This window comes from Ailuropoda melanoleuca, chromosome 17 (assembly GCF_002007445.2).
Source record: "Ailuropoda melanoleuca isolate Jingjing chromosome 17, ASM200744v2, whole genome shotgun sequence".
Lineage (NCBI taxonomy): Eukaryota > Metazoa > Chordata > Mammalia > Carnivora > Ursidae > Ailuropoda > Ailuropoda melanoleuca.
In genome coordinates, this window is record NC_048234.1 from 22,588,153 (window position 1) to 22,732,331 (window position 144,179).

Here is a 144,179-nt window from a genome sequence, read left to right on the forward strand (position 1 = left end):
CCCCAGCAGCTTAGAATTTGGTTTCCTAATGTGACAAGTTCTCCAAGGATTCAGCTCAGGCCTCACAATAGGCCCACTCCTTTAGTTTTATGATTTTTTTTTTTGGCCAGAAAGGAGGTAACCTAACATAACTGTTAAGAGGACAAACTCTGGAGCCAGGCTGCCTGGCTTCAAATCAAGCTTTACTATTCACCCACCAGCTATGTTACTTTGCAAAAAAGATAGTTCATCTCTCTGTGCCTCAGTTTCCCAAAATTTAAAATAGGGATAGGATAAGCATCAACCTCATAGGCTTTCTGCAAAGACTAAGTGAGTTAAAAAATGTAGGTAGAACCATGACTACATATGTTGAAGCACTGTCTGAAGTTTTTGCTATTCTTATAAATCTGTAAACACCTAATATTTTAGTAAATCATCAGAAGGGTCCTCAGCATATATGAAGCACCTGCGTTTTTATTAATCACCAACCTCAGCATTAAATTTCAGCCCCCCGATTAAAAGAATGACAGGCAGATACCACACCAAAGGTAGAAAAGAGCACTGGTAAGGATCTAGATTCACATTCCATTTCTACCACATTCTACCTGTGAGAATTTGGTCACAGTGTTAATGCTATCCAAAATTCCTCTTAATCATAATTTTAAGTTTTTATTTAAATTCCAGTTAGTTAACTTACAGTGTAATATTAGTTTCAAGTATAGAATATAGCGATTCAACACTTCCATACAACACCGGGGCTCATCAGAAGTGCCCTCCTTAATACCCATCAACTATTTTCCCCATCTCTCCCCCGATTACCCCTCTGGTAACCATCAGTTTGTTCTCTATAGTTAAGAGTCTGTTTATTGGTTTGTCCCCCCTCTCTACCCATTCCCTCATTTATTTTGTTTTTGTTTCTTAAATTCCACATATGAATGAAATAACTTATTTCATTTAGCATAATTCTCTCTAGCTCCATCCAGGTTACTGTAAATGGCAAGACTGCATTCTTTTTATGGCTGAGTAATATTCCATTCTCTGACTTATTTCATTTAGCATAATACTCTCTAGCTCCATCCAGGTTACTGCAAATGGCAAGACTGCATTCTTTTTATGGCTGAGTAATATTCCATTTATTATATTTGGCACATCTTCTTTATCCATTCATCAATAGATGGACATTTGGGCTGTTTCCATAATTAGGCTATTGCTGATAATGCTACTATAAACACTGGGCTGCATGTATCCTTTTGAACTAGTATTTTTGTATTCCTTCTTATTCATTTTTTAAATTAAGGTAAGAGGGCAACAGTAATTACTCAGATTTTCTCATGGGATTCTTGTAGACTTAGTAGAACATGCATGATAGCTCCTTTACAAAGAAAGTAAGTACTATTATTAATATGTGAAGTGTTCTTACCACCACCAGAACCTATAAAATAAGCTAATCACCAACAACAGGAAAACACAGTTCAATGCACAGAGGCTGAGAATGGACCACCTTCACCTGTCCTACAGACTACGACTAACAGGCTGCATGACCTCGAGAAATCTCTTGGGCTTTCACTTCCTCACCTGTAAAATAAAGTGAAAAATCACTAATGTTCCTTCTGATCTTCTTCTCATGGGAGAATGGCAGAGCAGGAGCTTTCTGGATATAGGCTTTGTGTATGGCAAAGCATCACGTGCAAAATAGTCACATTATTAATTCAGTTAATAATCAACATGTTAGTATATGATTACTGGTTTCTACTAATAAAAACAACTAAAAAATTTCCTCAACAAATGCACAGATAACAAGTTATTTCTAAGCAGGAGTAATTTAATTTGAAGGATTCTTTCTTAGTGAGAAGTATTTGTTTTTTAAGATGGGTTTTCCAAGTTCACTTATCAAGCAGAATAATGGGGAGTGTAATTTATATAATGATATTACTTATGAAACTACTACTGATGTGCGATTCTCTCATTTCTCAAATATTTTTGAGCACCTGCATTTTTCAAGGACAAGACCAGAAAGGTCCTGGTCTCAGTACGACTTACATTCTAACAGAGGAGACCAGCAGTCTATCAGAACACAGATCGATAACAAGGTGATCACAACAAAGTCCAAAGAATCTGATAAATGGAAACATGTGCTGTGAGGTACTTTCTAGCAGGAGAAGTGCCATCTAAGAGAAGGTGGTTAGGAAAGAAGTCTTTAAATGGTTAACATTAAAATCAACAAGATAAAAATGATCCACCTTCTAAAGACCTGGGGATAAGTGTGTCAGGCAGAAAAAATATAACAAGTGCTAAAAACCTAGGATAGGAAAGTGCTTCAAATGTCTGAGCAAGACAAGGAAGAGCCAGGTGACCAAAGCAATGTGAGTGCAGGGGGAAAGTACCAGTTGCAGTGGGGAGGCCAGCTTGGACAGCCAGAACCTTGTGGTCATGGAACAAAGTTTACATATTATCCTAAGAGCAACAAAGAACTTAGGGACAGAGACGTGCCATCAACCAACCTCTCGAAGGGTGGATTCACACAGACTGGGACTACTCATCTAGTGCTCCTATTAACCACTTTCTATGGTTCTACAATCTGCGAACAAGCTCCATCTGCCTTCTGGATAGACATGTGGTGTCTTAGTTTATTCCAAAATACACCACTTGTCCCAGAAGTCAGGTCTAATTCGGGTGAAAGCTTTTGGCCCTGAAAGATGTTCAACCCAATGCTGGATGGTCTTATGGCTAAATAATCCCAGAGGGTTCAAATGTCTTCTACGAATGCCCAAGGGTCATCGAGAACAGACACAAAACCAAGAAATGAAAGTCAAAGAAAGATTTTAATTCAAAATAAAGAAGGGCTTTCTTAACCTTAAGAGTTTTACCAGATCCAGAGAAACTAGGGGTCGACATAGTTTTTCTGTAAAGGGCCAGATAGTATGCATTTTAGTTTTCATAGGCCTATAATCTCTGTTACTGTAGCACAAAAGCAGCCACAGACAACACATAAACAAATAAGCCTTGCTGTGTCCCAATAAAACTTTACTTACAAAATCAGGCTGGGGACTGGATTTGGCCTGCAGGCCACAGTTTGCTGACCCCTGAAATGGGCCAGAGAAAGAAAAATGGCAGCTGACAGATGTCAATCAGCCCTCTCCAGGCATGTTTTATTTGGCCCAAACTGTGTTTTAAAATAGAAAGCACTGAAAAGTTAGAGGATTTTATTAAAAATCCCAATTCCTAGCTTTTCTTGAGAAAGTGGAAGATTAGTAACACAGGGCCCACATTCCTACATGTCAACAAGTGTCAGCAACCGTGTGGAGTTGAGTAGTGGCTGCCCACTTTGGAAGGAGCATGGGCTTTCCAGGTCACCACAGACCCCACCGCAGGCCTATCGCCTTCCTGCCATTAGGGTTTGCTGCTAAGTTGCCATTTAGCATTATGCTCACCCAGTTTTTTTTCCTTATATTAGAGAATTATTTCTCTGAACCTGCATCTATATCCAACGAAGGAAAATAAAAGATTGAAAAAGCCACGTTTCAAGAAAAATAAGTGAAGGCATATGGGTTTAATATGCATACAAAGGATGCTGTGTTAAAAGAATCATTGTTTCTATTTTTCGATTTGTATTTTTTCACTTTTGAATTTGAAATATTTATGTATTTACTTATTTATGTTACATCCTTACACCATAATTCAGGAACAATAAAAACAGTTTGAATCTATTTCTGCATTTGATTTTCTTATTTCTTTATTCTTCGGTTACCTGTCCAACTCCCATAGCTCATATACCCCTAGGTATACGAAGCTGGACTCCTATAACAGACCAACACATAGGTAATGAGCATCCTACCCCTGGAAGGCTGGAAGCTGGTGAATGACTCAGGTGCAAAACCCTGCACTGAGGATCCTACTGAGGGTAAGAGACTATGCTTGTGATCCTCTCTAATGTCTGGGATTCTAGAATCCTGGGAACTCTGAATCCCAACCATGGCAAGGACAAATCACCCAATGGCCTAACAGAAGTCCATCCGTTTCATAACCACGGACACAGGTGCCAGCTTCATGAACAGACTCTAAGTGAAAGAGATTTAGATAATCTATTTAATGAAGGAAGAAAGCCAAAACTACGGATTCAGGTGGAGGGAAAATGATGCTGCAGAGCAAGGTAACAAAATTCCTTGTTTCTACATGCAGCAAGTTCTCCTTTCTTCCTCTTCTAACAATGATCAGGTAATACACGCTTCCGTCCCCATCTGACTTTCAGCTTCTAAAGTGAGTTTGCATCCATTCATTTGCTTAGGGCACATATGCAGACACTCTTCAGCTTAAAGAACATCCAAGTAAGTGAAAAATTACTGACGCTGACACTGACTAAAAAGATTTATACCCAGAGAGAAGGATTATAACTGTGTGGAGACACGTTTTTCATTGAGACAATGACTGGAAACAAATATGCAACCATGAAAGTTGTTGGAGACGAAACCGTTATGGGAGCTTGACATTCCTCTTATACGCCCTATAACTTTACATGATTTTTATAGTAATAAGCAAATAAAAGTATAAGACATTGCATAAAAGAAATCACGGACATCAAAAGACCTCAAAAAGAAAAACCATTTGTAAACAGGTAAGGAGTGCAATCTATTGTGAATCTCATGTAACTGCCATGCCTTCTGATCACTGGCAAAAAAAAACTGAATAAGCCTCTTCTGTCAGTTAGAAATACGAAGGCAGTGGCTGAAGCTGTTAAGAACCTGTGATAAGCCAGCTTTGGGCAAGGTCTGTCACACAACTGTGCGCTCCAGCACACGCTGAAGGAGCTCCAGTTCACCTTCTGCTTGTCTAAAGATGCCACTTAATATCACTAAATTGCACATAATTAAAGTGAGCATTCTCCAGCTGACTTTTATAAGACTAAAAAACCCTAATCCTTTGCCCTCCCCTGTCATAGCTTAAGTCTTAACACTGCCCTCTGAGCACTCAAAATTGCATGGGGGCCTAGTCCAACACAGCACAAATAATTTACCTCGCACATTTTGCTTCAGATCAGTGTTCATTAAGTCTTTATGACCTAGAGTTGCAGAATTTCTACAACTTAAATGGAAATAAAAATTATCTAAACCAACCTGCTCATTTAGCAGATAAGACGGGTTAAGGGACTTGTATAAAGTCATACACGTGTTAGCACCCAAGTCAGGAAGATGGCCTGTGTCTCTGTAAACAATTTCTGGTGGAGCTCAGATATGACGTAACTATTTTATAATGACAATGATAATCACGAACCACAGCAACTAGAATGCAGCATTTGTTTTTACGAAGCATGGAAGCTGTTATTTCATTTTCTCATAACTTTTAGAGAAAACAGTAACAGCTATATTGAGATTTTTAGTTCATGATTATTTTTCATGTAATACGTTAACTCCAGGGAGCACTGTCAAGTTCTTTGGCATGTGCCAAAGAGTTTAGACGTCACTTGCAATAAAGACAGAATCCTTGGAGAGGGCCTTTGCACATGCCCAACGAGTGTTTTGCTCCAGGCCCCACGGAATACGCATTGCCTACCGTGAGTGACACAAACGATACATTCATTGCATTCTAACAATTGCGCCTGTGGCAACATTAGCCGGGGGGAGGGGAGGTCTAAAGTAAGTGGCCATGCACACCTGGAAATTAATTTCTCATGCATGGCTTTTCTTTTGGAAATCTATGGGTCTCCAGTCCTCAGTGAATTTCTTGAGGTGCCACTGTCATGATTTCCCTAAATAAACCATGGTATAGACCACAGAAACCTCAATTTTTTCACCACAAGCTTCGTAGGCCCTGCGCAACTCAACCCCACACGCCTCCTTGCTACTCACCGCATTTTACACATGTATTTTATTTCATGCTTTTATTAATCCAAGTCTTCCCCACCCCCATTTCAGCAGTAACAAAAGAAGCTGTATCAAATCAATGAGCTCAGAGCCGAGAAACAGGGGCCAGCCCTGCGTACCCTTTCGACCCACCGGGCACGGGCTTGCCAAGCGGAACCTGAAGTCTGAAAACACTTTCTAGACCAGCCTCAAAGTCGAAGTGAGACTGGCTTGTCTCACAAGTCAACGCTTAGAAGGAAAACACTGGTGCTGTTTACTTTGGGGAAGGAAGGGTGACAGACAGGAATCCTTGACCGAGGATTACTGGGAGAAAGAAAGCAGAGTAGACGTTCTGTTTTCACTTTGAAATTACAGAATTAAGACAGGGCACAGAAGAAAGGCGGCGGGTGGGTGCGGGCTGTCTAGAAGGGAGCAGACATGCATACTTCCGTGTGTTTGTCCTCTAGGCTCAGTTACGCACTCTTCACCATGGCTAAACTGAAAGGCCTGTGTTCAGCGGACAGACTGGCAGTCGAGTTTGTACGGCTCGGCAGAAACCACAGGGGCCAGCCCTGCTCTGAAAGGTGGCTGTCAACGTGTGTGTCCCATTCAGCCTTCCTGCCAGCGACACTCTAAGCAGCTTGCCGGGGACACGGTGCTGGCCTGGGACAGCAGGATTTTCTCGATGTCTCACAATGGATGGTGGCTGAAATATTAAACCAAGTAACCAAGGGATGAGGAAGGAAAAGAAGATTCAGGAATCCTCAAGTCAGTTTCAGAGGGGTAATTCAGATTTCCCTGATGGGACAAGCATCCTGCTAGGCCTGGAGCTTTCATACACTAGAATTTCTATCCCACTGAGACTGCAACAGGTGACAGTCAGGCCAGACCACAAAACCCTGAGCTACATCCGTCCTCCTATTCCCCTCCCCCTCAAGAAGCAGGGTTGCCACCTCTGTAAAACGAGACTGGCAGGGGTTCTAGCCCTTATTTTTGGGTGGCACTGCTCTGATGAGTTGAAGGAAACTGACCTTGTGATGGTATCTTTGTGCCACACAGGGTACAGCAGCAGCAGACCAACCCAAGGCGACACGGTGGATGGTACACTGGGCCAAAGCTGAGAGCCTCCCGGCTCACTACCAAGATCCCCAGGTCTCTCAACACATGAAGGGAGAATCCCAAAAAGCAAAGTTAAGTATCCCACAGTACAGCAGAGAAGGGGCACAAAATCAAAATGAAGCTGATTTCTAGGAAATACAGAGATGCGACACAGCTACACTGAAGCTTTGGCAGTTTGTGGACTGAGATGCACATTCATGCATTTTTCTCCCCCCCGGCTCCCCTCCACTCCCCTCCCAGTGTCTCTCTCTCTCTCTCTCGCTCTCACTCTCTTGCTCTCTTGCTCTCACGCACACAAACACACGCTAGTTTTTACCGGCATGACTCATACTTCATCTCCAGTATAAGCCCTTGATTACTGAACGGGAGCTTTCATCCTAGAGCGACTTGTTGCTTCTCCCCTTCCAAACTATCTGTGGCCATTTTAAGAACGCTCTTATTTCCTGTTTCCTCATGAGACAGGGTTATCACCCTATATGGGGCACATAAAAGGTAGGAGATTATATAATACAGATCGCCTATGAGTGCACCAGGGAGCGGAAGCTGGGGCTCCCCTCACAGAAGGTAGGACATGGCTGTTGCTTTCAGACATCAACCTGGATGTCAGGATGATGCTTCTGAATGACTTGAAGTGGCAGCCACTCTTCACACAAACACAGCCTAACACCTGTCTTCTTCAATCATGTGTGATTGTGTGTAATTTTCGAAACACTTATTTCTAGTCCAATCTTCAAATATTGTTTTTCCCCCTACCCTAGCCAATTTTAATCAGCCAATCTCTAAACATTTACCAGGTTCACAGTTAACAAAGAGCCCTAAGTTCAAACCCCAGCTACTTGCCATCCCGTCTTGAAGAAAGTAATTTCTTCTCCTAGACATCTGCTTCTTTTTATTATAAAATGAGATTCAGAATACTTCCCTCATAAATATTTTTATAAGGATTAGAAATAAGGATTGTAAGATACCAGCCAGAGTGTTCAACACATGGGAGGTATTTAATCAATGGGAATTATTATTATTTTATAATATTTTTCAATTTCACAACTTTATGTTCACACATTTTTATACATTATGTAAATATAAAATATGTAAGTACATTAAATACAATATGATGCATATTTTATATATTATATGTTTTATGATTTATAATAATTATTATTATTTTCCAAGTACCAGGGAAAATATAAAGATTAAAAAAGACTTATCTCCTTCCTTTCAGAGGAAAGAAGTCCTGTACACTTGAAAAAACAATACTTCATATCAAATATCACAGACTTCAGGATTTAAAAGACAAAAGTGAGCCCTTTGTTTTGGGGGTGAAGAGAGCATGGCTAGAATGCTTACCAAATGGCTCTGAACCATGCAGTAAACAAGAGCAGGTATTGCTCTGTTGGAGGTATTTCCTATAATGAAGAAATCAAAGATGTTACAACACGAGGGTCGAGTGCCCAGGAGTGTCTACCAGCCAGACACCTGTTCCCACTGTAGGCCTGTGGAGCACTACAGGAGTGCAAACACTCTTTCCCTCTGCCGTGTAAAAAAGTCAGCCAGTCACAGCCCTCCCTCTCAGAGACAAAACATTTTTCCTTGAGTGGGGGCTAGACTTGGTGCCTCACTTCTAACAGCAGAGTATGGAAAGGGAAAAGATGCATCTTTAGAGGGAAGAAACGTGGCGGGCAGCACCTCAATCAAGTGATCAAGGTCACTGTGACCAGTGTAAATCATGTGTTACCAAGTACCCTCGATATGATGCAAGGAGAAGGAAAGCAAGGTATTCACCTCCGTGCTATTCTTCCAGAAAACCTACAACCTCAGTCTCTTCATGAAAAAAACAAGACAAAAACCCAACTAAAATGCATTCTACAGATACCTGGCAAATACTCTTCAAAAGTCTCAAGGTCAGGAAAGACAAGAAAAGACTAAGAAATGGTTCCAGGTTGGAGAAGACTAAGAAGGCATGCTGACCAAATGCAATGTGGTATCCTGAATTAGATCCTGAATTACTAGTGGAAAATCAATGAAGCAGAATACAGCGGGTAGTTTGGAGAATGGCACTGGACCAAGGTTAATCTCAAGTGCAAGATGACAACTTTTAGAGAAACTGAATAAAGGGGCATTTGAACTCTCTGTACTATCTTTTAACTCTTCTGTAAATCTGAACATTATTTCAAAATAAAAAAATTTTAAAAGCAAGCAAGCAATCAGTAATTCTTGAACAGATTAGAAGAATGGCATGCATTTTTATGAGAAAGAAATGAAACAGTCCCTAATTTGTTATAGAGTAGCACAAATAAATTAGTAATTTCTACACCAAGTCTTTCTTTAAATAATTATATAAATAGATGTGACATGTATATTTAATTTCGTTTTTATTTAATTTTGTAATACATATTGTATAATTATACATTATACTATACTTTTATGTAATGCATACTTCGTATACATAATCAAATGCATTTGTATATGTACTCATCCATATATAAGCAGAGCACCCCAACTTATGACGTTAGAAAAATTACCTCAAAAGGTAATTCCAGGAGCGCCTGGGTGGCTCAGTCATTAAGTGTCCGCCTTCGGCTCAGGTCATGATCCCAGGGTCCTGGGATCAAGCCCCGCATCAGGCTTCCCTGCTCAGCGGGAAGCCTGCTTCTCCCTCTCCCACTCCCCTGCTTGTGTTTTCCTCTCTTGCTGTCTCTCTCTGTCAAAGAAATAAATAAAATCTTTTTTAAAAAAAGGTAATTTCATGCAAACTAGAGGTATGACTGTTGGTTATGCTACGATGCTAACATATAAAATCAACATAGGGCAGAATATGGCTAAAATGGGATAAAAACAAACTGTGAACCCCAAGTCTTTCACTGGCTTCAAGGTCAGGAGAGAGTAATCAGAGAGGAAAGAACGCAGACTCCTGGGTCACACAGAGCTGCCTTCAAGTCCTAATTCTGACATTCACAACATAATCCTGAGCAAGTCATTTAGACTTTGTGCATCTCGGGTTCCTCAATTTATAAACGACAGGTATAATCTCTATCCCAGAATTTTGACAAAAATTAAATGAAACAATGCATGAAAACCACAGTTGCTGAAATATCTAGGCACAATGACTGGTCCCTACAATTTAAAAAACTCCTAGGCTTCCTGAGTCCTTCGATTCCTGTAGGGGTCCAGAATAAGACAGTAGTGAACTAAAGGCACTCACTGGGTTGGGGGTAAGAGTTTGAGGATCTGGCTTTGGTGCTATCAACCAGTGAGACTCACAACAAATTCCTCATGAAGGGCTCCAGTAGTGCTGATGGGCTGGGAGGAGAAAAAAGCAGTTTTAATTGTCAATAAATGGGTGACTGCCTAACTATGCATTGACGCTACTCTGAACTATTTGAAAGACCTAATATAAAACCACAGTTAAAATGTCTATGCTACCCAGAGCAATCTACACTTTCAATGACATCCCGATCAAAATACCAATGACATTTTTCAAATAACTGGAACAAACAGCCCTTAAATTTGTGTGGAGCCAGGAAAGGCCCCAAATCGCCAAGGAATTGTTGAAAAGGAAAAACAAAGCTGGGGGTATCAAGTTGCTGGATTTCAAGCTATACTACAAAGCTGTGATCAAAAAGACAGCATGGTACTGGCACAAAAACAGACACATAGACCAATGGAACAGAATAGAGAACCCAGAAATAGACCCTCAGCTCTTTGGGCAACTAATCTTTGACAAAGCAGGAAAAAAACATCCAGTGGAAAAAAGAGAGTCTCTTCAATAAATAGTGCTGGGAAAATTGGTCAGCTACATGCAAAAGAATGAAACTTGATCACTCTCTCACACCATGCACAATGATAAACTCCAAATGGATGAAAGACCTCGATGTGAGACAGGAATCCATCAAAACCCTAGAGAACATAGGCTGCAACCTCTTTGACATCCGCCACAGCAAACTTTTCTCATGACACATCTCCAAAGGCAAGAGAAACAAAAGAAAAAATGAACTTGTGGGACTTCATCAAGATAAAATCTTCTGCACAGCCAAGGAAACAGTCAAAAAAACTAAGAGGCAGCCCACGGAATGGGAGAAGATATTTGCAAATGACACTACAGATAAAAGATTAGTATCCAAGATCTACAAAGAACATCTCAAACTCAATACACAGGAAACAAATAATCAATTCAAAAAATGGGCAGAAGATATGAACAGACACTGTTCCAATGAAGACATACAAATGGCTAACAGACACATGAAAAAAGTTCAAAATCATTAGCCATCAGGGAAATTCAAATCAAAACCACACTGAGATACCACCTTACGCCAGTTAGAATGGCAAAGATTGACAAGGCAGGAAACAACAAATGTTGGAGAGGATGTGGAGAAAAGGGATCCCTCTTACACTGTTGGTGGGAATGCAAGTTGGTACAGCCACTCTGGAAAACAGTGTGGAGGTCCCTTAAAAAGTTAAAAATAGAGCTACCCTATGATCCAGCAATTGCAGTACGGAGTATTTACCCCAAAGACACAGACGTAGTGAAGAGAAGGGCCATATGCACCCCAATGTTCATAGCAGCATTGTCCACAATAGCTAAATCGTGGAAGAAGCCAAGATGCCCTTCAACAGATGACTGGATTAAGAAGTTGTGGTCCATATATACAATGGAATATTACTCAGCCATCAAAAAGAACGATTTCACAACATTTGCAGCAACATGGACAGGACTGGAGGAGATAATGCTAAGCAAAATAAGTCAAGCAGAGAAAGACAATTATCAAATGGTTTCACTCATTTATGGAACATAAGAAGTAGGAAGATCGGTAGGAGAAGAAAGGGAAGAAGAAAGGGGGGGTAAACAGAAGGGGGAATGAACCATGAGAGACTATGGACTCTGGGAAACAAACTGAAGGCTTCCGGGGTGGGGAGGGAATGGGATAGGCCGATGATGGGTAGTAAGGAGGGCACGTATTGCATGGTGCACTGGGTGTTACTCACAAGTAATGAATCATGGAACTTTACATCAAAATCTAAGGATGTACTGTATGGTGACTAACATAATATAATAAAAAATTATTATTAAAAAAAAGAAAAAATAAACCCACAAAAGTTACCTTTTTTTTTTTTTTAAGATTTTATTTATTTATTCGACAGAGATAGACACAGCCAGCGAGAGAGGGAACACAAGCAGGGGGAGTGGGAGAGGAAGAAGCAGGCTCATAGCAGAGGAGCCTGATGTGGGGCTCGATCCCACAATGCCGGGATCACGCCCTGAGCCGAAGGCAGATGCTTAACCGCTGTGCCACCCAGGCGCCCCCCACAAAAGTTACCTTATCTTGTGTTGCAGTTATCCAGAGCCGTGCAACAGACAAGCTAACAAAAACTCAGGGACTTGAAACAAAGATAATATATATGTTGCCCTCAGATCTGCAATTTGGGTGGGCCTCAGTAAGGATCGCTCATCTCTGATCCATGTGGTTTCAGGATGGGCAACTTGAATCTGGGGACTGGAATTGCCTCCAAGCTCAGTCATTCACGCATCACCATCAATCGATGTTGGCTGCCTGGTAAGACTTTAGTTGGAACTATCACCTGGAATGCTCACAAGCAGCCTCCCCATATGACTGGGGCTTCCTTACAATATGGTAGCTGGGTTATCAGGAGGAGCGCGCTGAGAAAGAAAGCCAAATGGAAAACACACCTGGTATGGCTTAGTATCAGAAGTCACGCAGCATCACTTTTACCATATTCTATACACCAACCATGCTACAAAGGCCCACATAGTCTCAAGGGGAAGGAAAATAGGCTTTGCCCTTTGATGAGGGAGCATTCACATTCTGAAGAGCATGTGATACTGAAATACTGCTGGGGCCATTTCTGGAAGATATAATCCACCACATCTTATGAATGTTTCCTACTCAGGCTAGCAAAAAAAAAAAGGGGGGGTTATTTTCACATAATCTAGAAACAGAAAAATGAAACATGGCCAAATCTTATGTGAGCTGGAATGTTACACACCAGTTCACCTTCGTCATATTTTAGTGACCACATGTCTTCTCTTATTTGTCTCTGTGTACCTGCTACAACATTCTCCACCCTCTGTCTAAAGAATAGTTTTCTCTTCCTCTTCATCAGCTTACACAAGGCCTACAACTTTGCCCTCAGCCCTTCTGTTTAAATGATTCATCTACTGGGAACAAATTGACTCAGTAATCAGACTCTAACAGAGCCTTTCTCATATCCCCTCAAGCCCTGAAGACTTCTATACTTGCTAGCCCACTACTCCATGCCCACATTTGCAACTCCTGATCCCAAAGTCACCTCTGGCTGCTTGGGTCTGCTCTGCAGTGCCTGTGAATTAGCAACTCCCGGAAGCAGCTCTTAGGCAAGAACAACACAAACCGATGGATGAGTATCTTAGCTCCCTCACCCCATAGGACAGGGCAACTCAGACACATCCCCCACTAAATTCTTTAACTGCATTAAGCTGTGGTTCCCAAGTTGTCACTTGTTTGATGAATTTTTATCAGCATATTTCCCTTCCCTATTTTACCTTTCCACTCCCCCACAGATGTTTTCCTGGGATCTCCTCTCAAATAAACTTCTGCACTGAAGTCCTTACCTGGAGTTTTGGGGAAAACAAAACTAAAACAATTTCTCTCTTTGCCCTGATTTCAAACCTCCCTTGCAGAGCGGTATAATCAGCCCAACTTGACTCACATGACCATTTCTCATCATATCTTCTGTAATTGAGGGATGGGCCATGAAACAACATGGCTTCCCAGGCTTCTGATAGAGAGGTTGTAGGTGGGAGCAGTTTCCAGAGAAAGGACCACTGGACAGAAAGGCACTCTAAAACATGGCTGCCAAATCCACATGGTTCATTTCTAACTTGTGTATTCATAGTTTCCTTTATACCCAGACACTGTTACCCAAATCTTATAAAAGTGAAGCTCCAAATTAAAAACAGAATGTCCATAGTTGAAACCCTGCCTTTATAGATGTATTAGGTAAAACCCTTTATAGCTTATAGAGATAGTGGTTTACCAATTACTTAGAATCTACTGTGCTAGACACTTTATATGCAGTCTCTCATTTTATCTTCACGACAAGTGCACATTTTAAAAAGTGGAAACAGATCAGAAAAGTTCTTTAAGTCAGATGGCTGTTTTAACAGCCAACACATTTCAGCATGGAACAATATTATTTCAGATCACTCGCCATCTCTTACCATCATTGTAGAGATCACCATTATTTGAAATAAAATAAAATACATAAAATTAAATTTAAAATATATTTAAAATAAAATTAAATATACACTTTAAAAATAAAATTAAATACATAAATAACATTACCTAGAAAGTTGTGCATGTTTGCCTTCAACTATTTTGTTGTAATAACTACTGATGAATGATGCAGTTAAGGAATTCCTTGTGGGCTACTAACTCTGTAAACATATCCCAGAATCTTTTTCTATTTCAGACTAAGACAAGACTCCAAAAACGGTTATACCAATACATCTCCCCAACTCAAAATCTTTTATTATAAAATTTAAAATCACACTGAATTCAAACACCTGATACTCAACCAATGTTAAAATAATCTTAACAGCCTCTATTCCCCACCAGTTAGATCTACCAGGTAAGAACTGAGACTTCCTTGAATTTCCTCCCAGTATTTTCTTGAGTCCTCAAAGTGAACCATTTTGTCAGCTACAATCATTAAGTGGCCTCCAAATTTTCCTCTCCTACTTCCACTGCACCCATCGATGTCAAGTGAAGCTGCTTGAAGGGACCACCCCAATATTGTGTTGATGGTGCCATCTTGAGCAATGAGGCTGGACATAGTCAAGGGGCTGCCAGTTTGCCACCAGGCAGTGCTGGATTCTGAGTAGAGTCAGGAGACTGGCACAGGCTCCACCTTCTGGCCTGAGGCCAAGACAGCCCAACCTGCATTCAGAGTTTCCCATGAATACAGTCCGTTTCTATCCCTCATTCTCTATCAAAAGGGCTTTAAACTTAGTCCAAGGGGTCAGTGGGTAACAGAAACCACCATATCCATGGTTGGATGAGGCTCTCCACCCCAGGTTTGTGACTCTTATCCAAATAATATTCTTTCGTATGTGTATGTACTGAGACAGACAAAGGTGAGTATGTGGAGAGAGAATAATGGTGTTTCCGCCACCAGTCTCTGATCTTACTTTGCCAGATTTGTCCTCTGAGAAGCACTACAATGTTATGCCTGATTTCTTGGATGATTTTATTATTGTTACCACTCAGTTAAATTAATTTTAACTGATGCAAAATTATCACCAGTAGTATGGTACTAGAATGCATTTAAATAATGCCCACTAACCCCATCTGGCTGGATTCCTAAATGACCTGAGGAGGCCATGAGACAGCCCAAGAAGAATGAATGCGATGCAACTGGAGGCAAGAAAAGCTAAAGAAATGCTCCAAACACACACTGAACCACAGCTTAAAATAACAGGGCGAGCCTGAAAATGCCGGAGATTGAAACAGCAGACATCTCTGCCTGCTGTATTTAAGAAACGGAATCGCAAGTGACACCAGGCTCTGCATACAGTAGCTGCTACTTCGTGTCAAAAAATGATCTTTCCATATGCACACCTCGGAAAGCACGGTACCTCTCAAACGCACACATTACTCACCTCCCCATGCAGAGCAGCCCACTCAGTACTGCCCCTTAAAATAGGAGCAGAAATAGAGAGCAGCCCTCAGTTTTGTTAAAAACATGCTCTATATTCAGTCGACACTCAATACCTTTGTTGCACTACTGCCCAAGGCCCTGCCAGCACGGTCAACTACGCATCCAGGCTTAAGTATACGGGATGGGGCCAACACTGTGTTTGTGTGCCGAATGCTTTACCTGGACCATCTCACTTAAACCCGATCACAACCGTATGAAACAGGTCCTATTGCTGTGAGAAACTTGGGCTGAGAAAGGTTAAGTGGTTTGCCCAGCATCACAGTACTGCTCACAACACAGACAGGATTCAGAGCCCCAAAGTCTGACTGCAGACCTCATGCCTTAATGACTCCAATGTACTAGCTCCAGATTTTTGGATCACTGACTTATTCTAACCTGCTTTTCTGACTTGGGCAGTAGGGTGCTAGCAGGTGTCTCTAGGAGGTCCATTCACACAAAGTCGATAGTCCATCCTTGCTGAAGAATAATTCTTCTTCCAGCATCCCCGCTTGTGCAGCAGAGTGCTGCAAGGCTGGAAGGGGTGGCTGGTGGTAACTGGCCCAAAGGGTTTTAGAGGGAGGAAAATTACATTTACAGAAAGAGCAGGTGACGGTACTGCCCACTCTTTTTATGTAGCTAATCTATCCAGGCAGTGCAGTTAATTCAGTCTGCCTCTCCTCACAACTCACTCTAGAGGGGAGCGGGGGAATGGGCTAGGCTGGTGATGGGTATTAAGGAGGGCACGTACTGCATGGTGCACTGGGTGTTATACGCAAACAACGAATCATGGAACACTACATCAAAAACTAAGGATGTACTGTATGGGGACTAACATAACATAATAAAAAATAAATAAATACATACATACATAAACAAACAAACAAACACACCCAACTAACTCTATTATAGCAGAAACCTTTGTAGAACTGGACAGCGTTTCCAAAATGTTCAGAGGCTGTCCTCTTGCCATTGTGTGGCACAGCCGATTCATACAATGTGGGAAGTGACCACTGCACCCCAGTGTGGTGTGCCACCACAGATCTTCCATGACTCATTTCTTCCTGTGACCCCTGAGTGGCTGCTATCACACGAAGGAGGAGGAGAGGGAGCCGACACTGCTCATGTAGGCCTGTGCTGAGTACTCCATCTACAAATCTACAAGAAGCCTTTGTGATGGACATTTCCTCCATTTTACAAATAGAAAAATAGACATTTCAAGAAGTGAAATATTGTGTCTAAGTCCATCTGACCGGTTAGTGCCAAGTCTTGAGTCTAATGCCAAAGATAAGCCTTCTTCCCACTGACAAGGCAAGTTGTCGTAGTTTGCTGATTTTGGTCAGGAGGAGGTCAAGAGCATCTCGGGATACATAAGGGTATGTTATAAATATGACATATGCAAACAGTAGATCTGATTTAAGAAACTCACTAAAAGTGAGAGAGAGAACAGCAAAGGTGGGAAAATTCACACTTCTCCTGCCACCTCTCAATCTCAAAAAAGGCAGATTTATTCCTAGTATTTTCTGGGATTTAAACACAGTCAAACATAAATCATATGGAAAAAATCATCAGTTTTGTAGCCCAAGCATGTGTTATCTGTGGAAACAGCATCCCCTCTACTTAGCTCCTCCATCATCCCAACCCCTGGTCCTCAAATTCAGCACACCAACCTCTCACAGAGGCCCTGCTGTTGCCTAGGAAATCTGGCAACATAAGCAAACCGCGGTTTCACACTGGTCTGGGTGCAAAGTTTGAATAAGATATTGTATTTTAAAAATTGATTTTGTATACTCCTTGGGCCAACTTCCTGGGATTAGAAGTTTTCTTTCACACTTCACATTCTCTTCAGACTTCTCAGGTATCAGTAAAAATAGAGCAAATGGAGACCACGGCAGAACAAAACCATAATTCAGGAGTTGGGTAATAGGTGAAAGATGCTAATCCCAGTTGAGAGGAGTTCATAAAAATGAATCCTGGCCCCCCTTTGGGTAGCAGGAGTACTGCATCATGAATATTTATGGTGGAATATGGGAAGTGTTGGGAAACACGCTCAGCAGGGGCCAATCTACCCGAACAGCTGGGGATCATTTGGGTGTTAAAATGAAGCTTTAAGGGACACCATTTAGATAAAATCATATTTGAAAAGAATTATGCCTGTGTTCCAAATAACATCGAGTGTAGAGCAATTTTGAGTTTCATATGCTTTGCAAACATCTGCTTGCTTTTAAACTTTACTCATCTTGTGCCGTGAAGTTGGATACAGTTTCAAAAATCTCCCCTATTTTTATGGTGGGGTGATCCAGTTTAAAGGGTTTATAAAAAAAAATTTTTAAGTGTGTATACATATATGTATGTATCACGAACTAACTTTTCAAAAAGTATTCATTTTAAAGAGGTGCTGGGTGTAGTGGTTAAGCACGTAGACTCTGACACTAGGTTCCCTGTGACCAAATTCTAGCTCCACCACTCCCTAAGGTTGTGTGGCCTTAGGCAAATTACTTAAACTCTCTGTGCATTAGTTTCCCAATCTGTAAAAATGGGGTCATGACAGTGCCTCCTCTTGTGGCTAAGAAGATTAAGTTAGTTCCTGGCTCATAATAAGCCGACTGTGTTAGCACTGGCTTATATCATTATTAAAATTATTCTCGTTTCACTGGGATAACCAAGTAAAGGGTATAAAATGAGACACATATGTCTACTCCAAAAGTTTCTATAAGAATTAAAACAGATAATGAGCCGAGCGTCTAGCTCAAATGTGTGTAAGAGGTACTGAAGATGAATGGGAAGCCAAAACCAACTTTTGTCATCAGCTCTCAGGGAGTATTCCTGAAATGAATGTGAGCATTCACCAAAATAGGAAGTGGTTACCACCAACTAAACCAAAACTGTCATTAGTTATTTAATGCCTCAGTGTCACTGAATATTTTTAATGAATGAAGACTCAACTTGCTGTGTGTTGCCAAGACGGTTATTCCTACAGTCCACTGAGCAGAATCACTTCTCACCCCGTGTCCCAGGAAAATGTCACTGGGAAACTCTTTTGGTCCCAAATCCTGATTTTGCTCATTCATTTCTCATTTAATTCACTTACCCAAAACAAAAATATGAAATAAAGAGGGGCGCCTGGGTGGCACAGCGGTTAAGCGTCTGCCTTCGGCTCAGGGCGTGATCCCGCGTTCTGGGATCGAGCCCCACATCAGGCTCCTCCACTATGAGCCTGCTTCTTCCTCTCCCACTCCCCCTGCTTGTGTTTCCTTTCTCGCTGGCTGTCTCTATCTCTGTCGAATAAATAAATAAAATCTTTAAAAAAAAATATGAAATAAAGAAAACCACCGAAGACTCCATTTAATAGACTGCTCAGTGATCTATTATTGTTATTTGGGTGTAATTGTTAATTTCAGCTCTACAAAGTTTCCAAACGGCACTGAGGATGACTAATAATTCACATGCTCCTTTTGAAGAAACGTCTAAGCACAGGTTTACCAACATCTGAAATCCAGACTGCTTCGCGAACAAAGAGCTCTCCCTCACCCAAAGAGAAAATAACTCCCAACAGTCCGTTTACTTCACAGTAGCCAGAGTAAAAATGCAAATACGATCGCGTCATTTTACAGCTTAAAATTCTTTAAGAACTCCCAAATTCTCTTAGGATAAAGACTGAAATCCTTAATAGATAATTTACATGCCATGACTCTAGACTAGCCTCCTGGCTGGCTCCCTGCACTCTGCCCTACATCCTAACCCCAGGTTCCAGCTGTGCTGCCCCTCACTTGGTTCCCTGAACTTGCCAAGTTCCTTGCTGGCCAGCACCAGTGACAAATACGTCCATTCCTTACAAGAGCAATCATCTGGGGCCCCTTCAAACAGACAGCCTTTAAGTATTTGTTCAGTATGTACCTAGTGAGAATGCAGTGAACCTAATTTTCTAGTGATAAAAACTGTTTCCCTAAATGGACTTAATACACATTTACTTCACCTGGGAGAAGCAAAATCAGAATTTTGAAAAAATTGGATTATTTTCATTTGTTCTCTAGTTGTTTTTGTTTCTCTTGTTGTTTTGTCTTTGGCTTTCTTTTGTCAATTATGCAACAAGACGATTCCCTAGGGGGTAGGACAGTATATTGAAAGCGTTTTACATTTAGATCGCAAAGACTGTCACTTCTGCACCACGCACGATGTGCTTTTGGAGCTCCAGATGACCTCAACTGCCAGTTTCAGATAGAGCTGTACCTGTGTAAGTGCACACTAAGAAGACTCGGTGAGGGTTTGGTTTTATTTTGACTCAACAATCCACTCAGCTTCAGGAAGGTAAGAAGCCCATGCAGCGAGCTCAGACAGCAAGTGCGGGCAAGGCTCTAGGACCGCTGGGGTTTGGTGGCAGGACGGGCTGTCTGGCTGGTCGGCCCCATAATCTGGCCCTGCCTTTACCAGGATGACAATTCTCCACCTCAACTCCTGGATAACTTCTTGGCTTTCAGGTCTAGGACTAAATGTCACCGTCTCCAAGAAAATGTCACTGGCCTGGAAGACCAGGTCAGATCATCGAGTGACTGTATCTCACTGATTCTGTGTTATTTGTATATTCCCATATCTCTGAAATTAGACGTGGCTTTCTAAGAGTGGAGGTCTTCCGAGCTGCTCAGTCAGCTCAGGCAGGCATCCTGACGTGGCCATCGAGCCCACACACGTGTGCAGGTCGGGGTGAGCCTGGGCGACGTGACTGCACCATCGAAGCCCCCTGCCTTTGCCAACAAGCCCCTGAAGGACCAGAAGAATAGGAGCCTTAGTTGATGTCTGAAAAGCTTCTGCTAACACTTCTTGGTAAGAGCAAGAAAGCATTGGCACCTGAACTCCGAGGATCAGGTCAGCTGCTAGTGAGAAAACACCAGGCAACAGCAAAGCACTATGCCAAGAAATGCCTTTCCTAACTCCCCTGACGGCCAGAGAGTGACCGTGGATGGGAAGCACACATGCTGATGAAGCTTAGTCAGCGAGCAAGCCCAAAGGGTCCAACTCTGAACCTGAAAAAGTTTTAGGAATGCCTTATTTAATTTATATCTTCCTTTTTATGGATGTGTAAGAGTCATGATTTTAAAAATCTTTGAAAAAAGTCCAAAACAACCTTTATCAGTAAGTCTAAAAACAAAACGAATTAGAAGCATAGGGCTTTCATTTCTTATAAACAAGCAAGCATAAGGCCATAATTCCATTAACAGACTTTTATCTTTCTTAGCAGTATATAAAATCGTGATGTAACTTATAAGCAAGCAAGTTTTAGGAAACAAGGTGTACATTTGTGCAGTTGCCTGGGATTTTTATTCATTCCAATTATTACAACCGTAATTCCACCTCAAGTAATTAGCATCTATCTCCCCAACTTGTCTCTCAATACAGACTGCTGCCGGGAATAAAGTACACTTCCATTAAGTATTTTGTAGTGAATGAAGTATGCTTAGATTTTTGTTCCCGGAATACAAATGTCACCTGGGATCTTTCGTCCACTCCCTGACTTCCAGGGCGAGATGGCCGCAGGCTAAATCTGAGTTGCAAATGTAGGCTGCCTGATGCACTACAGTCTTCCTAAAAACAGTTTCAGTGAAACTGAACGCCTCTAGGTGGGGCATGTGGTCTCCATTTCACTGTCCCTATCACTTTTATCCATTTACATCGACATCATCTACCTGCCCCTTGAAGGCTTTTGAGTTCATGATGCATATTCTGCGCTTTATATTATTAACACATGAAAATCACATCCTTCATATGGTCAGAGGGACAGTAACTGATTAGTGGAAAAAAGCCCCAACCCGGGCCACAAGTATTCCCATGCAAACACTTGCTGATGGAAGAATTTTACATTGTCACTCTCAACAGGTGGTCAAATTTTTGCACAAATACTTCATCACTGGTCCTTCTCCCTTGGGCCTACAGCATGCCTGCGCTGATGCTTTCTACCGTCCACAGGTGGCAGTGGTCCTTCACTATTGCAAAAGTCCCAAATGCCACCCTGGCTTCTGAGCCCTGCAGTCCTGGGCCTTGGGAAACGATATCTGCAGAGTTACAGGGCAGTGTGTCTGACTTCTTCACTCCACCGCCTCAATGTTGGAGCCCACGTGCAGTATTTACACAAGGAAGGAACTTGACCCCTTACGGGTCATACATTGTGTTTACGCTGAAAAGTAAATGTCAGTTTGCGACGGAGAAGGTATTCTTCCCATGTGGCTTAAACCAAGTAAGTTTTCCACTCTTGCCCCTTAAATGAGAAAGCGGGACAGGAACGGGTTTTTTGCTGCTTTTATCCCCTTATATTCTAATCTTTCTTTTAGTATTATCCTAATGTATTAGTGGGTCTCCAACTTGACTTCTCAGTATAATGAATTGTAAAAACTAAGACATTCTAGAAAATATTAAACACTGTCTTACTTGTTTTGCATTTTAGCACCATTCCATGTACGTATAGACACAAGGGAAAGTTCAGTTTTAAAGAGACTGAAATTAAGCAGTATTTTAGCTCTAGCCAATTTTTCTAGGTAACTTAGCATTTGATAGATGGAAACTCAAAAACAAGGCTTCCGTACTGTATCGTTCTATTTGAACTTTGGCTGAAAGTGTTCAACTTATAACTCAGTTACAAAAGTATTTGGTTTTCCTAAGAACAGTCCCACAAGTGTAAATATTGCTTAATAAAACATGACAAAATGTTAAATGCTTTTGTTAAAGACCATGTTGTTACCTACAGCAAGGAGTAAGTCACAGCAGATAATTTTCAATGGACTAACTACCCCGGAGAAAAGTCAGTCTCACTGTACATATGACCACTATTAGCAATGGCATTTGTTGGACGTGGTTTAAATAACTTTCTTCACACAAGGAAAAAAATACGGTAATAAAAGCAATATTTCCATGCACAGGATCAGCAGCTATTCCTTTTCGTGATTTGTCATTAAGAAATTCTCAAGAAAAGTATAGCCTTTTAAAAAGTATATACTGCTGAATAAATGGAACCTGTTTTAAACAGACCACTTGAATTGAAAAATCTTTTGCAAAACTGTTCTCATACTTTTAAAATTGGGAAAAGTGCCTTAAAGACAAACAGCCCAATTTAGACCTTTAAAAAAGAGAAAGAATACGTTGATAAATAATAAACATTAACAATCTTATTTTTCTCTGCTGAGAGAGGTTTATGTCCCCCTCCATCTCATTCAGATGTACAACCGCCAGTGTGTGGCTTTTCCTGCGCTGGCCGGGTTAGCTTCCCTGGTGCAGCTGTGCACATCTGGTGCTAGTCCCACTGCAGCCCAGCTCCACGGAACTATTACGTAATCTCTGTGCTCTGAGAGGATAAGCCCCTGTTGTTCATGTTTTCCCTGGAGGTGTTTCTTCATCTGAGTCCTACACCTAACCAAATCTCTGGCCAATGCTAAGGAGGACCAGTTTGTTGATCTTCCATAAACTCAAAAATGAATTTATCTCCAGCTACAGCAAGAAGAAAATATTGGACCTGAGGAAGAATACACCACCAGGCAGGTGTTGGAAACCACTGCACTGGTGTTGGGAGATTTGGGCAATGGAACCAGGTGCAACACACATGACTTTATACTTCATTGAGAGGCTCACAAAATGTTCATTCCTCAAGCTTCTCGGGGACAGATCTTTGACCCACCTCAATGTCATTCCCTTGGTGCTTCCAACCAAGCCAACAAGAGCTGCTGAACCTGAAAAAACACTTCCAGGGAAAAAAACCATCATGTCATTCAAAAGCAACATCCAAATACACAAGTCACTAACAGGGACAGAAGTTAGCATTTATTAAGTTCTCACGGTAAGCCAGGTACCTTAGATGCAATATCTCAGTAAATACTTAGAAACAGTGTGAAAGAATTTTATTAGTCCTTCTTCATGGATGAGACAACTTAAATTCAGAGAGAATAGAGGTTGACTCCTCCTCTGTTTTATTGTCCCTAAAATAATTTTTAAAAATGCCTGCTTTGGGGGGCACCAGAGTGGCTCAGTCGGTTGAGTGTCTTGACTCCTGGTCTCAGCTCAGGTCATGATCTCAGGGTCCTGAGGTAGAGCCTCGTGTCAGGCTCCATGCTCAGCGGTGAGTCTGTTTGAGGACTCTGCCCCTCCCCACTACTTAAACACTCTCACTCTCTCTAATAAATAAATAAATCTTAAAAAAAAAAAAAACCTGCTTGGAAAGGACAGTTCCAGTGCCCATGAAATTTATCCCCTCCATTCTTTTATGAAGGATCTTGGGGGTGGGGCAGGAACTTGATATCAATTGTGGCTTTGGATATGGCATTTACTTTTATAATAAATATTATTTTCTCTGAGTTCAGTGATAGGCATCTGTGATTTTAATAGAAAAAGATGTCCTTTTTATGATTGATTTTAGCACTAGTAATACAAGTTACATAGATTCAGTTCCTGAATGCAAGATAATCACAGATATGTAAGAGCAAGTCTACACTTGTCAATGCATTCCATGTGTTTCTGGTATCACTTTATCTTGGCCAGTGTCTGTAGCAAATAAATAAGAGTATGAATTTTCTCCAGAGAATTCTCAGGATATATAGCACTGTGGCATGGCCTGAGATTCTTTCAGCTTCCATGTCCCAGCTGATCAATGTTCAATTGCAAAGAGATGAGACGAGGAGCTATATTATCATAATGAACATAAGCTTTTCTGCTGAGGGGTCTGGATGACCCAAGTGTCCGTGGTTCGTGTCCGCTGAGTATAAAGCAAGTCACCTGACTCAAGAAGAATTTCAGACTGACAGCCTCCGAGGGGATTGGCATATATGTCAGTCTCTTAGATATAGTAATTAAGCCGAAGATCTTCCGATTTATAAAATATTTTGTGTTTGCCTTGGGGCTGGGTATCAGACACGAAATCTTCCTTATTCTATTTGAACAAAGATTCCAACTGCTCAAGTCCCACCCAGTCAAGTTTTATCCCCTTCCTCCCTTTACTCAAGAAAGATAGAAGCATGGGAAACACCCAAGTATTAAATAAACCACTCATGTGCAGCCTTATGCAAAGTACAAAGAAAATTAACCCTGGTGACACCTGTCTTCTGGGGTCTAGAGATTTCTATCCATCAGGAATCGATTTTTCTGAATTAAAAAAAAAATAGATGAATTTGACAAATATTGTAAAAGGTTTCAGACTGATGACTTTATTTCATTTTTAGAACTTAGAACTCCATCAGAAAGCATAATTATCATCCACAAAATCCTATTCCAGCCATATTCCTCTATGGAATATTCACAGGCTTATGGTCATCATCTCAATTTTCCTTATTTCTTTAGTGGAAGAAAAACATTTTAAAAATTTACTTCCACTAGTAATATTTTCCTTGAGACCACCTAGCTATTTCATAGATGTATTTGTTGTTGCAAAGACAGTCAGTGGGAGCTAAAAGTACATTACATTCTAGAATGCTCAGAAGCTAGGTTCACATTGATTTCCATTTATTTATGGTGTAGACAAACTAATTTAATTACATCTTTTTCAAGATCCTTGTTTTACTGAGACTGTGATCTAAGACTTATTATGTATGACCACAAGCATGTCAAGTTACTTGGTACACTAAAAAGAGCCCCAGGTCCTGAAAAAGGAGACCCGAGTCCACACCCCACATTAAAAACAAAACAACAACAAAAACATTTGAGAGAGAGAGAGAGAGAGACAGAGTGAGGGAAAAGGGAGGGGAGAGGGAGAGAGAATCTCAAGCAGACTCCCTGCTGAGCACAGAGCCCAACACAGGCCAGATCCCCAGATCCCGGGACCCTCTGATCATGACCTGAGCTGAAATCAAGAGTCGGCCATTCAACTGACTGAGCTACCCAAGCACCACCCCATTTTTAGAATGACAATGCAATCAGATGATATTTCAGAAGTCACAACACCTCTAGCCCTATTTCCCTATGTATCATAAAGCTGAAAAACTCAGTGATCTCTAGGGCCCCTTAAAACTTAACCTGTCTGTTTTAATGTATGAAGCACATCTTTAAAACATGTACAACATAAAGAGCCAATTTTAACACTTTTTTTAACACTCAGAATATCCCTTGATAAATATAATATCTCATTTATAAGTTAAGCAAAATGAGGATGTAAGTGAAAGAAATGGAGATACAATTATCTTCCACATTCTGGGAGCTCCTCTAAAAATCCACAACTGTGTAAGAAAGCCAACATTCAGTCCCTTGTCTCCTCCAGGAAATGTCACAGGGAGGCACAGGTTAGGCCACCTTGACTCTCTCCCCAGCAATGCCAAATTGACAGGAGGACTGTGAGCACATCTGTGCTTCCAGAATCCTTCTCCAGGCCAGGCTATGAGACATCCATACAACTGAGCAGCTGGACAGCACATCCCTGGCCCCCGGCCTGTGAGGATTACTATTAAAACAGAGATTCTGGGGACACACCACTCTTGTTCCAAATTCAGAGTTCAGCTACCCACAATCCTCTTCAGACACAGACAGGTAGAAACTCATGGACTGAACAGCACACACCTGTTGACCTGTTGCAGTGTTTCTGAATGGAACTCAACCACATTAACTGTCAACAGAGGAAAGAGAGGAGGGGAGCTGGAAGTATTGGAGGGGGAGCCTTTTTATACCAAAGACTCCAACTTAGAAAAAAAAAAAGAAAAGGCTCTTTTGTTAATTATTAGATGTTGCCAGCTAACAAACCTGTATGTTTCACTATGTAGTAAGCATTTAAGAAGTATGACCTCACTTAGGCTATTTGACCAAATGAAGTACACTGGCTATTCCATTCCAGAGAATGAATGAAGATTTCAGTGAGGTCCAGCCCAATTTCAGCTGTTATTTTATCAACCACCGAGTTCCATTCCTCTCTCATGTTCACTGTGCCATGCTATGTTATGCCCCAATTCAGAGACACTGGGGTGTTGGTGACTGAACAAAGGAAAGCAGTTGAGCCAAGGGTTCCAAAGTGAGTCTCTGGTTTTGAAGGCAACACATGGATTATATCTCCAGATGCTCTGGTTTACGATCACTCATTCAGCAAGAATTTTAATGTGTGTTTAGGCACTGGGGAAATAAAGATGAAGCAACACCGTCCCTCAGAGTGCCCAGACAGACAGGGAAAGACACTCTAGAAGTGGTCATTGCTGTGACAGAGGCGTGTACCAGATACACAAGGGGGTAGAGCCTCTCCATCTGCCTCTGGAATGAAAGGAAACCTCACAGAGAAAGTCTTGCGTGAGGGCACACCAGAAGGATGAGGTGCCATGTATCTGCTGGACCACTGTGGAGACTTGAGGGTGGCAGTGAAGTCTTAGGACAGGGTATGGGCCAAGACACAGACATATGAGAGAGTTCAGTCACGCACTGAGAGCTTGAAGTTCACAGAACGTATGGCAGTTCATGATGATAGACAGGCAGGAGCCAGATTATGCTCCAGAATTCAGGCCTTTGCGGATGGAAGTCTCCACACCTCCCCAGCATTGGTTTTAAGTAACACTACCAGGACTACCTTATAAACAGGTAGAATGTGGGATGTGAATTAAAGCCTGTGGCTAAGGAGTGTGTCTTCAGGGAAGAAATGGAGGCCTCCCTTACTAGGAGCTTGGGATGGAAGACAGTTTGGAGGTTCCAACAACAAAGTTCACATGTCACAATTCAGTGCAGCCTGTAAAGCTCTCCGATTCCCCACAAAGTGAGGACCTCCCTTTCTCTCATACATACTTCATATCTGACTCTCTTAGTCATTTCAGGGCACTGAACTGGATGGAGGGGGTTATCTTGCAAAGCTTAAAATGGCATAGAATCAATTTCTTTTAGCTAATTCAAGTTTTAAAATGGAGACATGCTGCTACTGATGATTTGTCATAATGAGCAAGGGAGTATGAGCAGGCCGGTGACAAGCGAATAGGAAAGAACAGCACATATGGTGTCACACACCCATTTAGCCACACTCAACATGTTATTGCTGTTATATTCATCATTATGTAATAGGAATTATAAGAAGCATCCTCACAATCTCACAAAGTAGGAATCCAATCCAAGATATATTGGATCCAGCAGTGACTCATTCAAATATTTATTACCCCAAATATGAAAACTTCTAATAAAACTTGAAGGATTATTAATGACAGTACTTAGTATTCTAAAAGCCAGAAGACTTAGTGTATATAAAATTCTGACTTTTACACCTACTTAATATCCAACTTTGAATAAGTCATACGATCGCCTGAAAGTCTTTTACCCTTTATTTATTGAGGTTCAGATTTATCATCAAGTACTTGGGAAAATGATTACCTTACTACTTTAAATGGCTAAAAAGAGGAGAAGGAGGGAAAAATCATGATCTATGTAACTGAATGAGACCATTTTTCGTATTTCACTGTAAACACACATGTATAAGCACACACATAAACCAGAACAACAAATCACAATAGAAGACAGAACTAAAATTCCATTTTAATGAGACAAAGAAATGGCAACAAGCTAAAGTTACAAACAAGAAACTCCTAATCTATGGAGAAGAGAGATCAAACGTGCCCAAGCATGGTGGACATCTAAGGTCCAAATGGGGTCCTTCATGGTGTTGCAGCCTGTGGAGAACGGAAGAAGCAGATACACCCTTTAAGACTGGGAAGTGGCGATGCCCTGCTCTGGATAAGGGCCTGGAACAGTGCTATTCCTGCAGGGTAAGAGCTCCAATCTAGTAAGTCAGACCTGCTTTCGCTTCTGAGCTGTGTATCACTGCTATCACTTGATAGCACTCAACACAGGCTGAGACATCATTAAAATCATTAAAATCCTCTGATGTATAGGGACAGCTAGGAAGAAAACAACCACTTAAGGTAAATTTCAAACAAAAATAACAAAGTACACAAAAACATTCTAGCACTGGGAAAGACAGCAAACAATAACCAAAAAACTGACAGCCAAGAATATAAAACTTATAAAGCAATTTGAAAAAGACTTCTAAGTATGGATTTCTAGGACCTTCAAAAGGAAAAGTGTATCCATAAAACCAAAACAGGAGATTATAAAACCAAATCATGTGATAATAAATTCATGAATAGGGGCGCCTGGGTGGCACAGCGGTTAAGCATCTGCCTTCGGCTCAGGGCGTGATCCCGGTGTTGTGGGATCGAGCCCCACATCAGGCTCCTCCGCTATGAGCCTGCTTCTTCCTCTCCCACTCCCCCTGCTTGTGTTCCCTCTCTCGCTGGCTGTCTCTATCTCTGTTGAATAAATAAAATCTTTAAAAAAATAATAATAATAAATAAATAAATAAATAAATTGTGTCTAGTAGACTAGACACAATTAAAGAAATAATCAGTATATGAGAACATATAACTGATTAAGTCACTCAGAACACAGCAGAAAGACGAAGACATGAAAATGAGGAAATGGGAGGTGACACATCAATACTGACTAGTTCAGACCTAACTCTAAGAGGTCTCCAGGAGAAAATACAAAAAGGCATATCTGAATATGTAATTGCTGAAATTTTTCTAGATTTGTAACCTAACCTGAACTAACTGGCAAAAGCTTACACTTAACGATTAAAATGAGCTAGGAGTGAGTGTTAAGAGAGCCAGTGTCTCCAACCTTTTCTTGTTTGACTTAAAAAATCATAATCAGGGGCTCCTGGGTGGCTCAGTCGTTAAGCATCTGCCTTCGGCTCAGGGCGTGATGCCAGGGTCCTGGGATCAAGCCCCACATCAGGCTCCTCCGCTGGGAAGCCTGCTTCTTCCTCTCCTACTCCCCCTGCTTGTGTTCCCTCTCTCACTAGCTGTCTCTCTCTCTGTCAAATAAATAAATAAAATCTTTAAAAAAATCATAATCAAAGTAAGAATGAAATCTTGTTAAGTGTGGACAGGTCATTAGTAATTTGTATAAACCAGAGAATACTGTCATTGCATGTGGAACAGCACGTGGCAAATAACAAACCTGTGACCTGATAGATCTCTCCCCCACCCCCCATGAATCCACTTTGCTAGGCATACTTGGTAGATTGGGTCATTCTCCTAAGTTTGTTCCCTTCCCTGGATGAAGTGGTAAGACACTGAATTTAGGTTCTATAGCCCAAATGCATTAGACTCCACTGAGCTGAATGAGGAAACTTCCCTAGGAACCACAGTGCCTGACAAATNAAAATTCTGACTTTTACACCTACTTAATATCCAACTTTGAATAAGTCATACGATCGCCTGAAAGTCTTTTACCCTTTATTTATTGAGGTTCAGATTTATCATCAAGTACTTGGGAAAATGATTACCTTACTACTTTAAATGGCTAAAAAGAGGAGAAGGAGGGAAAAATCATGATCTATGTAACTGAATGAGACCATTTTTCGTATTTCACTGTAAACACACATGTATAAGCACACACATAAACCAGAACAACAAATCACAATAGAAGACAGAACTAAAATTCCATTTTAATGAGACAAAGAAATGGCAACAAGCTAAAGTTACAAACAAGAAACTCCTAATCTATGGAGAAGAGAGATCAAACGTGCCCAAGCATGGTGGACATCTAAGGTCCAAATGGGGTCCTTCATGGTGTTGCAGCCTGTGGAGAACGGAAGAAGCAGATACACCCTTTAAGACTGGGAAGTGGCGATGCCCTGCTCTGGATAAGGGCCTGGAACAGTGCTATTCCTGCAGGGTAAGAGCTCCAATCTAGTAAGTCAGACCTGCTTTCGCTTCTGAGCTGTGTATCACTGCTATCACTTGATAGCACTCAACACAGGCTGAGACATCATTAAAATCATTAAAATCCTCTGATGTATAGGGACAGCTAGGAAGAAAACAACCACTTAAGGTAAATTTCAAACAAAAATAACAAAGTACACAAAAACATTCTAGCACTGGGAAAGACAGCAAACAATAACCAAAAAACTGACAGCCAAGAATATAAAACTTATAAAGCAATTTGAAAAAGACTTCTAAGTATGGATTTCTAGGACCTTCAAAAGGAAAAGTGTATCCATAAAACCAAAACAGGAGATTATAAAACCAAATCATGTGATAATAAATTCATGAATAGGGGCGCCTGGGTGGCACAGCGGTTAAGCATCTGCCTTCGGCTCAGGGCGTGATCCCGGTGTTGTGGGATCGAGCCCCACATCAGGCTCCTCCGCTATGAGCCTGCTTCTTCCTCTCCCACTCCCCCTGCTTGTGTTCCCTCTCTCGCTGGCTGTCTCTATCTCTGTTGAATAAATAAAATCTTTAAAAAAATAATAATAATAAATAAATAAATAAATAAATTGTGTCTAGTAGACTAGACACAATTAAAGAAATAATCAGTATATGAGAACATATAACTGATTAAGTCACTCAGAACACAGCAGAAAGACGAAGACATGAAAATGAGGAAATGGGAGGTGACACATCAATACTGACTAGTTCAGACCTAACTCTAAGAGGTCTCCAGGAGAAAATACAAAAAGGCATATCTGAATATGTAATTGCTGAAATTTTTCTAGATTTGTAACCTAACCTGAACTAACTGGCAAAAGCTTACACTTAACGATTAAAATGAGCTAGGAGTGAGTGTTAAGAGAGCCAGTGTCTCCAACCTTTTCTTGTTTGACTTAAAAAATCATAATCAGGGGCTCCTGGGTGGCTCAGTCGTTAAGCATCTGCCTTCGGCTCAGGGCGTGATCCCAGGGTCCTGGGATCAAGCCCCACATCAGGCTCCTCCGCTGGGAAGCCTGCTTCTTCCTCTCCTACTCCCCCTGCTTGTGTTCCCTCTCTCACTAGCTGTCTCTCTCTCTGTCAAATAAATAAATAAAATCTTTAAAAAAATCATAATCAAAGTAAGAATGAAATCTTGTTAAGTGTGGACAGGTCATTAGTAATTTGTATAAACCAGAGAATACTGTCATTGCATGTGGAACAGCACGTGGCAAATAACAAACCTGTGACCTGATAGATCTCTCCCCCACCCCCCATGAATCCACTTTGCTAGGCATACTTGGTAGATTGGGTCATTCTCCTAAGTTTGTTCCCTTCCCTGGATGAAGTGGTAAGACACTGAATTTAGGTTCTATAGCCCAAATGCATTAGACTCCACTGAGCTGAATGAGGAAACTTCCCTAGGAACCACAGTGCCTGACAAATCGTAGTTTTATAAATAACTGATACCAGGTAGTAACCAACAAAACAGAGGTCTGAGATATCAGTGGAAGAGCTTCCCACCATTTTGAGATCTTCCTTTTTCCTGGTCTTGGAAATTTAGCATCCATTTTTTTCCACAGTGCTTTTTAATTACTAAACATCCAGGGAAGATGACAAAGATACTGTGGGATCCAGTATTTTGAGGCTAGACAGAGACCCTAAACAGTAAGAGGAAACATGAAAGACATGAAATGGTAAGTGGGGCTCATGTGATAGATGGCTGACATTTAAGGATTCATCAGTGGTGGAAAGAAATGGAAGGGAAAGAGAGCAGACATTGGGAAGCCATGGGAAGGCCAGAGGAGCTTGGGTTCATTTTAGAATAGATCCCAAGAGGCTGAATGTACCCCGGGGAAGGGGGGGCAATAAATTCCACTGCATTGTCAAGGTAGGCTGAGAACCTGGCACTGCAAATTCCAAACTTATATACTTCTTTTTTTTTTAGCACCTATCATGACACTTGAGGCAAGATTTACTGAAGTCTTTTGAGAAATTTATCCTCTGTTGATATCATGTCAGTGAAGTATTAAAACACGGCGCCACTCCTGAAAGCCGAAAAAAATGGAGGCTCCATGAAACCCTGAAAAGTACCATAGGCTAGAGGAATTCTAGCAGCCTAAACGACCCAAAACACACCCTCACTTGCCCCAGAAAAACCATTAAGGAAATAATAGACTCTAAGTCCTAGTTGTTACTACTGTAGCTATAAAAGGAAAACTATAATGAGGAATACACTTCTAAGGATTTGGTTTTGTTTTTTTCTGTAATGAAGATTTGTATCAACACACTGTTATTTTCTGACCTGGTCCTCCAAGTGACTCGCGTGAGTTTATACTTTAACTGACAGGACAGGAATGGAATTAGAAGCAGCCAGTGACTCGGGGACAGAGAATAGCCAGTCCACCAGCTCACAAAAGGATCAGTGTGTCCTTCAAGAATATGGAGTCTCCTGGGCCGTCCTATTTATTCATTCTTTCCACACATCTTTACTAAGTGTCAACCATGTACCAGGCACTACACCCTGGATTAGGGAGACAAAGTTGAATTAGACAAATAAAATCCTTGCCCTCTTGGTGGGGGTGAAGGGACACACTAAAATAGCACAAACGAGTAAGTAAAATAATTGCAAGTTGTAAGAAATGTCGTGAAGGAAATCACCCAAGGGCAAGTATACAGGGGAGGCCTATTCTAGATTAAGGGGGTCAGGAAGGGCCTTATAGACAAATGAATATCCCTGTAAAATTCCTTCAAAAATTTGAAGATAACTAAGGCCCAAGAATACTTGTTTTCTTTTCTGGGCAAAACATTCACAGTTTCTTTGGCCCATCCCCCTATGAAATGACCAGAGAGGGTGCCTTCTACATGTGAATCCACTTCTAGACATGGGTCTTTCACAATAAGACAAGGATGGAGAAGACTCTGCTTAAGAGAATTTGTTTAGGGGGGTAGTTGATAGGTACCTCAGAAAAACCTTGACACTGTAACATTTGCTGTCTTTAGGAAGAAGCTGGAGTCCGAAAATCTGATCCTCAAATCTTTGTCTGCAAACAGTTCTGGATCTCTAAAAACATCTCCCACTGAGTAAACTCCTGGTGCCAAGTGCTATCAGCTACCCCTGGAAAGCCAAACCCACATGGAGGCTTCCAGAGCCCTGACAGCTAAGAAGATGCTCAGCGAGCTGCTGTTCAGAGAACAGCCTTCTCCATCCCCCTTTATTTTTTGTTTTGACTTGTCCAGGCCACTTCGCACTCCCTCCTCATCCCCACTGTTTCACCTGCAGGGAGGCTATCGTGAGGGTCCATCGATAAATAAGGCTAGAGGATACACGGGCCAGGCAAGTGTTCCTTCCTGTTTATTCCAGATTCGGGAAGAATCTCATTCCCATCCCAAAGTGGATATATGAGACATTTCGAGAGAATGAAACCAATTTGTTCACAAACAATGGAAACGTTTTCAGTACAACATGAAGATATTGATCACACTATAAAGGAGGCATTAGTTTTATTTACTAAACACCCCCCTTTACTGGGTTTGGCTGCAGCCAGTCAGAACTACAAAAAATGTGAGTCCAACTGGTTTGCACATAGCTTATTTTTTATTTTATACTTCCTTCAATCACCCAGCTCTGTAAATATTTACTCAATATTTTACCATACTTAAATTTAAGATTTCAGTTGTCTCTCTTAACTGGTTTATAAACACCAAACAGAAGAACAAGTTCTTAAGATGGAGGAGATAGCATCTGATTGACACGCTGAACCTGGATTACGTATTAAACGAGAAATGCCCTCCTTGAGCCAAGATCATTGTGGAAAAGCAAGTGACTTTCTCGGCCGATGATGCATCCATAAAATGGTTGGAAAGCTGCCCTGTTTGCACATGGAATCAGAAAATAAAACAAAGTAAAAAGAATCTATCCCATTCCTCTAATTTCATCATCTTGCTACAGCCCTTCTCCCCAGGGCTTTTCTCTAACCCAGTTGCCAAAGAGGCATAAGGGGTTATCCTCTCTGAAATACCATTAACGATTCTGCGGGCCCTCCTGGGGCCACTCTGAAAGAGCTCTGTAGGGAAACTGGCGGCTTCTCTGGGCTCATCATATGGAAAGTATATTTCTCAACACAGCTGGCAAACAAATCTCTTTGAAGGAGATAGCCAAGAGGCCCGATATTGGCCCTCCAATAATGAGTTCAGCATCTTTCACTCTCCCCAGCCTATAATATTCTTCCTCCCTTGTAGTTATTTATTATTATTCAATATTTATGCAAGCTATAAATGTGCAGAGCACTGCACAATATCACAGAGAGGGCCAATGCAATAACACCATCTTCTCCCAAGGCAGAGGAAAGAACCAGCAAGTCCAGTCCAGGGGCAGAGGTATCCAAAGAGAAAGGAGAGCACAGAGCTGTCTATCTGGCATCAAGGACCCATTCTCGGGCGGGGCACATTCTGCTGGATCAGAGTTCCTTTACCCTGCTACAAATCACAGGAGGAAATGGCTTGACCTCTCCATGCCTTTGGCTATCCCACACTTGTTTTGTAAACAATGGTAGAAATAGTGATCCAGAATTAAGACATGCACCATAAACTACAACCCCTATTCCTAGGCCACATCGAGGTAGTGGGAACTATTAAAAGCAGGAATTTAGCAAGCAGTGATTTCTCTTGGGGTGCTTAACCTGTGGAACACCCCCCACCAATATTACCTGTGTCCATATTCAAAAATAAACTGACCTGACCTTCTCTAGCAATGACCTGAGCACAGTTTCTGTGTACCAGGAAACTAGTGCAATCAAGTTCAGGCCATGGAAGAACTATCCAAGGTCATGTCATCAGAAAATGACAGAGCTGAGACCCAGAGCCAAATTCCCTGACTCCAAGGCCAGTATCTCTCCGTGGTAGGATACTGCTGCCTCAGCCTGCTCCTTCCTTGGCTGGCTGCTCTGCACTTCAGTTCCCTGGCTTTCTTTCCTTCTCTTCCATCCTTTTTCCCCCAAATGGCTATTCATCTTCCCCTTTGACTCCAGGCCTTCCCTAGCCCCTGGCTTCTTTATTTCTTTCCTCGTCTCCTCTGCTCTTTTTACTTCTATGCTCTTCCTGGGAAATCACATTGTCTCTCATGCTTGAACCACCTGCTCTACGCAGTGGATGCTCCATTAGCTCTCCAGTCCTACGCTTCCTCTAGGCAAGAAGCTTAGGGATGTTGGAGTCAAACACGCTTGGGGTAGAATGCCTACACAACTATGTATGACCTGTGGAACCTTCTTAAGCTCTCTAGAACCATTTCATATCTTTCAAATGAGGATAATATTTACCTCAGAGCTGAGGCTAAGACAGCCAGGTGCTGTCTAATGGCCATTCTCTGCTCTTTCTTGGTAACAGTGCCCTGGTTTTCACCTAAATACATTATGACCAACCTACCACACTAATTCTCAGCCTCCCTTTCAGCTTCATGTGGCCATGTGATTATGTTCCAACCAGTGAGATACAAGGTGAAGAATACAAGCAATAATTCTTCTTCTCCGTTTCCTCATTCCTACTGCCTAGAACACAGGATAGATGAGCTCCATCCACCATTTTGGATCCTGAGGAGACCGGGACATGAGACACCAGGTGCCAGAGATGGCCAAACAGAAAGATCAATGACTAGGTTCCTAAAGAGACTGCAGAGTCACTGTAATACCCCTGAATAGCCTGCGTTTTATATAACAGAGCAGGGGAAAAGCACTACTTGGTAGGGTTTGTTTTTTTTTTCTTATAAGCTAATTTAGCCAAATATAGCGTATATGTGGGATTTTTCTCCTTTTTTCTACCTAGTGGGAAAAGATGTCACAGAAGACACAGGGCAGCTACTGACACTGGAGAGACAACTGGAAGCAGACAGGAGAAAAATACCTTTCTCCTACCCTCCAATCTTCCATGATAACACTTACTGACCAAACCCAGCCAGAAGCCATTTTCCAAAAAGTCCTGGAAATGTTGCATAGGACAGCCTCCTTCAATGTAGAACAAAGCAAGAAAAGGTCAGGGGATGGATTTGAGAACAAAGAGGCAAATGACACACCCAGCCCAGAGAGTGTTAACTAAAGGAAGACTCTTATGTCAAGCATTCAGCACAGTGCCTGTCACATAATTGGCATACCATAAATGCTGGCTCAGCCTTCCCCTTCACTGATTAATTTTCTGAGTTACAGATTCACGAAGTCACTCATCTCTGTGTTTCTCCATCTAGATATCCCCTAAGTACCCCTACCCAACTTGCTGAAGATAAAACTCAGAACATTCTTCCCTACATAATTCCCTTAGTCCTATGATCTAACACAGGTGATGGAATCACCACCATTCTAATCACAGTCTTGAAGTATCAGAGTCCTGTTAAATTCTTCCCTCTTCACTAACTCCCCTTCCCCACATCCACTGAGTTACAGAGACACAGATGTCCTGCCTAGCTGGATTCCCTAGCTATTGCTTCTCACTCTCATGACCTGAATCTAACTTGCTCTTAGCATCACTGCTTCTTCTCACACAGTCTTTGCCCTCCTCTGTTCAATCACACTACCCAAATCTCTCTCCTAGATTCTCCACCACCTGCTTCTTTTTTTTTTCTCTTCTCAAGAGGACTTTGAATTTTAGTGGTTCAGACTCAACTTCCTGGCCTCCTTTTGCCATCAGTTACATAGCTAACTTGCAAATTTGTGTGTCTTGGAGATTAAGTTCACAAAAGCAAGACTCTGATTGGCCCCATTCATATTTTCTTGCTACACCACTAAGTTGATTACCTATGGCTTACCTGTCTGTGAATGATATGTCTACCATGCCTGCCTACCAGAGGTCGAGAGGGGGCAGAACAGACTACAGTTGCTATCTCGTAAACAGTTCTATTGCCATAAATATTCTTTTCAATCTCAGATATGATCATGGTATCCTTCTGGGCAAAATTCTCTAAGACTTCGAGGCCTGGTGACAACAGGAGGGAAAAAATTGTTTGGCCTTACAAAATTTAACAGAAAATACTTCTACCATGAAGAGATGTTTGTCATTTTGTGATTCATGAACTGTTAAGTAAAATGTGCTCACTGGGGATCTTTTACAACATGGAAACAACTTCCAGTGGATGTTTATATAGTCATCCTATGCTCCACAGTCCTGGATCCAGTGTCTGGGACTTAGTTTCCATTTCCAAATACACCCTCCAGAGTCTCTTCTCTGGGATTCTATTGGGTCTGGAATCCTTTTGCCTTGATATCTCTACATATTGAGATCCTACCAACCAATCCCACAAAATTCTAACCCAGAATTAGTCCCTTCTAGACACGTATGCCCTCTGTACCTTATTAGCTACAAGAGAGCAAGCACAATGTCTGCCTTGCTGGCTAATGTAGCCTCAGCACTGGAGAGACCCTGGCTTAGCAAATGCTCAACACACATCTGCTGAATAACTATGCACCCCACAGCACATCACTTCTTCTCCATATGTCCACTGCAGCACTAATCACAGCCTGCCCACATCCCAGCCATGACAGTTCCTGTCTCTACCCCCTAACAGGCAGTGAGTAAGAATAGTCTTATTAACTTTGACATCGCCTATGCATGTAGAAGACTACTTGAAACACTAGATTCTTGATAAACATTTGTGAAATTACACAATTGAATGAATTTATTCCTCTTGAGGTCAAAAGAAAGATTTAGATCCATTAAGATACTTTTTCTTCACAAGCGAACAATATAACATACAAAACAGAAATCTCTAAAAATCATGGAATAGTATTTAGGTTTTTGACATCCTTAATTATAATATTTTAAGCTGAAATAACTACTTCCATAGGAAGCAATTAATGTTGTCCTATACCGTCAGCCAGCCACTACTGCAAAAATAAGATGTTCTTGAACCTCAAGTAGTAAAAATAATATATACTTTTTCCTAGTGGAGAAATTATCTTAATTTCAACTCTGTCATGCAGCAAGGATTCTTTTCAAAATTTATTTGGAGTGTCCTATTATGATCAATGAACAGAGGACGCTTGCAAAAACAATTGTTGCTTTAAATGGTCAGGTGCAATAAGTTTAACAGAAACAAAGTGAATTAAGAAACAAATTTAGGGGGCGCCTGGGTGGCACAGCGGTTGAGCGTCTGCCTTCAGCTCAGGACGAGATCCCGGCGTTCTGGGATCAAGCCCCACACCAGGCTCCTCTGCTAGGAGCCTGCTTCTTCCTCTCCCACTCCCCCCTGCTTGTGTTCCCTCTCTCACTGGCTGTCTCTATCTCTGTCGAATAAATAAATAAAATCTTAAAAAAAAAAAAAGAAAAGAAACAAATTTAGTCTCATTAACTCTTTGGTCAAAGGTAACAATGTGTGGAATTAAACTAAAAATTTATTTTATATGAAAGGTAGGAAAATGTCCATTGCAGGAGAAATTCTTTTTTTTTTTTTTAATGGAGTCAGAGAAAAGACCTACCCTTTGAGGACAATGCTGAAGAACTGAGGAAGTCATGAAATTATACGAATTTATACAAGATGAAGTTCAAAATAGAAGGAAGAATCATTCTTCAATATTCCATTCAAGCACTTTATTCCAACCTTGTCAACTCTTGTGACCTTCTAGGGAAGTTCTGGAACTTCTGCTCCTCACTCTACCCAATGCCAAACTTCTTGTCCCTCTGACTTGCCTTCATGGGACCATATTTCTCTTTGAGTGGGATGCATGTACATGTGGGTGGCCTCACCTCTCCCCTAGTCCAGCAGCACTAAAGTTCAGGGCCACAGCCTTGGCTTGCAGGTCCTGCAGGAAATGCAGATCAGGCAGGACCCCCTTCTGGGAAGCACGGCCAAGATCTGCTGACTTATCCTGCTCTGGCTCACCTCCCAAACAATGTAGGTAGAATAAGTCAAGCCATCTTTCCATATGGCCCACCTTCTGTGCTGAAAGGGCTGAAGGGAGGCACCACACCAATTTTCATACCATCTTTGCTGTTACTAAAGTTCATCCTATGATATCCATAAGTGCCTCTCAAAAGGGTTGTTAAAAGCAATTTTTGGTGCATCAGTTCTTGTTGCGTGAAACTGTTCTGCATATTGTAGGGATGTCTCACTTCTCTGCTTCCCACCATTAAATTCCAGGAATGTCCCCAGATGTTGTGAACATGAAAAAACACCCCCAAACTTTTCCAAACCCTCTGGACGGATGGGAAAGCCCATGTTCCTAAGCCTCCTTTCCGCCTAAATTCAAAATTGAGGATGGCTGAACCTTAATTTCCCACACAAATAGTGAATTAAGATATTTAGGTTGTGGTATTGGTGCCACTGCTGTTAATATAGCAGGATCAATCAAGAAAATGTATCATTTTTACTACCCTGAGACAGAGAAGGTACAATTCAAGAATGCTCTTCCCCACAAAATTCTAATGAAAATAACTATCTCCACGTAGAAAAATTTATCACTTCATAAACTCAAGAAATGACAAGTAAAGTATGTTCTTAAAGTTAAACCCACCTCACCCCATACTCCTCACCCCAAAAAACACACATATAGAGAAAATGTCTCCCACTATAGATGAGTTATCTGCATTTCATACAGACAGTTTTGACAGCTGGCAGAAAGGAAGGGCTTATTTGAGAGAAATATATACTGAAGATTGACTTTTCAGGCAAATGCTTGTTAGTGTTGCACTGCTCCTTAGGGGACAGGGGGATATAACCTGAAGTTTAAGATTTTATGAGGATTTTTGGAGAGCAGACCAAATTGCAGCCACAGAAAATAACTTATAGGCAATTAGGTCTACATCTGATCCATTTTCCAGCACCCTAAGCTTCACTCATAATCTGTCTTCAGATTCACATTTTCCTGCAAATACCAAACCTGCTTTGCTTTTGAGAACATATGTGATTGGAAATGAAATGTCTCTGGGTTGACACCCAAAAGTCCAGCCACAGATGAACCCAGATTATATTTGCAGGCAGTCAAGTATTGAGTTACCAAGTCCTTCCGGGGTATATTTGTTACAATCCCATTGAAAATCAGTTGGCTTGGCAGAGAAGGTCTCATTTGCAAAGGAGAAAAATGAGAATAGTGCCAGTGGACAGGGCTGCAGATCTAGCAGGTGTTTGCAGCGGCTATAAAACACTGGCTCTAAGCCTAACTATATCAAAATTACCTGGAGACAGGGCTGGAAATACAGCTTCCCTGAGTTCTACCTGTTACAAGACGAATTGTGTCGCCTCCAAATTCCTATGTCGAAGTCCTAACCCCCAGTGCCTCAGATGACTGCATTTAGAGAGTGGGTCTTTAAAAAGGTAATTAAGGTTAAATTTGGTCAAGTCGACCCTAATCCAACATGACTGGCATCCTTTTAAGAGAAGGTTAGGGCACAGACAAGCACAGAAGTAAGACCATGTGCGATACAGGGAACAGATAGACGGTGAACCCTGCTGACACCTTCACCTTAGTCTTCAAGCCTCCAGAACTGAGGGGTAAACAAATGTCTAGTGTAAAAGGCACCAAGTCTGTGGTAGCCTGTTACAAAGTCCAAGCTGAGTAACACACCCTTCCCTAGACACAATGACTAGGAACCGCTAGAGGTTGGAGGCAGAAGTAAGTCTAACACACCAGGGATTGAAAACCATGAATGTGAACTTCTTCCCAAGAGGCTAAAGGGCTTCCCCAGATCGCGCAGACCTTGACCTGCTCTGTGGCCAAGTGCTAGGCCCACTCTTGCTCCAGCAAGACTCAGGTGTCTACTTTGGAGTCTCGGTTCTTCCTCCTCCTTGAAACTGACTCATAAAATAATTGCTACCTTTTGTTTCTAGGAGTTTCACAGGAACTCATCTCCTCAGAACCTGCTTCTACCAAAGATATTTGGAAGACAGCTCAAAGGGGTATTTGAGGATGACACAAAAATCTATTTTTTTAAAGAAAAAAATGTAGAGAAAGCAGAGGATCAGGTCAAGCTGACCAAATTGCTGGACAACTGCTAAGAGATGAAGAGCTGACACAGCTCAGTGGCTCAAGGATTCTATGTTTAAGCACAGGGTGTCACGAGCTCACCAACCCTGGAAGTCTCCAGCTTTTCCTGGGGCTGCAGAGTCCGAGTATGCCAGCCTCCAGAAAGGGCGTCAGATAAAGCCCTGGTCATTCTTCAAGGAATTATCATAGAAAATCACCTTGCTCATCTCAGTTCATAAACACATAGGCAGTAGCACTGGGGAGGTTATAATATGTGGTCTAGCCTGAATATTTGCTTCTGGTAGACCAAAAGCCATGCAGGGATCCATCTCATGCAGAGCTCTGGAGACTCTAGAATCCACCCATGGACAAAGGGACCCTTGCATATCATTCTGTTATAGCCGTGGCCAAATACCCAAGCCTGAAAGGAAATTATAGAGTCCCTTTTATCCCCACCATTTAAATTATCCAGTTGGTTCCCTAACATCATATTTCAGGATTACTGCTCCCTACCCCTAGATTTGCAACTTTGCATTTTATTTGCCTAGAAGCAAATGTGACTAGCAATACCTCCTATCTGGGCATAGGGACAAGTATTTCTTTGGCCCAACCCTATCCCAATCACCACCATCTAATAACCTCTCACCCACTAAACTCCCTGGTCACATATTCATGTCTTAATTCAATAAATATTACTGAGTACCTATTACAGGTTAGACATATGCCAAGCTCTAAGGGTATAGTAGTGAACATAACAGACTAAATTTCTGCTCTTATTGAACTTAATTGCATGTGATGGAAACAGACAATAAACAAGTAAATAAATACAAAGACCATTTCCAGATATATACTCAAGGAAAAATAAAGCAGAGTAATGAAATAGAGCAGTTCTCCTCACAGTGTCGTCTGGGAGTCAGCAGTGCCAGCATCAGCTGGGCACTCATTAGAAAAGCAAACTCTCAGCCTTCCCTCAAGACTTTCCAGTCAGAGGCTCTAGGGATAGGTGAAGTTGAAGAAACATTGTCATAAGAAGAAGGATGTTGGAGGGTTGCTTTAGACTGAATGGCCACAGAAAACCCCCCTGAGGTGGAGACATTGGAGCTGAGACCTGAACGTCACCTGCGCTAGGACGTGTCCTGGTCTTAATTCTAAACAGTGGTCACTTCAGGTCTCCTAAAGTTATGGTCTTTGTTTCATGCTTACCAAACACTCTTTGAGGTTCATTTCCCCTCACAGCCAACTTCATGGATGTGTGACCTGTGCAGTCACAGAAATCCTTGCTCTCGGAAGGACCCCACCTTTGGCTTAAAGCTCTACTGTCACCATCTTGAAATTCTTCACAGTTTTATCTCTGAACTGGTTTTGTAAGTGAGCTCTCACGGGACAACGGGGCAGGTACGTGAGCAGAGGAGGTATGGGCATTACGCATGCTTCCCTGTTCACACGCAACACGGGCAAGCTCTAGGAGCGTGGGATTCCAGCAGACTCGTAATGGACAGGAGTTCAGTGATGCTCAAAGCGAGTTTCATGTAAGTGTGTTGAGCCCACAATTTGATTAAGCAGGGGCACCGACACTTCAGAGAGGCCATGCTTTCTCTTCTACTCAGAATGTGCTGCACACACAGAAAGAATACAAAGGTACTCCAGGAAATCAGACCTCCCAAGGAAGGCTGTTGGTATCTCCATACCCAGGTTACTCCTCTGTATTCACCAAACCACTTATGTTGAAAATGATGGCCCAGAAAGTGAAAGGTATAACAGCCTACAGCTCTTTTTCCTTTCAATTCTTCCTTACTCCCCAGTAAGTAAGTGCAGATGGAAAATGTTAGTACAACGCAGGTGAATCAAAAAGTGAAATAATAACAAATGTGTTAGTACCGTGCACCAATTCCACTATTCGGGCAAAGATGAAAGACAGATGCATACATGAGCTACCAAATGTGAGTTGTGTAATTTCAATGACTCCATATTGGAGTTAAATGCTCATAAATTTACAATTAAAACCGACAGGCACAATAGAAATGGTCAAATTCATGCAAATAATGTAAAATTTTATTTTTTCTTTACTTAAAATGATGGGCTATAGCAAATCAAACAGAGCATGACTCGTCGAGAGAAAAACCAGGGAAGAAAAGGAAAAGCTTTATATTTTCATTCCTTCAGTGACAACTGTTTCCTGCCGTTTGAATAAGGAGCTCCATAAATCACGCAGCCGGCATTGCTTCCCATGAGAAGTCTGCTTTCCATGAGAACTCACTGGGCTGACATGAGCATCCCAGAACACGTGGCAGCTCTGTTCCCTTTGTCACAAATGGGTCATCAAGTGGATCATCCATCTCTGAGAGGGTGTCAGGTGGCACTATTATCAGGAAAGTGAGCTTTCTTTGCATCAGGTGGGACGACAAAAAGAAAACCTTTCCCTCTAGCTTTTGTGCAGACCCTATGATAGCAACCGCTTCTTTAGAGACAGACATGTGAGTAGCTACCACAACCCAGCACAGTGTTGAATCTTCAAATTGGCCCCTATTCTGTGAGACCACTGGGCCACACCTCCAAAGCAAGAAAGGCAAAAGAGCTTTCAACCCACATACTTGCAGAAGAACAAATGTGCATGGAGACATTCACTGACGAGCCCTAAAACAGTACCCACACAACCCAGTAGGACTCCAAGAGGATTCCAACTGTTGAAGGTCATGAGGTTTGATAGAACTGTCCTATTTTACCTTCTGCTACAAACTCACGTTACACCATACTTAGTGGACACAGCCTCCTTCTCTCATTCACTTCCAATCTGCACTGCACACCTCGAACAACCAACCAAAAAGGCGGGGGGGAATAAAGGAGTTCCTTTGACTTTGCCTGCCCAAGGTTCAATCCTAAATGCTTAAAGGGACCTCCATTTCCAGGCTGTTCCAAGGCCTGGTGTGTGTCACCTCACACGATCAGATGTATCACCGCGGTCACTTCGGTTCATGAGAAATCTGGGCTCTCTCTCGCACATGGTGTCAAACGAGTTACAAAGGCTGCTTTCATGAACTCAGGCAGGTTTACAAGGCTGAAAAGTGCCAAGATTTCAGGGTTGCAGCACTATCCCACTCATTTCTTATTAAGATGCTCCTTCATCATTGGAAATTCCTTTAGGTCCCAAATGATTTCAGTCCTGTTATTGAGCCATTAGTTAAAAGAAAAGGCTGAGAACCAAAATCCTCACCTCCCCAATGTAACCATTAGCTTTTGGAGATCGATTTTTACAAGATGCCTAAATGCTGACCCTGGAGAATACAGCATTCTATTAGGTGAAAACACGAGTAACAGATTTATTTTTCACCCTCAAAAATCAAGAAATAAATACCTTTTGTTGATAAGTAATGTGTGGGAAATGTTTGGAAGGGTTCAGAGGTGCAGTTTCTCCCCTACTCCACCACAAAATAAAGAGCTGCCTCTTGTATAGAACCTGCAAAGGGGCTGGAGGCGAGGGGCGTGGGGTGCGGGTGGGCCAAGCCACCTTGTCTGCCCTCAACCTTCGGCTGCTCTGTTTCCAAGTGCCTCTATCTCCAAGGGGATCACAGAGGGGGTAGTAGCTGTGCTCTGTGAAGTTTTTAGGAAAAAGGTCGTTAGGCCTTGGTGAGCATCAGGAATCACCTGGGATGTGTGCGCACAGCCCTTACTCACAATCCGCTGCCTATGAAATTGATTTCGTGGGTCGAGGAGGGCAGAGGACCCAGCAACCTCAATTGCTAAAACAATTTTCAGCTGATTCGGATGCAAGGCCTGCGGAGGTGCCAGTTATAAGTTGAAGGAACAGATGCACACTGGGCTCTACCATCTTCACCCCTGCATCCAGGAAAACAGCTCAGCCTTCCTCTGTTTAACAATGAAGTGCCCCAAAAGCTTGATAAGGGACTCATTGCTTTGAAAAGCACAGGACTAGATGTCCTCTAATGCCCTGTGCAGTATCCGTGTCTAGGATTCCAGGAAGTCCATGGTAGGGCCAACTTCACTTAAAGGAGGTACGTGTAGTATGTTAAGAACCTCCATTCTTTCTGTGGAAAACCCCTAAAGTGGGCCAGAGACGAGATACTCACCCCGCACCCCAGGACTCCAGGGCCTCAAGCAATTTTACTCCCGTAATAGATAAAACATAAATACCTCACTTCTTTAAGAAATTATTACATATAATTAGTGTTGTGTGTTGAGTTTTGTCCTTTCAAAAGATCAGCTGAAGTCCTAAGCCCCAGAACATTACGTCGTGATCTTTTTTGGAAACAAGGTACTTAGGTAAGATGACGTCACACTGGAGTAGGGTGGGCTCTTAAGGCAGAATGGCCAGTGTCCTTAAAAGACAGTAGGAAGACACAGGGAGAATGATGACAGAGTTCCGCAGAGGCACACCGAAACCCACCAAGGACTCCCAGCAACAACCAGAAGCTAGGAGAGAGGAACGGAAAAGACTCTCCCTCAGAGCCCTCAGGAGGAACAAACTGCACCCTCACCTTGACTTCGGACTTCCCGCCTCCACTTTGGACTTCCCGCCTAAATTTCTGTCACTGTAAGCCACCCAGTTTGGGCCACTTTGTTACAGAAGCCCCAGGAAACTAAGACAATCACTAAATTTGCACATGATAAAAATGATCTTTGCAAAGGTTGCTCTTTTATCTTAATTTAATTTTCAGTGCAGGAATATGAAAGATTATACAAACTCAGCCCAGTCACAAAGGAACCTTCTACCCCCCATCCTTCAAAAGCGACAAGGTCCATCTCTAAAATGAGTCTCAATGTGTCATTAAAGCAATCTCTAGGTCACAGTCCGTGTGGCACCATCACTCAGGGTGACTCATCCTTTCACAGAGATCGTTAATCGGCTTTGGGCATGAAATCAAAAGCTTTAAAAAAAAAAAAGAATGTTTAAAAGGAATAAATGAGCTCCCTGTAAAAGGATTCCAAAAGCTCATGCTCCTACAGGAGGCAGGAAAACTGTACATTCTGACGTTTTTCTGGAAATAGGTCACATTTCCATTTCCCTAAAAAGAATTTCCCATTTTTAATCTCAATGGATATTGTGATAATTAAAATTGCCTCTCAAAATATCTGCACAGTGGTATTTATAAACCACTGGGCTCAATTAGCCTCTCCTTATTAAGGAGGCTGCCATGATTTTAAACATATTTTTTGAAGTAAAACACATGTGACGACTACCTTCATTTTTATGAGGGATTCCAAAAGAAATGCAGGTTTCACAATTAGGACGTTCGTTTTTATTCTGGAAGAAAATAAAATAAATAGGAACCCAACTTATGTAAAACACAAATAGTCAAATCTGATAGATGTAATGAAGTGTGGCAGTTAGATTTTACATGTGAAAATACCCACTAACTAATGTTAAAATTCTTTCCCTTTTGCTTTAAGTCTTAACACTTGTTTTAATGATAACACATGCTCTGCAGCGTCTACAAACACATTACGATGAGAAATGAAAGAAATTCTGGGGCCCCGACAATCTGGCTTGTGCGGTAGATTGCTGATTGATCAATAAATCCCCCAGAGGCCCCTCCCCTCCCAGGTGGGTCTCTCCTTTACCTCCCCCACCCCCTGCTTTTAAATCTTGGCAAGTGCAAACCTGAGCCTAGGCAGCTAAATCACCTTCAGGTAAGTTATGTTGTTTAATAAGAAGTATTTACCCCTGTACTCTGATGTAAACAAAGCTGTGACGTGACAACCCAAACTACCAAAAGTACTCACTGGAGACGATTATTTCCGTCATAAAAGGAATCATAACAAAACTCTCTGAAATAACATAACACTTGATGTTAACATACTTAAAATTTGATTCAACTAAGAAAAATTCTGTTTTCATAAAACTTTTAGGACCTCAAGTAATATATCAACTGAGGTGAGATGATTTGTTTTATATATGTATACACACACACACAAATATTTATATATATATACATATATATAAACACAGACATACACACACACACATATACACACTCATTTACTCAACAAACATTCATTGTAAAAAACCCCGTGTGCCAAGAATCACTTGGCACTAGGGACACAGCTGAATAAACTAGAGATCTTACCATAAGAGTATTTCATACAATCACATCTCATAAATTAGTACAACGGAAGGGAAGGAAATGAACAACTAACAAGCGCATGTGCAAAATAAACTCCTTAACAAAAAAACACTAGGTTTCACTGATGGCTGCGTGAGGTCTACCCTAATTTATATCCCTCTCTCACACCCCTGTGCTTGCTTATACAGGATTCTGAGCCTGGGTTAACTTACATACAGCACCGAGAGCCACCTCAATTGGTGGGCTGGGGATTACTGATTCAGAATGATCCAGAATGCTAAAAGCTGAACTCCATCTAGTTCACAGGAAAGTCATCATAAATTTCCGCAAATTATACCTGGAAAATATTTTCATTTTGATCTGTAGAGCTCGGTAGCCATAACAGATCCAGTTCCAAGAAAGCGATTACAACTTTAACCATACAATCATTTTCAGTTCTTCAATATTTACCTAATTATTCCTTTCTTCCCATTCCCAACATACACACATTAAAATAAATTGTAAATTGGTTATCTTGTATGTACAACCAGTTGGTAAAAGGTAAGTATATCTGTTTTGGTTTCAAGCAACAGAAATCAATTCTGAGTAATTTAAGCAAAAGAGTGGTCATTTATTGAAACCAAAGAAACTGTTGAACAGTTAAGCCTGGAGAAAGATAGACACCAATACATCCCTAGAGTCTCAATAAGTACACAGAAGTTCTCTCTAATGAGTTAATTGACTCCTAGCATGGCTCTAAGGAGTCCTGGCCTCCTGCCCATTCCAGTCTGTGTTTCAGATTTCCAGAACCAAGAACCTAGTTGGCCTAGTTTGGATCATATGCCTACCCCTGGATCACCAAGAGGCAGGATCAGCGTACACAGGCCTATTAACGGGGCGGGGGGGCGGGGAATGGCTGTAAACAGAAAACTTGTCTTTGGCATTAAAGTAAGTTTTTAAAATACTCCCTCTCTTTAAGGAGTTAGATTTCCCAGTTTACCATTGCTTCTCTTCTAATACTTATTATGAGTATAACACAACAACTATGGGGATGGCTTGGAGGAAAAGGTAGGAGTCAGAAGGGCATAAAACAGGAAGATGAGCATAACATACAACCTGACACTTCAAATTCATCTCAACATGTAAGAGCCACTTTGTGATTTATTCCTCATCCTATGGACATGGAGAGCTCCAGAAAAACAAGAATCACCTAGAGTCGCAAACAGATCTGATTTCTGGAGTCAAGAGAACAGAATGAGGTTTACTCCAAAAGCCTACCGAGGGCTTTATACTCTCTTAAACAGACAGCAGACGCATTCCTCACAATCAGTGCTTCATGGTACTTCCATACTGCTCTGACAGGGAAACATTACCTTTCTTTGTGACTGATGAAAAACAAAAACAAACAAAAATCTTAAGTTCAAAAAAAAAAAAAAAGAATGAGGAGGAAGCAAGGACTCTGGGTTGATATACGATGTCTAAATATAGAAATTTACAGGGGACCTGGGGGGCTCAGTCAGTTAAGTGACTCTTGATTTCAGCTCAGGTCATGATCTCAGGGTCATGAGACAGAGCCCTGCGTCAGGCTCTACACTGAGTTTGGAGTCTGCTTAAGATTTCTCTCTCCCCCTCTGCCCCTTTTCCTCAGTGCATGAGCTCTCTTAAAAAAAAAAAAAAACAAACCAACAACAAAACAAATTCTGCGTGTGTATAAATTTACTTCTTCAAGAAGCAAATGGGTCTACTGTTTCTTTCTGTTGGAAAGGTTGCTTGATGAGCTCAGTTTTGAATTACATGAAAAGACTTCTACACAGCGAGCACGTTGAGTCTAATGAGAAATGTCAAATGGAAAATGTAACTAAAAGAGTCTTGCTCAAAAAGTCCCTGCTGATAAAACCTCAAATCAATATGGATGAATTTGGCTTGCCCAGTTTTTGCGGAGTGGAATGAACTGGGTTGGTAGGAGAAGTTATTTTAGCTCTATTTCCTCAGCATGCCAATAGAGTTTTTTTCCCTGTTCCTCCAGCCACACATGTGGCATCCATTTATTATTTACAATACATACACAGGAAGCCCTTGATTGATGAGATAACCCCTCTTTCAGAAAGATCTTTTCCAAATGGGACTTTATACTGTAGGTGTTAAATGAAGTACCATAAAGTCAGTAAGATACACTTTTTCAACCCTAGATTTTATTTCCGATAAAAATATCACAAGGGTGATTTTTTTTTGTACACAGTATTTGATGTAAAATATGGTTACAGATAAATATAGATTGTGCCTATATATTTTTCTCTTCACATGCTCTCGAAGACTTTGTGTATGGTGTGTATACAAGCTTATGTAAATATGAGAGGAAAGAGAGAACAAGAGACTGGAGAGATTAAAACTGGGATGGTTTCTGTACAAAACATAATCATGTAGAGGAGTATAATTGTATCCATGTAGATTTTAGCGCGTACTTAGATATTCATTTGTACTATTCCACTGAATAAGAACTATGAGCATTCAAAATGGCATCTATGTGGCATCAAAACATCTATGTTTCAAATCCAATTTTGAAAGATCACTATTGCTACCCTATGTATGTCCCCATCTAGTTTTAGAAAGCAAATTTTGCTTTTAAAGGAGGGAATAACATTTAGGACAATGTTAAATTCATATCATTTGGCTTAGTATGAGCTACTGGTTTTATGTCTGACCACATCCAAATACAGTTATGTCCTGCTACAAGAGTCTTTAAGAGTCATGTGTGTGTGTATGTGTGCGTTGAAAATTTCCTTTATAAAGAAATAACTCTTTCCTTCCCAAATCATCACCTTATAGCTTTCCTTTAAATGGTATTATCCAAAAGTACATTTTGTGGACAATTACAGGCATAAAAAGAAAACCTTCATATATATTAAATATATGTATTAATACATATTTACCGATACATAATATATATTCATATATTCAGTTATAAATGTAAACGTCTGAAATTGTAAGTAATTTGACATAACTCTAACATTCTTAGATCAGGCACTATTCTAAAGGTCTTGTAAATATTTACTCATTTACTCTGCATAACGCTATAAGTTAGGTATTATTATGATTATTCTTCTCAGTTTTCAAATGGTGGCAGAGAGGTACAGGGAGTTTGGAACTGGCCTCAGGTCTCACCCTGAAACTGCTCAGCCAGGGTAAGAACCTAGCAGACCAGACGCAGAGGCTACATGCTCACTCACCACATTACCCAGAACAGGGGTCAGGATTTCTGCAGCATATTCTTCTTTTTTAACAATACTTTTTCAATGTTGTTCACAGACAATTACAAAAATGGGCCGCGGGCCAGATGTGGCCTGGAGACCACAGTTTGCCAATTTCAGTTCACTGCCAGATTTCCGCACACAACAATTTTTTAAAATGTAAATGCAATAAATGCAGACAAAGTAGCTTTAACTTTTGTGGACAATTACTTTGTTAGTTTTGCAGTTTCTCCCAAAGACCTCCTGGTCACCACCCTCTAAGATCTGCTTTGTCCACCCTTAAACCACCTCTGGGTTTGAGCTCCTGGTCATCCAGTTCTTACCCTGTGACCCTACCACCCAGGCTCAGGTGACTGGTCCCAGGGGATCTTGTCACCCAATCTGGGTCAGAGGATTGGGAATTCTTACCTTGAGTGAAAGTCCCCATCTGTTCTGCTTGAGGGTCTGTATCAAACAAAATAGGAGGCTTGCCAGGGGTCATGGTTTCCACCAGCCGAACTGGCGAAGCTGGGAGAGTCAGTCTGCAAAGGGAGAGAACAAAGTCAACACAGACAAGCGCAGGGTGACATATGGAGAAAGGATCTTGACAGCGAGCCCTTCATTTAGTTTATTCCTAAGCCTCAGCTGCATTCTTGTCCTTGGATTTCCTGAGAAAACTCCTATTTCCTTGTAATAAATCCCCCTCAGCCTCCCCACTCAGCTATCTGGCATTGGTTTCTGTTGCTTACAACCAAAACTAATAGTTTTTATGCATACATACCATTTTTAATTAGCCGGCATGTTTAGACAGGGAAATTATTTTTAGGGAACTGGCTCACCAAGAGTGTAAGAAAGTGCATTCTTTCAGATGACTCAAGAGGTTTTTGGTTCAGATATTTCCATTTAGACATTTAAAATACATCTCTGAAGCAAGATCCTAATTAAACTAAACACATAGCAAAATGTAAGAGTTCATCAATAGTTATTTATTTCCCTCCCTATCACCTCCAGGAGCAGTTCCAGTTACTCAAAGGCCAGAAGCTGATGTACAGGGCAGTTCAACAATTTTTTAAATTCCTACTATGTTTCTAGCACTTTTCTTCCCTTAGCCTGTCACCCATGACCCAAAACCATGCCTGCGGCAGAGTCATCACTGGACACATATGAAGTCAAAAGGATCAATGAATCAATACACATTTTAATGATTTTTAATGTTTAATAACCCTAGAAGGACCCTCTTCATCTGAAAAGGATTTTTGGTTTAAATAACTACTTTTAAGGAGGGCACGTATTGCATGGTGCACTGGGTGTTATACGCAAGTAATGAATCATGGAACTTTACATCAAAAACTAGGGATGTACTGTATGGTGATTAACATAATATAATAAAAAATATTATTAAAAAATAAATAAATAATTAAATAACTACTTTAAAAAATGATTTATTTAAACCTCAAACTTTCCCCCAAAGAAAAAATCCGAGGTAGAAATAAGAAAAAAGGAAGAAATCGGGGTGAGGGGAATCTTCTAGGACAGTTATGTTAAAGTGAAAACACAATAAACATGACAGCTAAAGGAAAGGATATTTTTGGTGCAATTTTTAAAAAATGGGATTATAACAATAAATATAGAATTTTCAAATCCTTTAGGAACATCAAACCAAAATTCGTATGTGGAATTAATGGGGGCTAGTTCTCTATCCTCTCTTCTCCTGGAAGCCACATAAAACAGTAGTCACACTTTCAGGCCAAATGGCAAAAATCACCCTCTCTTTTTTTTAATGTGTTCTGAAGAATGGCCAAGGAACCTGCCATCCTAGTGAGGTCAGTCTCACCAGCTGCTTTCTTGAATTAAGTTCCAAAAGCCAAATGAATCAACTTACATAAATGGAATGCAGTATGGCAAAGTGATTTCTCCAAGAAATTCATAGATTTTTTTAAAGTAAATAATCAAATGTAGTTTTTAGTATCATAAGACTGGCCTATACATTTGGGGCGCGTGCACACACAGTGCGCGCGCACACACACACACACACACACACACAATCTTCCAAAGGGACCAACTTCATTATGAGTCCTGTTGAACCTTCTGGGCGAAACTAATGACACTGATGACAACTTGCCACCAAATATTTGTTGGATACCATACATTTGCCACTGCATATTTTTGTTCCTATACCTGAAGATTCTTTGTTTCAAACACACAACACCAGAAGATACATTCTGCATTTTCCATAGTTCTCATTTATTTCCCCCCACCACAGGACTGCCTTCATTGTTAACTCTACCCCAGAAGGTCAGGAGGTCACCTGGAAACAGTCCCATTTGCAAAATAAGAATCTATATTTAAAACACAGAAACCCAGTCTCCCAGGTTGGAAGGTATTTTTATTTGAGCACTCAGACAATAATAACTGTTGTCCATCAGTTGCCAAATGACCTTCTCTCTTGGGATCCTTACTGCTTCCTTGTTATTACACAGAATAACAACTCTTTGGTACTCATTTCCTGAAGAAGATTACTTTTCAGTATCAGACTTCACCAATAAGCCTTTTCCCAGCCAAGGACTACAAATCTCCACTGTGACTAACAGAGTGACTTTCCCAGTAATGCTGACTGGAGAAGAAAACAAACAAACAAATCAGAATGATAGAGTTTGCTGAGGTTCTCCGCTGCTGCTCATAAATGGGCACTGGGCTGTCCTCGCGTAAGAGAGAAAAGTTTAGCCAGAACAGTACTGCAACTCCCCAACCAGGATTAGGGGCCACCAAAACAGGAGAAAACAGTGTCCATGACTGCGACTGGGTCCATATCAGTTAGAAAAGGAACATGGAACGTTCCAAAGATTTTCAGTAGATACTAGTTCATTACAGGTGATTGTTTTACACAGAAGGTCACTTGGGCCTGGTCCACGCCCAGACAGAAGTGCACACGTGTTGAGTGACCACCTCATGCAGGTTAGAAGGGAGTACGAGACTTGGGAGTCACGATGTGGCTTTGAATCAAGACTATTAAAACATGCTAGCTAGCTTGTATTGAAAAGATATTCAACCTCAGTGAGCCTCAGTTTTCCTTATCTGCTGATTAGACACCATGTCTAGTTCACAATCTTATTTCAAAAACTAGACAAAACAACCTGTGTGCAAATATCGAACCAGCACAATAGGCACACGATAATGAAATAAATTTTCCTCTAATGGCATCCAGAGAGTGATGACAACATGGGCCAACTCAAAGCAGCTGAAAATGACAGCTGGCAAGGCCACCAAACAAACCCTAAGAAAAATGCAAATCCACATCAAGATGATGTCTTCCTCACCAAACACTTTTCCTACAGCTGAGAATTTCTGTGTCTCTAATTAATGTAATAAAGGAATAGAGGACTGCTGGAATGCATGTAGGATACACTTAAAATCCAGTAACAATGTCAGAAAAGGTCGCTCTATAAAAATTGAGTTTAATGAAGCTCAACCTACAATGACTGGGAACAGTAGTCATCCCTTATGTTTTAGGATTTACCGAGTGTTTACATGTTATAGTTTGGGTTACTCACGAAACAGACTTTAGGATGGAGATTTGTATGAAGGGAATTAACTGGGAATAGCTTCTTTGACAGAGCAGGGGAAGCAGGATTGGACAAAGGGAGAAGTTGAACCACAGGACTGTAACCACAGCCTTAAGCAATTCCACGGGGGGGGGGGCGGGGGNCCAGGGGGGGGGGGGCGGGGTGCAACCTGCAATGGTCCATCAGAGTGTCCCAGACTAAGAACAAAACAGACATTTGCCTCCATGCTTTGACCCGACACTGAATGAAGGCTACACCTAAAGAGAGGATGTAAACTTGGGGGAGGCAGCTTTGTCCAGAGGAGGGTATTTCCCCAAAAGGGACTCAGCTCTGAGTGCTCAGGAGGCATACTTGTGGTAGCTGGAGAATAAGCACCTCAGTCCTAAGGCAGGGTCTGGGTGCATCACAGATCCACTAGGAAACCACTCCCTGACACCCAAACCAGTTGCTTCACATAGTCCATTCCTTCTAGAAATAACTCCCACAAGATTCTTTCCAGTCTGTGCCTTTTCCTGGAAAACCTTTTGGACAGTTACCGAGACAAATTAGAACTTCTGCCTTTACAGCTGGTCATGGGGATACACTTGGTACGCAGTCTTCTTTACCATCCACTCTAGGCTCCTCTCACCTTCTGCTAGCACCTTGTAGACCATGATGGTTTACCTGACGCGGACACAGAGTCGCATCCCTAACAGGTCTAAATCCTCATCGGCAAGCCCTTCTCAGGCTGCATCTGTAGCACTCGGTCCACTTACTGTCATAACTGTACACAAGCGGGCGCCTGGGTGGCTCAGTCAGTTAAGCATCTGCCTTCTGCTTGGGTCATGATCCCAGGGTCCTGGAATTGAGTCCCACATCGGGCTCTCTGCTCAGTGGGCAATCTGCTTCTACCTCTGACCCTCCCTCCTCTCGTGCTCTCTCTCTCTCTCCCTGAAATAAATAAATAAAGTCTTTAAAAAAAAAACTGTACAAAAGAGAACCAAGAAACATCCCCATTAGAGCACCTGGGAATCAAAGGCACTCTTCCCTGCCCCTGTTATGTAAAAACAGCCCTATCTTCTCCTAACATCCAGGTCAATTACTCCTGCCGGGATGACAGCTCATTCCCTTGTCTGCTCCTGTCTTAGCAAACAGAGCCCAAAGTGGCCAGGTGACAACATAGCTTTCAACATAACAGGATTCTTGCTGTGTCCCCTGTGGAAATTTTCAGCCTCTGGGAACCTCCAGAACTAAAGAGCTTAGACTTGCACAGATACAAAGTATAAATTCCTCCAAGTAGGTCATTGGGAGTAATGACAAGCAGGGCTACTTCTATTTCTAACCCTTTCTAGACCCAAGTCTCCCACCTATAAAGGACACAGCTGTGTCAATGACTTTAGAGTGTGCAACACAACCTCCCAGGTGGTCTCCATAGTCACAGGCTTACCACCTCCAAACTCACACATCAGCCCTACCTTCCAACGGTTTCTCGGCCTCCTTGTAAGCTGACAGCTTCTGAGGAGACCAAGAGACCACAGGGCCCTTGGTCATGTGCTCACTGTCATACCTCCTTCGATAGGAGTCCCTGGTCTCAAGCAGTGTTTTGTGGTATCCTGTTTCATGGAATAAAACCCTCTTTAAGGTATCTAATGGTGCGGTGGTGCCCACAGCCCTGCCACCGAGAAAGGCAAATCCATACCTGGCATATGTGTCAATTCCAGTGAAAATGAAATGCTGCCCCCTTTTAGAGTGAAGCGGTGGCCACAGTGGCTTAGTCAGGTTTTGAAGCACAGTGCTGTATCAGAGGCTCAGGCTGGACATTCAGTAGCGGCAATAGCTAGATCAGCACTGGTGAGTGACAGACCATGATCTTGGGTCCAGTGTTTCCATCCCTGCCAGCAAGGATGATCTGTTTATGATTCCCACTATGCTAAAAATAGAATGGCCAATTACAGTCTGGCTGCCATCAACTGTTCAAGTCCTTCTGTCTAGAGCCTCTTCCATGAAGATTTTCCTATGAGAAATAAAAAGTGATATATCATGCTCACTCTTCATGCCTGTTACTCCCCCAATCTCCCAGTCTCTAATATTCTTTCTTCTTCCAAGCTGTTGGCAAACCACCAATCATCCACCACTACCTATATCCATATATAGTCTTATATCCAAATCTCTTTTCACACTATGTGGATCCCAGATACACCTGCCAAAGCTTTGCCCACTGGGATGACTGCCTCTATGTCTTTTTCCAGGGCCACTGACGAGCAGGGCTGCAGTGCAGCAGCAAACCATTTTCAGCTTACGCCCATCCATGAATCAAGTTCAAACTTTTCCCTCCCCTGCCAGTTGGACATAGAGACCCTCCCTATACAGGTATGAGCTGAGGTCAGGAAATGGAATAGTGGTAGATGATATGGTGGTCTGGGAGTGTGCTGGAGCACCTTATTTGCGTCCTCCTGGCCATGTTCATGTTCAATCCTGAATGTACCACTTCCATCTTCCAGTGAATTTCTTCTAGGCCCACTTGAGGTTATATGACTCAGTGGCTCTAACAGAACTGGGCTCAGTTCTTTGATATCCCACATTTACATGTCCCATCTCTACCAGGGCTCAGTGGTACACCAGAGCCACTCATTCAACAGTGTATACTATTCTACTGCAGATGGCATGGCCTTACTCAAGAGTCCTTGTGGCTTTACACAAACTCCACATGGCCTCTTTCCCATCATACAATTACCTCTAATATCATAGTATCTCTAGGCTGTATGAACTGAGAGGCCCCCTTGACTTGTTACATGACCCTTTCCTGCTCTGAGCCTCCACTGAAAGTTGGCAGCCTTGTCAATTAGTAAATGGGGGGAGCAGTATTCCCAAATGCAGAATATGCTGCCTGAAGAACCCAAAGAAATATACAATACATTTCTTTCTTAGTAGTGCCAAGAACAAGATACAATATTTTTTCCCTTTATTGAAGTGAGTGCCCTAGCATACACCAGACCTTGGGACCCCTAAACTTTCACTGATATTGCAGGACCCTGAATATTTTCTCCTATTCTCTGGACTGTATGTGTTGTACAATGGCCTCCAGTGTTCTTTCAGCATTTTTCTCACCTGGTCCAAAAAACAAGATATCATCAATATGGTAGACCGATGTGATATTCAATAAAATATCCAAATGGCCCAGTTCCCTTTGGCCTGTATTGTGGGAGAGTAAACTGTCACATTCTAATGAGAGTGGGAGAATAAACAGAGCCTTGGGGCAAGACCACTGAATGTATATTGTTGGCCATTCCATGTAAATGCGAACTGCATCTGGTCTTCTTTCTTTACAAGAATGAAAAGAAAGGCTATTTGCCAAATCAATGGGAACATACTATGTTCCTGATGACATACTAATCTCTAAAGGTTGCCATACCTGACCTCGCAGTTACAACTGGCGAAACTACTTGACTGAACACCAGGCATGCAAGCAGATTCAGAGGCCTCTGCTGGTTTTCATTATGAACTGTCCTACCACAAAGTCTAAGGAACTAATGGGAGAGTTCTTTCAATTCCCAAAGATGACCATTCCAATTATACATTCAGTGACCAAGGAAATGATCATTGGAAGGTCCCTAGAATCAGTGAATACCCTATATTCCCAACATGGCCAGTACATCATTTATGAGTTGGCCCCCATATGACTCTACTTTAACAGGATGGCAATGATGAAGTTTGGGGGCCATAAAAATCAATATTAACTTGGACTTCATGTCCCACAGTCCACAAATGTATTTGGTTTATATCCTTTCCCCAATGCATGATTTTCCAAGTAAACAGCCATAGTTCCCCATGGGGAATAAATGGGAGTATAATTAATGTGTACAGTTGTCACGGTGTCAGAAGTTCTTTCTTTCTAGATATTCACCCTCTCCTTTAGTCACTGGCTTTCAGGTCTGAAAACTGGCTCAGGTCCTAAAGCAGGGCTAGCCATTGTGACTTTCTGTTAGAGCAACTGTGCTCAGATTCTTGATCATTAATCCTTGATTCCTCTGATTAAGTAATACTACCACTAGCTGCCCATTTTTCTGGTCCCTAAGAATACTGTAATTTAATATCTCCATAGCTCTCTGTGGGTCAGGCTGACCAGCTGCCCTTTCAACCTTACTGTACATCACCATAATTGCTCCCACCTTACTTTTGATAGGCAAGTGCTTCTCCCCGGCCTATATCATCAGGCTCCAGTCAATCCCATTGCAGTAGAGCCCAGTTCTATAACAGCATTCTATCAGCTCTGACCTCAGAGGACAGCCACCACTGAGCCTCTCTACAATGCTTTGGCCCCTCCTAATCAGTTGGCTAATGGAGTGTCCTTTAGGCCCTCACACAGAATATAGCTGGCTGACAGGTCTGGCAGACTAGCATGCCCTCTTCTCTGAGAGTTCTGAAGCATTCATCATCTGCCATGACAGTTCTGGCAATTCTGCTTCACTCAGTGTGGACCATCGCTTTCTCAAGCTTTAAGAGTATGTCAGCAGCATGTTAGCTTATATTCTTGGGTCCTTTATGAGTGTTAGGCCCTGTATCACAGGAGTATACTCCCACAACAACATATTCAACCATATCTCCCTCCTCCCACTTGATTCATTACCCACCAAAACCGTATATTCCTAGCTCCTGCTGGTATAAATTTGCTAAGTCCTGTAGCTTCTTGGGGGTAAAATTCCCTTCCTCCCTTAGTATAAGAGCATTTCCTCTGTTGTAATCTGACACTAATTGTCGGTCTGCTGGCCAGGAAGGGGGTGAAGGTAGATCCTGAGAAGGCTACATATTGTTGTCCAAGTCAAATTCTTTGGCATCTCCTTTAAAGGGGGCCTGCTAGACTACACAGGGAGAAACGGGCCTACTATAGCCCAGAGGGTTTTGGAGAAAAGAAAACATTGCCTAGGTCTCCCTTTTTTTCCAATCAGTGTCCTAATCTTGCCAGGACAGACTTTCCAGAGTGGAAATTTCAGCCTTCCCTGCTGCTCGGCCACCCTTACAACTGAGGGTTAAGTTGTGAGGATCCTTTGCTTTTTCTGTTTCCCAACTGCAGCAGATGAGAACCTTTTTATATGCTGCCATGAGCTTTCTGGCTTTCATACTTAGAATCAAATTGGTAATTAATCACCCTCAGCCTATTATTGTCTTTTTCCAGTTCCTCAACAGGCCCTGGCAAGAACTATCCAATTCCGTAGTCCTTATAACTACATTAACTCCTCAAAAGCCTGAAATATTGCACACTGCACTACATTCCCTTCCACCTGTGTCTCATTCAAGTTCACTGCCAGTAACAACTGCACTGCAACTACATGCCAGGTGTTATCAGTATTCTATCTACCACCAGTGAATAGGGCTTCATTCCCAGCCAGCTGACAGGTGATCCAGTTTCAAAATCCCATTTTGGAATCATCTTCCTCGGACAGTTCCTGGTACCAACTGTCACAGGTTGGCTTCTCTAGAAACAGACTCTAATATGAACATCTTCATGGAGGAAATTTACTGGTCAGCTGTCCTAGGAACAATACCTGTGCAGGAGCAAGAGAAATAGGACTGGGCTTGGGGAGAAGATCAACTATGGTATTTTGCAACTGAGACCTCACAGGAAGGTCTAAAAGTTGAAATTGCTCCTAAGGGACATCCCTAATTGAGGCACAGAGCCCAGTCCCCCTATATCCATTTGGACCAGCCACTGAATGGGGACGTCCCTCAGGGAAGGATGTAACCATGAGCAAGACAGTTCCCATCGGCCAAGGGAAAATTCCAGAGAGGAAATCAGACAGGAGCCTTCAGCAGCCAAAACTCCTGGCAAATGGAAGAATGAATCCCTCAGTTTTGAAAAAGAGCCTGAATATACACCACAGCATCCACTACATTATCTAAGAAATCAAAGTGCATGGAATTTAAATTGCAACTTAAGGATCTGTAAAATATTATTCAGGAGATAATGTATTTGGAGAAGCATTAATGAACTAATAAATAAAAGAAAAAAGAAAGAATATAAATTTTTCAATATGCTTCAAGTGTTACAGCAGGAAATGAGTGCCTTGATCCATATAACAACAAAAAGCTAACTATTATTTAACAAAGCACAGTACTAAAAGCTTAATAAACATCAATTCATTTAATCTACATTAAACCCTGTAAGTTATTTACTCTTGTTATTCCCATTTTCAGATGAGAAAATCAAGACCCAAAGAGGTTAAATTATTTGCCCAAGTGACGATTCCTAGTAATTCATCAGAGCAGGCATTTGAAACCCAGCAGTCTGTGCTCTTAACCACTGTGCTAAGCTACTTCTCTGACTAATATGTGTCAGATCTTGTTGTAAGTACTTTACCAGTACTAGTCAATGATTATAATAATCCTATTATGAGGCTGGTTCTACATTTACCACATCTACAGAGGAAGAAATTAAGGCTAAAGATTTATTTTATTCAGTAAGATGCCTGCCCTCCGGTCTTCATTTAAATTATCAAATAATCATGTCTGGAACTAAGAATCCTAATTCCATCACTTGCTACCTGTGTGAGCTTAGCCAAGTTACTTACCTCTCCAGACCTATTTCCTCATACATAAAACAGGGACCCACGCATTGTATTGTACTGTGATATACAAAGCTCTCCTCTATCCATGCTAAGAACTCAAGAACTTTTGACCATCAACATCACATCTTTATCATCACTATGAGGAGAACCCATCAAATGTCCAATTAAGTATTCCTGCTCATTTGGCAGTTCTACTTATTAGTTTATATATGAATTACTTTTCATTCTCATTTATTAACTATGGCCTTGTAATGTCAACTGCCTATTAGTAAGCTGGAACACCACAACATAAGCTGGTAAAATACATCAATGAACTCCTAAACACTGAGGCAGGATTTAGCCTTTTACTGCAGAAGTTGGCTTTATGAAAGAGCAAGCTCTCCTCTGTCCACTGAAATCCAAGCACTTTCAAAACTCAACAGTCTCACATACCCTAGAAATCACACCTGGAAACCACAGTGGTTATCATGGGTCAAGGCTGACCAGTACAGAACTATCAGCGAACTCCAATACCCTCCAGCTTCCTGCTGGGATGATAAAGGAAGGTAGCAGACTTGAGGGTCTGCCCCCACCTGCGCCCCCACTGGCTCCTTTCCTACCACATCACAGGGTTTGGCTATATACCTATACCTGTATCTCCTGCCAGTAACCCTTTCCTAGAGCTGGAGCTACTCTCTTCTGGGTTCCATCTTCCATCCACCCCTTCTAGCCTGGGGAGGTAAGGGTTCCACAGCTGCCATCTCCAAGAAGTGGCAATATCAGTGATGCTTTCCCTAAATCTTGGCCACACTTTGGCAAATAGTTCACTAAATTCTCACTTATCCAATCTGAGTGTGTCATCTATCTCCTGCTGGGACTCTGACTTATACAACACAGTAAACTAATGCTAGTCCCTTCCACTCAAGGAGTACCTGTCTCCTATCCCTATCTCAATCCTGCCACTACTGCCCTAAGCCCGATGCCCTTACCCAAACCCTTCTCTGTGATTATTTATCAGCCAGTCTTAACACCCTCTGTCAGTTCTTGGAAGCAATGTCTACTTATTGCAATGTAATTATTACTGAGATCTAAAAAATGATCAGAGAAATTGCCATCAATTCATTTTGTCTCAAAGCCCCACCTGGTACAAATTAACTCATAAGACTGGTGTATTCAAGATTAACTTCTTTTTATCCTCAGTCATTTCTGAACTATTCAGTCTCCCATCCTAAATTCTGATAGCGGGTCATTTCTGCAGAGATCAATGTCTAAATTTTCGACCCTGTCCCCATGTCAACTCTGTCCATGTTATGGTCAGAAGCCTGACCTAATCTCTCTGTGTCCTGAATTCCTGGTCACCATCTCGGATTCCTCACACCATTTCACTGCTCAAGCAATAGAATCAATTGCAAAGCACACTGGACCACAGATTAGACAAGTCATGGTCTAGTTACACCTCTGCCACTAATTAGCTGCATGCCTTGACTATGTCACTTCCTTCCACCTGGGCAGCCATTTCCTTGCTCATAAGCAGAAAGCAGTTGAACAAAATCTCTTCCAGATCCACAAAAAGGCCCCCCTTCTTGTCTTTTAGTGTGGATCCTCTCACTTCCTCTAATCTCCTTCCCTTGCTACATTCCTGAAGCTCCCGCCCCTGGTTTACCCCAGTGAGGTTATGTCCTTTCTTCTCAACCATGGCTTTCTCTTTGCCATGTGTGTGTATATATTTACTCTTAAACATATGCGTGCATGAGTGTGCACACACTTTCCACACCCACACATGGGAGATCACAACAGTGCCTTACTTGTCACATCTCTGAACTACAATTCATGGTGAAATAGGAACCACCAGGCTACATGGTGTATCTAACCAGACTCCCCCACTGTCCTATCAATTACACACACACTTTCCAAAACCATCATAACACTGCAGTCTACAAAAGATGTCAGCTTTTCACTCTTTATCATATATATACAAGGTGTCCAGAAATATTGTGGGGCCCACTTGTAAGAGCCGAGTGTAACATCTAGCAAAGAACAGACCTGTTAAAAGAATCAAGTTTCTTTTCCTCAAATGATATCATATGTAATAAAAAAAAAATAAAATGGGCATGTTGATTTAAAAGGGGCACAGGGAGATAAGAATGCTCACTCAAGTTATAAGTTTAACAGGGCTCTGGTTTCCATATATGCTTTGTATCATTATAGCCGTTTTCCTCTTAGTTGAGAGGTGAATCACTACCCCCAAAGAATCCAATCATCTGGTCTCCTCATGGACCCCTGGATATGGAGGTACACTTTTTTGTTTGAAGTCAGTTGGAATGTGCAGGGGATAGAGGCTCAAGTATGTGGGTCAGGTCAGAGTAAAGGGAAGATGATAGGCAAATTTCCCCTTGACTTCCATACCAACAGTTCTGTTTTTTCCATCCAGTTCATAACACTTAAAAATGCTAAGAGCATGGTTTGAGAGGGACTTTTGAATGTGTTATAATCCAGGCCAAATGTCTGGATTCTAAAGAACAAAAAATCTTATTTGCCACCATGCCACTCGTGAAAATATCCTGCAGATCTTATTGTGAGTACAAAGATGGACACTATTTCTTGCCTTTGATTCAGAGAGAGGAAGACACACATCACCGTTGGGCCTGGTGGGATCAAACAGCCATAATGAAGGAAAGACTAAGCTGTAACTGGAGATACTGAACCTGGGTAAGCTGAGTTACTACCTTCCAGGAAGGAGATTCGCTCTTTCTCCCCACTCTCATACCAAGATGTACAGAGACACCATAAACTCTCTCCTCTGTCTCACATCATTTTTCATTCACTCATTTTTAATTTCCCTGATATTCGTGCCTACTTATCAGTCATAAATATATAAAGGTTTTAGAAATAATAATGTTGAAAGGTATGTAGCAAAGAACAACAGACCCCTGACTCACCATTTCCTCACTTACCATCTTCTTTTCTAGAAACAACCACTGCCAGTTCTTTCAGCTGTTCCTCTATGACACTATTTTAAATTTTTGTGCTTATAATATTCTTTCCCAATTTCAATTTTACCACTATATATTGATTTCTTACTACAGGAAAGGATACCTTAGCTCACCTATACCACCATTCCCTATGCTTCCACTGTCCTTTTCCACAACCTACTGATAAAATTAACGCACTGCTCAAGTTTACGTCATCATTATCATCGTTTAATATATACATACAGTACTACACTGCTGTGACAAGTAGGAAGCATGATTACATAACCTTACTCAAAGAACCTTTTGCTTTTTCCAGGATGTCCTTAGTTTTCTAGACACTTATGACCAGGTCCTCCTACTTTCTCTCAAAGCCCCTCAATACAATTTTCCATAAGTTCAAATACATAAAACCATTAATTACCTTTTTTCCTTGCCCCTCTTCTTGCTCCTGGCTGACCCATCACTCTCCCATACTGCTGCGAAGCTGACGGCCTGGGATAGGTTTCCTTCTTGTCACCTGCAAATTTCCCTCACTGCTCCCCATGTTGCATTTCCCATTTCCTGGATCTTACATCCTCTTCCAGTAGCTTCAAAGAAGCATAGGAAGAATATTTCATGAAGACCTGAATATCTGAAAATGACTGTCTTTATTTCACCCTCACATTCGATTATCAGTCTCCCTGGGTATGTAAGTCTATGTTGGAAATATTTTCCCTCCAAATTTTAAAGGTTTTCCTCTGTTATCTTCTGAACTGATTCCAATGTTGCTACTGACCAGCGCTATCTTAGGGTCTCAACCTTTTTGAGTTGTGTTTTGCTTTCTAGAAAATTTTAAGATTGCTTCTTCATCCCTGTCACAAGAATATGCCCAGTTCTGGTCATGGTTTTAGGGGTGAAATGGATTTTTGCAATATGGAAATTCATGTTCCTTCCATTAAGGACATTTTTTCTTGTATCATTTCTTTGAAATGTTTCCCTATTCCATTTCTGTTTCTGGAAATCCCATTAGTCCGGGTCATTCTCTAATCTCTGCACCAATTCTAATTGCTTAAGAACTCTCTCTTTCTATTTTCTGCAATCCTTGCCTTTATCTTCCATTCCTATCCCTCCCTCCTACTAGATCTTAATATTGCCGGTCACTAACATAGTTTGCAAAATTTCTCTCTTATGGTTCCTTTTAAAAGTATTATTTTCTCATAATATAGATGCAGTACCTTCTCTCAGCTCTTCTAATCCTTGAACCATCTGTTTCCCCCATATCCCTATCATTTGTATTTTTAGTAGTCTTGGCATCTCATGTTAGCCACTGCTTTCTGAGCATCTATTTATATTGAATAAGTGAAGAATAAAAGCTCTTTCCTCCTTTGTTTTCTTGAACTAGGCTTACAGGTCACTGAGCTTCACTTCTGGATGATGGGACTTTCACACTGCTCCCTCTCCCATGACAATATCTGTATATCTTTTCTCCTAGTCCTGTTCTTTCAGAGAAAAATCTTCCAACTTCCTAGCCCAAAGGTATAAGTCTGGCTTTTAACACTCCAGGAGCCTTTTGGGATCCTTTGGGGAGGAATGGCTAATTGTTTGTCAGAATTTTCCTCTATGAAGAGGTGTTACCCATTCTCCATCTGTTTGTACAACAGGTTGTATCCCCTCTCATCTACTCAAAGACATCACTCAGCAATTTTCCCCTTCAGTCTATGTCCATTTTTGTCTCTCCACTCGATCATTATCATCATCATCAAACATGCTCTAGAATCTCACATCTTAAAAAGAATAAATCAAACCTTCCTTGATTCAAAATCTCTCTCAACTAATGTCTACATTTTCCACTCCCATCTTCAGCAAGATCCTTGGAAGAGTTGTCATCATCAATGTGTCTCCTTCGCATTTTCTCTGAAACCCACTCTAGTAAGGATTTTGAACTATCACGGCCACCGATGAACTCCATGTTGATAAATGCAGAGGTCAATTTATTAGTCTCCATCTGACTCTTGTATCAGCAGCAGCTGCAACAGCTGACCATACCCTTTCACTTGGCTCTGGAGGCTGCTCTCCGCTGGTTTTCCCACTACTTCACTGGCTACTGCCTTTCAGCTGCCTTTGTTGCTTCCTTCTTAATTCCACGCATTCTAAATGCTGGAGTATCCCAGAGCTCACACTTCTCTCCTCTGTCTGCACGCACTTCCTCAGTTATTTCAGTCAGTCTCCTGGCTACCAATTTTATCTATAAACTGACATTTCCTAAAATTATATCCTCAGCTTTGACCTCTTCCATGACCTCCATATTTTTTAATCAACCCCCCTACCTGACATCTTGAATTTCTAATAAGCATCTCCAACAACATGATCAAAACCAATTTCTGTTATCTTCCTAAACTCTGAAATGCCTTGCTTCTATGATACCTCAGCAAATGGTAGGCTCATTCTTCTGCACAGGTCAAAAATCTTGGCATCATCCTTAACAACTTTCTTCCTCTCACTTCCCCTAATCCAACAGCAAAAACTACCGTCTCAACCTTCAAGGTATATCCAGAATCCAGAAATTCTTCCTAACTTCACCAATATCACCCTTGTCCAAGACACTGTCAACTTGTTCCTAGCAAAAGCCTCTAAACTGCTTCCTTTTTTGTATCCCTACCACTTTTTCTGAACACAACAAAGTAATACCCTAAAAATATAAATTACATCATTTCTCATCTCTGAACAAAACACTCCAATAACTTCCATGTCCATCAGAGAAAAGCTAAAGTCCTGACAATTGCTCTCAAGACTCTACAGCCTCTATTTCTTACTCTGCTATCATCTCCAACTGCTCCCCATCCCTTACTTATTCTACTCCAACCACCACAGACCTCTTTGCTGATCCTCAAACACTCTGAGTGGACTCTCTACTCAGGCAACTTGAACTTGCTGTTCCTTCTGCCTAAAATGCTCTTCTTCCAGGTCTCCAAGTGGTAACTGCTCAAACATTACCCTATCAGTGAAGACTTCACTGACTGCCCTATTCAAAACTGCAACATTCTCCCCTATTGGCACATCTTACACTCTCATTTTTCCCTATTAAAACTTATTATGGGGGCACCTGGGTGGCACAGCGGTTAAGCGTCTGCCTTCGGCTCAGGGCATGATCCCGGCGTTATGGGATCGAGCCCCACGTCAGGCTCCTCTGCTGGGAGCCTCTCTCTTCCTCTCCCACTCCCTCCACTTGTGCTCCCTCTCTCGCTGGCTGTCTCTATCTCTGTCGAATAAATAAATAAAATCTTTTTTAAAAGCTTATTATGATCTAATATACTCTACACATTGTGCACTTGCTTATTGAGCGGTCTTCTGTCTTCCTTGAGGGCACACATTTTACCCATTTTATTTCCCTACTATATTCCCAGATTCTAAGACAATGCCTGCGACTAATAGATTGTTAATACAAATTTGTTTAATGAATTGATGAACAAATGAATAAACTCACAGAGTCAAATCTCAAGTGGCAGCAAAAGACCTTCTTTTGAGAAATATGGGCTAAATTAGTGTTCCTACAATTGCTCCAATCAAAGACTGGGTTGGTTCTGGAGCTTAGGATAAAGATGAGACTTCAGATAAGGATAGAGTGGTTAGACAGGTGAAATTCCACCAAAATGATCATCAAAAGAGGCTGCAGAGCCCAAAGAGTTCACATGAGCTATAGCAGATGGGAGGTGAATGGCTTCACAGAATTCAAGGAGGAGGGTAGGGGGCCATGCACAAATGAAATGCAACAGCATTTCAATTCCTCTCACACCTTCCAGAAAGGACTCCAAAACACAGGGCTAAGAAGACTGATCTGAAATCACAGACTGATTCCAAGTCCTCAAAAACAAAGACATTAAAGGCAATAGGTTCCAAAGAGAATGTACAAAGATGGCTCCCATTAAATGAGAGGGAGAGACAGAGAGAATTGAGAGAGAAAAGAACACAAACCACATACCTTACTTGGCTAGCAAAGAAACCACGTGTTCCAAGACATCAGAGGGGAACCTGAGCTCTGTAAGAGCCTCACCCTCCTCATGCTCTTTCCTGACCACTTTCTTCCTCAGATCCAATAAACCTTTTCATCTCTTTTCAAGCAGTCTGGAGGGAGTCATAAAAAGGCAGGCCTGACAGATGCTCATGTCAGCTTGACACTGCCAAAAACACGCATCCGGGCCCGCCACTCCCTGGCACGCCAATTGAAGGTTTCACTTGGGTGTCCTGGCAGGACAAGCCAAGTGGGCCCTTTTGAACCCACTGGTGCCACATAAAGAAGGAGCCCCCAGAGGCTTCCCATTCAGAGAGTCCTGTCACTGAGTTTTCTAGATACTCAAGAGCATACAATGAAATTTTAAAGGAAAAAAAAAAAAAAAAAAAGGAGAACATGGGAAAGTCTCAGAGACTGCAAGATTTGATACTTTCAGGGAAAAGAATCTATACTGATATTTATAAGGCCATGGTTGTCCCTTTATTAAGGGAATCTTAAAGATTCAAATGATAATATGATGTTAAGTATCTTTTTAAAAAACAGCTAATTAATTTGTTTTCTAGTTTCTTCTTTACTGATCAAAATGCCAGAGATGAGGGAAAGAAGAGAAAAAGAAAATTTGAGAACGTGTTCTTTTAGTACAAGAGTTAGGAGAACTGCTGATGGGGCAGTGGCAGGGACAACCCAGGTATCCTCTTCTCTGAAACTCTGGCTTCCAAAGAGAAGGAGGTGACTTGGCTCAAACAGCCTTCTTCATCTAGATGTTTCTCCATCCTTTTCCACAACCATATCTTACTTGTCTTCTAAGGCCCAGTTCAAAAGCCTCAACTGTAAAACCAAACTCCCTTTGCTCTTTTGGTTAAAATAATTAAGCACTTAAAAAAACAAAATTATTGTTAGATGTTCAATCTTACTGAATAGTCTGTTTCTTAAGTTCAGAGTTTATGTACAGTTCATGTGTTACCCCTACAGCATCCATCATGATCCTTTGCCTAAAATAGGTCCTCAGGGCACCTCGGTGGCTCAGTCGGTTAAATGTCCAACTCTTGATTTTGGCTCAAGCCATGATCTCAGGGTCATGAGATCAAGCCACACATTGGAAACCATGCTGACCGTGGAGCCTGCCCCACTCAAGTTCTTACTCTCTAAATAAATAAAATCTTTAAAAATATAAATAATAAAATAAAATAAAATAGGTCCTCAATAAAGCCTTCATCAATCTATTGACTAACTAAGATCAAAATTAAGAGTTCAGGGGTAATTCAATAGGTGCACTGGTGAAGAGTGACTGTATTTGGGGAAGGGGTCATCCAGCCATCACTTGATAAAAATGGAGACAATGGCTTTTAGGAGGAAAATCAATACATTCCCACATTGTCAAACCACTAAGAGGGGCTTCCAGCACCACTACAACCATGGCATTACTTCACTTAAAAATAAGAAAAATAAGGGTCCTGAACAAATATAAGACAGTTGATCACAGGGGCAGAGCAGGAGCCCAAAACCATGGGACCAGAGGGCTCTTAGCACATGTGCCTGGTGCTCCACAGAGCAGCGTACATTTAAGAACACAGCCCCACGTAGAGAGCAGGAATATGGATCCCCAGGCTGCCTCTAACACAAGCTCTGTAACCTTTGGGTAGGTCCAATGATACCGTGGACACAGGAGGCTTTCAGGGATTTGCCTGTCAATGAAGAGCTAGGCCGGATGACTCTAAAATCCCTTCCAGCTCTAGAGTTCAATGATTTTCCATCTGCTCCACATCAGAAAAGCATTTCAGTTCTGTCCAAAATGCAATCATCCTCAAAACAATTTTTTTTATACCCATGTCTTCAAAATTCTACAGACTCTCTGAAGATTTATTAGTGCCAAGCCACACATGACTATTCAGGTGGCCCAATCTCAAGTCTGTATACCTCCTCCCAGATCCCTTACTTTCATTCTCTTGGTCCCCAGCAGCCCTCCTAGATCCTGGGCCATCACCGCCACACCACATCTCTCCCTGCCCCTCGTTAACATATGGTCTCCCTAACTCACACGATTGTCTGCCCCACTTTTGGTAAAGCTACTAGTAAAAAGTTCTGAAATGGAAACCAGATGCACACTCGCACCTTGGGATGTATGTATTATAGAGATGAAACTGCCACTCTCTTCCCAGTTGGCTTTACCTCTTCTTTCCCCACCCAGTCATGTGGTGCGCACCTGCGGTGCACTGACAAGGCTTTAGATTACAACTTGAATGGTTGTATCAGGTTCCAGGATGGCCTTGATTTTAATCCCAGGTGAGTTGTGCATGCATCAAGGGTTTTTATTCCCACTTCACCTTTACGGTTCTCAGAGTTTCCTCTTGCACACAAACTAATATTTCATGTAGACAAACAAGCCTCTAGTTCCCCTTCCATCTTCCAAGCTATTTTTTTTAATCAAATTGGTTAATTGTCAGTAGAAATACTGTTGGTGTGAGGCAAACATGTACTATGGTTGGGATACCACTCCCACTGTAAGATGGCTTACCTTTGTTGACAGATTGCCTCAGACTGGGAAGAATGCCTTTGAGCCTAGAATCTAGAAGAAACCTCAGCCTTAGAGTTCATGTCTCTTTCCACTGCACAAAAATGCCAATTAAGCAAAGATAAGTGGAAAAGAAAAAAGCAGGGCTCTAAATAATTCCACAAAGCCCAAATGCCAGAGAGCTATCCAAGTCAAGACCACGGACAAATGATCTACAAGTACAGCGACCAAATTTTCTGAAACAAAACACAGAATTTTATTTGGCAAATGATGTGAGACTAGAACAGAGCATAATAAAGTATAAACACTTTGGGGAATCTAAAATGTAAGATGACCTGTGTTAAAAGTCACAGGCTGAGAAAACTGGACCATAAAGTTAACATCAACAAACAATTTTTAAGCACCTACTTTGCATCAGTCACCATTGCCCTGTCTTTGCTTATTTCTATTTTTATAATCCAGATATCAAGTCATGACCCTGGAAGAATGCATAACTTTGGACATCCTTACCTCCTAAGGTGGACACAAACTCTTTGCCTCTCATCCACCAGGAAGTAAGGTCTGTTTCTCTTCCCCTTGAATCTCGGTTTCTTTGTGACTTGCTCTGATCCATTCTGGAAATGATGCTTTATAATTTTCTAAGGATAGACCCTAACAGATCTGTAATTTCCATCATTGTTCTACCATTCTGTCTTAGAGCCTTTTGGAACCCTGGTGTAAGAAGCCCCAGTACCACGCTGACCAGCCACATAGAGGAAGAACAAGGCTCTATGGCCAAGAGCCCTGGCTGAACTCTCAGCCATGGCACCAAATGCCCTTCAGGTGAATAATTCACCTTGGATGAACCAGCGCAGTGTAGTCTCCTGATGATGCAGCCTCAGCTGACATCACACAGAGCAGAAGAGCTTCCCAGCAGAGCTCAGTCAACCCAGAGAATCATGAGAAGGAATAAATGATATTTATTCCCTTTAGCCATTATGTTGAGATGGTTTATTCCACAGTTACAGATAACAGAAATGCTTTTGTCCTTCAAACGCAATTCTCTTTATTATGTAATTTATTTCTTCTATACTCAGTTTTTCTATTTATAAATAAGCATATATATAGTTGGCTAAAACAAATCCTCACTTCCAAACCTACTGGTTAGTGGCACAGAAGAACTGAAACATGCTTTGACATTTATATTTGTCCCTGACACTCTACCCCAAGTGTCTCTATGAAAAGAGAGCAGGACAGAAATTTGTTTCCCCACTGATATTAATTAGGTCACCACCCTTAAAAGACCGACCTATCTATAGCCAGTTCCAGTTTTCAGCAGAGGCAAATTTACCCATAAGCAAATGAAGCTAAAGCCCACTTGCCCAAATCCCATCCAAGGCCCCAGAAGGAGTCCTGCCTTTGTGTTCACAGGTCATAAGACACTGGAAATTTGCAAAAACACAATATGTTAACTTAATACGTTTCCACCCTGTTGCACTTCCCTCCTAAAAGGGTGGCTTCTGAATGGCCATAGACATTGATTATGGGAATCTAAAGAAAAGGAACAAGAAATGGACATAGATGTTGTTTGGGTTCAGGGAGACATACTCATGTGGTTTACAGTCAGTTCTGCATCTGGTTATTACCACCCATCTTGGTATAAGCAGCAACTGGCAGGAGTTATCCCACAGCCAAAAATGCAAATTCACCCAACACTGTAATAAGGAGATACGGGGTCAAAGACCGTGACAAAATGTAAATATATCCTATGGTGCCCAGCACTGGATGAATCACAGAGTAAAGGAGAGACATGGTTTGAAATGTCCACCACCAAATGTTGGTCTGTGGAATATTCTGCCAGGCATCAAATGTATAAAATTGTAAGCAGAGGATTAGGGAGTTAGGTTCTTACTAACAACAGTCAAAATGGAGGACCTCTCCTTTCAGGGAATAATGCCCAGATGCCATCATGATCACATGTTGTTTTTTTTTTTTTTTTGGTTCTTTTATGATGGCAATTATATGAAATTAAATCTAATAAAATTTCTGAGTTTAACATATCTTGACCACTACAACAAGGAAGAAGGGTATCTCTGTATGAAGTCATAGAAGTCCATATTTATTGTTCCTACTCACAGTAACAATAATAGTCAAATTGGGACCATAAATGAGACTGAAAACTGTCTATTCTTTCTCTGAAAAGTAATATTACAAAATCAGAGTCACAAGAAAAGGCAAATCAAAAGATGCAACTAACTTATATAAGGAAACAAGTATCAAAAAGGTCCAGCAGATAATCAATTGAAAAAAAAATATCACATCAGTATTGTGTACGTGTTCTACACAGGAAGAGAAGACGAGAGGCAAAAAATACATGTGAAGTGAATCTGTCCCTTTTCTAAAGCCTTTTCTAGAAGATTCATCCAGCAATTTCTTCTCTTTAGCAAGAAGCGAGTCACATGGCCACCCCAGAGGCAAGAAGAAGAAGTGAAATGATTGCTTTGTTGAGTTTTTATTCCTTTGTTGGACACACTGCTACTCTCCCTACTCAAAATCCTGATTCTGGACCCACCTGACTCTGGGGGCACCTGATTCAGAAGAGCATGTAACTCTTGATCTCAGGGTCATGAGTTTGAGTCCCACACTGGATGTAGAAATCACTTAAAAATACAATCTTTAAAAAAAAAATTCTGATTCTGGTACAAAAGAAAAATGAGGACATGGATATTGGGGATGCAACCAGCAGGCTCTACTTCAGACAACTGAGATATTTCTGTTTACTAATGGTTATCAGCTTGAGAAAAACCACTGTTTGCTTTGCTCACAGCCTCACCTGCCAGTGATCACAAGCAAATGTTTTGCTTCATTTTCAGCTCACCAGCTGGATCCACCGTTCACCAACCTATCATGTACTGAAATACTTTGAGAAGATAGCTCAGACATCATAATTAGTCCAAAAAGAACTTCCAAAGACAATCAAGCAGTCAGGACTATTATTGGGCTTGTTCCTCTCTTTTTCCCTTCCTAATTATAATTATCCGTATGAAGGTATTTGAGAAATTAGCATGGACAGACCTACTAATACATTAAATATCTTTCTTGAGTATTTCCTTAGTTTCAATGGTCCAAGAATACTGCTTGGTGAGAGACTTGTCAAGTTTGCTTTCTGTTATGAAACAACTGCTCCTTCATTCTGCTCAATTTCAAGTTGCCTACTAAATGAGAACTAAGTTAGTGCCTGACCACACACACCACAGGACACAACATGGAGGCCCAAGGCAATCCACTGACATACCCTGTTTGGCCCACACAGTGCTTTAATTGAAGTAGTCACTAACATTTAAGAACCAGAAATACGACTCAGATTTCTTGGTATCTACCTTTACTTGAGTGGTCATAAGGTATGGCAACTGTGGCTTCCTTTTGTGCATAACAGCTATCGACTGTGGCTATTCATGGCTCATATCATGGCTCATATCTTTCCACTTCATGCAGCTCCAGCCTCACCCACCAGCTCACTTAGGATATCTGCCTGGCCTCTGCTTAGGGGTGTCTAGATTTATGAACCTATACCTTTTCCCACGTTCAAAACTGTAGGAGAGAAATACTTTTAACTGTTGTGATTATTTGCAGAATTTACAAGAATCTATTAACCAAGGGCTTCCCTATGAAAGATGAACAGTAGCATAAAAAACAGTTAATACTCTGAAAAGATCATAAAATCTAAGCATCAGAAACATAACACAAAAACTTCAAAGTAGCAGGTATAGTAGGTATAAAGATGCATCAATTTAGTGGGACAGATGGTAAGCAATGAGTGGTAATTCCACGGTAGCTAGGGATGAACACATTTCTTTCGTAATAAGAAAAAAAAGTAACAAAAAAAATGTATGCCCAAGGAGAGATCACTCACTCAATCTTACACAGCATTTGCCCTTCCCCTTGGCCAAATTCTGAATCATTCTATTATCTGAGCAGACTAGACCCTCTTCAACATGCCAATAGGGCAGATTTTCCAGTAGAAGCTACAGGAGAAGCCCTGGGCACATAAAGCCACAATGGGGGTCAAAAGAAAATCGTCCAATTCTACTTTGGGAGCTCCTGTGAGCCAGCATCTTCTCTGGAGAAATACATACAGGAGAGAGGTAATGTGTTTCTCTAATTTTGTCATTCTTTGCCTGAGTAGTGACATATATTTTTTTTTAAGCTGTCATAATGATAGTTAATAATGATTGAGTACTTTCAATGTGCCAGGTACTAGGCTAAGAAAATCATGAATACTATCTCATTCACTTAAATTTTCATAAAAGACCCCAACATAGAAATGAGAAGAAAAAATAAAACTAAGGCAAATAAGGCACAGTAACTTGTTCTAAAAGTTTTTAACAGCTTCAAGAGGACACCTAGGAAATGGAGTTCTACTGGACTTTAAGTTTATGTGACAAGTGTATCTACTTTACCACTGTCTAATAATTACAGCAATAAATACCACTTGTAAAATACAGTTAGGGTTATGATGTATCTTAATATACATTAATTCATTTGATCCTAAAAACCCTGAGAAAGGTACAACATATTAATAAATATGTGAGGTATTCTTTCTCTTCTCCATAGAAAAAAAAAGACTGAGGAGCAATGGTTGAATGTACACCCTTTGCAAAGCACTATGACACAAAGGCAGACAACAGATAAGAGTAACACAGAGTCCCAAATGGCTATCATCAAAAAGTCAAGAAATAACAAGTGCTAGTGACATGGGGAGAAAGAGAACCCTTATGCAATGTTAGTGGGGATGTAAATTGGTGCAGGTGCCTTCGAAAACCATAGGGAGCTTCCTCAAAAAGTTAAAAACAGAAATACCGTATGATCCAACAACTCCACTTCCAGGAATATATCCAAAGAAAATGAAAAACACTAATTCAAAAAGGTGTCAGCACCCTCGTGTTCATTACAACATTATTACAATAGCAAAGACATGGAAGTGACCAAACATATAAATCATCAACATATAAATGGATTAAACAAGATGTGGCACATATTTATACAATGGGATACTTACAATTAAGCCATAAAAAGGAAGAGACCCTTCCATTTGCAACATGGATGGGCCTTGAAGGCAATATGCTAAGTGAAATAAGTCAGAGAAAGACAAACCTGTATGATCTCACATATACATGCAGTGTGAAACAAAACAAAACAAAACACTCACAGAAAAAGAGGTCAGATTTGTGGTTATCAGGGGCAATGGTGGAGAGTGAGGGAATTGGACCAAGGTGGCCCAAAAGTACAACCTTTTGTTGTACAACATGGTTGCTAAGGTTACCGCTGCTCTATGGTATATACGAAAGTTGCTAAGAGAGTAGATTTTAAAAGTTCTCATCACAAAGAAATAAACATTCTTTGGTAACTATAAGAAGTGATGGATGTTAACTACATGGACTATATTAATCATTTTGCAATACATGTAAGTCAAGTCATTATGTTGTATACTCTAAACAAGTGCTGTCAGGTATAGCGCAATAAAAAAAAATTTTTTTTTAAAAAGCCCCTCTAGTCATGATATCTTTGGTTAAACGTAACTCATTTATTACATTAACTTCAAAATCGGTAGGGGAAGAAAGGGATAAAGAAAGGGGGGTAATCAGAAAAGGGAATGAAGCATGAGAGACTATGGACTCTAGGAAACAAACTGAGGGCTTCAGAGGGGAGGTGGGTGGGGGAATGGGATAGGCTGGTGATGGGTAGTAAGGAGGGCACGTATTACATGGTGCACTGGGTGTTATATGCAACTAATGAGTCATCGAACTTTACATCAAAAACCAGGGATGTACTGTATGGTGACTAACATAATATAATAAAAAAAACATTAAAAAAAATCTGAAAAAAAAATCTGACCACGGGCTTTAAAAAAAAAAAAAAGACACAGTCCTGATCTGATATAGGTCATCACTAACGTAAGAATGAAAAGCTCCCAATAATTCCTGGGTGAATTAAATCAATGCTGTAACAAAAAAAAATACAACTAAAATTGAATGATCATGGAGGACTGAGCAAATTCAAAGACAAAAAGGAAAACTTCAGAGAAGTCAGGGGCAGGATTTTGTACAGGCAGGGATGGGAGCACAGCACATTTCTAGGCTTAGAGAACAATACAGTGAGCATGAAAAATAAAGAACATGTTTGAGAAATGGTTCAGTGTAGCTTAAGCAAGTCAGGAGGGGAAAAAGGTGCACAAAAACCAGAAAAGTAGGTTAGGCCTGAATGGCAGAGGCACTGGAGAGCCACGAACGATGTCTGCAGTGGACACCAGCACGATCCAACTTGTATTCAAGGGTGATGGCCAAGTCACCAGGATAGTGAATGGACGAGATTACTAGTGAGTAACCTGGACTTTGGGGACACAAAGAGCTACACTAGCTTGCTAATAAAGTCTGTGATCTAATTTAAAGTGAAAAATAGAAAGCCATTTTCATGTTACCATTCTCAAACAAATACAGCCATGAACTTGCTAGTGGCTGAAAAACACTCAACAGTTTTCTCATTGATACTGTTCATTTGTAGAAAGCAATTCATCAAACTTGGAGAAATCCATATATTTTCCCTAGAAACTTAATAAACCTGTGTTTTTCTTTTTGGATGATAAAACCAACCTTTTATCAATAAATTTTTCATTTAGATTTCCCTCAATTAGTCTTCATGAACAAGTATACACCGTGTCCTAGATTATCCTAAGGAAAAAGACAAGCCAGTCATGAAATTACTGCAACAGTTTTGGTTTGAATAGACTAGAATCTCAGCAGATAAAATAGTGCCCAACATTCATCTACCATGCAGGAGGCACATGAGGTGTTATCTCATACAATCGCATGAGGTTCTAGAACAATCCTGATTTTATGGACAAGAGAACATAGACTCAGAAAGGTTATAGAGCTTGCCCAAAGCTATTAAAGAGATTCAGAATTTGACACTATTAAAGAGATTCAGAATTTTTCCCCCCAGATGTGTCCATTTCAAAGCTCTTTTTCTTTACCACGATAGGAGAGCATCACCCAACTAGGGTGATGGCAGTACGTGGATACACATAACACAGGCAGGACCGATTTCTCTTGATGCTGATACGATGATAGACATTTGAGGGGAAGTCACTCTATCTGCCATGCCAAGGGAATGGGACATAAGGCTATTAAAGGATTTTAAGCAAAAGTGTGATAAGATTAGTGAAAACTAGAAATTATTGGACAGTCTACTTCAGACGTGATATACACCTGGCCAAAGGCAGAGGCAATTAGGGACTTTTTTCCCTCCGAAACAAAAACTGCCAACAGTATCACTCTGTCAGGGTTTCTCCATCTCAACACTATTGATATTTGGGGCCAAATAATTCTGTGTTGTGGGGGGCTGTCCTGTGCACTGTACTGACCATCACCGGTATCGCCCCTGTCCCCTACAGCTGCGACAACCAAAAATGTCTCCAAAAAATCACCCCTGGTGGAAAACCAGGGCCTGGAAAATGACCACAGTAATTGCAAAATGCTTCATCAAAAACTAAACAGAGAAATACTTATAAATGAAAAAAGTAAGAAAGAAACAAATTACAGCTATATTACAAATCGGAATGCCACTCCATGGACCCTGTTTGCTGATGCTTGTGAAAAATGGAGTGAAGTTCGGCCTTGAGAGGAGCATTTGAGGGTCAGGGTGACATGAGCATCTCAGATGAGCGCCTCTGATAAATCACAGAGCACTCAATCTATTTTTGTGTCTGAGGCTGCATGAAGTTCTAATCTGCTTAGATCTGATTGGATGGCCCTTTGATTGCTCTATTCATCTGTTCATCTAAACTCTTTCATGCAGGGTTTTCTGACTACACTCATAACCCAGCAATCATCCCAGCTATATCAAGCGGGATAATGTGGCTTTTCTTTAAGCTGAGATACTCCACAAAACATAAACAGGAGATTTAAATTCAGCTGAGTTTTCTGAAAGTTAGGAACGCAGGAGGAGTTTCCATTTAGGCAACAAACACCACAAGGTCCTAGTTTAGCTTTTCCTCCACGTGCAAACATAATACTTTCCCATTTCCTTAGATCCTTTTCATTAAGTTAGACCTTTCATGCCAAGCTTCCCCCGGACTCATCCCTGGCTTCTGTATGGGGTGGCATTTGGTGGCTGACAGATGAAATACTTTAATGCGCTTCCTCTGTAGCCACAGCACCCTCAGGAATCAGCCCCCTGTTAAGTCTCCAGTAGCACCATGCTAGGCTTCACTAAGAATTAACTTGTTTCCAGAAGGAGGGCATATCCTATCATAACCACTGGAGGAGAGATCATCATAGTAGAGTTTTTGCTGTTTCCAGACAAAAGCCACTCCTGAGATGCGCCATTTAACCTATGCTCGCTCAAGAACTGCAAATGATCTTTTAGTCCCATCAGTATCCCAGTCACTCTCACACCCTCACAGAGACACCTCAGCTGGCTACCACCCCCACCCAGGCATGGAGTGATGGCAGAAGCATATGAGGAAGTCAGTTGACTTCTTGACCCTACCCAATCATTTGGTGGCTGTCACAGGGATACCAAATGTGAAGCAGAAGGTTGTCAGAGATGAGCTGGGCTCAGAAAGAAGTTCTGAGGGCACAGAGAGCCTAAAGAGCCTCCAGGGATCCATCCATCTTCCTGAGGAGCCTTGTGATCTGCACTTTAGAATCAGGTGCGCCATCTTGAGAAACCATCCCACATTCCAAGCAAAATTAGTTTAATGTTCCCAAGTAGAAAGTCCCGAGCCAGGTGGAGGATCATTATATGAGCACACACCGTGGAACTAAAAAGGTTTGCATGCTGCTGGAAGGAATTTATGGGGAAATTTATTACAGATTCACTTCTTATGTAAATCGTGTCACCATATGATGATGAGCTCAGTGAGAGTTGCAAGGGCAAGAAAGGTTATTTGGGCCAAATATCATTAGGGTTTTGCCTTTGAGAAATAAGATATTCTTCATCTAGATAGGCTTATGAATCCCAAGAAGGGAAGGAGGGCAAAACAAAACAAAACAAAACCCAAACTCCTTTGCCTGAGAAGTCCACATATTCCTAAGTTCTGCTGGAAAGGAGGCTAAACTGGAGAAGAGGACGAATAAACGGAGCTGAAAAATGGCACAGTTTGGCAAACGCAGCAGAGCTGAGAAGTAACCAAGAATTGTGAATTCTTAGAGAATGGGAGCCCTTTTATACCACAAAGACCCTGAACCAGGGACATGGATAGTAAAAGGACAGCAAAGCAAAAGGCCAGAGCATGGACTGCTAAGATTAACAGGTCCAGAGTCCCATTCTAGCCCTCTCATTTCTCATTTGCACTTCTAATAATAGAAAGCAACAAAAAATAACAACATCCAGATTGGTGACTCCTGTACCCCGTGCTGCCACTAACACCCATCTCATCCAAACTAGAAGCCAGTGAATTCACCCCCAGATGCTAGATGGCCCACTCCAAACACACCAGTGCAATTCTCCTCCTTATATTCATTCCAACCATAATGGCCTCAGTATTATTACTGGAACATGCAGAGTACAGTCCTGCCTCAGGGCCTTCGTGCTAGCTGCCCCCTCTCTCTGGAATGCTCGCTCCCAGGTCCTCATCCTTTCCTCCTATCTTTGCTCACATGTCAGCTTACCACTGAAGGCTTGCCTATCTAAAACGCAAAGGCCCTCCACTCACCCCTCTCGACTATGCGCCTAGATTTCCTATTCTCCTTTCCCTGTTTCATTTTTCTCTGTAGTACTTATTACCAACTAAAATAATACACAGTCCTGTATTATATATTGTCTCATCATACACAAAGATGTATAAGGACAGAGTTTTTATCCACTATATTCACTGCCAAACTCTTGGAACCTAAAACCATGCCTGGCAAAAGGCAATGCCTATAAAAATGGATGCAAGTGACCACCTACTATGTGCCAGGCACTTTCCATAGGAAAGTTTCTCTGAATTTCACTTCCAAATACATATGAACAATGAATCAATTACACCCAGGTCTTGACTTAGGGGAATCCAATCCTTAATAAATTTACATTTCTTTAAACTCAGCTATTTAGAGCCTTCTCATTATACAGTGTTTAAATCAAAAAGCAGAAAATAAACTTCTGGCAATTGTCCGTTTTCAGGACTTCTCTCCCTGTTATCTATTCCTGCACCACAAATTTCCCCAAAGCTTAGCAGCATATAACAACCACCAAGTCATTCTATTTCTCACTTTTGTGGGTGAAAAAGTCCAGTAGGTCTCTGCTGGGTGATTCTTCTGTTCCAAGCGGCCTCAATGGAAGTTCCTCAGGGATATTCAGAGGTGAGATGGGCTTGTTGGGAGGCCCGTTCTGCTTCACTCACACATCTGATGGGGAGGGCTGGTGGGAAGGGCTGGGAAGGACTGCCTACCAAAGTGTCTCCGGAACGGATGCTTTGTCATCAAGATTAGTAAATCGGACCAGAAAGCGATTCAAAAAAGGAATCCCCAAATGTTGTGAGCAATGGCAGTATTCCTGAAATGGCATTTGGCTCCCAACAAAGAGAACATCTTCATGTCCCAGTTATATAGGCCTCTTGAAACAGTCATCTCCTATCTTGATTTCATACGTCACACACTTAATACTCAGTCCTTTAAAATTATTGACATGGAGAAGAAAAACGGTCTCTGGGCATAAATAAAAATGAGAACTTCATTTTCTTGACTGGGGGTCAAACTCCCCTGGAGATACCTTTAAATTTAGCGAATTTAAGCCAAAGCACTAACATTTCATGACCCCAAAACAACAGCATGATGAAAAATAAAGACAACATAGTAAATGCCCATCTGGGCTGTTTTCTACATTTTAAAGATGGGTATTTTGTTTATCTTAGGTTGAAGTGAAAAATGGATGTGATAGGTTATTTTTTTAATTAATTTACTTATTTTAAAGAGAGAGAGCATGAGGAGAGGGGAAGAGGGAAAGAATCTTCAAGCAGACTCCACAGTGAGTGCAGAGCTCAACGCGGGGCTCAATCTCAGGACCCTGAGATCAGGACCTGAGCTGAAACCAAGAGTCTGACACTCAAATGACTAAGCCACCCAGGTACCCCTGGATATGACAGTTTCTTAAGAATACAGTAAGGATTATTTTCATAACAGACCTACCACCTCATCCCTCACATCTTCCCTTGTAATGGTGGGGGGTACAATTCGAAAAAGGGCAGAGAAACAGAACCCCCTGCATCTGTTTTATTTAAAAAACAAAATCCTGACCCACAATTTCACCTTTAAGTACCCTTCGAAATGCCTATCAGAACCTTCCCCCAACAAAAAGTCTTCTGTCCTTCGAGGAGCATGTAGACATGCTGTTTCATTTTCTCAGACACAATAAAGCATGATACTGCTGTGCGTGGCAGGACACAAGGCTGAATCCAACAAGGTGCACTGGGTTCCCCTTTCCGTGTGCAGGCAGATCTCCAGGAGCTCTGGGGAGAGCCAGGGGTGGATGCCAGTGAGCTGGCAGGGGCAGAGCTGGCCCAGGGACGGCTTGGCACCTGCAGTCCCCATGCCTGGTCCACTCCCTCCTCCTCATCTGTGTCTATGAGCAGCACTCTTAACCTTCTCCTTCCTCCTCCAGGTCCTCACATATGTATTGAAGTGGGTTTTTTTAAAATATTTACTTATTTAAAGGGGGGCAGAGGGAGAGAATCTTCAAGCAGACCCCCCCACACACACACACCAAGCACAAAGCCTGACATGGGGCTCAATCCCATGACCCATGAAATCACAACCTGAGAGGAAACCAAAAGTCAGAGGCTCAACCGGCTGCGCCACCCAGGCCCCCTGGATTGAGACTGAAATCTGCATCCTTGTCAAAAAGTTTATGTACTTTCCCAAGTTAAAATAGGAGTTTTCAATTTCCTCCATCTGATGTAAAGGCATGTGTCACTGTGGAATTTGTCTTATCTGTGAATGCTATATCTTAGCAGCAATATTTACAATAATGACAATCAAAATTAAATGATCAATTTCTAGATGTCAGAACTCTTTTAAAAGTCTTACAATGTACTAATTCATTTAATCACTACGGTAACTCTGAAATATAAGTCACATTACTATCTCCATTTTTCAGTGAGAAAATTGGGGTTCAGAGACCTGCAAAATCTACTTAAGATCCCTCAGATAGTAACAGTGAAGCTGGTAGTTGAGTCCAGACACCCTGGTCCAGAGCTACCATTCTTGATACTATGCTCAACTATATCCATAAGACACCAGCCTTTAAAGCATGATCTTGTTTTAATCTGAGGTGATAAATTATGAATTCGGTAATGAGCCTGCACACAGATCATACCATGCATGAACTGCAGACTGCCTTCCTGCTCTCATTTCCAGGAATCCCCAGCATCTGTGAGCATGTCTGGTCTACCTGCCTGGGTATAACGCCTAAATTCCTGTTTCCATCCTTGACCCTATCACTGAATTCCACACTTCTCTCTCCACTTACAAATTCAATATAAACTTCAAGAATTAAGGGATCTTTATCTTTCTTTTTTTTTTTAAGATTTTATTTATTTATTTCACATAGAGAGAGACAGCCAGCGAGAGAAGGAACACAAGCAGAGGGAGTGGGAGAGGAAGAAGCAGGCTCCCAGCCGAGCAGGGAGCCCGATGTGGGGCCCAATCCCAGGACCCTGGGATCACACCATGGGCCAAAGGCAGACGCTTAACGACTGAGCGCCCCAGGTGCCCCAGGGATCTTTATCCTTTTTGTTCACTGACAGACCTCAGTCACCAAGAACAGTACTTGGCACATGGTGGCACTCAATAGAACCACATAGTTGTTGAATGAATAAATGGACATCTAAAAGACATCTTCAATATAACAAGACCAAAATAAAGCTTTTTACTTCTCTCCCCAAAAAATGTGTTCCTCTACAATCCTTGACCCAGCTTTCCAATTGCTGGGCCCAAACCTTCAGAACCATTCTTAACTGCTCTCTGCGTCACCCCCACAGCCAATCCACTGCCAAAAAGTGTTTTCTCCATTTCCAAAGTGTCCTCCCAATCTTCCCACTTCTCTACATCTCCCTAACTAGCCCCAGTTTCAAGCCAACCACCTCTCACCTCCTCAGGGGTCCTTGCTTCGATTCTCTCCCAGGCCTGCCTCTGAAACCCACCCATTGCTCAGACATCTCTTCCCGTTTCAATGGAGGGTCATTACACTTTGAACCGAATCCAAATTCCTTGCTTGCCTTGTAAAGGCCCGGTGTGATCTGGCTTCTTCCATCTCCCTCAACTTCCTCACAATGCTCCGTACACACTGGCCACACTCTCCTTCCTTCTACTGTTTGCACACACGAGGTACTCCTCCTGCCACACTGCACAGGGGGCAGTATAGTGTAAAACATGCTATGTTCACGCATGCATTCACATGCATGCATAAGAGAGCCCAATATGTGTGCACATGTTAATTCTAATTTATACTCTAAAGGCAGTTAGCATTTAAAGTTCCTATATCAGATCTCAATACCACAACAGTAGTTAAGTATAAAATACAAGACATCTTCATCAAGAGTCAGTACCTTAAGTATTGGTTACTTAGCCCTTAAAATACTGCTATCCACAAGCCAAATGAATTACCAAAAGAGATATTTGATTATTATTGGCAAAATGAGAGGAATTCAACATAGGTGAATGGTTAGAAATATTATAAAAGCTCCCCTTCCCTGAAGTAAATAAAGTATAAAGTTCTGGCCAGCACCATCACTCAAGAGTCTAGCTTGCTTGTCCTGGATCTCTCCACTTCATGGATGCCCTGTAGTCTGACCAACCCTGAGGCTGCCCCATCTGGTTGTGACATCTGCCACAGAGTGAGTCTTCCAGACAAGGTTCAGTGGAAGCACCAGGGTAGAACTACAGAACTGGTTGTAAACCTACTTTGTGCATGTTTGCTAAGTGTTTAGCCACTTGCTAAAGGTGAGCATGCTTTTATTTTGACAGTCTTGAGTTTACCCAGAAGCAGACCCTGAGTTGATAATTCAAGTGTAAGTAATTTAGTTGGGAGGTAAGTAATTCCTTAATAGAAATTAAGGAAAGGAAAGCAACGGAAAAAGAGTACATGATCAAGTCAGCCACCACTGTGAACTCCTGCACGAGAATGCTGAAACTGACCAAAGAAACTTGGCAGAGCATGCTGTAATGGACCTTAAGGTCTGAGGGCTATGGACAAGTCAGTGACCATGTCTGTATGCAATATCCCACCTGCCTGGACAGTCATGAGTAAAGACTCATGACCCCAACTTATTTCATCTCCCTTAGTGACCAATGCATAGCAAAAGAATCTGCTGGATGTTTTTCATTTGCTGATCTGGGGCATAGTCCAGTCTGAAACACCCTCCTTAAGGTTTTTGCATTTGCTGTTCCCTCTGCCTAGAATGTCAACAGGCCATTCTTAGAGAGATGATCCAGGAAAAACTTGGTAACAGAAAGCTCTAAGCAGCTTATATATTGACTTCCTTCCCCCCCCCTTTGTCTGGACAATAGCTCTCTGGAAGTTCCTCCAATGCAAAAGCACACCCAAGGCAAGCCCACAGCCTTCCCCCCCTAAGTAGCTCTGCAAAAGGGGAATTTTCAAAAGGCTTTCTAAGGGAGAAGAAATTTCGCTGCTCCAGCTAAAGCTTCCACTTCCCGTGGGGGATAGGACACAGGGTAGGATATTACTCTGTAATGCTTGTCAGGTGCCCATCCTGCTTAGGGTGGGATCAAAGAGAAGAACAGGTGTGAATGCCCATCATATAACGTGAGTGGCTGCTATTAAGCATTATCAGGTATCTCTTGCTGCTGTAATTCCATATGACAAACAATCACAGAGCTTCAGTGACATACAACAGTATGTTTATTACTTGTGCATCTGAGGTCAGGTGGGGGTCAGCCGGCTATTGGCTGGCCAACCGGGGATCTCTGCTGTATATGTCTCTCTTCATTCCAGAGGCTTATCCAGGCAATTCTCATGGCAATGGCTAAGCAGCAAGAGTGAGCAAGCCCCATCTCACAAGCACTTTTTAAACCTTCGTTTGCATTATATTTGCTAACATTCTATTGGCCCAGAGCACCAGTTTGCAGAAGCTGGCTCCTCCAGCTGGTTAAGAGCCAATTGTTAAACACAGGATTCCCCTGCTACCCCAAAGTAGGTTCCTATGAAATCTTTCGAAGCCAAAATGGCGTAAAGCAAAGAAGCAATTATCCATTTTTATGAAGAAAAGTTTAGCATTTCCAGACCCAAAAATAACTTCTCTAGGATTTTCTGATACCTTAAGACACATCTTGCTAATGGATGCACAAAATAAAGGGAGGTAAAGCACACATTCTCACAGACCCAGTGCAAAGCCGTGATGGCTTGAGGCTGAGATGCTGAGTGGAGTTCCCAAGGAGGGAGCTTGGTGGGGCCGCTCCCGCTGCTCAGGTTGCGCACTGCTCTCTAATGGCCCAGCTTACTGCGAAACAGACGCCGAATGCTAGTTTTTGCTTTTCACCTCTTTTCTTAAACGTGAAAAGCCCCTTCGCATTTATCTCAGCGAAAACAGGTACTGACATAGGTCTTTCCTAAAAGTGAAGTGCAGAACATGAATTTTTGAAGAGCAGGGTATACCTACATTCAAAAACTTCCCTGAGTCAGCTTCAATAGCACTAGTAGGCAGAAACTGTTTTAAAAAAAGATCAGGAAACACTACAAATCAGGCCTTTTTTTTCCAGACAGCTGGTACACATGGCTGAGCCACATGGCTGAGATCTGAGTGAAGGGGCAAGCCGGACCGGCCCGCCCTGAAGGGAAGGGCTCTGTAAAATTGTAAGGACAAGGGAGTGGACTTGGGAGTGGTCAAGGAGGGCCCATTTTGGCGTTTATCACAGGTACTCAACAATGCCAGAAGGACTGAGTTTTTTCCAGGCTCTACTAAGTGTGGGACCAGTCAAATACTTTTTATTGTTATTTTTTGTTTTTTTATTAGTCAGGTCACTTAAGTCTCATGCTGATTCATTTTGGCAACCTTGCTTCTTCTCATAAAGATTCATATAGTCTTGGATGTTAAAAGAGCACTTTAAGTCTTTCCAAGGACTGTGGCTAATAAAAAGCAGGGACCTGTTTCTTCATGCCTATGAGCTCCAAGAACTCAAGGGTTGGGATCTCAACCACTAAAGAGATGGAAAAATATCTGGGAAAAACGAGAGGTGGAATTCATCCAAAATCCAACAAGAGCTGGGAGGAGGTCTCACAAGCTCAAGCCCATGACCATATCCTTCAGACAATCAGGCTTTTGAGCAGGCCCAAGGGGGCAATACAGAAAACATGGTAAAATCAGGTGAATCTCCCCATTACTGTCCCTGAAGCCTGCCTCCCTCCCTCATTTGTCAAGTGAAATTTACCTACAATTTGTCAGCTAAAGTATTAAACTTGCTCTCTTACATCTTAATATGGTCCTTTATGTATTAAACAGGAAGTAACGTTAAAACTCTCCTACCTGTGCTGCCCCTGGATTAGCTGGGTGAGAAAACACAGCGCCTTAATGAAGACACAAAAAGTGTCGTGATCCAGTGCAATGGGGAACTGCTTTCACCTTGACAAAACTTGCACTTTCAGAAAGAGCTTTCCAACAGCATAGACCCTGTCTTAGTTGGAGCTGCTACAACAAAATCACCCCATCCTGGATGGCCTAAACAACAGAAATTTCTTTCTCGCAGTTCCGGAGCCTGGAAGCCTAGGATCGGGTTGCCCGCATGGCACAGCAGAGCTGGGTTCTGGTAAGGGCCCTCTTCCTGCTTTACAGATGACCTACTTCTCCTTCTGTCTTCACATATCGGAGAGAGGGACAGGCAGGCAGAGAGAAGGAAACTAGCTCTCTGGCCTCTTATTTTAAAGGCACTAATCTCAACAAGAAGGTTCCACCCCATGACCTAATCACCTCCAAAGGCCCCACCTCCAAATACCATCACAGTGGTGATTAGCGTTTCAACATATCAAGGTTAGGGGACACATTCAGTCCATAAAAATACCCATGCTCATCCTTGAGTCACACTCAACATTAGCACGTGGGAGCCACTGAGAAGTCTTCCATAAGGGAAACCATTTCACCTTCCATAGCTCAGCGTTTTCCCCTTATCTGATCACAGAACCTTGGAATAAGCATTGCCATCACATGGGACACCACTAATCTGGAGGACATAGTTTGAGATGCTCCTGGCCTTGGTGGGATGCCTAAGAACAGGTTCCAGGGACCCAGAGGACCACTGAAGAGCAAAGGGTACAACAAAGAGTATGTCTCCAGGAATGTTCCAGAGCAACCAACCAGGCTCCCTGCCTCCAGTCCAGAGGGGCTAGAAGAATCATCTCCAAGTCTCAGGAGTGTTAAACAACAAAAATTAACTTTTCAATCACATTCCTGTCCTTTATGAGTCAAAATGGGAACTCTGCACAACGCGGTCACTCAGAGACCCAGGCTAACAAGCAGACACCATCTTCAAACTAGCCCATCACCAAACAGAAAAGAGAGAGCAAACTAAAGCACACACTGGCCCTTAAAGACACGCATGGGCTTCATTCACATGTCATCAGCCAGAACAGCCACAGGGCCACCTCTGACTTCAATTGGTGAGGAAGCGAAGGGCAATACTACTGTATTCATTTCCTGAGGCTGCTATAACTAATACCTGCAAAGCTGGTGGCTGAGAACACCACAAAATTCTTCTCTTACGGTTCTGGAGGCCAGGAGCACATAGTCACTATCACCAGACTGAAACCAGCGCACTGGCAGGACCACATTCCCTGAAGGGGCTCTAGCTTCTCGCCTCTTTTCTGCTCCTGACGGCTGTTCCTTGGCTTCTGCCCACCTCACTATGGGCTTGAAGGTCAGTGTCTTCAGTGTCTTCACATGTCTGTCCACTCAGTCTTCACACGGCTTCTCCTCTGCTCATGTCAAATCTCCCTGTGCCACTCTCTTACAAGCATACATGCGACTGCATGGGGACCCACCAGGATAATCCCCCCATATCAAGGCCCTTCATTTCATCACATCTGCAAAGATCCTTTCTTCAAATAAAGTGACATTTACAGGCTCCAGGAATTAGGACCTGGTATCTTGTGGGGGGGGGGGAGGGTGGTCATTAGGCAATCCAAGGAAAGAGAACTAGAATACTGTATTTATGAACAGCTCTAATGACTATCATATTCTCTTTCAGTCTTCCCTCCCACCAGACCTCCTGACTAGGCGCACAGGGTTCCAAGCACTTGGCTCATCTAGAGCTAGCCATTCATTCCATTTCAGACAGAGCCAGAAATGTACATTCAGAGAGGACCTCAAAGACCCACTTGTCCAGCCCTCTCCTTCTACAACTGAATAAATTAGGGCTCAGAAAACATCACGTGTCCAGAGTCACATGTTGAGTTTGAGACAAAAGTAGAACAGAGATCACCAGACTTGCAGTGATCCTGCAAACACTACACCATTCTCTGTCAGCTGTCCGGTTAGCCACTGGGCCGGTAACCGGATTTTTGCCCTCTGATACATTCCTGCCTCAGCAACACCCTCCCCGGCCTACATCACTCTGTCGCCTAGCCATTTTCTTAGGAATTATCACCATCTGACATTTTATGTGTATTTGTGATTTATTAGCTCACTGTCTGTTTCTGTCCGCCAGAACATAAACTCCACATTAGCCAGATCTCGGTACTGCTCACTGCTATACCTGCAGGGTCTGTGTCAGCGCCTGGCACATGACTGGCATTCGCTATTTGTCAAATGAATGAATAAGTGAACCTAGAGCACTAACTTCCCAAAAGGTTTACGTAAAAATTATGCCATCATGTTAATTTTGTGAATGCCTGTTAACGTCATCCGGAGTCTACTCACTGTGAATATGGTTGCAATTTATACGCCTTTTGTTGTTTACTCTGTGACTTTATATTTTAATTTTTCTTTTAATATTTTACGTATTTATTTGAGAGAAAGAGATAGTGAGAGAGAGCACAAGCTGGGAGAAGAGGGAGAAGCAGTCTCCCTCCCGACGTGAGGCCTGATCCCAGGACCCTGGGATCATGACCTGAGCCAAAGGCAGGCGTTTGACTGACTGAGCCACCCAGGTGCCCTATATTTTAATATTTATATATTTGCCAACTATTTAAAACAGTGGTCTTTCTCCCTGTGACACATGAGAAACCAGTTCAGAGCTCTCACTAGAGGAGAAGAAAGATCTGGATTATGTATAGATCTAAGCACCGTGTGGACTGAGCTGCAGAGAAATCTAGCTCTCCCCGCAATCCAGAAGTTTACAAATGGTCAGCAAACCTGCTATGGACTAAATTGTGTCCATAATATAACTAATTTGAGCTCTGGGGATTCAGATATTTACCTCAAAGAGCCAATGCGGTACATGACACTATGAGTTCTAGGAGGCTGGAGGGGGTATGCTTCCGGAACATGGGGACTGCTATAATGACAACAGAGGCTCTTCTAGAGACACACAATTCAGAAGACATCAAATGCTACGTGAACAATCAGAAGTAAAATTAAATGGAAAGGGCTGTGACAGATAATTTTATATGTCATCTTGACTAGACACGGGGTGCACTTTAATTAAACATGAAACCCACTGGAATCACCTGGGGAACTTTAAGAATTATTAATGGGGGTCCTACTCAGAGATTCTGATTTAATTGGCTTAGGTGCAGCCTGGGCGTCAAGATTATTCAAAGGTCCCTAGGGGTAGCCAAGACTGAGAGCCACTGATGGACAAGAAGAGTTACTGTCATCAGAGCAGAATATCTAATCGCTTTATAATCAAAACCCTGTTCAGTCATAATCTGAAACCCTTTCCTAATCCGCCATGTTTAAGGACAGAATCCAGAAACGTTTGGGTGGTATTTATTGTTCTAATTAAATAGAATATAATGAAATCTTGGAATAATTAGGACAACAAAATAGTTGGGAAAACCCTGAAAATCCAATGGCACTTCAGTATTAGCACTGTTTGCTCAATCATCACCAATCATACTATTATCACTAGTACCCAGCACGCTGCCTTAGCCCTATAAACAGGAATTACATGATGAAGTACTTGAAAGAAGGCAGAGATGGGCCACTGATAAGTGTTGTCCTCACTGCTCTCTGACAGCTCAGGCTGGTGGCAATGTTCACTGCAAGAGTCTCTTCTCCAATGTACCAAATGACACACAACTGCCTGCAGAGCATGAAAATTTACAAAATGGTGGCACTTTCACCTGCTTTCTTGGCACTCATCTTACTGTTTCTTCAACTTCCATTGCAATTTTATTAAAATGACCACCTTGACTATGACGGAGGGAAAAGCACCCAGGCCTTGTATTTTTAAGCAATTTGATGACTTAGCTGTGTGATTTCCGGCAAGTTACTCAGCCTCTCTGAGCCTCATTTTCCTCATTTGTAGAACTGGACCAATAATACTAAGTCCAGGCACGCCGTGATGATCAAATGATATCTGGTAGCTGGAGTACGAGGGCAGGGCCTGCCACACACAAGGTATTCGAGTGCCTGGCACCAGGTGAACACTATGGAAGGATTAGCTGTTATGGTTATTCTGTCCCTGTTGCGTTATTCTACAGGGTACAAATGGGAACACTGCCACAGATAAATCTTGTCTGCCCAACAAAAGAAGAAGATTAAGAAGTCTTTTCTCTTCCCTCCTAGCCAATCTCAAGTTTATCTGGGAGAAAAGGTTCAGGTCAGTGATCTGCATGAGGGTTAAAAAGTGCTGAAATTAGCAACTACTGACTTTGTCAGCTCTGGGTCCTTGCGTCATCTAATGCTTTTCTTGCATAGATGCTCAGTGCCAGAAAGGATCTTGAAGATCGTGAAGCCCAGCACATCTTAATAAGAAAGAAGAGTTTAAGTGGTGCTCAGGACATGCTGGATGCTACCTACTTATCATGTCAGAATTAGCCACCACTCTGGAAGCATCTATAGTAAGACTATATTCACACAGCTCTACACAATTTATAAAACACTTAACTCTCACCACAACCTCTAAAGCTAGGCTTCTCAACCTTGGTGTCACTGACATTTGGTGCTGGGTAATTCTTTGTTGTAGGGGCTGCTGTGGGCAGCGTAGGGTGTTTACTAACACCCCAGCCTCTACTCAGTAGATGCCAGGAGGGGCCCCCCCCCCCCCCCACCTTCCAGCCAACCAGTTGTCAAACCAAAAATATCTCTAGACATTACCAAATGTCCTGGGGGACAAAACTGAGCTCCTGATGAGAACCACTGCTCTTGAGATAAACCAACAGGCACACAACTAAGCTCAGACAGGTTAAGCAACTCACCCAAGGACATACAAGCTAGGAACTGGCAGAACTGGAGGGAACGGGGGTGGGCACAAGTAGGTGAAAGACAAAAGCAAACAGAAAGTACATACATAGGCTATTAGTCTGTTGATTTTTCCATGTTCCCCTATGCTGAGGGAAGGTGAGTTGCATTCTTTCTTATTCTCTCCTGGGGGAAAAAGAAAGAAAGAAAGAAAAAATATATATGTAAACAAGAACTTGAAAAGCCTGTTGAGGCCAACTGTTTCAAATCTGCTCTGCCTGAATTATTAGTATTTTCAACACAAGATACACAAAGTGTAAGTTTACTGTAATTATTTTTAGATGAGACCATTTCAAAGTACATAACCCACAGGTATTTTGTATACATACTTGAGTTATTTCTGCCCTTCACATACATTGAAGTCCAGTTCTTCCAGGGCACAGTTTTCACCCGGATCAGTGAGAGATGATTCTGTTTTAGCCCTGGAGATATAAAAATTCTAGTACAAATGGCCCATAAGTTCCCTAAGAAGTGGTTACAAACATTCAGCTCAGCTGTTGAAATTAGAGTAGTTAGAGTCGTAGATTAAGGAACCAGTTATGCTGTCATAGGTGTGGATAAGAATGTGAAGGCTGAGAGAAAACGGAAATGAGAGATCTGACTTTGTCAAGGTGAACGATGTTATCTCGAGTAAAAAGCTACCGTGGTCTGCCCACTGGAGGTGGAAAGATATTGGATTACTGACAGAGTGCCTTTGGACGTGACCCGTACAGTGAAGACGGTTCTCCTCTGGGTTCCCTCTGCGAGGAGGCATTTGCACATAGTCACGATCTTGTACTGTTGAGAAACCTCTACTCTCCTGTTTCTCTCGTTCCTCGGCTATGCCCTAGTAGAGCAATTTCTGAAGGAGCACAAAAGACAGCCAACAAGCAAGGAAATAAAACGTGTAGATACCTAAGTGATCTTCCAGTTAGCAAAGACCAGAAATCAAATTAAATCTACAATAGAAAAGAATACGAAAACAGGCCCAAAGAGATGGGTAAATGAAATATCTCATCTAGCTTAAGCCTGGGAATGTTGGACATGATTTTAAGATTCGACCAACCTGAAAAATTTAGATCTAACCCTTTGGCACAGCCACAACTAAGGTATTTTTCAGCTTTGTGTCCCTCTGCAATGTACAGTTTTTCTCTGAGCCTCAGTGTCACCATCTGTACACTGGGGATAATATGGCTACTGCAAGAATTAGTTGAGATCACATACATAAGTTGTTTAGGACACTGCCTGACACAGTAGAGTCATTCTATAATCCTCTTACTTCTTTTTCCAAACCCACACTGGAATTAGGAAAGCCAAAAGATGTAGTTTTGCTTTTAATCCATAAAATTTTCCTTTATCTTCATCTCAAGACTGTGAATTTGGCCGTGAAGCCAGACCCTGAGAAAGGTCAGTTTTCCCAGCAAGACCGTAACTGCTGCTGCACTGCTATCTCAGGCAAGATTATGGGTCCCCTGCTGCAGTAAGGTATCCAGTCCGGAGCTTCGTGTCCCGCCTAGGCTCATCACCCTGGGGGAAACTTGTGCAGCAAAGAAATCTGATCCAATATAGGGGTGCTCAAAGCCAAAGTAGAAACACCAGGGGCTGAAATCAGGGGGAGCTGGGGGAAACGCCTGGGGCAGCCTTCACCTGTTGCCCAGAAAGGAAGATCGTCAGCCAACTGTCCCTGTTCCAGATAGTGCCCTCCTGGCTGGTATTTACCTTTCTGGAGCTAAAGGCAGCTGTAAATGTCATCAAGACAGTAGCTTCATCGTTTTCAATAAGAAAAGTAAGATCAAGAGAGGTATGATTTGCCCCAAAGTCACATGGATAGAATATCTTTTTAAAATTGAAAAACTAGAAAATTAAACAGCCTGGCCTCCAAAGCAGAGCTCCTTACTAACAGAACCTTCTCCATGAGCTGTGCTCTTCATGGGACCCTGATAAAGAACCACCTGTTTCTAACAGTAAAGAGACAGCCAAGTACTTGCAGACACTGTGTCATCCTTCCACATCTCATGTTTTCACTCAGGAGAATAAAAATTATGCTTGTAAAGGTGAGGATGATAATAAAAACATCCCCCAGTGGCCTTTCTGCTCTAGCCACACAGGTCTGTGGAACCCAGTGCAGTTCAGACTTCATGTCACTGAGATGCAGAGACATTCATGAGGGTCTACACACAGAGGTGCGGGCAGGGCTGAGGGTCCCCCAGACGCTAGGAGGCATTAGTACCTCAGGGCCTCCAAAGGCCAGGAAGGAGAGAGTGTCCCTGGAGTCCCGTGAGACCCAGAGCTTGCCAGGGAGGGCGGCAGCTACTGTTCCTTCTCCATCTGCTGCTGGTGCCCCCCACTGACTGAACCCATTTGGAGGCCAGAAAGCATAAGATCACAGGTAATACAGTCAGTTGTCAAGGGAAATTACCCAGGATGAGTCCTCTCCCAAGACAGTGATGGACACACCATGGTTAGGAACTTGGGAGGGACCCTTCTCTAAGGGATTCTCGTTCACTGCAGGAGCGAACGGGGCCTAACTGGAGCAGGGGCCAAAATAAGGTAGCCTGTGGGGAGGACATCAGAGGTGGGAACGGGCACAAGGAAAGATCAGGGAAGGGACTGTCACTAAAAGAGAAATTAACAAGAAGTCCACAAAGAGAAATGCCCCTCCCAAAAGCAATCCAGCGTGACACAGAGAAGTATTACGTAGTACATGACGTGACTTACAGACGCAGCCGGCTGGAAATGAGATCACATAAGATACACCTCGTACTTAGGACCTGTAAGGCCCATGGACACATGTGGAATTGAAGGTGGTGGAGCTGCAGCTGTAAGTACGAAACAAAGCGTGGCAGGGGGCAGGGAAAGGGGAGCTGGACCTGCATAAGGGCCTCCAGCTCTGTTCAGAAAACAAAGTGCTCCTACATATCTTAAAAAAGGAAGACAGGGGGCGCCAGGGTAGCGCAGTCGTTAAGTGACTGCCTTTGGCTCAGGGCGTGATCCGCGGGATCAAGTCCCACATCAGGCTCCTCTGCTGGGAGCCTGCTTCTTCCTCTCCCACTCCCCCTGCTTGTGATCCCTCTCTCGCTGGCGGTCTCTGTCACATAAATAAATAAAATCTTTAAAAAAAAAATAAAAAAGGAAGACAGGACTTGGGACCTGCTGATAGCTGAGCACCCGTCCTCACCCAGCCAGGCACAGATTAGCCCTTCATCCATTAGTATCTCATTTAACTTCCTCTGCACATTGCTGAGGGAGCTCTTTTTGTCCTTGTTTTACAGATAAGGAAACAGACAGACAGAGGACAGCTTCGTGGTTACCAGCACAGGTGCTGGAGTGCCTGGGTGGCTCAGTCGGCTGAGTGACCCACGCTTGATTTCAGGTCATGATTTCGGGGTCCTGGGATCAGGCCCCACATCGGGCTCCAGGCTCAGCAGAGTCTGCTGGAGATGATTTCCCTCTCCCTCTGCTCCTCCCCTGCTCAGACTCTCTCTCTCACTCTCTCTGTAAAATAAAAATAAAATCTTTAAAAATAAATAAATAAAAGAGCATAGGTACTGAAGCCACATTCCCTGAGTTGCAATCTTTGCTGTGTGACCTTAGGCAAGTTCTTGCACTCTCTGTACCTAAGTTCCCTCAACTGTGAAATGAAGTCAGTAACAACGTCTGCCGCCTAACATACTTTCACATACTTGAAAACACCTGCAAGGTGTCAACACTTGGTCAGTGTCTGCCACATAGAAGACGTGCAGCAAATGCTGGTTGCAGGGACTGTGCACTGCCTAAATGCACACTGCTAATAAACAGAGGGGCTTGGATCTGATGCCAGATTTCACTCCCAAACTCGTGTTATCACTCTGCCACGCCTGCATCCTACCCAAGTGACACAGATGTCCCAAGGAACAGAATTCTCTCAGCCCTATGGTGTTACAGGCTCTCTTTCAAACCTTGCAGCTCTCCATTCCAATTGTCTATGGAACCTTGGCATCGATTGCTCATTCAAGTCCCCGGCAACCTCAGCTATGGGAAGGACAGGCCTCACTAACTGGCACGACCAGGGAAAACTCAAAGTCAAAGTGCCTATACCGGGGGGCGCCTGGGTGGCACAGCGGTTAAGCGTCTGCCTTCTGCTCAGGGCGTGATCCTGGCATTATGGGATCGAGCCCCACATCAGGCTCTTCAGCTATGAGCCTGCTTCTTCCTCTCCCACCCCCCTGCTTGTGTTCCCTCTCTCGCTGGCTGTCTCTATCTCTGTCAAATAAATAAATAAAAATATAAATAAATAAATTTTTAAAAAGTGCCTATACTGGGCCTGGAGCCGGTGCTCCACCAGCCTTTGCTGGGTCTAACTCTGTCCATGCACACTCTGACACTCTGCATACACGCCTTGCGTGAGACTCAGAAGCTCCTTCCTCCAGTAAAGGCAGTCAGAGCAGAAGCACTCCCTCTCCCCTCTTAGAGCCTACTGTCTCCTGGCTTCTCTGCCCATGGTCATGTATCCCCTTCATGAGGTGCTCCGTGACCCCATGACAATGTGTGCTCCCGGCAAGGAGTCATTCCTGGGCTCCAAAAGCTATGTGCTCTTTCCTCCTCATCTGGACCAGGAGTCTCAAGTCTGCCTTTTGATCATAAACCAAACTAGGAGGCTCCAAGTGCCCTGGTTTTGTACGCTGTACAATGAGAGTCTCTGATAAACTCTCACAGTAGCTACAGCATGTGTTATACGCTGAGTGTTTGCGTCTCCCCAAATTCTTATGTTGAAGCCTAAACTCCCAATATGATGGTGTTAGGAGCTGGGGCCTCTGGGAGGGATTAGGTCACGAGGGTGGAAGCTCATGAATGGGATCAGCGCCTTTATGAGAAGAGAGAGAAATGATGTATCTTTGTCTCTCTCTTGCTCTCCCGCTCTCTGCCATGTGAGGATGCACTGAGAGAACAGGCATCCACAAGCCCTCACTAGACCCCGAATGTTCTGGGACTTGCCGCACTCTAGGACTACGGGAAATAAATTTGTGGTTTATGCCACCCGGTCTCTGCTGTTTCGTTACGGCACTCCAAGTTGACAAAAACAGCTTGGAAGGAGGAAGGGAAGGAGAGCGGAAGAGGAGAGGGAGAGAGGGGGAAAAGGAGGGAGGCCATTAGCCCTAAGGGATGCATCAAAAATGGTGATGGTTCGGGGACTGGAGCAGTTTTCCTGGGTCCCCTAACAGTTCACCCCATAATAATTCCCTGGCATATAGGGCCACTGCTGAACTTGGGGTAGTTTTCCTAAAGGATAAATGCTGACCATTAAAACCCTGGTTCTTCAGTACTAATGGTCCAGAGAGTGGTTTGTTGTGGCATCGAAAAAACCTGACTTTTACTCCAAGTCCACTCACTCACTGATGGTATCTTGGGGAAGTTACCGAACCTCTCGGCCTCAGTTCCTTTGCCTGCTAAGTAAGAATGACGCCCCCTGTCCACAGGCTTCACAGTTTGCTAGAGGCTGGGACAAGGCGGGGCAGGCCAAGCACGTGCACAGGCACTCAGTGCTGACCCCTTGCCCTCCCTTTCTTTGCCAACAAGGTGCAGCAGCCAACGAAGGCCAACTTCCCAAGACTGCCAGCCTGCTCCCTCTGGGGACTTTGCCCACGGGGACCGCAACAAGACCCACAACATATCAGCGGTGGATCACGTGGGGTGAAGCAAATGACAGAGAAGGGAAATGGCCAAGAAATCACAGGGGCCTGCTCACATCTCTTCCTTCTCTGCATCCTCTGTCCTCATCTAGCCTTGTTGTAAAGCTGCATCACGCAGGAGTCCCAGCTCCTGAACTAGGATGCACGCTGCTAGGAGGTGGGCTCCTTCTGTACCTCCCTGAATGCCTGGCTTTAGTGTCGTGGCCAGAAAAGAAAAATGCTGACGATCGGGGTTCCCACTATCTGTGGTGGTTTTCAGCTTCTATCACATGCGCAGTGCTGCCACAGTTACCTCTTTAAAAAAAAAAATAGAATTATCATATATTATACTTTTTATGCCTGAAAACATCTGAATTTGTCCTAAAATATTTTCTGGAAAGAAGTCGAATAAACGATGGCTCAAGAACCGAAAATGTCACCCTATATCCAGTGAGGAACCCCTCAGCCCTTCCGATGGCCATGAGAAAGTGATTCATCCCGCCAAATCTCAGAAAATGGGGACTCTGTAATTGCAGCAGAGAGGCTGGGGTCCACACAAAGCTGAGCACAGCAGAGAAAGGATGCAGGCTGGGACAGGAGGGTGACCAGACAGAGACAGCTGCACAGCCTTGTGCTCAAAGGCCACCAGGGTTAACAAGTAAGGAAAACTGACAGCATTTGCAGGGCATGCTGGACAGCATCAAAGGCCTCTTTGTAAATCATCGGCTAAAGACTCTCCTAGGAACTGGTTCAAAAGCAGAAACTCAGGAATAATGGCCTTAAAACAAATAGAGAGGGCTATATCCTTGCCCCTGAGGGACAAGAACCACACAGAGCACCCAAAAGAGCATCAGCACTCTGTGGGACAAGAAAAATACTGGCAAAGCTGAGAAGTAACTTAACCCCCTGGTAAAGAGACGCTACAATTTAACGTCAGAATCCACTATATAGTTTGTATTCATTCGTTTAAACATACATGTTATACTGTTCTCCCATTAGAGATTCTGATATCCTTCATAAAATTTTTTATAATGATATGAATAACCTTGCAAACTTATGAGCGTTTGAATAACCTTGAATAACCTTGAATAACCTTGCAAACTTATGAGTGTTTCTTGCGAGCGAGATACTGTGGTAAGTGCTCCACAGCATCATCTCATTAAATTCGCCACACAACCCTCGCTGGTGGGTACACCGTGATTCCTACCTCAGGGAGAAGGCAAGCTGCACACTAAGAGCTTACACACACAGCTTTTCTAGGTCACACAGATAAAAGGGGGAAGAGCAGGATTTGAGCCCAGACATAGCGAAACTAAATACAAGAGCAGAGAGTCTCATAATTCAGTGGGAGTTGTCTGGGGATCCTGTTAAAGCTGCAGGCTCTCAGGGCACATCTCCGGAGTTTCAGATTCAGTGGGACTGTGGTGGAGGGCAGGATCTCAAGCACCCCCAGATAATACTGATGGGTGTGGTCTGGAAGCACACTTTGCTCCATGCTTCACTGTATCATAACGCCTCTTTTGCTAACCTTCAAAAAAGTCCCATGCTAAAGATACTGTTCCAGGTGCTGTGTATGGATACAAGGACTGGGCAGACTCAAGCTCAGAATCAAGGTTCAAAATCCCAGAATGGGCCAAAGCAGCTACAACTCCTTGGAGAATTCTCTCTCCTTGTGGTTTCTTTCTGCTTGAGTTCTTCCACACAAATGATAGCATGCTCTCCTTTATTTCAAAAGAAAAGGCAGCGAAGAGCATTACAGAAGACATAGCTACTAAAACAACAAAAGAGATCAAGAAAACACAGAGGCCTGCTCTAACTTGCTCTGCTCCTGTTCACTGAGAGGAATCCAAGCACCAAAAGATTCAACTGGAAGACTTCAAGCATCTCCACACGGCCATCTTTTATTTACATGTACTAAGATTTTTAAATTACAGGTCTAATAAACAGTGGAACTGAAGAAACAAAACGGATGAACACAGGGGAAGAGAAGGAAAAGTAAGATAAAAACAGAGAAGGAGGCAAACCATAAGAGACTCTTAACCATAGGAAATAAACTGACGGTTGCTGAAGGGGAGGTGGGTGGGGGATGGAATAACTGGGTGATGGGCATTAAGGAAGGCACTTGATATAATGATCACTGGGTGTTACACACAACTGATAAATCACTAAATTCTACCCCTGAAACTAGTTATACACTATATGTTAACTAAATTGAATTTAAATTAAAAATTTTTTAAAGAACAGGTAGGATTCACATGAAGAAACATATATGAACTTTAAAAAGAGAAAATATCCTTTAATGCTTCATGGTCATTGAAAGTCACATACTTAAAATTTAAAAAAAAAAAAAAAAAAAAAAAAAAAAAAAAAAAAAACCACCTCCAAACCCTGAATGTTAACAGATAATAAAAATTATGCACTATATATCAAAAAATGGTGGGATATAAGATCCTTTTAAAATGTATGAGACTTAATCAATATGGCCAGTTCAAAAAATTATTACACGTCATCACATGCGGACTGTTTTATGTAATTGAGAATACGATGGTATGGATTGGTGGTTTTGTTTTGGTTAGAGATGCTACCTAAAGATGCTACTTTTTCTTAATACAGTTCTATTTCTTTGTAGGTTTCTCATACCAATATTTACCACTGAGTTTATTCTTTAAAAATGGATTTTCTGAGTAAAATTCCATCTGGAATTCACTACCACCCCTTGCTAATGGGTTTTCATTGACTACAAAAGTTACAACTGATAAAACTAACATGCTTTTACTGAAATGATATATTGTCTACCTTCCCTCACAATGAACATGGCACACTTCCAAAATGCTGACCTAACATCTTCCTATCACTAGCTTACCAGCTCCACCAATCATTACTCACACTGAGTTTTGTTTGGTGGGGGGGGTAAGAGGTGTTTTGTTTTGTTTTTTAGTTTTGCATTTTTATTTAAATTCTAGTTAACACAGAGTATAATATTAATTTCAGGTATAGAATTTAGTGTTTCATCACTTACATACAACACCCAGTGCTCATCACATGAAATGCCCTCCTTAATACCCATCACCCATTTAGCCCATCCCCCTCCTACCTCCCCTCCAGCAACCCTCAGTTTGTTGTCTATAGTCAAGTCTGTTTCATGGTTTGCCTTTCTTTCTTTCATTTCCTCTGTTTATTTGTTTTGTTTCTTTAATTCCACGTGAGTGAAATCATATGGTATTTGTCTTTCTCTGACTACTTTGCTTAGCAATAATACTCTCTAGTTCCATCCACGTTATTCCAAGTGGCGAGATTTCATTCTTTTTGGCTGCGTAATATCCCGTTGTGTATATATACCACATCACTCATCATCAAGGAAATACAAATGAAAACCACAATGAGATACCACCTCACACCTGTCAGAACAGCTCAGGAAACCTCAGGTGTTGGCATGGATGTGGAGAAAGGGGGACCCTCTTGCACTGTGGTCGGAATGCAAACTGGTGCAGCCCCTCTGGAAAACAGTATGGAGGTTCCTCAAAAAGTTAAAAATAGAGCTACCCTATGACCCAGCAATTGCACTACTAGGTATTTACCTAAAGGACACAAAATGCTCATTCAAAGGGGCACACGCACCGGATGTTTATAGCAGCAGCATCCACAACAGTTCACATTGGGCTTTAAAAAGAGTTTATTGGGCACCTGGGCGGCTCAGTCATTTACGTGTCTGCCTTCAGCTCAGGTCATGATCCTGGTCTTGGGATCGAGGCCCGCGTCAGGCTCCTTGCTCAGCAGCGAGCCTGATTCTGCCTTTCTTCCCCCCAGTGCTCTATCTCTGTCTCTCTCTCTCTCTCAAGTAAATAAATAAATCAAATCTTTTTTTTAAGCTATTTTTCCTCTATCTATTCTGTAGTACTGGAGCCAGGAGTATTCCCACCATAGGCTAGAATTTTCACTGTGTCCACTTTAACAAGCTCTGTCATCTCTCTGAATTCCAAAGTCCACACAGTGTCACAGGATCTGCTTGTATGAAGAAAGCCTCTGCAATGTTGACTCTGTCCCTGAGTGTGTGTGCCCCCTGCTGAATTTATAACCTTATCGAACCGAAGCAGAACTTGAAGGGCAAGTGGGGGATGATCTGTTCAGACTGTATGAACTCCTCCGGGCCCTCCTCACACTGTTTCCTAACATGCGTTTCTGTGTAACTGATAGGCTACGGCTTAAGAGGGAGAAACTGAGGATGTCCTGTGGGGAAGGCCTGTGGAACAGAAGTCACGCAGCCAGGACTCAAGAGGAGGTGCCTCCTTTCTTCAACGGCCTCTTGAGCAGGCCCAGAAACTGGACAGCTGAATCAACAACCCAGAAGTGCTCAGAGAACCTGTAAGTGAAACCACACCAGGTGGTAAGGAGACTCCCACCCCCACCTTTCAAACAAGGCTCTAGAAACCGTACCTTACTGTCCCCAAGTGCTGGAATGTACAAAGTCCGTGCGGTTCTCTTGGCAAATAAAGCAGAGAATACTCACAGCTTTCTCCTCTGCTGTGGCTGGAAAGACCACTTTTTACTTTAAAAAATTTAAAAAAAAGACTTTTTCAGGTTTTTATATGTGTTTAAAATAATATGGATTAGGGAAACTCCCCAACCTTTTTTTTTAAGTTTTTATTTACTTAAGTACTTTCTACACCCCACGTGGTGCTCGAGTTCATGACCCCAAGATCAAGAGTTGCATCCTCCTCTGACTGAGACAGCCAGGCAACCACCCCTCCCCAGTCTTTTCATAAAACAGCAATGTGTGTCAAACACCAAGTTACAGAAGTGTGATGGGCCCAGCAACAGCCAGGAAGTCTAACACTTCTGTGTAAATTTCTCAATAACGGTTTGGAGAAGAAATACGGAGAACTTTAAAAGCTGATGATTGGGGCAAAAAATGAATCATAAACTTATTCAAAATCTAAGATCATCATCATGCCACTTGAAGTGACTTAGGAATCTAAAACTAAAAAGTGTTTAAAAGAACATGTCATGAAAGCTCTTCATTTCACAAAGAAACTATTTATGGTTGCCCCAAAGTCTTATCATTCCTTTTCTGCTTTAACGTTTAAGCAAGATTTAAATCCAAGAAGAACAAAGACTTTATCAGAGATTTCTCTTTGATGAGTTGGGACCCTGAAACCAAGAGTGAGGAATCAGACTTCAACACGGAAGACACCTGAAGGCCAGCAGATGGTGAAAATGGAACCATGATGCGTGAGTACGGGGTGAGAAGTGGGATGACAGCTCAGCTGTTTTAAAGCAACTGTAAGTGGATTGGCCAGGAACAGGCAGTTTGGTGACAAAGAAAATCTTCCCTAGAATGCATGGCACGCTGGACCAGAGAGAAACCTGACAGCTCATCTAGTCTGGCCCTTACTTTGCACAGTTGAGGAACCTGAGGGTCAGAGCGGGACAGGTACTTACTTTCCACGCTCACTCGGCAGATTCAGAGCAAAGTCAGGACTAGCATCCCTGGTTCCTGACACTGGGGCCCACAACCGTTCCATCAAGCTGCCCTGCAGAGCCCGCATGAAAGTACGGCTTCCAACACTGAAGAAGTCAGATCTTAAGGATGTCATAAAGCAAGAAGTAGAAGATATCTTTGGTTTTAGATATATTTTCCGTATCTTTCAATGTGTGGAAGCCAGGTCCGTGAGTCACCGACATCTGTAAGAGGACTGGACCTCTGTGAAAGGGAACGGAAGGCAACACAGAACTGGGGAGGAAAAAATCTCACCTTCCCATTCTTCACTTGAGATAGTGACAAAGCTCCAGACAGAAGGAGAGTACTCAGCATGACAGCGTCACAGGAAAGCTGGTGAGTGCAAGAAGCATCTCTTTTCTATTTATTCTTAGTCAAAAATCAATCCAAATGCTGGGCCCCAATTTTGACTATTATCAGGGCTCTTACCCATAGCTAGACAAAAGTCTCTGGTTTTTCCGCATCAAAAAATGTTTGTAGATGACCCTCTGTCCCTCTCTCCACACTGGTTACTGCTGAGCGGCCTCCCGCCCCATCCCACAGGCTCCCTAGGAACTGAGGGATGCTGCTCCATCAGTGCCCTGAGAGCCCGGGAAACACTGCTGAGATGCCCGGAGTCAACACCTAGGGCACACCATCCACCATCCCCTTGGAGGCCCAGCCCCTTCTGAATCCTGTTTGTATTTAAAACTGTGATATTTAGTTCATCATGGATTTTAAGCATTCATTTTTATTTTTTAAATACAGCACTAGAATATTATTTATGTGGGTTACTGAGATTTTTGGAGTTCTCTCAAATTTCGAGCCCAAGTCAAATGCCTCATTTGCCCCACCCTTGTCCTTGCCTTGTTCCTCCCTTAAGGCACGTGAAAAAGCAGGTCACAGGTCACCACCTCTCATGGAAGCCACACGCTGTGAGTCTCTGTCTCTCCCCCCTGGCTTGAGTAGGGGTCTCTCTCCATCATCACTTTCCACCTCACCCACCTCCTACTTCCCTAATGTCTCCTCCCCATAGTATAATCCTCCCTGGAGTTTCTGCTCTCTGAGGAGGGAGGGAGCCCCTTCAAGCACATCGTCTTCAGGCCCATACACAGCCTTCCTCAGTGCAAGGAAGTCAAAGTTGGGCTAAGAATGGATCTGGGGGAAGAACAGACCAGGGAGAAAACGGTAAAGAGTCACAAACACTCTAAGCTGAATCAAGAAAGGAGTGTCTCCTACTGAATGGTCGCCAAGAGTAGCAACAAAGAAGGAGACATGCACAGCTGCACGTCAACAACAAAGTGTCTTTGCTGGAGAAAGTGGACTCTGAGTAAGTGATCTCTCCTACTGGCAAGGATAACAATTTGGGTTTTAAAGGAAATCAAGAGTGAGAGGGCGCGAAGGGAGATGGTGAAAGAACTCAACTATTAAAAACTGACTAGCATAGTTCCAGGCTTTAGGGCCAACAAAAATAAAAATTTCAGATTCTCTATGAAGATGTTGGAAATGCAGTAAGAAGAGCTACAATCTGGTAAGAAATTGATGTTGACTGAAGAGCCCAAAAAGTTGGTGAGCAGATAAGAGGAGACATGAGGGAGAAGGCTGAGAAAATCTAGGAACAATTAAGTAAGGAAGAAAATAAAGCGAGAACAAAGTCTCCGGTATTCAAACTGGAGAGGCTGAGAGAGGAGAGGAATGAAGTCTGCCCAGGAGGCACGCGACTACTGTAACCATTCACAGTCTGATGGGTTTTTGTCTCCATGCAAGGAGGCTGCAGGAGATGCCAGCCAGAGTGGAAGCTCTGAGAGGGACCCCAGGACAGGGCCTGGTTGCACCGCTGGATTTGAGGAAAAGGGCAGGTGTGAATTTCTTCTTTAGGCCAACCAAAGAACATGAACAAGAAGGGTCGCAAAGAGGCATGGCTAAGTGAGGATTCTTTTTTTTTTTAATTTTTATTAAATTTTAGTTAACACAAAGTACAATATTGCTTTCAGGAGAATTCGGTGACTCATCACTTACATACAACACCCAGTGTTCATCACAACAAGTGTCCCCCTTAATGCCCATCACCCAGTTACCCCATCTCCCTCTCACTCCCTCCACCAATGCTCAGTTTGTTCTCTATCATTAAGAGTCTCTTAAGGTTTGTTGCCCTTTCTTCTTTTTTTTTCCCTCCTTCCTATATGTTCACCAAACTATGGAAAAAGCCCAGATGTCCATCAAATGATGGATGGATAAAGAAGATGTGGTATATGTACAATGGATTATTATTCAGCCATCAAAGACAATGAAATCTTTTTTTTAAAAGATTTTATTTATTTGACAGAGACACCCAGCGAGAGAGGGAACACAGCAGGGGGAGTGGGAGAGGAAGAAGTAGGTTCATAGCGTAGGAGCCTGATGTGGGGCTCGATCCCAGATCGCCAGGATCACGCCCTGAGCCAAAGGCAGATGCTTAACCGCTGTGCCACCCAGGCGCCCCCAAAGACAATGAAATCTTGCCATTTGCAACGATGTGGATGGAGCTAGAGGGTATTATGCAAAGTGAAATAAGTCAGTCAGAGAAAGACAAATCCTATATGATTTCACTCATACGTGGAATTTAAGTGCAGATTCTTAAGATAAATAGAGACACGCTTGAATTTGGAAAGAAGTGCTAAGAGGGTGCAGAGGAGGAACAGAAAAGGCAGAGAGAGAAAGAGAAAAAAATGAGAATGAAGAGAGAAGGTACGTGAAAGAAAGAAAAAAACAAGTCTGGTGGTTTGAACCAAAACTCCTCTGAAAACCTATTAGAAGAGCAGACTTTCTCAGCTAGAAACTTAAATACCACCAGCTCGAAGAAGCGGAAACCCACACCTTGAGCATCTCTCTGTCCCACCGTCAGTACAGTGCTGGCTGGCAGGGGGCAGATTCCCCAGAAATATCCAAGCCTTGCCATGACTCAGTAAAGGCATGTCCCCCCCACTTTCCTTCTGGGATGGCCTATTGTGTTCTTTCTCACACAGGCAGTGTTAAATGCTCTTTCAGGCAGGTACAGAAGTTCCTGGTCGGTATCTAATACACTTCTCAACATGAAAGTAAGACAGTTCAACAGTACCCCTGTATTTTTAAATCAGAAATAGTCATGTGTGAGATAACTCGGTCAAAATAAAACCCAAATAATTCCTTATTGTGCTTTCAGTTCTACTTTTTATACGGTGCCTATTTGTGTAAAGTTAAAATCTGAAATCAATAAAGTCTTCTGCACAGACTCTATCTCCAGCCCATCTGACATCTGAGAGCAAGGACACCGATGTTTGTGAGATGTTGGACTTCTTTCCAAATATGCATCATATGCATTTTTGCGACATGTCTACTAAGAAAATATTGACTTCACGTGATTCCTAGCGGTATTGTGGTTTGTTTCTTGAACTTTCTTCCTCTATGCTACACAAGTTTAATAATATTTTGGCTAATCAGTTGGGAAAGGAGAGGGGTAGGAATAGTTTTTTATCACAGTCTCACAAGCTAACAGATTTAATTTCTCTGTTTATACTGACATAAACATCTTTGATAATATAAGAGAAAGTTATGAATAGATGAGAAATACTGAAAACATATTCTCTACTTTGTGGTCATTTCAATAACATTTTATGGTGGGAACTCCTAAGAGTCTGAAACAATATAAAAGCTACAGGCAACTTACTTCTACTTTTATTAAGACTATTTTTAGAGCAGTTTAAGGTTCACAGCAAAATTGAAGGGATGGTACAGAAATTTCCCATATGCCCCCTGCCCCCAAACATGCACAGCCCCACCCATTATCAACACCCCCCACCACAGTGATACATTTATTACCATCCCTGAACCTACACTGATACATCATAATCACCCAAAGTCCAGAGTTTACATTAGGGTTCACTCTTAATGATGTACATCCTATGCATTTAGATAAACGTATAACAACATGTATTCATTATTATGGTATCCTACAGAGTATTTTTACTGCCCTAAAAATCCTCTGTGCTCTGCCTATTCATCCCTGCCCCCCAACCCCCTCCTTCAAACAATCCCTGGCAACCACTCATCTTTCTACTGTCTCCACAGTTTTGGAGTAAGAATGTTGTAGAGTTAGAATCATTCATTACGTAGCCTTTTCAGACTGACTTCTTTCACTTAGTATTATGCATTTAAGTTTCCCCCATGTCTTCTCATGGCTTGACAGCTCATTTCTTTTTGGTGTTGAATGATATTTCATTCTCTGGATGTACCACAGTTTATTCATCCATCACCTACTGAAGGATATCTTGGTTGCTTCCAAGTTTTGGCAATTGTGAATAAAGTTGTTATAAACATCTGTGTGCAGCCTTTTGTGTGGAAATAAGTTCTCAGCACCTCTGAGTAAATACAAAAGAGTACAACTGCCAGATCAGATAAATAGGAGAATCTTAGTTTCTAAGAAACCGCCAAACTGTCTTCCAAAATAACCATACCAGGTTTGCGTTCCCAACAGCTATGAGCGAGTTCTTTGCTCTACATCCTCGCCAGCATTTGGTGTTGGCGGGTCTGGACTTTAGGGATTCTAACTGATGTTCAAGCAACATATTTAATGCAAAAATGAACATAACCCTCAAAAGGTGGTTTTACCAAATGAGTGATTCCTTTAATTAAGTAACAGTTAAATCCTACGACCTAGTAGGCTTCCAAACATGGCAACAGATAAATTATGATACACTTCGCAGGTTCATTTCAAGAGATGTAAGAAGAGTTTGAATTAAAGACATTGAGCATCTAACTTGGTCAGCAATTGTTTGGACCACCAGTTTGCTCATCTCCATACCAACAATATAGTATACTTGTCAAATCTCTATGGACATACTACCGGATTTAGAGCCAGATAGCCGGATTCTAATTCCATCTCAATATGCCTCTCTCTCTTTTTTCCTGAATAAAATGAAAGGTTTGCTCTAATCAGGTTTATAGGGGTTTAGTAGTTCATTTCAACAAGTGAAGCAAGCCAGGAGGCAACTACGAGAAACTAGGGATCGCCTGCCTCAGAAAGGCTGGGGAGCTGTGGTTCTCCATAGTCGACTCTTGCTGTGTGGAATATACATCTCGTTTTGCCAAATCTGTAGATTTCTCTTGAAAAGGCAGAGATCTATATCTGAATAGGATACTCCCTAATTTTTATCTGCTGGAAAAAAATTATTGCAAAAACACACTGAGCGTGACACTCAGGCTTCTGGAGTAGCAGGAGTCAGACTTATTCTCCCACCTGAAATAAACAAAAACAGACAAAAAATGTGAAACAACAATTTCAAGATTCTGGGCATCAGTCAATGAGGGGCAGTAACTTCTGAGAAATGGAAAATGAGGTGAACACTACAACTGCCCCAGCTTGAGAGAGTGCCATAGTAATCCAGAACAATAGGGGTAGTTCTTCCAAAAAATGATATTGGAACAATTTGATATTCATATAAAAAAATAATTGCCATGTAAACTTCAGACCATCTATGAAGTTCACTTCAAATGAATTTGGACCTAAATGTAAAACCTAAATTATAAAACTTTCACAAACACAGGAGAAAACCCTTGTAATTATTATTACTATTGGATGAACCTCAAAATAATTATACTGAGCCAAAGACACCAGACAGAAAAAGAGTACACACTGCATGACACCATTCAATAAAAATTCTAGAAAATACAGGGCTCCTGGGTGGTGAAAGCAGCTGAGCATCCCGCTCTTAGTTTTGGCTCAGGTCATGATCTCAGGGTTGTGAGATCAAGCCCCCCATCAGGATCCATGCTCAGCATAGAGTCTGCTTAAGATTCTCTCCCTCTGCTCCTCCCCCGCCTTCAAAGGTACATGCACGCAGTCACTCTCTCTCTCTCAAATAAATAAATCTTAAAAAAAAAATTTAGAAAATGCAAACTAGTCTATAGTGACCAAAAGAAGATTCAGGACTGCCTGGAGGGGCTGAGGATAAGGAACCTTTAGGTGGTGATGATTCTGTTCATTATCTATACTGTCATGATGGTCTAACAGGTATAGACCTTCACCTAAACATATCAGATTGAATACTTTAAATATGTGCAGTTTACTGTGTGTCAATTAGGCCTTAATAAGACTAAGTGGCCAAACAAAACCCAACTGCAGGCAAAATCTGGTGTGCTGGCTGCCAGTTTTCACTTCCTATATTCAGTGACATCTGGAGTCACTTCCAGGGATCTGTGATTCTTTGAAAATTACTCCAGGCTGCAGCTAAGATTTAATTTCCATAGATGGTAGACGTGACTATAGAAAATCATTCTAGGAACTATCTGCAGTTGACGATTTGGATACACTGAATGTGTCTGTTAGCATAAGCAAGAAGTTTCCCGATGAAGGTTTGACTTAATCATTCTTTGACTTTATGCTGGTGTGAAAGCATATATATGCATTCAGTAGAAACTGTAATTTGAATTTTGATCTTCTCCCAGGCTAGCCATATGCAGTACCATCCTCTCTCATGATGCTGGGCAGCCACAGGGACCCAGAGCTCCCAGTCAGCCCTGCAATCATGAGGGTAAACAACCCATATACCCACAATCATTCTGTACCCATATGACATCTCTGTTTTTCACTTTTGTTTCAGTATCCAATAAATAATGTGAGATATTCAATACTTCATTACAAAATAGGTTTTTGTGTTACATGATGCTGTCCGAGTGTAGACTATTATATAAGTGTTCTGAATATATTTCAGGGAGGGTGGGCTAAGCTATGCGTTCACTAGGTTCGGTGTATTAAATGCATTTTCAACTTTGAGACTTTCAACTTACGATGGGTTTATTGGGACTGACCCCCATCCTACATCTAGAAAAATCTGCGTAATTACTGGATAGTTACAAAGTCTGTGTCCTCATTCATAAAGTAAGTAAAATGGATTGTTCATCTTCAACAGATCTGTGTCTCTTTGTCCCTTTGGCAGAGCCTGTAATGTTCTCAGTGCTCAAGGGGGTAAAAGGTGCAAATGTATCTCATGCTACATTCCAGGACAATTAAATCATGATATCAAAAGGAATGCTGCAAAAGATATTCCAAGAATGCCTCCCTTTTCCAGCAATTCTAGTATTTAGGAGTACTGCAGGATTTATGTATTCCATGGCCGGCATTCACACAGGGAACGGCTCTGGGGCTTTGTGCACGCTACAGCCGCACGTGCAAACCTGACGCACACCTACCTACGACACAACGTCTCATCTCATCATGAGTGAATATAAATCACTTGAAAAACACATATGCGAATTTTTCTTGTATGACTATATACATGGATACATGGCAATATCATTACTTATAAAAATATACTCATGGATACATGGGTAGATCACCACTTATACACACTGTTCCAGATTTAAACTGAAACTGCTCAGAGAACTGGAGAACCAGAGGCGACTGGCAGTCTCGTAACCAGGTTGTCATTACCCGCCCCACCAGTATCAGCTTTCATTTGCCATCAGATCAGTCTGAAAGTGCTGCAGTTGATATAACCCAGTTCTGCAAGTAAGAAGAGTCCTGACATATTTTGTGGCAGATGGTTACATAAAAAGGGGCCTGAGGAATGTCACTTGTTCTGCATCAAAACAATACGATAAAGGGCTCTATTGTCATTGGGTTGCCCCATTTTGGTCCGCTTAATGCAGGTGGAGCCCCATAAAACCCCATCTGGAATGCTGTCCATTTGTGTAGAGAGGCACTATTTGCAAGCTGCTTTTTTGTTGTTGTTGTTTAACTTCTTTAAATTGTGGTTTTGAAAAAATGTTGGTGGCATTAAGAACACTCAGACACGGGATGATTTTCGTAGCTCAAGTTGCAGGTAGAATAAATGTCTCCTGCACCATGTTGGGGAAGTCCAGACAAGTTCTTAACAGCAAAAGTAAATAACACTTCCTCACGATGGCCCAGGACCCCTGCCTTCGGCTTCCATTGATTAACAAACGCCTGCCTTTTGTTTCCAAACAATTCATCTGATACAAGGCCACTGAAAAATTACAATCAGCATCTTTAGAACAGGTAATTAGGAAAAAGGCTTTTTTTTTTTTTTTTTGCTTAAGACCCACCAAAGAAAATTGTTTCACACATACTCGTGCTGCTGAGGCAAGTCTGAGGATCTTCCTGGTTGAGCATTTTTCTACAATGGTCCTATAGGAGGATTTTCTCCTTTTGGTTCTCAAGATGGAATATACATTCTTAAAATACATATATGATTTAAAATATATACTGTATTGAATTAAAAGCCATAAGAAATAACTAAAACATTTACATGAAAACATAGCATTAACTCCTGAGTATGGCTTCATAGGGCAGCGCCAGAAAGGCCCACAATCTCTCAAGAACAGTTTAAAAAAAAAAAAAACTAACTTAAATAAACATTTCTATTGGTAAGATGGCAGTGGGAATTCCATGAATGCTCTGATAAAGAAAACACCTCTTGCCTCCTGAAATAATACAATCAGCTAATATTGATGTTCCACTTATGTGCTGTGCTGATGCTATTTACACTCATTCAATTCTCAAAAAATGCTATGAGGTAGTCACTATTATTGGCTCTAATTTACAGACGAGGAATCTGAGATAGGTAGCCGTTGAGAAACTTGCCCATCACACAGCTAGTAAGTGGCAGAGATAAGATTTGATGTGGCTCCAAAATCAAAGTCCTTCAACACCATGCTATCCTGCCTTTTGAACCTACAGAGCACTACCTTACTTGCCCAGACCACTGTCCTCTACTAAGGAACCACATGCAAGGTCAAGCTGTTTGCATGTGCTTAGTTTGGTTCCAGCTGGCTCCCTGCTCTGCTGCCCTGTTAAGAAATTCCATCATTCCTGCTCTGTCCCTCTAGTTTCCTGTAAATAATCTTTTAAAATACAAACCATTGGTTATTACTGTTCATTTACCTTTAAGAGTAAACAAGGGTATAAGAGCAAATTTTCATGGGAAAAGAGACTTTGAAAAAAAGAGGACTCCTAGGGATGAAATGCGGCAGCTCCAGAGGCAAGAGGAGAACAGAAGAACACCACTTGGCCAGTCTAGGCTGACTTGGGACTCTCAGGGACTGACTCCTCCAAGTTTAGCGCAACCTTAGTTACTCATCTCCTGATGGCTATTAAGTCCTGCTCAGAGGGACTATGGAACTCTGCCCTGAAACCAAGGGGTCAGAGGGGCAAAGCTGGTGCATGGCAGTCTTCCATCCAGCCTAGAGCAAGCTTCACACAATGCCATGGCCTCCTAAAATCTCCAGAGTGAAAGAAAGGTCTTCAGGAGGGCAGCTGGGAGCTGAGGATAAGAAGACTGCTTCTCAAGAATGGTCTCATCTGGGAGGTAACATACCAAGGTTGTCTTCGTGGGCTACTCTTCTCTGACAGCATCAGAGAGACAGACCTGCTCCCTGTAGAAAAGGTCCACAAAACTTGGCTTACATTTTCCTTTGCCAGAACTTTTTCTTACCCTTCCCCAGTTTTGGAAGTCTGGGTCTCTGGCCGGAAAGACCACGGGGATGGATATTCTTCATTTTCCCATTCCATCCGGACACCTATCCCTGGTAAAATTTGTTCCCAAAGGCTCGATATGCTCACAAAAGCATCTCAATGTCCACATCCACACATACAGTACAGGATATAACGGAAGAATTCTATGTAACTAGGCACGGTTCTGTTCTTCTCTAACTCAGACCTTTTAAGCTCCACTCAGGTAAAACTGGACAGATCAGTCCATTCTTCATATAGAATGTGTGTGCTATGCTTAATTAATGTCTGCCACTCTTTCATGAAAACACAATAGTAAAGTTATACAATAACATGTGGACATTTTATGTGGTTCACCATGATTTTGCATTTATATCCTTTTACCATGTATAATTTGGGGCTACTTATCTGAATTTTATAATGATGTAAAGAAATTATATCCCTGAATTTTGAAAAAAAAAAAAACCTACTGATTCGTCCTCCTGCAAAGTTCTAAATCAGTTTAATTTTAAAAGAATCTGGAAATTTCAACATGAACCATTTAAAATCATAACATTTGAAGCTACTTACCTTCATAAGTAAGGTTTTGCTCAATGCTGTGTAGTCAATACACAAAGAGGTGTGGCTAAAAACCTATAACCCTGATTTCCAGTTTTTGTGCCCCTAAAATAACAGCTTTGTTTTCACCCCATGTCTCCCCAATGTGTAAAAGTAAAAGTCTGATTTTATAAAGTAAATGTGTACTAGTAAAATGCTCTGAAAACTCTCCTTTGAGATCCCATTTCCATTTTTATTTTTCCGGTCAGCTTTGGAGCTGACTTCCTTCTCCAACGTCCTACCTCTCCTGTCAGACTTCTGCTGCTCTCCTGAGTCACTTACAACCACCTCCTCTGCACACCCCTCTCTCGTCAGACCTTTGGGTTGCTTTGAGTTGTTTGGGGTCATTCACCCTCTACTTTGTGTGATCCTTGAATCATGTCTTTCATGCCTGGGTGGAAAGATAGAGAATGACAGGTTAAGTCAGCCTCCATGGATAACAGGATCTAGTCTGACTTTTCCAATTCCTGGAGTGGGACGTGACCCCCAGCACAGCAGACACAGCTGTGAAATGCTCCTAATTAAATGAGCAATTGTTAGAGCTTTCAGTAGGATGATGCTGGCCGACCCAAGAAGCACTTGCCATCCAAGCTGGGAGCCAAAGGACTCTCTGGAGAAAGGGCACCTCCTCTTCTCCTTTCGGCATCTGGACCATCATTGGTCTAAGCTGCCCTGGAAATGCCAGCAGCTCATGACAGCAATGGGAGAAGGCCAGGGTCTGATGGAGCTCCCAGTTTATGCCATGAGGCAGGCGAGCTGGAGGGGGGGTGGTCAGCGGACCCTTTCCAAGCCACAGAGTGCCTCTCTCCATAACCTCCAGAAGTCACAGAGATTATTTTCATTTCTGAGTAAACAAAAATTGTTCTGCAAGAGTATGCTTAGGAATGGAAAGGCCTAAATGCGAAATCCTCCAACAGGGCTATGCATGTTTCTTTATAACCAGGCAGCTGCTGATGAATTGCATAATATTTAGCTCTTCATTGGTGCTGCCTTTCAGGCTTTAGCCTGCCTGACCCAACAGCTGCTTAACTTGGCTCCAGGCATTTATGACTTTATTTTGAACAAATCTCGAACATTTTCATTTGACTTTTCCCAACTCGACTATGCAATTCAAAATTTGTTTTAAATTTTACGGTTCTTTTTTTCCCCCTCTCTCTCACTTTCTCTCTCTCTCTCTCCCTTTTTCTCCGTCCCCTTCTTACAGCTGGAGCTTTGGAATCTGAGTTGGTTTTCTTTCCAGCAGCAGATTTTGTGATGCAAAAGAAAGGAAGTTTGCAGAAGGGAAGGGGGCAAAACAGGGGAGAAGGGGAAGGTCATTTTACTAACTCTTTGGATCCCTTCAGAACAAGCTAAAACCTAATACTATATAAATATTGAAGTGCACAGTAGAGTCAAAGTATTCAATAAACATTTACTGTGAATGGAGGCATTAGAATAGGCTTAGGCCCCGCCTGAATTCCCATGAAATTTGTAAATATTTCTTTCATTTGTTCTCCATTTACAATTAGTTGCGGTCAAGCTGATCAAAGCCAGAAGAGGCCTGTTGCATGTGAACCCGCATCCCTCACAATGACATCCACGAAGCAGAATGAAATATGGAATATCAGGTTTCCACGGATGTATGAACTTGTAAAAAATCTGAAAGAATAGGAGGTTTTTCACACTGAGTAATGTGAAACATTTGGTGCGGATTGTAGGCCTCTGCAGAGGGAAAGAGAGAGCCCAAATCCATCAGGCTATAAAACAGAAGCAGGCCCAAGCAGACACAAGGGCCTTCCCCATATGTCCAGTGATTTAGCTGTCATAGGCTCTCTGCTCTCCAGAGGTCCTGCAAAGGAGCCCCTTGGGCAAGGAGACAGGAGGCACCCATAGGTCCACTGGCGGCCGGTTCTCCCGTGGTCCACGCTCAGCCCCATCCCACCCCACTCCCTCTGTGTCTGGATTAAGGAATTGATATTCCCCTACCTGAGCCAAATACACACACACCTTTTAATTGATGCATTCACAAAGCATTTGCAATCAGACAAGTGTTAAAGGATTTGGATAAGCACATAGGCAGGCTCTTCCCATTTTTACACACAGTCTAAATAGATAAATAACCCCAAGTGAATCCAGAAGCATACACTAACACAAAGTCCCAAAAGGCCACATGTAACTGCTCCCCCCCACCCCCCGCTCATACTTTGTCTTCTTTTGCAGACTTTCTGTTTCTACAAAGCCTATCACACAGTCTGCGGGGCTCTTCTTTTTTTTTTTTTTTTTTTTTTTTTTTTTTTTTTTTTTTTTTCGCGTTTTTTTTTTTTTTTTTTTTTTTTTTTCCTTTTTGATGATTCAGAGCATTTTAGTTCCTTCCTATGTTTTTTCCAGGTGTTATGCAATAACGGGATCTGAGGTAGGGACATGGGCAACTTTAGCAGTTTATCCCCTTTGGCCTCCTCAAATGCCTAAGGCCGTGAGGCGACATCTTCTTTCTTTATTAGAAAACTGAGCAACCAGCACTGCTAGCTTAATAAAAGAACTCATGGTAATTCAGATATGCAAAAGGAAATAAGCACGGATTATTGCCAAAGATTTCCAACCAGCAAAGGCCAGCAATCTTAAAGCCTAATGTAGCTCTCTTTGGAAAATACAAACTGTCCTCCCTCAGCCAAAGGGGCTGTAATTCCCCTTCTCTCCTCCCCATACTTTTGAGGGGGACACGTGGTTTTAGGGAACATATGATGTTCAAGGTAAATTCTGGCACCAAAACCCCAGGGAGGAGAGCAAGGCTACAAGCCACAGTGTTTTACCACGTTGAGGAAAGGTTTGTGATGATTAAGACTGGGTAGGTAAACAATTAAAAGGAGAACACAGTCTTCATGAAAGCTCAGCCTCCCCCCTCACCCCTCTGTCTGCCCTCCTCTTACTCAAAACAAAGGAAGACCCAGTAGCCTGTACAAACAATGGACGATGTTGGTGGGTGAGGAATAAAGCATCACCTTTGAACTGAGAGCTACTGTGCAATACCGAGCTCTTCTTTCAGAGGGAGTTTTCCAAAGCTCTGGGGTTGGAACTGCCCTGGGCTCCTGCTGCTGAACAGGAGCTCTGCCCCCAGACTCAGGAGAACTGATGGACTCCCCCCGGTGCAGGAGAGTGAGACCCTAATGCTCGCACCAGCAAAACAGAGAGAGAATCATCATCTGACCTTGCATGGAGGCCTCTGGTTTAGGAAAACTGAATCATGCCTAACCTTTCAGAATTTGCTGGGCAGGGCAGAAGGAGAATAACCTTTAAAAAGTGTTACAAATAGTCTCCAAAGAACTTGTGAAAACAAGGAGCTGCACCCAAATGCTATTTTGCCAATTTGGTCACAAAGTATTTGAAATGCGATGGGTTGGGTTTGTTTTCAAATGATCACGAGTTGATATTTTTTAAGAAGAGAGCACTCAAAGGAAATTTACAACTGGAGGTTTTGCTGAAACCACAATCTACTCATTATGTTTAGCTCACTCATCGTTTGCCAGGATGTGGGTGGCTACAGACACTCTGGGCGATACCATCCAGCCCGGCACAGGGTAGAGAAGTTGCTGCACTATTTTCCCTAAATGAACAGCCACCAACCATTTCAAGACCGCCATCACTCCAGAACCCACTTCCACACATCAAAGACTGCACCCATTCCTTCCTCCTTGGAGGTAACCACGTTGGTCATTTATAGTGTTTACCGCACACGCAGGTATTCTAAAACAGTATATAGTTTAATTGTTTATATTTAAACTTTACAATCATGGAATTATACCAATATATTCTTCTTTAGTGACCTGTTTTTATTCAAAATTGTGTTTGTGAGATTATCACTGCTGATGCATATAAATGTGCTTCTCTGTCATAAAGTATCCTACTCCGTCAGTGTACATCTTTCTTTAGATAAATCTATTAGGGTTTTCCAGACAAACAGAACCAGTACATATCTTATTGGTTCTGTGACAGATAGATAATATACAAATATAAAATGAGGAATTGGCTCATGCAGTTATGGTGGCTGAGAAGTTCCATGATCAGCCATCTGCAAGCCAGAGATCCAGGAAGTCTAACGGTATAATTGCAGACCAAGTGTGAAGGCCTAAAAATCAGGGGAGCTAAGCACGTAAGTCCCAGTCCAAAAGACAGGAGAAGACCTATATCCCAGCTCAAATAGGCAGGCAGGGAGCAAAAAGGGTGAATTCCTCCTACCTCTGCCTTTTGTTCTAGTTAGTTAGGCTTTGAGTGAATTGGAGGATGCTTACCCACAAGGGGGAGAGCAATCTATTTGACTAAGTCCAGTGATTCAAATGCTAATCTTATCTAGAAACACCGTCATAGAAATACCCAAAAATAATATTTAATCTAGGGACCCCATGGTGCAGTCACAAGATTAACCATCACAATAAACTACTGGGTTATTTAGACATTATTATATATTTTATGTACATAATTTATATATGTTATGTATTTTTGCTCATAAAAATACCATCATAAATATCTCTGTACTTGTTTCCTGGATAACATATACAAGATTTTCATAAGTACATATCTGGTCATGTAATTCACAGGTCAGAGGACATGCTCGTTCATGGTTCAACATTGTCAAACTCATGCCCAAAACAGTTATATACATTTCTACTTCTATTAACAGTGGATGAGAATTCCTTTTTTTTTAATTTATTATTTTTTTAATAATTTTTATTTTGTTATATTAGTCACCATACAGTACATCCCCTGTTTTTGATACAATGTTCCATGATCCATTATTTGCATATAACACCCAGTGCCCCATGCAATATGTGCCCTCCTTAATACCCATCACCGGCCTATCCCAATCCCCTAACACCCTCCCCTCTGAAGCCCTCAGTTTGTTTCCCAGAGTCCACAGTCTCTCATGGTTCATTCCCCCTTCTGTTTACCACCCCTTCATTCTTCCCTTCCTTCTCCTACTGATCTTCCTATTTCTTTTGTTCCATAAATGAGTGAAACTACATGATAATTCCTGTTATCTCCTTATCCTAGTTAACATTTGGCACTGTCCAACAACAGAGTATGAAATGAAGCTTACTGTTATTTCAATCTTCATTTCCCTGATGGTAATGAAACTAACCATTTATCCATTTGTCATGTGAAAATAATTCTGTAAAACTTCTGTTTCATTTGCCCATATTTTTATTAAGTTGTTTCCCTTTGTTACTCATTCGTAGGAATTTACATATTGTGAATAATATTTTCATACAATTTGTGAGATCTTATAATGAACAGGAATTCTTTATTGTAGGCTATTTTAATCAGTATTTCTTTTATTAGTTATGCTTTTAAGTAGTCTTTCCCTACCTTAATGTCACAATGATATTCTCCTCTATTAATTTCGAAATAGTCTTGTCCTTTACATAGGGGCTTTAGTGTACATGAAATTAATCTTCGAGTATCATGTGAGGTAGGAATCTAATGTCATTTATTTTCCAAATGTATAACCAATTGTCTCAGCATTATTTATTAAAAATACATCCTTTCTCAGCATCTAGTGAAATGATCTTATGATTTTTATCCTTTCTCTTACTGATGTGATGTATCACATTGATTGATTTATGAATACTGAACCTCAATTACTTGCATCCTGGGGGAAAATCTCACTTGATCATGGTGAATACCATGGTGAATATCAATATTCCACTGTATTTTGGATTTGGTAAGCTAATTTTTTGTTGAGAATTCTTGCATCTATGCTCATCAGAGATGCTGACCTATAGTTCTCCTTTTCTGTGGTGTCTTTATCTGATTTGGGTATCCGGGTAATGTTAACCTCATACAATGAATTTAGAAAGCATGTGACAAAGTACAATACCAACTTATGATTAAAACCCTCAACAAAGTAGGTTTAGAGGGAAGGCACCTCAACATAATAAAGGCCTTATATGAAAAACCCAAGCTAGCGTCATACTCAATGGGAAAAACTGAGAGCTTCTCCACAAAGATCATGAACAAGACAAGGATGTCTACTCTCACCACTTTTATTCAGCACAATACTAGAAGTCCTACCCAATCAGATAACAGAAAAAAAAATAAAAGACTTCTGAATTGGTAAGGTAGAAGTAAAACTATCACTATTTGCAGAATATATGATCCTATACATAAAGAATCCTAAAGAGCACCAAAAAATCACTAGAATTGACACATGAGTTCTGTAAGGTCACAAGATACATAATCAATATACAGAAATCTGTTGCACTTCTATACACTAATATTGGAAGAAGCAGAAAGAGAAATTATGAAAACAATCCACTCAAGACCACTCAAGTGGTCTATTTTCTACTCCACTACCAAAAACCACCTACTAGATAGAGCAAGTCAGAAGAAAAGAGATGCACAACCTTCACAGGAGCAAGACTGACAGCTAATCAAAAAGAAATCTCAGAAGCAAGGAAACAAGGGGAAACACTGTGCCCACACACGGTCTTCTTCATATTTTTCTTGTTTGGAAAAATTATGACACTCCTTGAATCTGTGGCTTGCAATTTTTCATCTGTTACATAAAATTCCAGCCATTACTTCTCCGTAACTCCTTCTGCCATGTTCCTTCTCATCCACTTTCGTTTTTTGACATTTTCACTCTGTCCCATGCAGCTATGCTCTTCCTAAACCTGTCCATCCCCTTCCATTTCATTCTTCAGTACAGACATTTTATTTGGATCTATTAGCTTACTCTTTCTCTTACTGCTATGTCTAATCTGAAGTTAAAATACATCTTCTGAGTTCTTAATTTTAGTATTGCATTTTTCCCTTTTAGAATATCCATTTGATTCTTTTTTTTTTTACTTTCTCATTCTTTGTCAACATTCTCCATATTTTTACTACTTTAATGCACTAATCACAATTATTTTAAAGCCTATATGTGATAAACAACTACCTTCCTGTAGGGTCTGCTTTTGATGTAATTTTTTTTCTTTTTCTTTTTTTTTTAGTCAAGTCTTGTCCTGTCGTATATTTAATTTTTTTGATAGCACACTAGACATTTTGTATGCTGCTCTGGCTGTTGTTGTTATCCTCCAGAGGGACTTGAACTGCAGTTAATTTTACAGGCAGCTAAGGTCCAGCAAGGATTAAACTGATTTGATCTTTAGTCCTATGAGGATACGGCTGGTTCTGGTTCACTCTTACTCCTACCATGTACCTTCTTGGGGTCCTAACTGAAAGCTTGGCAGTGTTTATCAGGGCAACCTCTTCTTACTAGGCCCTGAGCTCTACTATTTGTCCCTCTAGCTCTGACAGACTGCTCTAAGCCCTGGTCAGCTTCTGGATCTCTTGGCCATGGCTTCTGTTTTCAGAATCTATAGTTGCCTGAAGGCAACCTAAAAGCAACCTCCAAGTGCTGTGCTCACTTTCCTTGCAGCTGCCCTCGTAATCTAGATTTGGGACCTAAAAACTCTCACTGCCTACATAGCTCTCTGCACCTTCCAACACTAATTTTTTTTTTTTTTTGTATTTTGTGTAGCTTTTCTCTGAAGGTTGGTCTGAAATATCCTTGTCCACCAACACTGAAAGTGAAACTCCGGTACTTTCTTTTTTGATCCTATTACAAATCTTCTTTTATTTTTTTATTTAAATTCAATTAGCCAACACACAGTATGTGATTAGTTTCAGATATAGTGTTCAATAATTCACCAGGTGCTCCTCATATCACGTGCCCTCTTTAACGCACATCACCCAATTACTCCATCCCCCCACCCACCTCCCCTCCAGCAACCCTCAGTTTTTGGGCCTTTTTTTCAAAGATTTTATTTATCCCTTTCTTCTCCTACCGATCTTCCTAGTTCTTATGTTCCATAGATGAGAGAAACCATATGATAATTGTCTTTCTCTGCTTGACTTATTTCACGTAGCATTATCTCCTCCAGTGCCATCCATGTTGCAGCAAATGTTGAGAAATTGTTCTTTTTGATAGCTGAGTAATATTCCACTGTATATATGGACCACATCTTCTTAATCCAGTCATCTGTTTTTTTTTAAGATTTTATTTATTTACTTATTTATTCAACAGAGATAGAGACAGCCAGCGAGAGAGGGAACACAAGCAGGTGGAGTGGGAGAAGAAGAAGCAGGCTCATAGCGGAGGAGCCTGATGTGGGGCTCGATCCCAGAATGCCAGGATCACGCCCTGAGCCGAAGGCAGACACTCAACCGCTGTGCCACCCAGGCGCCCCAATCCAGTCATCTGTTGAAGGGCATCTCGGCTCCTTCCATGATTTAGCTATTATGGACAATGTTGCTATGAACATTGGGGTGCATATGGCCCTTCTCTTCACTACATCTGTATCTTTGGGGTAAATACCCAGTAGTGCAATTGCTGGGTCATAGGGTAGCTCAATTTTTTAACTTTTTAAGGGATCTCCACACTGTTTTCCAGAGTGGCTGTACCAACTTGCATTCGACTCTGAGAAACAAACAGGGCTTCAGAGGGGAGGGGGGTGGGGGAATGGGATAGGCTGGTGATGGGTAGTAAGGAGGGCACGTATTGCATGGTGCACTGGGTGTTATATGCAACTAATGAATCATGGAACTTTTGCATCGGGGACCGGATGTGCTGTATGGCAACTAACATAATGTAGTAGAAAAGTATTATAAAAAAAAAAGAAAACAAAACAAAATCATAATATATGTAAATTGGCTTTAATACAACGTATTATTTTGTATTTATTAATATAAATGTGACATTAGTATACTATCAACACCAGACAGTTTCTACGCATAAAAGGATCCAATTATTGACAGTGACAAAAACATTTCAGTTTCAGGATGCAAGTACAGAGACAATAATCTTAAGGAAATGGAGAGCAGAATAGGGGTACCGGGCGGACAAAGAAGGGCTGAGAGGAAGGGAATATGCGTGCTGGTTCAGGGTGTTGGGCTGAACGGTATCTCAAAAACAACTTCACAAGCACCTGGGGTGATGGAAAGGCACTGGCTTGAAGTCAGCCAGATCTGCTGCATTCCTCTATCACTCGGAAACTGAGTATCCTAGGGCAAGCTATTTAATCTCTCTAAGCATCAGATTCCTCATCTCTCTTTTTTTTTTATAATAATATTTTTTTGTTGTATTGTGTTGGTCGCCATGCAGTGCATCCCTGGTTTTTGATGTGGAGTTCCATGATTCATTACTTGCATCCTCAACTCTAAAGGGAAGATAATAAAAACACCTCACAGGGTGACGGGGAGAAGCAGCCACAACACATATATGAAGTACCAATAAAGACAGCAGCATATAGTAGCTTGGAATAAAAAAAAAAAAAAGGAAAAAAATAAAATGAAAGAAAAAATGTAAATCCTTAGCCCAGTGCCCGGTACACAGTAGCTGCTCAATAAACATTACTCATCATTGTTACTTGAAAAAATAAAATAAAAAAAATAATAAAGATTTTATTTGACAGAGAGCAGCAGGGGTTCTTCACTCTTCCTCAGTGAGCTAGGATCCTGAACCAGGTGTCAGGAGAAACTTATCTGTGTTACTGTTCAACTGGTGCCCCTGCTGGGCCTCAGTTTCCTTATCTGTAAAATGATGAGAGATACAAATGCTAAATATTTTCCGAAGTTCTTTTGCCTCCAAACTTTCAATGGCTACAAATAGCCAAATATTACTTAATCCATTAAATGAAGGATATGAATAGTTATTTAAATTACTTTATTAAGACACGCAACCAAGAATTAAAACACCTATTGGAGTATAGCTCCAACAGGACTTCAGTGAAATTCTTTTACAACTATAAATATCATAGGAAGTTACCTTTTATGTGAATACAGAGGTAGCACTGGCCTTCCCATATAAACATACTTTTTTTTTTTTTTTTAAAGATTTTATTTATTTATTTGACAGAGATAGAGACAGCCAGCAAGAGAGGAAACACAAGCAGGGGGAGTGGGAGAGGAAGAAGCAGGCTCAGCAGAGGAGCCTGATGTGGGGCTCGATCCGGCAACGCCGAGATCACGCCCTGAGCCGAAGGCAGACGCCCAACCGCTGTGCCACCCAGGCGCCCCAAACATACTTTTTTTTTGTCTTTGGACATTTTTATTCATCTTTGGGGGGGCTTAAATGTTCTAAGATTTATTGTGTCTGAAAAATAGTAACAGGGAGGGGGTGGGGTGGGATAACAGGGTGATGGGTATTAAGGAGGGCATGTGATGTGATGAGCACTGGGTGTTATACACAACTAATGAATTGCTGAACACTACGTCAAAAATTAATGATGTACTATATGTTGACTAACTGAAAATAACAAAACTTAGAAAATAGTAGGAAGAATAAATAAATAAAATCTAATATACATTCATACTGTTAGTGTTTTCCAGACACAATAAATCTTAGAACATTTAATCCCCCCCCAAAAAAATGTTTTAAAACTAATTTTCAGTTATAGTTGTTATAAAGAAATGGCACCATTTACCAAACTGATACTTAAATCCAGCAATGTAACCAAAGTCTGAGTAATTCCAATCATTTACTTACAGATGCATTCGAGTTTTTAAATAAATCCATTATTCATATCATCTATAATTACAGCTTTGTTTCTTCCTCTCTAACGTTTATATATGTTTAATCTCTCCTCGTTGTCTCACATGTTGGTTGGAAACTCCAAACCAATGTTGAATCAAAGTGGTGATAGAGGGCACCGCTGTCTTATTTGCAATCCTAAAGATAATGTTTACACATGTTTCTCATCAAGTCTGATGCTTGCTGAAAGTAATTTGTAAATGCCCTTTATCAGAATAAATACCTTTTCCATTAGACCTCATAGGCTAAGACTGAGTTAGCCCAGATAGGTGTTCAGCAAACTCAAGAAACACCAACTCCATCACCGTGTGACTATTTACGGAATTCCAGGACCATGTCTCACTCCCTGTATAGAGGGAGCAAGTTACAGAAGTGTCTTATTTACCCTTTCTGGGGTGCCTTGCATTCCAGATATATTATTAAGTTTCATTTTTGTCTCCTGGGCCCCAAAACAACACTAAAATATACAGATTCCTTTCCTCATACTCCTTTTCACACTCTTCTCACATTTTATCAGAAAGTTTTTTCTAAGGTCATTCTCTATTCCACTCTCCTGCTGATGAAAGAGATCAGCTAATCACCAACTTTCACACAAAAGCACTTTTTTGTATAACTGAAAAATGTTAAGCTCTCCCCCCCTTTGTCTTCTTTTCAACGTACTAGATAAAATCAACCTCTTTTACTTTACTCCATGCCTGGTATTTATTCGTGTCCTCTGAAAGTCCTCGAAATTCATCATAACTGCACTTGAGCACCAGCATCCCAAAAGGGGCAAATCTATGGAAAGTCCTCACCATACCAAGTACCAGGGAAAGGTGGCACCAGGTTTCCTTGCTCCCCACATTTCACAGGTTTTGATTCTTCTCTGCTTTTGAATCATGACCCTCCTTGGCTGAATCACTGTTCACAGGCAGCTCACACTGATGTCTGATGTCATGTTAGGACGGAGGTTCTCTGTGACCAGCAGGACTGTGACATGAATCCACACTTTCTCGCCTCTTGTCACAGTCACATAACATTTTAGTCCTGATGCGTTTCAGGAGGTTAGTTATCAGTACAATTGCCCATCACTGGCAGATAGAACCTTACGTCCTATACTTACTCTTCTCAACCACTAACGAACATGGTTAGTAGTACCGCCTCAGGGCCAACTATTTCAGAACTTCTATCAATAAAGCAACATCCCCACATTCATATGGGGCACCCACCATTGAGCTGCACATTATGGAACTTTTTGAAAATGTCAGTACCTCAGCCCTACTCCAAAACAATCTGATTTAATTGGCCTGGAGTGGGACTGCCCAAGTGACTCGAATGTGCAGGCAGGATTAAGTCCACTGATCAATAACCCGGATACACTGTGCTGTATCTTGTATGTTTTAAAAGCATAAGAGCTCTCAACCTTCACTGTGGCACAAACCACGTGGGGATCTTTTTAAGATGCAGACTTTCATTCAGTAGGTCTGGGATGGGACCTGAGATCCTGCATTGCCAACAAGATGACGCTGATGCCATGAGCCACATTCTGAACAGCAAGGGAACAGAGACCCTTACTCAAATTGAACACCACGTTCACTGTTGAACAGCTACATGAAACGTGAACATGCTAAATAAAATATCTTTTTCAGCCTAAATCTGACACCTTATTCAAAATATTTTCTGAAATACACTCAGCCTTTGCCCAGGTCCTGTGGTTATTACCAGAGTTCACGCTTGGTCTCTGTGTTTTCTGACCCATATTATACATGACATCATTTTTTGGGTTTGTGAAATGAGTGAGCAGATGAAGCTGGGTTTCCTAAAGAGTATCTTAGCATCTTCTGCCAGTGGCCATCCATGTCTGAGTCTCCTGAGACACAGACTTTGGCCAAAAAGCCTCCTTCTCTGAGGTTTTCTGGGTGTCCTGAGGGGAAAAAGATTCAGCACTGGTGCTCTTACACACGCAAACACACACATTCCCCACACCTGCGTATCAGCGTTTTACATGCAGACCATGGCATGGTCAGGCCCTTGCCCTCCCCCAGGTAGAGAGGGATATTAATAATGCCAAGTATCATCTGGCTTCAGGGATGTGCAGTGGACACTTACAGCCAGTATACTCGAGGGTATGCTGGCATTTCTTTCTGCAGAGTTATGAGATCCTCACTGGGGGAACCCAAGAAGCTTTAAGGAAGACAAAAATCCCAGCTCAGCCACTCAGCAATTGTGTGATCTTAACAAATTATTCGATTGTCCAGAACTTCATTTTCCTCATCTGAAAATGGTGGTAACAACAGGGTTGTTGTAAAGATCCTATGAGATGCACAGAAGAGCTCTACAGTGCCTGGCACCTAGCAACAGTTCAATTAAGGCTAATAATCCCCATCACAAGTCCAGGTGAGTCCTCTCTGGGATATTTCAAGCTCTATTTTGATGCTTTACAATCTCTGTTAGATGCCTAAGAGGAAGTGCATAACCTCTGTTACCAGCCTATGTCTCATATTTATTAACTTATAAACCATATTGTACATACTCCCACTGGATTTCCCCACCCCTATTTCATCATCCTCTCCACCCACCTCCCCCGCCCCACCACCACCACCAAATATAAGAAAGAAAATTTTCATCAGAAAATTAAATTGCTTTGTATTCTGATTTATGCTCACCCAAGTCAGGCATTAAATGTGGGCATAAACACTCCAGCAGACGTCACTCTGCTTCATGGTTTCATTTTTCTTTCTAAGCCTGAGGCCTTGGCTGCTGTAAGAAACTAAGGATAGAATAAGAACTAGGTCTTTCCTGCGGAGCAGAAAAAAGAGATTGGGCTTTCCTTCTCTTGTAGGAAAAATGATGAGAGCGGCCAGAGAGCCTGCAATGAAAAGGCATATTGGAGACACCGTGCTTCGCGTCACTTCAGGAGGACTCTGGATGAGTCTGCAGGGGGTAGTGAAATCCACGGCCAAGCCTTGGCCTGCTTTGGTTTGACACTGTTGCCTCATCAAGCACATCAGCTACCAGGGTAAAAACTCCAAACCCCTCCATCCCAACCCCTGGAAAAAATCCAAATACACAAAATCTATAATAGGTAATATTAAGGCCTCCAAGATCACCAATAGCACCCAACATTTATTAATGAGCAAACCATCACATTTGTTGTCACTCATGTTCATACAGAGTGGGACAGGGGAGGGGAGAGAGCTATTTCTCAAGTTCTTTGATGGCAAATAACGCATCCAATCCTTTTTGTAAATATGAACTTTAATGAGATCCATAAAAACACACTCTTTAACAGAAAGCAAGCCCATGGTTGTGACTTTGCCCTACTATCCTTTAGGTATACTCGGCCACACAAACTTTAAAAGTTGAAAACTGTTGTGGAGCACCTGGGTGCCTCAGGTGGTTAAGCATCGGACTCTTGGTTTTGACCCAGGTCGTGATCTCAGGACTATGAGATCGAGCCCCACATTGGGCTCCCCGCTAAGCAGGGAGTCTGCTTGAGATTCTCTTCCTCTGCCCCTCCCCTGCTCACTTGCTCTCCCCCTGTCTCTATCTAAAATAAATAAATAAATCTTAAAAAAAAAAAGTTGGAAACTTCTGTCAGAAGTCAATTGCTGGTCAAAGTAAATGGCAACTGTGCCAAAATAGTACTGAAAACTATCAAGGTACATTTATACTCTACCCCTGCATATTTTTCTAAACCAAAAGTCAAGATTCCTAATTTCACGAGAACATATTTTGTGAAAACACAAAAGATGTTAAAATAAATTCATATTTAATTATCTGTTTAATGGATTGATCTCCCCCACCCAAAAAAAAAAAAAAACTTACATGAAATTGTCACTGGCCCAACCCTAGAAAGTAAGTGACGTCCTAAATATGCTACCTCAGCTCCATGCGACTCCCACGTGGCTTCAGAGAACAGTTACTCTGCAAGTACACTGCCACATTAGGGCGGACAAGGAACCCAAGTCTTTCTCACACCTCAAAATCACCATCAGTCTGAGCAACTCTACAGGAGGTAGGAAGAAGCCATAATCGTGAATTCAGCTGCCTATGCCCACAAGTCTGTTTAGCTGAAACATAAGACACATGCACACCTGGAAAACAATGACACAACAGTACAGATTCTGTTTGGTCTTGACTGAGACTGTCAACCCCGTACTCCTAATTTCAGGAACGTTTGTGGGGACAAAGAAGATACTCAATAACCCCACAATTGCCAAATGAATTAATGAATAAATTACATATTAATGATTCCTGACAAATAAAATTAAAGTGTTTTTATTCCAACCACAATAACTCCCATTTTTTCCCCATAGTTATGAGAGATTTGGTAGCATTCTGGGCCTAAAAATAAACACAATTTAGGTATTTATGCCTAAAGCATAGGGAGAACGGGAGAAGGAACTGGGATTCCAGGGTAAGAACAGATAATGACATAGGAACCCGAGGCAAACTGGAGACCTCACAGAAGAGAGAGAGAGAGCTTGGCTAACTCAGATCCAGTGACGGTAAGCTAGGGTACAAGATGGAACCACAGCAGAATTACATGGGGTCCTGTACAGCAAGCAGAACAGAACATATACATGAAGCCAACTGAGTCCATGACTTACTAGAAGGCCCAACCATGACTTTAGCACCTATCTTTGAACCGTCTGGCCCTATTTAATTAAAGTGGTCAAAGACCCCCCCTCAGTGAGGAGTGAGGGGCACAAAAATCATCTCAAAGACTCAGCTTGAATTTTATATCTTTCTTATTAAAAAAAGAGTGCAGAAAATTTTTCCAACTTTTAAATTTTCAGGTTATATATATTTTTAAATCAACTGTGCCTACAATTCATATGCTGGGTTTGTGTTAGCATCTGTGAACATACACCATTTGCCTAGAAGGCAATAGTTCACGGCATCCTGAATAAGAAGAAAAATCCGTAGAGGTTTCAAGATATGCTACTGATGTTTGCTGAAGACAACAATGTACAGCCAGGCAAATGTTGCCAGGGGCTAGCATGGGAGCTGGGGCCATGAGACTTGCCATCACCATGCCTGTGGAGCCTAATGCAGGTGATGGATGTAGCACTTCAGGGGGAATATCCTTCGTAAAGAGAGGAGCAGTTCATAGACTTTGCCTCCACTTGTCCAGAGAATTCTGCAGGAGAGACTGGGCACCAAGCAAGGCCCCCTCAGCTGCTAAACATTCAGCAAGTTAGGTTAACAGAGTTAATAGAGTTCTGGGGGGATTTAAAAGATGTGTTCTGAACTATCTCCCAGGTAATTAGAGGAAAATAAAAAGTCCCAAAGTCCTACAGCCAGAGAAGGGAGAGCCCCAAAGGGAGTGCCCAGCCCAAGAAACGGGGAATAAGAAAACCAGGATCAGATAGATGAAGACTTCAGATGAAAATATTGCATGGTGCACTGTTATATGCAAATAATGAATCACGGAATATTGCATCAAAAACTGGGGATGTACTGTATGGTGACTAATATAACAAAATAAAAATTATTAAAAAAAAAAAAGAAAATCCATTCTATAGTTTTGGGAAATTTTAAAATAGTCACAATTTCGAGTTTTCCCATTTAAGAAGTCCTTTAGTTATTTTATGGCCCAACCTTATAGGTCCGCTGAAGTGTTAAGTAACACACATATTATCAGTATAAATAAATACAATTTCAGTAAATCATTCCTTGAAAACATAATGTTATCCACTGGTAGACAAATGGATCTTAAATCTCTAGAAGGCAGGAAGCTGATCACCTTCTGCGCAGACTACAGGCTGTGCAAAAAAGACGGTGGAATGAAGTTAAGAAGAATTGCAACGTCCCCAAAGGAATCTGTGTACTGTAGTAGGACTAAAATGCAAAACCACCCCTGGAAAACTGCTGCCACTCCCCCCTTTCCCCATCACCGTCAGTCAATAATGGAAACATCTGATATCATATTGGTACATTACAACCCCCTCTTACAATTCTGCCTTTCTGAGAGACTATAGAAAAAATGGGTCACCAAATGGTGCAGGTGTATGTGCCCACTGGTGGCATATTCTGGCAGAACCACCAGGGGAAGCATGATGTCTTTGGGACTCCAAAGCTCATCCCAACCTTTGGACAGCCCCTCAGCTGCTCCTGAGTTCTCCATCTCAAAATTTGGAGAGCTCTAAGAGCTATGCCTAAGGAACCATGCAGAATTAGGTCCATCCACACCCGGACTTCACCCTGGAATGAGCCAGACCGTGCCCAGAGAGAGAGGGTGGAACAAATGGCAGCTCTGACACCAGGAAGGCAGCTCAACAGAATGGGGCCACTGGAACCAAGACCCTGACATCACACAACTCCACGGACAGGCGTTTACGTGGATGACAACATGAATGGTGCCCCCTGGAGTAATGCCATACAACCTTGTGTGGGACCATAATATGAGACCAGAGCAGTGGATGGGTGCTGGAAGATTCCAGAATGATAATGTCTAAGGCTTCTGAGCCCCAAAACTTCAAGTCATATTTTCTTAAGTTGAAAAAAGAAAAGTCTAGTGCATGACTTCACAGCAGTCTTCAGGTCTACTAAGTAATTAAACCAAGTAAACCCTCATTCTTCACAGAGGGCCAGACAATATTAAAAATAGGTAAGAACTGATTACTGCCTTGGGAATCTAACCAGTCAAATAAATAACTTTTAAAAAAAAACAGGGTCTGAGATATTTTTTCTGCAGACAGAAAGTATGGCCTCTGAAACAAAAAAAAAAAAATACTCAGCTTCACTTTCTAGCTATATGACCTATGGATCCTCTGTTTCCTCATCTGAAAAATGGGAATAAAAATAGTACAGACAACACAAGTAAGACTTATACTTTGTCACAGGTTTTCTCCAGGTGTTTTCTCCCTTGGATCCTCATTGGTATTTCTGAGCTGAGAGAATGTTCCTCATACTCCTCAAAAGGGGCTGCTTTGACTTCAAGGGGGCCTGTACTCTCTATTCATACTCCCTTGGCCACGACCCTCATCCTCTCAGTGTGTCCCCCTCCATATGCACACCTACACTCCAGCCCCAGTTCTGACCTCCCAGACCCCACAAGGATCATACTGAATCACATATTCCTAGAAATTCTATATGATCCTGAGTATTTAGTTAAATCTCTGGGGTCATGAATGGTTTTTGATAGTAAACAAACTAACTCAGGAAATAAGGCAACCAACATAAGGCATGCAAAAAACACATTCATCACATTTGCTTTATCTCATAAGTGATGCCCAACTGATACATCTAAAATTTCTAAAAGCATAAATAATAAATAATTGGTTATAGAATATTCAGAAAGATGATCCATAAGGTTCAGAATTTCTCTTTAATGTAGATGTGGTCCCTTATTTTTATGACACTTTCCTCCAGCTAATAAGATAAGGTTTTATAGTGTGCCAACTGATCTGTCAATCATGGAAATGGATTTATTACAAGGGCTCTCCTAGGGAATGCATTAATGGCACAGAAGCCTGCCAAGGCTTTGCTTTCAGCTGCTTGGTGGTTGTGTTTCCTGCCATAGGTCTGAGGACTATGAGACCAGGACAGACACAAGGGAGAAAGTAACTCAGTCTATTGTAAGCTTGCAAATCACTAAACTATGTTCCTAGAACAAGTCACCTCAAATGTCACTGCTGAAGCTTGGAGAGCTAGGTCCAATTCCAGGGCCTGGTCCCTTCCATTTTGCACACCACTGACCCGGAACAAGAACTACGTCTCAGAATCGACACATCTGCTCATGTGCATGGTATGGAGACCAATTAGTGCTTTGGTGGAGAACTTTGGTCCAGTCTCCGATCTCAAGCAATGCCATCAGCACCACAATCTGATCAGGGAGAGGAACTGAGGACTTCAAGCAAACTTGGTCTAGAAGAGCCAAATAAAAGGCAGTCAGGGAAGTAAATGTTCAGTAGCATGTGGTTTCATGCTTGTAAATTAGTCTGCAAAGTTCAACTTTAATTAGGAGTAATAAAAGTTATGCCACCACAAAAAACAAATCCAAATAAAAGAGACATTATCCCCAGACCTAATCCTATCACAAGACACCAATCATGTTTCTACTTTCAGGGTGACCTCCATGGAGAAGACCCGGAAATGGTTCTTGATGCCAACACAGCTCGGGGCTGATGCCTCTTCTCCTGACAAACACGACTATGCCCCAAGGATGTTAAAACCATCAGTCATTTCAGTGGGAAAGATCCCCTTCTAAAACAAAACAGATGTTTGACAAACATAGCCATGTTTTAAAATAATGGTCAATCAAAGCCAAATATTTATATTAATTCACTCTTAAGATACCCAATCTAGACTACCTCACAGGCCACTGGGCAATGCCTCATTCCTCTCTTAGGGCACTCAACAGTGATGCTGGGAAAATGAGGATGAAAACATAAATCCTGCCACAGTCCCACAGGTAAAACATTGTATTTGATGCCTGGCCAGCACTGTTCCCTGCCTCACTAGATGTTAGCCCTTTTACTCACGGACACGGCACAGGCTTCATGTTTGCGAGTGCGCCTGCTTCGTAGACATCTGCTCTTCATGTCCCTCCCGATGGTCAGGTCAGCGTGTCACAGACACATCCTCGTACCCTCGAGTTCTGCTGCTTCCTCCACATTCTCTGCTCGATCAAGCCGCTGCCCATCTCCCCAGTCGTTGGTCTCTACTTCCAAAACCATGTTTACTCTTCCTCCCCCTCGCTTGTCCCACTCCCCATTCAGGGCACTCGATGTCCCAGACTGGATTAGGTGGAAAGCCTCCTCAAGTGCCTACCCTCTTCTGGTCTCCACACGGCCATTGTATGCACCGTGGTGTCCTTGGTCTTTCCGAGGCACTGTTTCCTCATGCCACATTCCGGCTTGACATTTTTGTTGGTTTTTCATCTGTTCCAAAACCATGAAGACCACGTTCCTCATCTGAGTCAAGACCCCACACCTCTGCCATGTCCTAATCTGACCCAGTCTATCTTCCCAACTTTATTTTCTACTGCCCCTTTTTTAGGCCCTGCTTTCCAAGCCAGTTTTCCCCCGTCCACTCCCCACTGTACATTTAACACATGGCTCTATTCATGTTGTTTCATTCTCCCAGAACTCCTTTCTGACCATAAAACCACATGTACCAATCATATCCGCTTATAAGGGTCTATCCAAAAGCCACCTTCTCCACAAGACTTCTCTGCAGACAGAGAAATCTTTATCTCCCTCCTCTGAATCTCATCACACATAGGACACCTGTCAGTTGCTTCCTTGAATTTCAATTTTCTACGTACGTAGCTTATCTGTTCTACTAGACTTTAAGATTCTATGGATAAAGAAGCATATTTAAGTTATCTTTTATCCTCCGAGTGTCATACATAATGCTTTCAACGTAGTATATGCTCCATGAATGTTTTCGATTGATGAAATGAACAGATTAGAAGTTGAGATTAAAGACTATGTATTAGAATGTGGCCCAATAATGCTTAAAATGAGTACGACTTAAGATGTCTTTTGTTATGAACAGCCACATGGCATAATTACAAAAGAGAAGTTGGAGCCACTGATGGGCAATCACTGACCAGCTATAATGACTGTGGGAAAATGATTTAAACTTGCTAAGCCCGCTTTGCCTCCACGCCACTTAAGTTTATAGAATTGTGGTAAGGATTATAAGAAAAATACCTGGGCCAGATTTTGATACACATTAAGTATTCAGTAAATGTTAGCTGCTATTTGTTTTCATGACTTACTTGCTGACCATTTCCTCGCTGCTCAAGTCACCTCCAATCTAGTCAATGCCAATGTGGATTTGGAGGACAACTGGCTGGTCTCAAGCTTTCAGAGTGGGAAGTTTTAATCCCATCAAAGGTGAACCAGGCAATTTTCTATCTTTGAGAGACCTGGACCAAATCTGTATGTTCAGCCTGAATTAGACAAGTTCCAGCATAAAATAAGTCCTTACATTTGCTATATTCACTTACGTATGCCATCTCCTAACTGTAGAAAGATAATTCATTCATGTCACCCCTGAAAAATTTTAGAATATGTAAAGATAACCCATCAAACACTGTCCAAGTATTTGGAACATACTGGTCACTAATAATGTTGCTCTCCACCTGCCACAAAATAGTCCATCAGGTTTTTCTCATGCCCTTGTGTAGTTCTGAAGTTTTTCCATGGAAAATATTTCTCAATGGCTTCTTTTCCTATTGGTTTCAGATTTTAGCCTCTTCTTAGTCACTGAAAGTGAACAGCCTCCCTGTGCATTATCCAATAGAGTGATTTTGTACATGTTTTTTCTTTGTGTTACAAAGGTAATCTCAGTACATGAAACAGACAGAAATGTAGGGCTGCTCTTGGTGAAGCTCTGGAGCACGGCAGAGAAGGAGAGGAAACAGCCCCGAGGTAGGGATCCTCCCTTCCCTGAGTCCATCCAGAAGCTGCTTACAGGTCTCCACCTAGTCTCCAAGGACTCATATCAAACACCATTGCTCCCGGACAGACATTAGAGCTGCTACAGGCCAGAAGAAAATGAAATCTTACCTCTCCCTTTTACAAGAAGAGAGCCAAAGTGATAGACTGCTCGCAGTAGTCTGAAAGAGGGCAAAAGCAAATGATAATCCATGGGATTATCAAACCCATGTGCTTTTCACTATTCCAAACTGCCACTTAATGCAAATAAAATCTCCCCAGGAAAGAACTGTGTTGGAGACATCCAAGCCCAAGCATCATATACACTCTAAGGCTTTGTACCATGTGAGTACCCTGGTCCTGCACAGAAGCAGATAAATGCACATGCATATACTTTGCTCTTGTCTGCAGCTGAGTCTCAGTTACTACGTCTGTCTATCAGATCGTACATTCTCTCATTCCGCTTGTTTATTACTCTTTTGTGATATGCAATGAAATGGCAGGAGAAAAGGGAGGCATGAGTGGATAGGGAAAAACATGGGGTCCCAACCTCCTGGACATCTCTAAGTCACCAGCTTACTAGAAGCACATTGTACTTCCAGATATAAGTCAAGGCGACTTCAACCCTCATTTCCTCAGATGCGGTAGGAAACCCAGAATTCTCCCCAGTAACTGCAGGTCACCTCAAGGCACCAAGTTCCTGCTTCTGCTCAAATCTTTCATCCTGTACTTGGCATTGTTGGATACCTTGCTGATTTCTTTACACCGCACCTCAGCACTGGCCCCAGGTTGTACGGACTGTACTGAAGATTTCTTGCAACAGGGAGAAGGTGGGGGGAAAAATAAGGTGCAGTGAGAACTGCACAGTAAACAATGTAATGTAAGAACTAGACAGCCCTATTATTAAAATTCCCTCAACCATTTCTTCCTCCTAAAAAACTATACTCATTTTTTTCCCCACTCAGGGGTCAGTCTCTTGCCATTCTGCTAGAACCCCCCCCTTGTTCTTTTTACTTCTTTGTCCTCCACCCTGGCTGGAGCCCCCAAATACCCCAAACTCCTCTCTATTCCTTATGCACGATAGGTTAGATATCTCTCAATCCCATTTTCCCAATGTATCCATATCCTAAAGTAGTGGTTCTCCACCTTTTTAGTGAAATTTACAGCATAAGATACATTTTATATTGTAAACACACACATATGTTTGCACACACATGTCATATATATCAAAAACTTAATTATATGTGGGTATAGGTACTAATGTATGTGTATGTACAGACATGTATACCAAAAGTTTCATTGAACAATAGTTACCCCTACTACTGCGTATGCAGGTATTTTCAGTTCTACTCTCCTCTATTTCCTTTTTTAAAAGCATACTGGTCATAATCTACTATAATTGATTTCAGGACTCACATCAGTTAAAACCCAGTATCTTAGTCAGCTTGGGCTGCGGTAACATAATACCATGCACTGACTGGCTTAAACAACAGGAATTTATTTCTCACAGTTCTGGAAACTGGAAAGCCCAAGAGCAAGGTGTCAGCCAATTCAGAACCCCAGTGAGGACTTTATTCTTGGTTTGGAGAGGACTGCATTCTTTCTTGTGTGTCCGCACACAGTGGGGAGAGAGAGACGTTAATTCTACCAGATGGGCCCCACCCTCATGACCTCATCTAAATCTAATCACCTTTGGAATATTCCAGCTCCAAATACCATCACACTGGAGTTTGGACTTCAACATATGAATTTTGGGGAGATGCAAATATGCAGTCCATAACACCCAAACCAAAAAGCATTCCTTTAGGGTCTTTCTTTCCCGGTTCCAGAAACCCAACAAGGGGTTTTACTGAGAAGTATACCTCTAGTCTCATAAAACATGAAAATTACAATCAGAAAAACTTAAAATATCCTCTCAAAGTAAACAACAGAGTATAATAATAAAAATGGATGGGCTACGAATGAAAAATGCCTAGATTGAAATCCTTGTTTTAACTCAGTTCATAACTTCTCTAAGCTTTACTTTTAAGCATACTGCTACATTGATAGCTAATTCACAGGAATCCTGTAAGGTTCAAATTAAATGAAATAAATACATTATATAAAATTTATGGCACACTATTTCCCTACAAAGTAAGTACTTAACACATGGTGGCCATGCATATTAGTATTATTCACAAAAGCAAATGATATTTGGAGGATCTGTTTATTATAAGAAACTACTTGTGATGGGTAGTAAGGAGGGCGCGTATTACATGGTGCACCGGGTGTTATACGCAACTAATGAATCATCGAACTTTACATCAAAAACCAGGGATGTACTGTATGGTGACTAACATAATATAACAAAAAAACATAAAAAAAAAAAAAGAAACTATTTGTGCAATTGGTTGCTGTGCAACTGAAATGTGGCCCCTGTGTGTGGTCTGCACCTCCCCAGCAAGAGAGTCCCACACTGTATGTTACCAAGGGAGAAAACAATAGTTAAATGTAGGAAGGGACTCGTCAGATTTTATCTTTATTTCTCCAACAATCACATTTTCTTGCTTAGTCAGAATGCGAGTTTGGAGGCAAGTTTGGAACTGAAAATGCAACCCTTTGCAAAGTAAATCGAAAACGTTGTAAATAACCTCTTTCACATGATTTTCTTTGTTCTTCATTACCTCCCAGAATTTTTCATCCTTTATAAAGAGACAAAGAATAGGATGGGAGCTACTTCCCTAACTGTATCTCTAAGTGTTGTTATGTGGCTTGCAGAGACTGTGGGTCAGCTACTTTGAAGCCAAGAGTGATATAGGACAGGTCAGGCTTAGCCCAAGTGACACCCAATACCTAATATGCTCTTCTGATGATCAGAGCCTATGGCCTTCTCCATCACTGAACTGGGGATGCAGCATGAGCAAGCAGCTGGGCAACTTGGAGGAGAAACCCTCCTCCAATATCACAATATCAATCACCTTCCCAGCAGCACACTGTAGGACTCACCTACCAATTGTTAGAGACTTATTCATGTTTGTCATTTCCCTTGGGAACATGGAGGAAGCCGCACACCCCGCCATGGATACATCAGAGACAAACGTGGTTTGTTTTACTTTCAGCTACAAAACCTACGATCTAATAGCCCTGTAAAAAGGAATGTCAACAAAATGGGATTTTTAAAAAAAATCTTGGTTGTCTGTCCTGATCATAAAACTCCTTGGATATGCCCCTGTAACCATCCTTGTCCCCACTAAGAAATAGTAACCACTTTTCATTAGGTGAACCATCCATCTAAAGCTACTTAAGCGAGACTGTCCAGGTTCACCCAGCTGCTACTTGAAGCTTAACCCAGAGCGGCACTAAAATGACTCACTGGGGATACTGACCTCTAAAGACCCAGGCCAACCCATGCATCCCTGTCCCACTGGAATCCATGCTCTAAATTCAGAATAAACCAGATCAGGGAAGGCCACACTCTGATGTCAATGTTCGCTCACACTGATCCGGATGCCAGCAAGAGCTCTCCCAGACGACTACGCTCTTGACTTTGCAGCCCCAGCGCTATCACAGTGCCTGACACATTGGACCTTGTCAACAAATGTTGGTAGGACTGAACTGCCTTGACTTGTGGAAGCCAATATAATATGAACGGAGTCAGTTGGGTATTTCAATTCAGTACCTTCACTTCCCAGACTCTTTTTTTTATTAAAATTTTAAATCAAAAGCAGGCATATACATCACCCTAAATTCTCTGATAACACTGCATCCTCCAAACCACCTAGCTCTCTGTGACTTTTATAAGCATCAGTCAGAAACTATGGTATTTGAATGGGGTTTCTGAAGGGTCTAATCTTATCTCATGACCATATTAAATCTGCATTTATTAAAACTATGTCACTTTACAGGCCATTCCAGCCTCAGTCCAGCTTGTAGGAGGATGTTAAGAATGAGTTTATGATTAAACCCCTTTTAGAAAACATGAACAAATAATAACCAGTTGTGATATTTTCCACATTTTTACAATATTTAAAAATATGTTCAGATATCCAAAACTGATCCTACAATTTGATTTATTCACAAATTCCCTCAAGTGCTTAATAAGTACAATATGGTACAATGAAAATCACGGTTATTACTGCTATTGGGTTGGTAATTCTCCAGGATGAAATCATACTTTTCAGGTTATAAATATACATTTTATTGTTGATTTTATGCCGCATTTTGAAATACTGCTTCTCTGCTTTCATATTTTCAGGGCCTTACAAGGGCATCATAAATCAGCCCCAAACTGGAGGAATGCTAATTGATATCAGGTGATCTCAAAATGAAGGCTAGGTTTAACTTGCTGTGTTTTTCATGAATCCCAATGCTTAATGGAACTCTTTCAAAAACAAGACATGCAAGGAACTCATTTCCAAGATCAATTAAGTAAGTGTAAGCACATTAGATATTTTCATTATCTAAAAGAGGGCTTCACTCAGCTTCAGTGTACGTGCAACTCAGCTCCAATGCCAAAATAAGGAGGACATAGAAGGACATGCACAATGCACTGTCATAGGATCCAATGCTTTCTTAAAAAAAGAAGTAAAGTTCTATTACCCATAACTTGATCTGAATGATTCTCCTAACCCTCTTCTGCCCCTTTCTCTGCTCTCCCATCTTACAATCTATGTTACATCTGTGTTACACAGAATTCCAGGTGTAGGTCAACAGGTGTTACTGGCAAGAGGAAGGCTGCCATTTCTCAAAACCAATGTCTTCAGAATTGTCTTTGGGCTAATGGGAAATGGCCTAAGACACAGCATTCATTTTGGCACATCACATAAGCTAGTCAAGACAGAAAAATTAAATTTTTGAGTAGTTGTAATCTCTCTCAAAAAAAAAAATGCCACAGAATTTCACAAAAGGTGCTATTACATGAAGAACAAAATATGGTAATAGCTGGAGATTTGTATGTGTGCGCGTGCACTCAAGTTTGTACACTCATGAATATTACTACTGAGGAAGAGGGTACGTTTAAAAAGTGAAAAAGTATTGAATAAATGATTGTTGTAAAGGCAAAAATATGAAACAGACATAAAAGTTAGTGAATTTTGAGACATACGCATTAGAGGAGACTTCAGAAAATTCCTGTGTTCACTTCATGTAATGCCAGAACTAAAGATCTGAGTTAAATGATACCCAAAATTCCCTGATTTTAAAAATGGGGAAATTGAGAGCTGGAAAATTAAAATACTAGCTGAAAGTTACAAGGTGGTGAGTAGCAAAGCCGAGACAAGAAATGAGGCTTTCTGCTTCTAGATTAGTTCTCCATCAACATGATGATAGTAAGGACAATGAGTGGACCACCTGTAATCTCTCCCTTTCCAGGTTGTAACAAGGCCAAGAACCACACAGGAAATGATTTCTCACCTTGGTCAGCTCACATGTCACTTGGGACACATCTTAATCACACTAACGAAAGTACTGCTGAAGGAGACAGGGCTGTTTTTGATCTTTCACCAATTACTGAGAGAAACCAACATTCTAAAAACAGATTATAAGCCATGGATTTTAAAGACATTTCTTCATTGTTTTTCTTTAGTGACTTTCTGGTGGATTTACTCTGACATCACCACAACACCATGCAACAAACCCCCCTCTCCCTCTCACCTCTTCTCTCAATCTGTGGTATTACATAAGAGTGAGCAAGAGGATCAGAAAGGCACATGTAATGGCTGACTCAGTCTCACAGACACTGAGTTCAAAGTGTGTGTGTGTGTGTGTACATTCACATCCCAGCTCTTGCACACTAATGGGTGCTCACTTGTTATGGGTATTCAAGTGTGTGATGTGTGCTAGGTCATGTCTCCAACACACCCCTTTTCTAGGCATATTTTCTTTGATCACTAAAAGGAGAGGACAGAGGTCCAGTTCTGTCTAGTCAGTCTACCACAGCCTGATCACCACCAACATAACAAAGAGGAGATTCCCACATTTGCCGCTCCTTTAAGAAGAAAGTGGTCAGCTGTCAAATATCCAGACAATAGGGGCAAGGAAAGCAAATATTGAAATACCCACAGTGAACCAGGACTTGAGATATGTCCCATTAATGCTCACCTTGACCCTGAGAGGGAAAAGGTATCAACCCCATGCAACACATTAGGGAACTGAGGATCTGAGAGGCTAACAAACTTTGTCCAAAGTCACCCAGGGTCATCTGACTCCAAAGTCCATTCTCTGAGGCTCATTTCATCTTATTGTTATGGAAATGAGGATCCAAACAGCTGAGGTAATGTCTAGGGTCATAGGCCAAGTACTGGCAGAGAGGAGATCAAAATCATTGACTCTGGTCCAGGGCTTTTTCTACAACTTTTAGAGTTCGATAACTAGCAAACCCGGAATTAATGACAAAATGAAACAGGTTAGTGCAAGATTGTCAGAAACTCCAAAGCAGCAAAATAAAACAAACCATACACCATTACCAATTTGTGCGACCTGTTAGCATAGATGTGTGTGTGTGTGTCTTGATATACTTGCATATATCGTCTGTCCTATATGTCTGTCAGCTATACGGGTGGCAGGGGGAATACTTAAACATTAACGAATTATGCTTCTCTTTACATTTCCATTACCAAAAGCTAACTGGCAAATAAAAGAATTTTTTTTCCTTAAAAAAATTTCTCCTTGCACTACATTAGTAAATAAAAGAGTACACTGTAGCTAGCATTCTGGGATGGACTTGAAACTGGTGAAATTCAAACATTCTTGTGTAAAGCAGTTTCTGTTGTCCAAAAAAAAATAAGTCAATAAATGAATTATATGCCATCCCTGAAGATTAAACACCTAGGTACATTACTGGATAGTTCGCATACAAAATAATTTGTTTAGTGTCAGATTTATATATCCTCTTTGCCGTTAATTTTTTTTAAAGATTTTATTTATTTATGTGACAGAGAGACAGCCAGCGAGACAGGGAACACAGCAGGGGAGAGGAGGAAGCAGGCTCCCAGCAGAGGAGCCCGATGTGGGACTCCATCCCGGAACTCCGGGATCACGCCCTGAGCCAAAGGCAGACGCTTAATGACTGCGCTACCCAGGCGCCCCTTTGCCATTAATTTTTACTCTATTAGAACCTTAACCACTCTATCTTATGGATTTATTAGCTCTTTGTTAAAATATGCATACATCTCAGAATGCCTGGGTGGCTAAGTCAGTTAAGTGTCCCACTCTTGATTCTGGCTCAGGTCATGGTATCAAGGTCATGAGATCAAGCACCACATCAGGTTCCACACTCAGTGGGAAGTGCGCTTGAGATTCTCTCTCTCCCTCTGCCCTGCCTCCTGCTCATGCTCGCTTTCTCTTCCTCTCTCTCTCTCTAATAAACAATTAAGTCTTTTAAAAAATATGCATATATTTCTACCACACCTTTAGGGGAAAAGACAGAAACTCCAAAAAAGAATATTCTCTACGTACTAATAAGGATAAAACTAAGAGTCATTACAATTAACACTAAAAAATCAGTGGCATTGCTCATTTATCACTCATGTCTTCATTTAATGCAAGTCCATAAAAGGTCTCTGCTACATGGAGTCATCTGAGAATCCAGAATTTTCCATCCCATGGCTGAACCAATTCTTCAGACTTGGAGTACTTTACTGTGTCCTCAGAATTGAAATGACAGGCAAGGCAAGAGTGACAGAGCATGGAGATCAGGGAGGAAGGTTCCAGGGGCCAGCCATGGAAGTATGCCAGTGTATCACTGACCACAGCCAGTTACATGGGCCTGCAGACAAGGCTGGGAAATGTAGTTTTCTCATATGCTGACGAAGTTAAAAAAGAAAGAAAGAAAAAGAAAAAGAAAAAGAAAAAGAAAAGAAAAGAAAAGAAAAGAAAAGAAAAGAAAAGAAAGAAAGAAAAAGAAAAAAGTGGGGTTTGGTGCCACATAGCAATCTCAAATAATTAAATCTTAATTATGAAAGAATTATATGTAACAATTAAGCCAGTCTATTTATAGAAGGAGGACAATAAAGCAGAATGAAATAGCTTAAACTAGTTCTGAATTTTATTTTTTTTTCTATAAGTTGCACCACATCACTTGTGGAAGATGAAGTGCATGTGTGTACATACACATGTGCACTTGTTATAAAAAATATCAGATAAAATCTAAACCTACATCTTCATGGCCACTGTACTTCCTCCCACAGTATCTAACCTCTTCCTTCTCTCTATTGGTTTTCTTTCCAGACCCCATTTTATCCTTCGCTGTGAATCCTCCCATCCTAATCACATTCTACTTGAACTATCTTTTCTAAAGACAGCCCTGACTCTATCCCCATCTGCACGTCTTCATTAGAGAAGCTGTCCCAACAAAGAAGTACCCCTACGACCCCAGAGAATAACCCTGATGCCAGGTACATCTAAACTGACCAAAGATGAATACCAGACCCCTACCGGGCCAAGACATCATTATTCCAGGATTCTATAGTTGAGACAAAAGTCAATAGTTATTGGGACCAGGGTGGACACAAAAGGTCAAGATGCCTGGCTGCTGCTAGGGTATCCTTTAAGTGCAACCCAAAGTTACAGCAGTGAGATAATGAAATGCCTTGCAGAGAAAGATGCTGCAGAGAGCAGAATGGAGCAGAAAGGCAGCAAAGCAGCCAAGAGGGAATAAACCCTCCAGAAAGAGAACAGCGAATGCAGGAGCTGCCCGAGACAGTGAAGCCCAGCCATACCGCCTGCCCCTGGGCTCCATGGACATCCCTTCCATTTTTATACGAGAAATCCCCCTTTTCTCATGCTATTTCAAATGGTTTCATCTTTCTTATCATTGAACAACTCCTGCCTGAGATACCTATTAGCTCATCCTGCCTTCCCATGGTTACTGAACTAACACTAACTACCCCCCAAAGTATTTCCCCTTAGGTCATGACAATAAATCCAATTCTCAGGGACCAAGATTTATAGACAACATAGAAGACTTATTAAACAGAGAGAAATGTAGGGTGACAAATTGGTCTGAAGAAGTCATGCAAATAAAAGAAATGCAGGGAAACGGGGCCAGGGATGGGGTGTCCTCAGGAATAACATGGGTATTCCAGTTGCTTTTATAATCTACCCATTCCCTCTCCTGATTGTCTGAGCATGCGAAATCCTCCCCCTCCTTGAGGTCTTTGTATTTTCTGTTTCTTCTTCATGGCACAAATTTCACACTCCAAAGCTCCCCACATCTCATTCCTCTTCAATCAAGTGTCTGCTCAAATACCACCTCCCAGAGCGGACTCTTTTGTCCACACCAACCAAGGTCCCCACCTACCTTTGTCACTCCCTAGCACATGACCCTGGCACTTACTTTCTGAACTTAACTCATTTCTTTATATATTTATTTGTATCTCTGTTTTACTGAAGTGTAACTGATGTACAGTATAATATTAGTTTCAGGTATAAAACAATGATTTGGCTCCTACAAATATTGCGAGATCATCACCACAGTAAGTCTAGTTACCATGTCACTATACAAAATTACAAAATGTCTTTTTCTTATAACTTTTTAAAAAGATTTATATTTATTCATTGAGAGAGAGAGGGTGGGAGGGGCAAAGGAAGAGGGAGAGAAAGTCAAGCAGAATCCGGGCTGAGCATGGAGCCAGGGCTTGATCTCACAACCTGGAGATCACGACCTGAGCTGAAACCAAGAGTCAGATGCCTAACTGACTGTGCCACCCAGGTGTCCCTCTTATGATGACAGCTTTTAAGATTTACTTTCTCAGCAACTTTCGAATGTGCAATACAGTATTATTGACTATCACCACACTGGACATTATACACCATGACTTATTTCATAAGTTTGTACCTTCTGATTCCCTTCACCCATTTCACCCATTCTCCCCACCCTTAGCCCCTTTGGCAATCACCAATCTAGTTTCTGTATCTATGAGTTTTGTTTTACTTTTTTCATTCGTTTCGGTTTTTTTTTAGATTCTACAAATGAGTACAGTCCTACAGTATTTGTCTTTCTCTGATTTATTTCATTTAGCGTAATACCTCCAGGTCCATCCATGTTGTCACAAATGGGAAGATCTCATTCTTTTTATGGCTGAGAAGTATTCCATTGTGTGTGTGTGTGTGTGTGTGTGTGTGTGTACACCACACCTTTATCCACTCATCCATCAGCAGACACTTAGATTGTTTCCTTGTCTTGGCCTATGTAAATAATGCTGCAATGATAGGGGTGCATCTATCTTTTCAAATTAGTGTTTTGTTCTCTTTGGATAACTACTCAGAAATAGAACAGCTGGATCACATGGTAGCTCTATTTTTAATTTTCAAGGGTTCTCTTTTCTCCCCATCCTCGCCAATACTTATTTCTTGTCCTTTTGATAAGAGCCATTCTGACAGGTATGATACGCTATCTTACTGTGGTTCTGACTTCCATTTCCCTGATGAATAATGTTGAGCATCTTTTCATGCATCTGTTGTCCATCTGTATGTCTTCTTCACAAAAATGTCTATTCAGGTCCTTTGCTCATTTTTTTTTAATTGAGTCATTTTGTTGTTGTTGTCATTGTTAATGACCTATAGCAGTTCCTTATAGATTTTGGATATTAACCCCTTATCAGACATACGATTTGCAGATAACTTCTCCTATTCTGTACC